This window comes from Nycticebus coucang, chromosome 2 (genome assembly GCF_027406575.1).
Source record: "Nycticebus coucang isolate mNycCou1 chromosome 2, mNycCou1.pri, whole genome shotgun sequence".
Classification (NCBI taxonomy): domain Eukaryota; kingdom Metazoa; phylum Chordata; class Mammalia; order Primates; family Lorisidae; genus Nycticebus; species Nycticebus coucang.
Genome location: NC_069781.1, coordinates 56,456,981 through 56,601,159, shown reverse-complemented (window position 1 = coordinate 56,601,159; position 144,179 = coordinate 56,456,981). Strand labels below are relative to the sequence as shown.

Genomic DNA, 144,179 nt, shown 5'->3' with positions numbered 1-144,179 from the left:
TTGGTGGAAGTGGTGGCAACTGGACTCAGTCCAGAATATCCTCATCGGAAGAGCCTAGCTACTCTGAAATATGTCAGATGCAAGAAGGATGGTTGCCTTTTAAGGATTATTATTGGGATCTTCTCCCTCATGGATCCAGTAATTAAATTTCATCCAATTCAACAAAACTTAATTCAGCATGTTTTATATTCTGGGAATTCACAGTTGAGTAAGACATGGGCTGTCACTTTAAAGAAACTCTCTCCAGTGGCATTCAAAACCGAAAAATATAGAGTTTCAGTGTTATACTATGTATGACTTTACTGAGAAGTATATTTACAGGGTTCTTTGGGAGTAAGGAAGAGAGGGACTTTACTCAGGGTAGAGGTACAGGGAAAGTTTCTTAGAGAAGGTGCCAGCTGGAGAGAATTGTACAAGGATGCAGCAGAAATGAACTGTTTCCCATGTTCTTGTTTTGAGCTTTGGGTTTCTCTGAAATTTACTAAAAAGGTTAGGAAAAGAGGCCAGGCATGGTGGCTCATACTGTAACCCTAGCACTTTGGGAGGCTGAACTGGAAAGAGACCAGCCTCAGCAATAGTTAGACCTTATTGTTACAAGAGAATATCTAACTATCTAACAATAGTCAGACCTATTGTTAGAGAAATAAGCTGGGCACAGGTTGTGCACACACCTATAGTCCCAGGCACTTAAAAAGCTGAGGCAGGAGGATATCATGAGCCTGGGAGTTTAGGTTGCAGTGAGCTACGACACTGCAATACTCTAGCCCAAGCAGCAGAGTAACACTCTGTATCAACAAAAAGTTTGGAAAAGATACTCTGATCCAATTTCAGAGTCACTTTCTTAGGTAGTAGGCTTGGCCAACATGTCTGAAAAATAAAAACTGTTTGGATTTGATAACGAAATGGAAGAGAATTGTTTTTCTTTGAAGGGGGCATAGATAAAGAGTGATAAGATAGGGAAAAAGCAGATTAACCTAATGTCTGAGAAATTTCCACCAGGCAGATATGTGAGCTTCTCTGAGCAAGTTGACTGGAGCAGAACTTTGCGCACAGGAATTGTTGCCAGAGGCCGTCGCGCTTAGTAGCACCACGGACAGCGCTTGCCTGACAGGCCTGTCTGGGTGGTCCCAACCTACTGCAGATGGAGAATTCTGAAACAAGCTTAAAACTTGATCTTCCAAAGTCTTTTTCTCTCCCGAAATAAAAACGAACCCATTGAAGTTCAATGGACTTTTTGCAAAACCAGCCTGCTCAACCTAGCTTTCAAATGTTATTGTATTTTATCTAATATTCCCTCTATGAAGAATATTACTTATTCTCTATGTTTAAGAGCAGGTAAATCAAACTTATTGCCTACTCTGTCTAAAGTGCTTTACAACTATTATTTAATTTAACCGTCATAATCAGCATGTATTAGTATCTCAATTTTACAGACAAGACAAAAAGAAAAGTAACTCGTATATCAGCTAGCCATTGTTAGTGGTGGGGTATTAATTGTGTGGCTTCAGAGCCTCTACTCTTTACACTGCATAGTATTTTCAGCAGCTCTCACAGTAGGCTTACCAGGGGGGGAAAGCAAAAAGCTGGCTTATAATTATTTTCCAGGCCACACTGTTTTTTCCAGATGGCTTACTTCACAGCACATCCTTAATAGACGTCAAAGAAGACATTGTACATGTAATACAACAGCACATTTGTCTTGGACAATAGAGTGAGATAATGAAACATTTTAGCTCTGTTTGAAACACAGCTGTCTTTAGGATGAAACACAACCTGTTGTTAATGCTTTGAACATCTTTAAGAGATGAAGTGGGTGGGAAAATAGTAGACAGCTGAAACTTGGAATTGTTACATCCATGTTTTTCAACATGATGGAGAATTTATAAGTGAAAAGAAGGAATCTCATGGAAGATTCTCCATTATTATGCTCATTGGCTTTTCCCCTATCCTACTGTTCTTCATCTATGAAAGAAAAACCATTCTCTTCCCCATCCTTATAAACTCCAATGTGAATGGTAAATTGACATAAAGTTTTGAAGGACAATGAAAGGGAATGAGCAGCCTCAGTCCCAATATTAAGCACAGATCACTAGTGATGATATTTCTATTCTAGTTGGTGAAAGTGTATATAACTTCACTATAAAAATGTAAATAGAATTACCTGAGTGGCCGAGAGAAGTAGTGATATAACCTTTCCCTCATTGATACCCTATTGCACATGGTTGGGTCTAAGATAGTGTTTCTAAGTGGAAAGAGGAAAAAAAAATTGAACCATTTTTGAGACTTTTTCAAATCCCATTTTCTACAGGAGTTTTAACTGTCTTTATCTCATCATATGAGAATTATTGCTCCAGGATCCACAGTATATTCACTTCTATATCCCCCATATGCATTTTTCAAGTTTAAGTGAATGATGGACATATTCATTATTTCAGCATCTGCATTAGTTTGCTGGGGCTGCCATAATAAAATACCACAGACTGGGCGGCTTAAACAGTGAAATTTATTTTCTCACAGTTTTGGCTTCTCTTGAGGCCTCTCCTCAGGGCTTATGGATGGCCACCCTCCTGCTTCCTATTTAAATGGTCATCCCTTTGTGCTCCCGTGCCCCTCGTGTCTCTTTTGTCTGACCAGATCCCTCCTTTTATGAAGTCAGTTTGGATTGGCGCCTACCCCAATGACCTCATTTTAACTTTGTCACCTCTTTAAAGGCTCTATATCCAAATACACTCACATTCTGAAGTACTGGGGGTTAGGACTTTAACATACAAATTTTGGCAGGACATGATTCAGCCCATAAAAGCATCTCTTCCAGTTTTTACACAGTTTACTTTTTATTTCTTTTAAAATTGTTATGATTCATTTATTTTGAATAAAAATGAAAATAAGATGAACACATTGAAATCAGTTGAAATTCTTCCCAGTCTCTTGTGTCTCTTAATCTACAGTTTCCTCCATTTTCTTTCTGGTTTGATAATATATTCCGGTTTTAACTTGCACACTTCCTGTCTCATACATAGCGTGAATTACCATTTTTCAAAGAAGTGCTATTTTTTTCTTTTTTTTTTAAGTAAATGGTACTTAAAATCAAAAAGTCTCTGCCTCTATGGGTCAGCCAGTTCCTCGTTCAGGGCTCAGGCTACCCCTTATACACAATCCCAACTGAACTTAGACTCTATGTGTGCTAGGCAAGTTTGAACGTTTTCAGGTGCATACACAGGGTATACTACATGTTGTACTCAGGCCTATAATAATTTATTGCCTTATTTTACCAAATTGTGTCCTATCATTGAAACTCATTCTTTAAAAAAGTTATGTAGTTCAAATACAGCAACAGCCACATTTCAAAACATTACGTTAGTGTTGGCTTGCATACCTTATAACACCAGTATCGTACATTTCTTATCTGCCACAAATTTCCTTATGATCATTATATTGAAATTATTAATTAATGAATTTTTCTGAGATATTGGTATATATTTGTATATATTGTATATATTTGTATATATTGGCAATACAGGGAAACTTGTAATGCTGAAGAGAATTTAATAAGTCATTGTATGCAAAGAGGTGTTGCTTCAGTAACCAAACTTAAGCTACTGCTAGAATGACTCTATGCCTGAGTTAAACATATTGAATAACACAATAATGTGGGAGCCAGTATTTATTTGTGAAATTAATTTGTGTATTCAGACTTCCCTATCTCTATTTAAAAATAATCTAGTATTAATGTTTGGACATAGTGCATCACACAACTGTCATAATCATAGATGAAATATCAGGAGTGAGAGTGATGATGGGTTGAGTTAGATGAAAACATTTTATTTGTTGTGAGCTTAATTGCTTCAGAATTAGCTAAAACATTAAAAATTTACTTTTTCTTAATTTTCTTTTGAAGATTGTTATTTTTTATAAATACATATTTAATTTCTTAACCTTTACCTGGAAATGTGTTATCTTTGAACTATATTTAATGATCTTTTATTAGGGATTATTCATACATTTGGGATAAAGCATATTTTCTCTCCAGGCTTCTTGTATAAAATCCACTCTTTGAAATATTGAAATTTTTCTTTTCTTTCTTTCTTTCTTTCTTTCTTTCTTTCTTTCTTTCTTTCTTTCTTTCTTTCTTTCTTTCTTTCTTTCTTTCTTTCTTTCTTTCTTTCTTTTTTTTGAGACAGAGTTTCACTATGTTGCCTTCAGTAGAGTGCTGTGGCGTCACAGCTCACAGCAACCTCAAACTCTTGGGCTTACACAATTCTCTTGCATCAGCCTCCCAAGTAGCTGAGACTACAGGCACCTGCCACAAAGCCTGGCTATTTTATTTTATTTTATTATTTTTTTTTGCAGTTTTTGGCCGGGGCTGGGTTTGAATCCACCACCTCTGGCATATGAGGCTGATGCCCTACTCCTTTGAGCCACACGCACTGCCCAGCCTGGCTATTTTTTGTTATAGTTGTTGTTGTTTGGCAGGCCCAGGCTGGGGTCGAACCTACCAGCTCCAGTGTATGTGGCTGGGGCCCTAGCTGCTGAGCTACAGGCGCTGAGCCAGTATAGCAATTTTTCACAAATTTTTTAATTTTAAGAGGCTTCTTTGTTAAAAAAAAAATGCATGTGTTCATGCATAAACACTCACACACACATACATATCTCAGCAGAGCCAATTGGTTTGAAGATTTGATTAATCTGCTGTACTATGGATCCAGCCCTACACTCAAGCTATCATCTTTATGAGTCTTTGTGAATTGGAACCTGGATTTTTTTTTTTATCTGAAATTGTTGCTGCTGCTTAAATTCAACTGCATAGCACAGTCAAAATCAAATAATTTTTTTGCATTGCTAAATAAATTACATATTTAGAATTTAACATCCTTAGGATGTTGGTATGTATTTGTTATCTCCATTTCCCTTGAACTTCAACCTTCTGTTGAATCCAACCTTCTCTAGGGAAATAATTGCCAAGGTGACCAAAAATTTTCTTGTTGCTAGATCCAGTAATCTCAGTCTTCATCTCGAACAGTTTCTACTCTGCAGCATTTGATCCTGGTGACCTTTATTTTTTGTTTCTTTCAACTTTATTGCTTGATATCCTTAGATATTACTGATAACTTAAGTCATGCATGTGAGGTAAATAGTAGTACCAATTGTTTAGATATTTCTAAACAGGAATTTCAGGCTATTTTTACTCCATCTACATTTTTAGCAACAATGGGAACATAAAATTCTAAATTATTAGCTACTGCAACATTTTTTCCCCTCATCTATTTAAAAGTATTAATCACCTGCTAAATATCAAATGCTTTGTTTAGATACAGGTGAAGAGAAAATCAGACAGTATTTATTCCAAAACATGGTGAGTACCATAAAATAAATGTCCTGGATGCTACATGAATGCATAATGAGAAAGTTGATCTAGTCTGGTGGTCAAGGAAATCAAAGAATACTTGAGTTGAAGGTCTGCAAGATTGTAGGGGAATTAACTAATCAAAGGGAAGGTACTAATTGCAAGGAAGAACATTCCAGTCAGAGGAATTGTATGTGGCAAGCTCTGAGGTGGGAGAAAGAATGGACACTTTGAAAGAATGATGGCTAGAGCTTAGAAAGGGAGAAAGACTGTGATTAGCTGGGGTTGGAAAGATAAGCATAGGAAAATCTTGTAAGGCTGTATAGGGCATTGTCTTTATCTTAGAAAAGACAGAAGACAAGAAAAGGAGAAGACATTTTCCTTTTAAGGGAAATGTTTAAGAAGAAAAGTGATGTGATTAGATTTCCAGTTAAATTAAAAAAATAATTTGAATGTATTTTGGAGAATGGTTTGGTAGAGAGGCAAGAGTGAGTCATTAGTACAGAGGATAGATTATGGTAGCTTGGACTAATGATTTTCCCCATGATGGAGAGAAGTAGACTGCTTTAAGACACGTGTAAGAAGTAACATTAACAGAGCTTAGTAATGAAGTGGAGATAGCAGATAAGAGAAATAAAGATATTAGGTAGGTTTGTGTAATGGGAGAAGTTGGTGATCCTGGTTATCAAGATAGGGAATACTGGATGAGGACATAGTTTGATGGAAAGATTCTGAGTTCCAGTTCAGTGGGAATGAGCTTGAAACATGGCAAAACATCCAGGTGGAGATGTCCAGTGGAAGTTAGAGAAGAGTCTAACTCAGAGAGGGATATGGAAGTGTATTTTTCTAATTTAGATGAGTTTATACTAACAAATTTTCTCTATACTCAAATGCAGAAGTTTTGGTGTAGAAGATTATTTTTTCAGAAAAAGAATAAGACAGTATAAGTGATAGTATTTAATCCTAGGAATTAATTGCAAGACTTTGTAGCAAAAAAAAAAAAAATTGATAATATATGTTGATGCCACCTCTTCTCTCTCCTTAACCATTTTGAAAACAACTTTTATGTTTATTTACATTGTTAAATTTTTTTTTATTTAAAAAATTATAGGTCCAACTTTTCCTGGATTACTTATATATAGGGATCAGTTCTGAAGAATAAATACAATGCACATTCAAACTTAGAACAATTTATTGAAAAAATTTTAGAGGACTGGAAAAAACACCCAGAAACAATGCTAGAAGAAGGCATTTACCACACAACTGATAAGAGTCTCTTGAAAATTTCTCTATTTAGTCTTACCAAATGAAAAAAGTGAGCAACAATATTAGCATTAGAAAATCAGCTTGCAGCTTGCAGTTTGCAGCGGTGACCCGGTGGCTCACACTTGTAATCCCAGCACTCTGGGAGGCCGAGGTGGATGGATTGCTCAAGCTCAGAAGTTCAAGACCAGTCTGAGAAAGAGTGAGACCCCATCTCTACTAAAAATGGAAACAAACAAACAAACAAAAAACTAGCCAGGCATCGTGGAACAGTCCTGTACTCCCAGCTTCTCGGGAGGCTGAGGCAAGAGGCTTGCTTGAGCCCTGGAGTTTGCGGTTGCTGTGTAGTATGGTGCCACAGCACTCTACCCAGGGCAACAGAATGAGACTCTGTCAAACAAACAAACAAAAAAAATGTCTAATTCTAAACTATGTGAGACTCTGTCTAAAAAAAGAAAATCACCTAAAAATAATGTCTTTTCTGACTGAAGAATCCTTTTTTCATGATTGCCCTTTTTGTGATACAATTATGTCTGAATTATGTCTGATTTATTCAAATTATCTAATAGCCATCTGACAAATATTTATTGAGTTTCCTTATGTTCCAGGCATTTTTTTAGGTATTCAAATACATCAATGACAAAACAGTAAAAGATCCCTGTTCTTGGGTGGCGCCTGTGACTCAAGGAGTAGGGTGCTGGCCCCATATACCGGAGGTGGTGGGTCCAAACCCGGCCCTGGCCAAAAAATGCAAAAAAAATAAAAAAAAACCCTGTCCTCATGACTCTTACATTCTAGCAGGAATAGCAATTTCTGTTTGTAAGGTTAATCACATTATGAAAGTGTGACATAACACTTAAAAGAGGTTACTTTCATATTCATATTAAATCAAAGTATATAAGGCTTGGCTTATGAGAAATCAATATCCACATTATAGAAAGATGTTTAAAATAATTTTTGCATATGAATAATCAATAATAAAATGATTATCTCAATAATCATAAACTGATTGCAAAGTGATTGTCCTCTCAGAAAAATCTTGGCAGACTTAAAGCAAACGTTTCAAAAACAAAACTTAGTGCAAACAAGAGAGAATGTGAGTGGCCGTGCTGTGATGTTCCTCGGGTCTTCCCGTCTGGTCTCAGATCTAGTCTGCATGGCTCTCTTTGTGGTAGTCAGTGTAGTTTGTACTCCTGAGGCCTACACCTGCTGCTGCCTGTTATAGAATATTTTCTCACAATTTTCCATTTTCATGTATTTACTCTGACAGTTTATCTTGTGCTTGTAATCAATAAGGTCTGAATATTGTGATATTATTATAATATTACATAATTCAAATAAGGGAAAAACTTGCTTTCTGTTTTTTAAAAAGTTTTAATTATTTACTGGACACATGCTAGTATTATATTTATAGGGCACAAGAGATAAAGGCCTATAATATGGAATAATCAAATCAAAGCAAATGGAGTATTTGTTAGCTAAGGTATTTATCATTTTTTGGTTTTAGAAACATTCTAATTCCACTCTTTTAGTTATTTTAAAGTACAAAGTATACCCTTGCTTGTTGCTGATTCTTCTCGCTTTCTTGTGCTATCAGATATTATTCATCCTATCTTGCTTTCTGCTACAAAATGGATAAATTTTAGGTATAGAAAGTAATATTTCCTGTATGGGATCATTCCATTCTCTGCTATCTATGGGACTCTGATTTTCACTGGTTGGTGAGCTATAACTTTAGTAATCAGGTTTTACTGAAATAGATTTTTTTTTTTTTTTTTTGAAGACAGAGCCTCAAGTTGTGGCCCTGGATAGAGTGCTGTGGCATCACAGTTCACAGCAACCTCCAGCTGCTGGGCTTAAACCATTCTCTTGCCTCAGCCTCCCAAATATAGCTGGAACTACAGGTGCCTGCCACAACACCCGGCTATTTTTTGGTTGTGGTTGTCATTGTTGTTTGGAAGGCCTGGGCTGAATTCTGGTGTATACACACACTGCCAGCTCTCCACGCACCTTAGCCACTTGAGCTACAGGCGCTGAGCCTGACCTAGATTTTTAAGTCTATTTTTCTAGATTTAAAAACATAAAGCTCAATGTTCTTGAAGGAGAATTAATCACATTTCAGTTATCCTTACCACTTAGAATATCTGGTTTTAGTTAAAACTGACATGTCATACTGAAAAAAACAAAAAGGAGATGTCATCTTTTCTTGAGGAAAGACTTCTTTGCAGTTCAACAGCTCACCAAGTGTTTGGAGCCCACTTCTCCTTTGCTTGTAGAATCATCCTTGGCGCGGAGGTCCTACAGAGGAAGCAGTTAAAAACATGGCCAACACCCTAGCCTAGGAAGATGTGGAGTACGGGCTGTGAGGCGGCAAGGCCCGCAGACCCTGGGGAGATGCTCAGGGAACAACCCCCAGCTGCTTCTCCACTTTTTTCTCTGCCAGAAATCACGCAGCCCCTGCATATTTTTCATTTTTATTTTGTGGGTAAGCACAGCTTTTCCTCCCTAAAATTAATATTTATCCCATGTGCCAAGATTTACGTCATTTAGTAACCTTGTTGAAGGTACTATGTAAGTAAAGCTGCTTCCACAGTCTTAGCTGCTCCAGCCTTGCCAATCCCATCTTTGTCTTCTGTGTGTCTTATTTCCTCATTCCCCACTATTCCCACTCTGCCCCATTCATCTTCATGCTGGTTCGTGAAAGGTAGAACCCCAGCCGTTTGCTCCTCTGCCCTTGGGGCTGAGTGGGTAGAAGATGTGTGGGCTAGGAAGCAATTGCTTCTCTTGGTAGAAGAGTTAGCACTTCTGTCTGGCTATTTGGCAATAGATGGCTCATTCTCTGAATTTGTTTTTAATGCCCTGGTGTTGATATATTTTCCCACATGCTAGGCAGAAAAATATCACAGTGCCACATGTAAAAGTGTAAGATGTAGAAAAAGATGGGGTATGGACATAATGAGAAGAAGTTCAAGTCTTTAAAATTTTATTAGCAGAGTAGAATTTGCATGGGCTTTGGAATCAGGTAGATTTGATTTTAAATTCCAGCTCTACTTCTTACTAGCTGAGTGACTGTAGCCACAAGATTTATCCTCCTTAAGATTCAGTTCCCTCAGGGCAGGTGCAGTGGCTCATACCTGTAATCCTAGCACTCTGGGAGGCCAAGGTGGGTGGATTTCTTGAGTTTTAAGAGTTCAAGACCAGCCTGAGAGAGAGTGAGACCCCTGTCTCTAAAAAAATAGCCAGACATTGTGGTGGGAGCCTGTAGTCTCAGCTGCTCAGGAGGCTGACGCAAGAGAATTGCTCAAGCCCAAGAGTTTGAGGTTGCTGTGAGCTATGATGGCACGACACTGTACTGAAGGTGACAAAGTGAAACTCTTGTCTCAAAAAACAAAAAAATTTGGTTCCCTCATTACAAGATACAATAATACAGTCTTCCTTATGGGGTAAATATTAATTAAAATAGTATGTGCACATATGGTAAGCTCTAGGAAAGGAAAAGGCATCAGAGAGCAAATGATATGTGTCTTAGGAGGAGGAAGAATCTTGTAGTCAAACTTCAGAGTTGGATTTTAAGTGGTCATTTGTTTGAGCAAATGTAATTGGGATTTGATATTCTGGTAACAAAGAATATATCTAATTAACTTATTTTTTTTAATTTAAAAGTAAGTTTATTTCAGGTTAATGTGAGAGTGCAACCAACTAGGTCAAAATATTTGATTTTTTTTTATGTAGAATCCCTCTTGGATAATTGCCTTTTCATTCTTGTGATACTTTACTAAGAATGTGTTCCAACTCCATCTAGGATATACAAAGATGGGAAGTCACCATACTTTTTATGGCTGAATAATATTCCATGGTATGCATAGATCAACATTTGTTGATCCATTCCCGAGTTGATGGGCATTTAGTTTATTTCCACGTCTTGGCGATTGTAAATTGAGCTGCAATAAACAATCAAGTGTAAATGTCCTTATGATAAAATCATTTTTTTCTAAAATTGATTCAAGATGGATAAAAGATTTAAATCCAAGGCATGAAATAATAAAATTCTAATTAACTTCTTAAACCATCATCATAGAACATAAATTAATAAACAGAATTCAATGTATTTGTGAAGCATTTTATATTTTATGCAATCATTTGTATATCACCTTTCCAATGCTTACCATATTCACCATATTCACTTAACTTCATTTAAACAATATAATCTGTAAAATCATGGGTTTGCTACACCAGTTATAGTTTTCTAATGCACTCTAAAACAAATGCCTTAAAAAGTTCCTCCTATATGGGCGGTGCCTGTGGCTCAGTCGGTAAGGCGCTGGCCCCATATGCCTAGGGTGACGGGTTCAAACCCGGCCCTGGCCAAACTGCAACCAAAAAATAGCCGGGCGTTGTGGCGGGCGCCTGTAGTCCCAGCTACTCGGGAGGCTGAAAAAAAAAAAAAAAAAAAAAAAGTTCCTCCTGTAGTTCACATGCCACTCCTAATCATCTTAAGTACCTTCAGTGTTTGGAAAACCGTGATATAGCACTTTGGAAAACTATGATATACCTTATCCTCCTTGGTCCTCATAATAGTTATGTGAAGTAAACAGGGAAGGCCTAATTACCCCTATTTCAAAGATGAGAAGATCAGTTGCATGGATAAAACTATCATCTGTAAATTGCCAGAATTGGTCCTGGTACTCATGCTTTTAAAAATAAAAAGAATATGGCAACCTTGTGAGATGTCATTTTGCAAAAGATTATGACTTCTAGCTTTTAGAGGACCTTCTTTCCTGCTGACTTTGATGAAGCAAGCTGCCACAGAAGAGAGGTTCAGGTGGAAGGGACCTGAGGCAGCCTCTGACCAATGGCAAACAGCAAGTGAACTGATGCCCTTAGACCACTATTCCTCAGGGAAATGAATCTTGTCAACAATTGTGTGCTAGCTTAAAAACAGATTCTTCCCTAGGTGAGGACCCAGCCTTGGTGGACACCTCGACTGCAGCCTTGTGAGAGGCCACGAAGCAGAGGACACAGCTAAGCCATTCCTAGAACTCTTTTCCACAGGTATTTTAAGCTATGAGTTTTGTTAGTGGGGAAGGAGTAATTTGTTATTCAGCTATATCTGTGTGTAACACAAGCCTATAAGAGTCATTTCCAGAAATGATTCAGTGGAGGTGGAATCTTATGGTTATGGGCCCTGAGTGCTTAGAGTTCTAATAGAATTGTAACATCTAATAATGGATGCCTTCTCTTTCTCTCTCATTCTCCCATTTCTCCTCTGTTCCCTGTACTTTTAATTAATAAGGCAGTTGGAAACAAAGTCAATAGCAACACAAGAAAACACATCTATAAAATGTTATCATTTATACTTTTTTGTTTTTGAGATAGACTCTCACTCTGATGCTGTGGCATCATCACAGCTCATAGCAACCTCAAACTCTTGAGCTCAAGCGATCCTTTTGTCTCAGCCTCCCAAGTAGCTGGGACTACAGGTGCCCACCACAAACTGAGCTAATTATTTAATTTTTAGTGTAGATGGGGTCTTGCTCTTTCTCAGGCTGGTCTGGAACTCCTGAGCTCAAGCAATCTTCCCACCTTAGCCTCCTACAGTGCTAGGATTACAGGTGTGAGCCACCCTTCATCCCCGCCAATCATTTATACTTTATATCAGCAATGCCCCGCGCAGGGCTTAATGTACAAGAGGTGCACATTTAGGAGCTACTCAACAAAAGCTTATCTGCTGGTATTCTTGAATCATCACAGAGTTGCTCCATTGCTGTCTAAGCCACTTTGCGTTTTCATTTTTCTATTTTGGAGAGTGTCCTTATTCTCTTGAAGAGCTTTGTGAACTCATTTTCTTTCTTTTTTTCACTGTAGTCAATTTATGACACTCAGCTATCTATACCATATGTTTGCTTGGATGTCAAGATGATTTTTTCTTGCAGGTTTACCCTTTACAAAATTAAAAACTTGGGGCCTAAGAAAATCACATCCATTTTTTCATTGTCTTACTGATTTCCTCTTCATTTTTTATTCACGCTACTACCTCAAAGATTTTCACTTTTGCAGTGGTGTTTGTTTCTATTTCACATGTATACAAGTAGGTACACCTAGCCCTTTGATAAATGGACAGATAGAGCAGGTGGTGGGGGAGGAGTAGATATGCACAGATTAGAACCATAAATCCCTCACTTTATGCCAGCAAAATTTAATAATAGCATTCAAACACAGAGACATATGCAAATAAATCACACTATAAAAACTTGTAACAAGTACTGGCAAGTCAGATGGCAAACTTACCCTGAAACCTGTGTCTCCAATAAAAACATCATAATTAAAAACAAGGCTGTCCATAAACATAACATATAATAATAATTGGTTACAACTTAGCAACTGGTACAAGACTCGATTAGAAAGTTAAAAGTTAGTTTCTCAGGTAGAAATTCTCCACCTATACAGTATGCAGCCAACAGACTATCATCTATATTTGAATTGTGAAATATTACTTGCTCCAAGAATCGACACCTGCTGACTTTGGTCCAAGAAGGGACCAGGGTAATGTGGTTTTACCTGTCTTGTAAGAACATGAGTGTTCGCTATGTATTTACAGAGTACCTGCTGTGTATCAGATACTTTTTTAGGCACTGAATGTATGCTTCTGTTTTTTTTTTGGCCGGGGCTGGATTTGAACCTGCCACCTCTGGCATATGGGTCCCGTGCCCTACTCCTTTGAGCCACAGGTGCCACCCCCAAGAATGTATGTTTCTTTACATTGCTCAACCAACAGTTAACTCTGTTTTCCTTACATTAAACTGAGACTTAATATGAAACAAGTATTTGTAAGTGGCAAAAGCCGGGTTTGAACCCAAGTAGAGTTAATTCACCAATCTGTGCTTTTTCTATCAAAGGTAAAGCCTTGATAAAATACATGAAATTAATGAATATGTAGAAGCTGGTGTATAGGTTGCGGCCTTAAACTAGATCATGCGGAACATGTGCAGAATGGGCAACAGAAGCTTTTTCTCTGTTGCTAGCTGGTTTTTGATTGGTTATTACTAATTATTACTTGATATTAAAATCTTATTACTGCAGTTTATAAATTCATCCACTGAGGCTTGTATCAATCTGACAAACCCAAACTAAATAAAATTTGAGACTCGGCATGTTCTCTCTTCAGAGTGACTCTGTGACAGTGGCCAGAGTCTAAAAATGGAATACAAGGTACATGAATCTGTAGCATGACATTTCCACTGTGCTCTTCTCTGACTTTCTCGCAGAGGGGCCTACTTTGGTGAGATGTCATGGGAGAAACTGAGACAAGAAGCTGAAAGGAGGAGGGTGGAGGAGATAAAGGAATTAGTCAATAAAATTCAAATTGTTACGTCATGAAACAAAAAATTTCAAAATTTTCTGAAAAAACTTATTACACTTAACCTTTTAAACATCTTTACTGGCATACTGCAGTGCAGAGGCTGGCACACTTTTGTGTGTGTGTGTAAAGGGCCAGATAGTATATTGCTTTGCCTTTGTCAGGCATGGGGTTTCTGTCACAAGTACTCAACTCTGTTGCTGTAGCATGGTAGCAGCCATAATGTGAGTGAATATTTGTTTTCTAATATAACTTTTTAAAATAAAAATCAGGTGGCAAGTCAGATTTGACAAAAGGATCATCGTTTGCTCTGGTATAGTGGAAGGAGTTCAGCTAGAGTTTGAGTATAGCTCTGCTATTCTAGATGGGTTTTCTTGGGAATGCATTTTAATTTAGCTTTAAGGTAGTTTCTTAATAATGAGAAATAAAACTTAATCTTAATAATAAGATAATAAAATTTACTTCACAAGGCTGTTATGAAGATTAAGCTCTGTAGCTAAAATATAGCAAACTGGCGCCTAATAGGTACCTAATAAATACAACTATAATAATTATCATCATTATGCGTTATTTTTAAAGATTTCTCTTAGTGTTCTTAGGTTGTTGGTTGTCTAACTAAGTATTTACAGTAACTCAATAAATGCCATGGAGGGCAGCTAGAACTGTTTTGGTGGTTCATTGCTGATGTTCCAGTTCTACTGGAATTAGAAAAATTACTTAGAGATTGCTGATGCTTGTTTTATACTTGTTGAATTAATACCATTTTCTCTCAGTTCTTGTTTCTCTACCTCGAGTCCTTTTCAAAAGAATTTTAGACATATGGGTGCATGTGTTTGCTTTACTTCTTCATTTTCCTTGTTGAGTGATTGTAAGTATGTTGATTGCATCAAACATGGTTCTCATCAATCTCCATAGTAAATGAGAAGCTTCTATTGACTTGAATATAGAGCCCTGGTGGCCTTGTGGGTGGGAGAGTTTGGATGTGTCTAGTTTGGTCTGTGGCACCAGGAGAGGCTGGATGCATTTTGATTCTGCTTATAGAAAGTTGGCACCAGTGCAGTGGCTGCTTTTCTGCGTATGTGTCTTGGTCTTCTTTGGGAAAGGTCACTGGCTGATTTGAGGTGCTGGCCTAAGCCCCACATTCTGTATATACCACACTGGCTTTCTCTTTGTGTCATTCTGCCTCATTTCTAGAGATGAGTTTGGTTCATAGAAGTAAGCTCTGGCTTTTTATCATTGCAGATTTTCCTAGAAGGAGAAAAGGCCATGATCATATCTGAGGGTCTTGAGTCACTATAGACATGGACTTACTTAAAGAGATTTTTTTTTTTTTTTTTGGCTCACGGAGGAAATTGAGCCAATTGCCCTAAAGGAGAAGACCTAGAACAAGGTCTTAACGATAACTGTAAAGGCTGGGGTGTTGACCTCACTGTAAAGGAAAGGGCTACAGTTAACAGACACCTTTCCATTCCTGCTATTGGAAGGGAGAGTCAGACTTTCCTCTGTCTTCTGTGCCTCTTCCTCATTCTTCCCTTTCTCTCTTCTTTCTTATAATGATAAGTAAAGACAAATGATAACAGATCTGCCTTGTGCTGGGTTGGGGCAAAAATGTCATTTAATAACAAAAGCGGGTCAAAATTCACTTTTATCTTCTTGTATTAAAATTATACTGTGCAAGGGCTAATGAGATTGAAGGTTTTAAATATGAAGATAATACTTGCAAAAGTGACTACAGAGAACAAGCTTAAAATAATCAGTAATACGTAGGGATAATATTAAAAGTCTTCATGTACTACACATTTGGATAATACTACAAGACACATTTGTGTTATGGTAAGTAAAACAGCCAATCCAAGCAAAAAGTATATTCACTTTAAATCATTGTAATTCTGGAGTAATAATAGCTTTTCAGTTGTGTTGTTAATGTGCTCAATTTTAGCCAATTGTCTCTCTCTCTTTTTTTTTTTTTTTGTAGAGACAGAGTCTCACCTTACGGCCTCGGTAGAGTGCCGTGGCCAGCTTTTCAGTTGTGTGAAATAACAAGGTTACTCTATAACCTAAATTGTTTCCTCTTGGATATTCTCCCCAGCTCTATGCATATGGAGATATATCTATGCTAGAGCTACTTCACTTTTAAAAAATAATGAGATATCCTATAAGTTGATGTATTAGCTTGTTTCTTAGTTTACCTAAAAAGGGTTTATAGTTGCCTCGTTATAACAAAGTTAGGAGTCACATATCCTTTTAATGGGTGGTGTTTTCTACTGTTACTTCTCTGGCTTCCTTTGAGAATGATCTTTTGAAACAAGCCTAAAATACATTTAGAGAGGCATTGTAAATGTTCATATACACCTTGTGTCTATTTCCATGACTTACCAGTGTGGGTGACCGAGTCATGTAGGTTTAATTTCAAATCCAGCAAAATGAGTTGGCATTGATACATCGCCAGATGGGATTGAGAAGTGGCTCCTCCACCCTAACATCACTGTGCCAATTTGGCTTTGTGCCTTTCTTTCTCCCCCTCCCCTTTTATTACTTTCATGTAATTATTTGTGTACGTGTCTGACTTCCTCACTCCTTTGAGGGCAGGGACCATGCCTTATTCATTTCTGTATTATTCAATGCTTCAATTACAAGGCCTGGCCCAGAGTGGTTGGTCAAGAAATGTGTGTTAGAGAAATAATCATAAATAAGCTAGAAATTCTCATTTGGATTCCTGTGTATGAAGACTTGCTTTCAACTATTTGTGTGGAATAAAGAAATATGGATATTGAGTATATATTATACAGTACTTTCGGTACATTTGTTGTACAGTAGAATTCAGTAGCCGCCACTCAAGTTCAGAAATCCTCTGTGGTAATTCTATGTTAACTTCACTCCTATCACTAGCCATGCCTTGATGCTGGGTGACTTTATCCTGGCATGTTTTGGCAGGACTCTACCTGGTTTGTGCAATCTACAATGTTCTAGTTTCAACAAGAATGTGTTTCCACACATTTAATTTTATCTCTTGGGTTATAACATATCATTGTTCTTTTTGCTTATCTCCTTCCCTTACTTTCGGAAACAGGACAGACATCTTCAGGTCTTGCTGATCCTGTTTGGTGTGCTCTTTGATTAATTTTAGCTTTTCTTTTTAGCTTTCATGACACTCCAAGACACATCCAGTCATATTTCCTGCATAAGAGAATGTAGACCGTGTCACCACAAAGGGAAGTGGAGACTGGGGCACATTATTTAAATCATTCAGGGAACTCATCTCCTGGTTTGAAGGGAAATTGAAGCCAAGTATTTGGAATAATTTATCCCATTTGATTGTTCTATATTTAATTCAAAATACATTCAGCTCTTCCTCAGTTTTATCTGTGGCTGTCACAATGAAACTGGAAAAATACATATCTTGGGTTTAGTTTAAATAAAGAAATACAATTTAAAATGCTTAGTAGAATTTATTTTCTTATTTAGGGGAAAATGAATACCTTAGGAGTATAATAATAAACTTCAGCTAAAACAATGTTTTCCTAAGGGTAGGCGATGAAAAACTGAGAGTACTGAAAGCAATCTTGCATAAGTGCTTTGCAAGTTCTCTTGCACAATTCTATTTCTTTATAGTACTTACACAATCATATTTCATAATGACTTTCTATAAAGAATTTTCTTGACAAGAAGCTTACAGATGCAAAAATAAAGGGAAAATTTTTGAGAGAAAGTATTTTTTATAGTTGCATACTTCTACACAATGACAGACGTAAAACTATGGATTTTTTTCAGTGCAATTTTCGTGTGTCAGTTCTCCAGGAGACAGGAAATGCAATACATGGGAAGTCTGAGCTTGCCACCTAGAGGAGGTATGTGAAATTCAACTTTTCTCCAAGTTCCTTAATAGGATTAATTAATTCATTCTTTTAAAAATTATTTGCTCATTTAATTGAAAAATAATTAAGTATCTATTAGGCTTAATTGTGCTAGTGGATGTTTGATAAATCTGTTCAGAGCTATGAGCACAAAGAAACCACAAAATATATTTTACTTCAATGGTTCAGTTGATTCTCTTTAAACATTTTTTATTTTTAGGAGAGTATAACCCAAATATCAGGATAATTCTAAATATCCGTATTTGGAATGGATACCACTTTTAGCTCTTGGCTATAATAAAACTGTTCTTTTTTTATGTATCTAGTCCCTTTAATTTTCATTTTTTCATCTTTAAAAAAGAAGTTGGATGTGGAGAAGATGTAATTCCTTCTATCAAGGAACTCACAAGACAATAGATTAATGATGGAGGCCAACAATTCAGATACTTTTTCAATGACAGAGGTAATGTCTAGAATAAATCCACAATATGGTAAAGATAATATATAAACATGTATATGTATGCTTGTACCATTTATTTGTATTTCAATTATTTTTTAAATTAAAAATATCATTTCCCTCCTTTTGTATTGTAAGCAATATCTGGCATAGTTTATACATAGTGAGTATTCAAGAAATAGTGATTTCCTCACTGACTTGATTATTTTGGAGAACTTACTTTGGAAAGAAATACTGACATTTATTTCTCCGAGAAAATTTCCAATAATGGCATGGATTCTTTTCCTTATCAATATTTATTCTCAATTGGATTGAGACTGCCAAATAATTCTAGGAAACAATATGTCAACATTATTTGACATAACAAAAATTTAAAACCAGACTTAATTTTTCAAGGCCAAGAGTCATTAAAAGAAGGTTTGAAGCTTTAGACTTTGTTGCTCAGTGGAATTAGAATCATTAATATCTCACTTAAAGGAGGCTAGGTCATCTTAGCTGTTTAACCTCCTTCTTTGAGCTTCCCATGTTCTCTCTTTGCAAAGACAGGAGGCCTGTCTTTATGAAACTAATATGATTTTTTTGTTTAGCTCTTGTCCTAATTACATTCTTGAGGCAATGAGAGCCAACTCTATATTAACACTATTTTGGTTATATCTTAATTGAGCAACATTTATTTATCTATATTTTAACATTTCTGTGAGTGGCGGTATTGGTGTAATTTTTTGATTATAAGCTTCTAGGGGCTAGAAGCCAACACTATTTTCTACATTTTTTGAGGAAATACAGGTCACCACAGCCAATGTGGAATGGCAGATTATGGTAGATATTTGGATAATTTGTATAGTCTCTTAAAAAATCTAAGATTTATAGAAAAAGTTGACCTAACAATTAGTATGACACACTGCATGGATTTTCTGACCTTTTAGCTCCTGTATGAACTTCACCAAATCTTCAGGCCCTCAAAACTTTCCCACAACGTTTGTTATGGGCTGAACATATTACTCTAAAATTCACATGTTGGGCTCATCGCCTGTAGCTCAAGCCGCTAGGGCGCCAGACACATACACCGGAGCTGGCGGGTTGGAATCCAGCCTGGTCCTGCCAAACAACAATGACAACTACAACTTAAAAAAAAAAAAATAGACGGGCATTTTGGCAGATGCCTGTAGTCCCAGCTACTTGGGAGGCTGAGGCAAGAGATCGCTTAAGCCCAAGAGTTTGAGGTTGCTGTGAGCTGTAATGCCATAGCAGTCTATCCAGGGTGACAGCTTGAGACTCTCTCTCTCAAAAAATAAATAAATAAATAATTAAAAAATAAATAAATAAAATTCACATGTTGAAGTCCTAACTCCTAGTACCTCAGAATGTGACTTTATTTGGAAATAGGGTTGTTGTAGATATAATTAGTTCAGATGAGGTCTTGCTGGAGTAGGATTAGCCTCTAATCCAATATGAGTGGGGTTCTTATGTAAAGGAGAATTTAGGCCATAGAGACAGCCACAGGAAGAACTCTGTCTAAAGATTGGTGTTACGCTGCTATAAGCCATGAAATGACCAGATACTAGGGGAGAGAATTTGAATAGATCTTTTCCTAGAGCTTTCAGGAAAAGAGAACATGGTCCCGCCCCCTCCTTGATCTCAGACTTCTCGCCTCAGGAACCGTGAGACAATAAATGTCTGTTTTTAAGTCGGTCAGTTTGTAGTACTTTGTACAGGAAATCTGGCAAATTAATACACCATTCTAACTGTAATGACCAGGCCAGATTCTATGACCATGTATTGTCTCTTTCATTTCTCATTGGCATACTACACTGATGATAGTAGTGTCTTCTCAGGATAAATTAGGAAATGAGGCCTCAGAGAAATTAAATGACGAGTCAAGTTCAAGGTGTCATAGAGGTTTCATTATTAGTGCCAGTATTTGAACTCAAGTTAATCTGACTTCAAAGGATCCTCACCTCAACTCAATTCTAGTTTAATTCAGAGGCTCACTAGACTATAGCTGGAGTGTGGGTGGTAACTCTGGGTTGAGCAGGAGATGGTGGCCGACATAAAACTGTCAATAAAGCAGGCTGGGAGAAGTTCTATAAAGGCAAGCAATTGTACTAGAGATGGTAGGATTTCGTTTTTCGGTAAATGCAATCCCTAATATCCAGGACTTACTCCAGTCCAGACAAGAGTAATCAGAAGGTTGGAGACAGTGGGTATGTGTGAATCTCTTTTTGCAGTGGGGTGTCTAACATCAACAACCGCACTCACATGAAGACAGAGATATACAGTTTACAAACTAATGAGACATAAATCTCTCTTGCACTCTGATATGATCTTATCAACATTTCTATCAGGTAGACATAGTCAGTACTAAAATCCTAATTATATAGAGGGGGACACTGAAATACTTAAGAGGTTTCCTGACCCTAGCACACAGGGTAATAAGCTTTGGTGCCAGAATGGATCTCCAGGTTTTCTGATTTCAATCCACATTCTTTCTAGCATTTCTCAATGCCTGTAGAATGAACTTTCATTTCTCTGATTTTTCTTAGTCACTCCTCTGGTTTCATACCACTCCCTTTCTCTCACTGAATGACTGCCAAAGCAAAAAGTCCCATGAAAACAGAAATGTACCAGAGAGGTTGATGGTTTAAGACGTAAAATTGAGATAAAGGGAAGTCAGTTTGCAAAGTGCTGTCCTTCAATGCAACAGAGAAAAGATGAGGGGTGAGGGGAAGGAAAAGAGAGAAAATTAAAGACAATTTGAGGTGGTGAGGAGAGCAAATATTGCACATATACTTGAACCTCTGTATTAGATGTGATCCTGAAGAGTTAGTTGTGCATGAGTGAACAGAAATGAAAATACAATCCCTGTGAAACTGTCCAGCTATTGAGATCCTCCTCTGAGCTATTTTTCAAAGTAAAGAAAACTCCAAGTAAACCCTAGTTTGTTTATGGAGAAGATTTTGCCCCACTTCACCCAGAAAGATGCTTGACAACCTCGTACAAGTCTAATAACCCCAAGGCAATTTTTGTTTACTGGGGAAATTTGCCTAAAAAGGAACATTAAGCTTTGTGTAGTTCTAGTACATCAACATATGATGATGTTTATGGTGACTTCCTGTTGTAAATGTAAAGAGTTAACTTTTCCGAATCTACTGCTGAAGGATGAAAAGTAACACTTTCATAGGGCTTTGCACTTCCTTAGTTGATGTCTGATTGAAAAGCACTAGAAACTATATCTTATTTATTTTGTTTCTTTCTTCGCACCTAACTTTTTTTGGTCTGTTTTTTAGGGAGTCTTGTTCTGTCACCCAGGTTGGAGCGCAGTGGCCTCAACGTAGGTCACTACACCTCCTAACCTCTGGGATCAAGTAATTCTTTTGCCTCAGCCTCCTGAATAATTGGTACTACAGGTGTTCACCACCATGCCCAGCTAATATTTCTATTTTTTGTAGAGATAAAGTCTCGCTTTTGCTCAGGCTACTCTCAAACTCCTGGCCTCAAGTGACATTCCCGCCTCAGCCTCCCAAAGGGCTAGGATTGTAGGCATGAGGCATCTTGCCTGACCCAACATTTCTTGATGATTAATAAAGGGCCTTGTATTTTATTTAGACTCCAGATATTATTTAATAAATGAATTATTTTAATAAACACATTTGAAGACACTAAAAAACTGAATCAATTTGACTGTATTTCCTTCTGTTTGAAAAGAAAGCTCACAAATTCCAGGGCAACTGTTTTTGCTTTGAAAAAAAATTCAGAAATCACTTTGAAGAATAGGGAGTGGCCCTGATCCCTGTGCTTATTTATGGGCAGGTAAACCTCACATTTCTCAACATACCATCATCTCCGTGTAATTGGCCAAATTCCATGGTGGATAATTAAATCCAGGGCAGATTCGGATGGAGGCAGCAGCCACACTTTTCTTCTGGGAATCCATTAGCTATGTTTACTATGTTTTATTTAAGTTGACAGACCCACCTTGCTTGTTGATGGACTAGACCAGCAGGTTCTTCAGGTGAGATTACTGTTGCCTCATTCATTACTGGGCCTGGTAGGCAGAAGATACCACGAAATAGATGGCCTGACTTTGGGTTTCAGAAATTCTTTTTCCTATTTCCTTTTTGAAACCCCTCTTTAGGGGGCTGAACCATTTATCAAAAAATTCATTACTCCATTCAACAAATATATATTTGACAAATACTGACAATGTTTTGGGCACTTACCCAGGAATTAAAAATACAATAGTGAACTAGACACTTCATCACTTCAAGGACCTATAAACAAATAATTATAGTATTCTTTGAAAAATGTTACAATTCACAGAGCTCAGTAATTCAAATCCTTATTATTCCTGTCTTTGAAAAGCAGACAGTGCACAAATACTCTTTATACTAGAATGACATAGAAATGTATTATGTCTTTCAACACATAAAATTAATGAATGCTTGGAGACAGGTTCGTCTGTTCGCTGTGAAGTTTGAAGTACTCAGACTTTATCTTGCCTCCTGGCTTCCGCTGTAGAGCCATGGAAGTACCAGTGGTCTCCACTCATATCATCTTTGGGTGTCTTCAGATTGTTGTCTCTCAAGTACTCACAGTTGGTAGTAAAGTTAAAAAAAACAAAACAAAACATTGACCATAATACTAATCTTGGCCTTATTATGTTAAAAAAAGAGATATTATTGAACTTACTTCTCAAAAAAACCCTTTTGCCTCTTCAAGTCTCCTGAATTCTGATTCTTATGTTATACAATCATACAAAGATGACTATGCTTAAACTCTCCTAATCAATTATATCCATAATGCACATTTCTTTATGTGTTGCCATAGCTGTGAAATGTAGCATGATTTGAAAATCTATTCACAATAAAGTTTTATGACATTATTATGAAAAGATTTTCATGGTAACACTGTCTATACAGAAATTGTAATTCCTTCTGTTTGTTTTGTTTTTAGCTCCTCTTCTCCATGTCTAGAATTGTAAAAAGCTATCAATTCTGTATTTTATTTGGTTATAAAACTTTGGGTTATTTCTAGGTATAATATATCAATTATTCATTGAAGAAAAATGTGTTGAGTGCCACTATGTGCTTAAACTTTTCCAACGTTACGATGTTTGGCTAAAAATTTCTCACATTTATTAATAATTTAAGAGTTTTATTTTCTGCATGAATTTTAAACCTTGGTAAAAACTATCTCATACTCATGATTTTTTTTTCTCTATAATAAGAAATCTATGATGTTGAATAAAGTATGAATTATAGTTTAAGGCACATTTACTGCGTTTATGTTTTTCTTCATCAAACACATATATACACACACTCATTCTATTTTGATTTTCCTTAAACTTACACCTCTTTCTATTGTTGAGCCCATATTAATAGATTGACCTAGATCAGTGGTTCTCAACCTTCCTAATGCTGTGGCCCTTTATAATACAGTTCCTGTGGGTTGTGACCCACAGGTTGAGAACCGCTGACTTAGATGACGACTATGTTTGACTTCAAGGAATTTATAATCTAGTAGGTGAGAAATCGCCTCTTTCAAAATGTCACACTACTTCCCCACTTCTTAGGTTGTGAAAGCAGTTGTCTACACTTCATTTCATTGTTTCCTAAACTTCAATTATTCATGTACTATCTTCACAATTTTGGTATTTACATAACACCTATTATGTTTCTAGACATATCTTACTATTTTTAACTTAAGTAATTTTACCTAATGATAACAATATTTGTTAAATCACTAGGTTGATGTGTTAGTTATACAATTTCCAAGTATACTTTAATATGTAAATATATGACTAATAAATTATGTGTTACTTTGTATGCATTTCAAATCTTGCCCTTAGTATTATACACTTTGTATTTTGGGAGGCTCTATCTAAAGACCCAGCTTTGAGAATGAGGAAGAAAATAAATGCCAAAATAGTGACAATAACCAAAGCAATGGTAAGAAGAGCTACTATTTATTGAGGACCTTGCCTGTGTCATTTATCTTTGTGCATGTGTCTTATTTTATCTTCATGACAACTCTTACAGGCATGAATATTAGAGATGAGGCGAGAGGGCAGGAAACAAGGGAAGGTGGACGTGAAACTTCATTTTGCCTAAGGCTGCTAGAACTAACATGTGACACGATGTTTTAGTATTTGTTCTTTTTCTTTAGTTAGCAGACATTTCATACATGATTAGTTATAAAAATTGGAGTCTGATGGTGGCAGATTAACATTTCTAAATTATAGGTACTATTGTTAGTCAAATAAAACAATAAGCCCCCCAGAGTGATGTTAGTGCCATCTGTACCCATTCTGGGAATGTTGAATATTTTTTTATCAAGATCAAGCAGTAGAAATCAGATAAAAGTAAGTGACTTTCTGTTTCCCTAGTTACTAATCAGTGAGAATATCTTTGTTAGGCTGAACCAAGGTATTTGCTCAAAAGCTATTGCATTGTCTGCCATACGTGCCTAACTTACTAAAGGTGAAAATCTCCCAGCTTTCTGCTAAGAAAATAGTGAAATAAATATTTTTATAAATATATTATCATGAAGTATTAGAGTTAGAAGGGACATGAAGAACCTAAGAAAGCTTTCTCCCTTTATAGAGGAAAAAAAATTGAAACCTAGCAGTGATTAGGTAAATTTTTCCTGTGCTTCAATAATTGGTATCTCCATCATAAGATTTTGACACGCACTAGTTTTTATTTCCATACCCAAGCATCACTTCCAGTATACGGGGAACTCCAAGTACAAACCATAATGTATTTGTTTCTCTCCCTCCATTCGTGGCAGTGTCTTATATTTGTTGCTGAATAATAATAATAATAATTTTTTTTATTTTATTTTTTAACTGGTATACATTCCATAAGCCTACTTTTTAATTCTTAGTTGGCATGAATTTTCTAGACACTGAAGGCTCATTTAGCATTCCATTATTTACCTTCCCCATAAAAGTGTACTTGAGAGATAACTTTGGTGAATGATAAAGACTTAGACATATGGAACTAAGTCTAACAATGCTGTCCATTGCCACCTTTATGCATTAGGGGCACAAACAATATATATGTATATTTTAATTATTTTCCTTTTTTCTCTTTTTTAAAATTTTAGATTAATATGAGGGCACAAATGATTAGGTTACAATGTTTGCATTTGTTAGCTAAAGTCCCTGTTGAAGTTGTGTCCTGCACCCAGGAGGTGTAGTGAAAAATATATTTTAGAATGGTCAAAATAAGAAAGATGAAAAATCTAAAAGTGTAGATATGTTGATTAAATATTTTCATTGACATTTACAAAAATGAAAAGAGCTGCAGGAAATATTGAATTTGTCTTTAATAACTAAAATGTCTAGAGCGTTAGCCCACTGGGCATTCCGGCTGGCACCGTATGTCAGCGCGGGGTCCAGGCCATGCACGCGGCTTTGTCACCATCCCAACTGGGTCAGGCGCGCAGGCTGACACCACGTGGATCCGGGTGTGGAAGAATGACCCGGACGGTGACTCAGCTGTTTAAGCTGACCAAGGTGCAGGAGTTGAGGCAGAAGATCCAGGTGGTGCCAGGCTTGCAGAGGCTCTTCTACAGGCGCAAGCAGAGGGAGGATGGCCACAGTCTCTGACTACAATGTCCGCCCCAGTGACACCATCCAGCTCCTGGTCCGCCAGAGTCTTGTGCAGCCTGCTACCACCAAGGAGAGGGACCCTGAGGACCCTGTCCTCGGACACGGATTCCGGCTGTGGCGGGGCCCAAAGCGAGTCTGACAAGTCTTCCAACCTCTGCGAGGCGGCTGCGGAGACAGAGCAGACAGACCTGGGGGATGAGGCCGCGTGGGGCGAGGCAGGGCTGGGGCTGTACAAGGTCAATGAGTACGTTGATGCTCGGCATACGAACATGGAGGCTTGGTTCCAGGCGCAGGTTGTCAAGGTAACACCTAAGGCACCTTTCTGGGACCAGCCCAGCCCGGGAGGATGATGTCATTTATCATGTGAAATATGACGACTACCCGAGAACTGTGTGGTCCCATGAGTTCCAGGGATGCCCGCGCTCGTGTCCGAACCGTCAAGTGGCAGGACCTGAGGGCGTGCCAGGTGGTCATGCTCATCTACAACCCCGAGATCCCCAAGGAGCGGGGCTTCGGGTATGACGCAGAGATCGCCAGGAAACGAGAAGCCAGGGGGTGATTCTCTTGATGACTGTTGTATAGTCTTTGTGGATGAAAACTTCAAGATCGAGCTCCCAGGCAAAAGGGGCCCCACGGTTGAGAATCCCATGAGATGGAAGAGCCGGGCCCACCTGCCAACACTGCGGGGACCACACGAGCAAGCCCTGCAGACTCTGCGCTTGCCGCATGTGTGGGGCCAGGAGGACCTTGACCAGCAGCTCCTGTGCCACGAGTGTGACACGGCCGTCCACACCCTCAGCAGCGTCCCCAGCGAGGAGGAGTGGTCCTGCCCCGAGTGTTGGACGAAGCCAGCGAGGCGGTGCCGGCAGGAGAGAAGTTGCGCCAGAGCAAGAAGGCGAAGACGGCGTCGGCCACCTGGTCCTCACAGCCGGACAGGGGGTGGGCGTGGTGCGCGTGGCTGCACCACAGAGTGCGCCATGTCCCGTCCGACCACTATAGACCCAGACCAGGGATCCCTGTGGGCACCATGTGGCGCCTCCGAGTGCAGGTCAGCTAGTCAGGCGTTCATCGGCCCCACTTGGCAGGTATCCACGGCTGGGGCAACGCTGAGCGTCCTCCCTGGTCCTGGCGGGGCTGTGAAGATGACGTGGACAAGGGGGATTTTTCACATACACAGGTAGTGGTCCATTGCCACCTTTATGCATTCGGGCATACATTTGAGATCTCTCCGGCAAGAAGAGAACTGCAGAACAATCTTGTGATCAGAAACTCACCAATAGGGCGCTGGCTCTTAACTACTGTGCCCCCATCAACCACAAGACAGGGGCTGAGGCCAACAACCAGCGGTCAGGGAAGCGCGTCAGGGCGGTGCGTACCGTGAAGGGCGGCAAGCACAGCAGCTACGCACCCGCCCAGGGCAGCCGGTACGACGGCGTCTACCAGGCGGTGAAGTACTGGCCAGAGAAGGGGAAGTCGGGGTTCCTGGTGTGGCGCTATCTCCCGCGGAGGGACGATGATGAGCCTGGCCCCTGGACTAAACAGGGCAAGGATCAAGAAGCTGGGGATGGCCATGAAGTATCCAGAAGGCTATTTTGGAAGATGGGGATGGCCATGAAGTATCCAGAAGGCCAACAGGGAGAAGGATCGAAGGAAGAACAGCTGGAGACCAGCAGCTTCAGATTCCCCAGAACGGGCAAGGGCAAGTGAGAGCTGAAATGGGCAGGAGGTGGCCCGAGCAGGGCTGGGTATCCATGCCGCCCCGGGTGCCCAAGAAAACCAAGGTGGAGCCCTATAGCCTGAACGCCCAGCAGAGCAGCCTCATCAAAGAGGACAAGAGCTATGCCAGGCTGTGGACAGAGGTCTTGCAGTCCTTCAAGGATGGGCCGATGTCCCTAAGGAAGGTGGAGGAAGCATTCCAGAGCACCTGCTGCCAGGAACTGGTATTCTGGCCAGTCACGACTGTGGGTCAGAACAACGTGCGCACGGATTGCCTGGACAGATCTTTGCGGGCCCAGGTGTTCAGCTGTCCAGCCTACTGCTATGGCCTGGCCCACAGCTCTGCCATGCAGGTGAACCAGCCGCTGCAGACCATCCTCAATCAGCTCTTCCCTCGCTATGGCAATGGCTGGTGTTCACAAGCACTTCTTAGGTGGGAGGGTTTACTTAAAATATGCTGGAAGGGTCTTTAATGGGCCCTTATGTTGTTCTCAGTTAACTTAAAGTTATAGTTTTTCCTCCATTCCCTAAAAATAGGCTTGTCTTCCTTTTATTATTATTTTTTAATGTATACATTTTCAGGAATTTATATATTCTGGCTTGAAAGTTGGACTTCTCAGTATTTTGTTTAGTTTTTAAAACATTACAAAGCCAGCAATTTATCAGCCAAAAAAACAAACTATGCCTTACGTTCCTGGTGTCAAATTCTCAGAAGTTCCCACCACCAACTAGCAAGACGGTATCCAGCCACCCAGAACAATCTCTTTTCACTGTTTGTGGCTTTGGCTCCCAAGGTCAATGAAGTACATCTTTCCTGATGGCATCTCATCGTATAAAATCCAGCAAGATGGTTCCCTGTGGTGGCCATGGGCATCCGCGTGATCTGTGACCAGCTGTCCATGAAGAAGTTGAAAGGGTAAGAGGAAAAATCTCACTTTAAACTCTTCCCATAAAGCCATCCCCTGCCAGGCTGCTGGGTGTCTAAGATCCACATGAAAAATCCTCTGTCCTCCTGAGCAGAGAGTTGGGGCCTGGAGAACCTACCTCAGCTGGATTCTACTCCACGTGGGGGCTGCGTGTATGGCTGACACTGTCTGAGAGCAGGGAAGCCAGTCCACAAAGCCACGTTCAAGTGCCTTTGGTTCCTTTTTTGTTTCTAAAGAGTAGACTCTTTGTTTTTAGCACTGAATTTACTGAAAATGCCAACCAGATTCTAAAAACTGTGGACATCCAGTTCTTCCTGACCTTAGAGGGGTGTTTGGGGATGGTTTAAATTTATAGATCATTTAAATCCAGTTTTTTAACTTGGCAGTTGAGAATTACAGGAGGGAATATTTTTAATGCACACTTTTTCTAAATGAATTTTTTTTTTTGTAGTTACTGTATGTGTACCAAGAAAGATATAACTTAGGGTTTGTTTGTTTGTTGTTTGTTTGTTTTTGTTTTGTATTTTTTGAAATGGTTTAACTTTTTAAATTTTACCAAAGTTTGCAGCTCATACCTCAATAGAACAGGGATATTTTAAATCACATAACTGCAGACAAACTGAAGCAATACTTTTAAAGGATCCCTCCCATTGTTAGATTGTTAATGTGTTAGGGAAGAAATTCTGTGTAGCCTTTTTCTAAAGTCCAATATTGGTTCAGATTTTAGATTCTCAGAATAAATGTTTTGCACATACTAAAAAAATGCCTAGAAAAAGATCAAAATTTGCTAAGTATTTCCTAGAATTAAATTATCAAACAATTACTCAGAGTATTTTTCCCATAGCCTAATAAAAGTGTAATTTTGGGTCTGTTAATATGCTTGAGTATGACTGCTTTGGACATTTAACCCTGGGCTTTCCTGATTAAGTTGGTATATATTTTTTGTTATTATCCTGTAAATAATTATATTCTGTAAAAGAAAACTTTAGTTATAAATACTCATAGGTGTGAAGCTCACATTAAGAACCTGGTTTTTACCTGTGAAGGCCAATAGGCCCTCCATTGAATTCTCTGGATTGTATTTTTTAACAGCTTGATGAAATGTGACAGGCTTTTCTTACCTCCTCCTCCTTCCTGTGTCTCTTTCCCCACAAGTTTTTTTCTATTCCTCTTGGCATCTGGACTTCTTTTTCTGCCAAATGAGTCAGTTAGTGAGGAAATGTTTAACCCACATTTCATTTTGGCTGGGAAAAGAGGTTTGAAGGCAAAAAGTGCCTGAATATGCTTGCTACGACTCCTGACCCTCTCGTGGGAACACCACTCTGTATTCCAATTAGGAAGTGTTAAATGGTCCATTTTCACTGTTCATACATTTCATAAGATTGGTACTTACTTTAGAACTTCTTTCTTTTAATTCGAGAAAAATATTTTTCTTTGAAAAATGTCATTTCATTGAGTATGTGTGTATTTTCTCTTAATATTTATTCTCCTTCCACAAAGAATTTGGTTTGATAAACACAATGAAGTAAGAGTAGGAGTAAAAGGGAAAAATAGGTAGATTTTTTTCCAAAATAGGATAAAGGGAAATATTTGCAGGGTTTTAAGATGGAAATCAATTGCTTGTGTTCTAGTATAGAGTAGGAATTATCTATTGAGAGTTTATTAAAAACATTTAACACTAACCATAATATCTAATCTAATGAAATTGTCATTGTCATCGTCTCAAATCTGTTTAGATTTTGTAGATATAGAAATTAAGGCATAGAGTAGTTACTCCACTCAACTTCACATAGCTAGTTGATGATGAAAGTAGTATTTGAATTCTCTGGTAGTCTAATCCAGAGTATCATCACCATAATACTTATAACCTGCTTTTTGGCACAGGTATTATTAAGGATTACACATGATATTATTTCAGCAAATGTACAAATAGCTTAGCTTCACTAAATTACCTAATCAAGGCTTAGGAAGCAGAATAGGTTGGGGGAACAGTAATTGTTGGGTACTTGTGATAGTCGTAGTGCTGATGGAACAAGTGGTGGAATACATAGGCTGTCCACGCTTTTTGACAATGCAGCTCAAAAAGTAGATCACTTAAAGTATACAGTTGACCAGGCATGGTGGTGCTTGCCCACCTATTTGGTAGGCTGAGGCAGAAGGATTGCTTGAGCCCAAGAGTTCAAGACCAGACTGGGCAACATAGTGAGAACCCAGAAAAGAAAAAAGGAAAAAGAAAAAAAGTCTGACGTTATCTTTGGGGGTTGTATTCTTTGCCAAAAACTTGGTGTTATGTAAGCCATATAGACTTAGCAATATGTTATAAAGTGAAGATACAGTACTGTAAAATTCTACCATGCACATTCATTAAACAACATTTTATATATACATACATACTATATATGTATTATATATACAATATCATACTACTTATGAATTGGACCTAAAATAATTTCATTGGCTATTTTAGATATTAAGCATTAAATAGGCAGAAGTTTTGTTTGCACTGGACTCAGAACATAAGAAAAAAATTGGGACAACCCCAATAACTCAGATCACTTGGAAAACCTCTCAGCTTCTTTGAACAGCTTCTTTTCCTCCAGATAAATTTTCCTGTAGCAACTGGAAGCCATCAGAATGATTCCCTAGACCTTAAAGCTATGTAAAAGTACTATAATTTTTCTACTTGACAGATTATAGAGCTAAATAATAGCAATAATTCAAGAAGGACATACTGACTTCCATTATGCTAGGCACCAGGCTAGGAACTTTATGTGTATCATTTTGTTTAATTTAATAGCATCTCCATGAAGTTAGTTATAATGATAAATTGCCATTTTATATATTGAGAAACCATAAAATGGAAAGTAAAATAATTTGTCCTTCCAAGGCTGTATCAGTGATGAAACCAGAATGTGAATCCACATATTTAACTATTGAGCTGTCCACCTGTTCCCTCAAGGAACTGCTAAGGGTGTCATAGAGACTTGACTGCAAAGATAGTTGCTTCAAGAGAGGAAAAGGACAGGATGATCTCATGCATATCTGATTTTAAACCAGGTGTCTGTACAGATTTGGAAGGTGGAACTCTTATATTCTATCTGTTGAGTATAGGTATATGATACTCCGTGTATTTCTTTGTTCCACACCCTAGCCACGGTGATAAAAGAGTCTATGAGGAGGGATTAGGAAACATCTGCTATGTTTATCTCATAGCCAGATCATAAGATTAACATCTGTCTCTTCTTTCTCCTCCTTCTAGTCTCCCTTTGGAATGAGAAGAATAAGCCTCAGAGATCAAGTAAAAGATTTGTTTTCTTGCCACAAGATATATGTTATCCGTGAGCTGACTGAAAAACGCACATCAAAGGAACTTCCCTCGAAGAGAGAGGTAATACCATACAATGAAAGAGAAAAGGGATGTTTCAATTCTACAGGGATCTAGGATCCAATCCTGTGACCCACTCTTACTAGTAATAGAGCCTGATTCACTTCCTTGAGCCCCGGTTTATTTTTCTGAAACATGGAGGTGGTCTAAATTACCTCCAGAATTATAATAAAGATACAATGCATGTAATGCAGGGAAACTCATGACACCAATAGACACAAAACAAAGAGAGTCTTTTTATCTCCTGTGTTGCCCAAGCTCTGCTCTGTTCTTTTCATCCTGCCTTTTCCTTTATTTTCTTTATTTTTTTGCATCCAATAGCTTTACCCAAGCCCTAAAGCCATGCAGATGCATATTGCTGCAGCAACATGTATGGAGGAGACACTGATTCTTGCATCCACTTACATGCTGATATAGACATCTCATCGTATACGTTTTAGAGGGAAAGACTAAATGCCAGTAAACTGGTGAGAAAAAAAGCAGTTATTTCTGTTATTTAATTTCCACCTGGGCATGAAAGAGGCATGCTTTCACTCATGTTGGCAACTCAATGCTTCCAAGAGTTAGTGAACTCAAGAACTTAGCACTTGCAATAGATTAATCAAGCAACACATATGAAGCAAGTAATCTCTTAACACTGTGCTACATTACAAATGCTAACATATATTATAATTATTGTGTTTTTTTGTTTCTAAATTATTTTTATAGATTTATGGGGTACAAGTGCAGGTTTATTACACGGATGTATTATGTAATGGTAAAGGCTGGGCTTTTTGTGTAACCATCACTTGATTAGTGGATATAGTACACATTAGGAAATTTCTCATCCTACATTCCTCTCCAGCCCTTCTGAGTCTCCACTGTCCATTATTCCAGTCTCTGTGTCCATGTGTACACATTATTAAGGGACAACGTGTGGTATTTGACTTTCTGTTTCTAAGTTATTTCAATTAAGATAGTGGCTCCCAGTTCTCTCCATGTTGCTACAAAAGACAGGATTTCATTCTTTTTTGATGGCTGAGAAGTATTCTGTGGTATATTTATACCACATTTTCTTTATCCAATCATTATGGATGGTCTCTTAGATTGAGGAAGGAAACATATACAAATGCAGGCATCTTTTTCATATGTTATTATTATTATGATTCTTATGGTTCAAGTTCATGTTGCTGTATAAAATTCCGTACATCATTTTATGAAGATGTTATATATATATAGTGAAACATTTAAACTGGGAAAATTAAGTTTGCAAACTCCTCCTAGAAACAGTGCTACACAAATCATTGCTTAATATTACTAGTCACCTTCAAAGTACTCCCCTTTAGGGGTGCTTAGGCCACCCTTCAAAGCACCTTTTCTAGAATGAGTTTATAAACTTAGTTGTAAACCTTGTACCATGACAGCTTTGACGGCCATTCCTGAAGAAGCATCCAAAATTGCTTTGAAGGGTGGACTAACTAGGCACTGGCCACCACTGTGTAACTTTGCAAGGGAAGTACTTCGAAGGTGACTGTAGTGATGTTTAGCAGTGAGGTATTAGCACTTTTTCTAGGATGAGTTTGCAAACTTAATTGTTCTCATAGCTAATTAATAAAAAAGAATGTAGAACTATGTAACTCTTTCCTAAACTTTGCTGCGATTAGACACTGGGTGAGAGAATACTGAGTTGGAAGCCCTAGTGACTAAATAATTGTTATATTTTAAAGCTGAATGTTGTCAATAACCAGCTTGTCACTGTCTTTCTGTGAATGTCTTTCTGTCCTAATTCAGGCAGTGAGCAGTAGAAGTGATATCTCTGTTTGATGCTGGTATGAAATCTCTCAGCTGAGGTGGGCTCTAGAGAAAGCCAGCCAAAGTGCTCATACCAGCCAGAGCTCCCATCATGCAGGCCTCTCTCCTGATCCTGCAGTTCTCAACAAATTCTTACTTTCGCTTTCTCTTTTGCATAACTCCAAGGGAATAATTTCCACTGAATTGCATTGATTTTATACATTTTCATATATACTTGGAGTCATAGTTCATTTCCAGGTCCTTTTAAGTTAAATATTTTTGATTCCTTTTTTAATGGTATGTCTTTTTTTTTAATAATTTTGTGAGATATAAGGAATCACCAATCCATGCTAGAGGAAAAGTAGGTGTAATGGATTTATAACCACTTTGTGTGGCAGAATAAGATATTTGGGAGAGTATTGAAGAAGTGGAAAAGCTAATGAGGGGTGGATATGTAAAAATTTTCCATTACTTTTGCCACAGGTATGTACTCTTATCATTTTGTTGGTTATTTTGACAATGAGAACTATTTGATGACAAACTTAGTATTTTAATTTGAAAATGGAATACATAATACTACTTATCTCATAGGAATATTGTAACACTGGAATGAAATAATTCATATGACAGGTATTGCATCCCACTTGCCTTTCTGTAAGGTTTCAACAGATTTTAGCTATTCAGCTATTAGTACTCTCAATTATAAAATTTTATAAAATTTAGCTATTCAGCTATTAGTACTCTCAAATATAAAATTTTATAAAAATCTCAATTATAAAATTTTATTATTTATATCATTTCCAGTTTCTAAATAATATCTAAAGACTAAGCAAATATGCTATGTCTTTTAAGGTTGAAGCATTATTGCAAAACATATTAGAAATCTTTCCCGATGGGCGGCACCTGTGGCTCAAAGGGTTAGGGCGCTGGCCCCATATGCCACAGGTGGCGGGTTCAAACCCAGCCCTGGCCAAAAACTGCAAAAAAAAGAAAGAAAAGAAACCTTTCCCGAGTCAGTACTGCTCTCTAGAACGAAACCAAAGAGATCTATTTGGAATGTATCTAACTCTAAAAAACCATCTGACATAACAGGTGGAGCACAGGAAAAAACAATGGTTTAAGCTCAGCGCCCGTAGCTCAGTGAGTTGGGTGCTGGCCACATACACTGAGGCTAGAGGATTCGAGCCTGGCCTGGGCCTGCTAAACAAGGACAACTGCAACAACAACAACAAGAACAAAATAGCCGAGTGTTGTGGCGGGTGCCTGTAGTCCCAGCTACTTCGGAGGCTGAGGCAAGAGAATCGCTTAAGCCCAAGAGTTTGAGGTGGCTGTGAGCTGTGATGCCACAGCACTTATGGAGGGCAACATAGTGAGACTCAGTCTCAAATAAATAAATACATAAATAAATAAATGAATAAAAATAAATAAATAATTAATTAAAAAAAAAAAGCAAAAGCAATGCTGTAGACATGAACCCTCATTGAATAAAAGTTCCTGAACAGCTCTTTGCCACATCTAAAGAGTAGTTTCAGTCTAAACAGAATGTCTGGAGAGTGTAAGGAAAGTTCTTCCTGTTCTGCCTGAACACAAACCTCTGCGGCATTTTCCAAAGAAATGCAGTCCTTTAAAACAGAATGTAAGTCCCAAAGGTGTTTTCCTCATGAAGCTTCTTTTGCGCTCTGCTTTTAGAATCCTTCCCTCACACTGCTTCTTCCACGTCACCCTTTGGTAATCATCTGCTCTTACACAGGGGGCCGCACAGGACTGGCTCACACAGCAGCTGGAGCACAAGGGCCAACTTTTAACAGCAGAGTAAGATGCTACACTCTGCGAAGAAGAGGAAAATGCCTTTCTTCAGAGACCTAGTATGGCTCTGACTAACTTCAAAGGCCCTGAAGTAAGACAGACCTGAGTTTGAATCTTAGTTCCAGCAGTAAGTTTGTTTACACAATTAATGCATTGTGTAAAATGCTGTTAAATGGTACATAAGTCACAAGATTGTAATGAAGAGGAAGCATTATAATGTCTGCAAAGTGCTTCATAAATGGGCCTACACATAATAAACATTTAATACTCAGTAGCTATTTGTTCTTTTTTTTCCCTCAAAATATTTTCTCTTTCTTCCTAGCAGTCACAAAAGTTAGTTTTGCTACAATCTGTGGCTAAGACTTGATGATGAGAAACGGTCTGAACAGTGTAGATGATGTCTTTTCCCCTCAAACCAGTGGATGCATTTTTGTTCTAAAATATCCAGATTATCCACATCACTTAAACAGGTAATTGCCAATTCTACCTTCCATTTTTGTGTATTTAGAAAACATTAAAGAATATACTTATATACTGTACACAAATACACACACGTATAACAACTTATCTTCTATAGCATTTATCTCTCTATAGCATATATCTCTCATATAACCATGGGAGCTAAGTTTTACATTATCCTATTTTACAATTAAAGGAAGAGGGAACACAGAGTTCATGGTCAAAGGCCTTGCAGTTGGTTAGGGATAGAACTAGGGTTTTCTGACCCCTTTCCAATTTTTCATCCTCTGTACTGCTCTGATAACTATGGAAGCGAAATGTGCTGTAACTTGGCTGCCAAAGAAATCTCAGGGGAAAGGTAACCAAAGGAGAGGAGTATTTTGAAGCAGCATGGCTGAAATCCAGTTTAAAGTTAACATCCCGCTGGGTGATTTCTTCTTAATTGACAACAGGAATTTCTGTCACTGCTCTGTCTAGTTACTTTGCAAACAGTAGGGGTGTTTAGCAAGAGTTCTCCATGAGTGCCTCCTAAGGGAGCTGTGATTGCTTTGGCTGGGTTCTGCTGTAGCCGTGTTCTGGTGGTGAAGAAAGAGTCTGTACTACGAGAACTGGAGGCGGTAACCATATTCTAACAACCACCCCAGGCTTTTGGCACCTGATTTCACTGCACTGTCTAGGGAAGCTCTTTATGCTATTTCATGCTACTTGTCAAGCCAAACTGCTTATCTAATTATGCTGGGAAATCTGATACCACCCTTCAAATAGTTAACCTGGGAATACAGTGTTTGCCTGCACGGTGTTCAAGGAGGAGTCTGATCGTCACTGACAAGCACACAGCAAAGGGACGTTTTAAAAAATGGCCCCCATTTTTGCAGCCTTTTCATCGTGGTTCTGTGGTGTTTGAAAGTAGAATGTGGTCTTGAGTTAATGACACAAGGAAACACTTGGATGCGCGTATTGTCTGCTTGGTTTTTATGAACCTCACATGGACTGGCTTCATCCTGTTGCAGGGTCCTCGGCACTGAATTTTCCTCTCCTCTTCCTGTGCAGGCCTTCCGCTGGTTTGTGGGCTGGGCACTTCATCTTGCTCCTTTCAGAGGCACACCAAGCCCGGGGTGGTTTTGGAAAGTGAGGTTTTATGACTTCTGCTACTTGCTTACCATCCAATCGCAATCTATCCCTATTTTAAAAACCCAAATAGCTCTTCTTTTTCAACTTGCCTATAACTTTTTCTTCCAATTCTTTCCTCTTCAGCAGTAACTAAGCTGGAGGTAAGCTCCTTTTCCAAAACTGGCTTTTGCAATCCTTTATTCCTGAAGAGTTAATAATGCTTTCAAGAATGACATAAATATGTTACACTAGGTATTTATTTGATGATTTCATGAACCTCAGATTCCTTGAAAGTTTACAATTTTTGAAAGTGCATGCTTAAAATCTTTGCTCATCTACCTGAATTTTCCTCTTAAGTCAGGTACATAGAACACCTCTTAAAACTAATTCTCTGCATTTGCAGTTTGGCAGCCTTCCCTGGGACTTTGGAAGGTTAATAAGTCATAGAGATCAGGTCTTCATATGGGAATTATGAAAGCTTGGTATAGGTAAATACTACTTGAGAAGACCCTAAATTTCAAGGAAGGTTGGGGGATTTCTGTGGCGACCTGTAAACGGCTTCCTTTATGTCCGTTATTACAGTGAAGTTTCTCCTTCCAAATTATATTGTACTCACATTGAAACATTCCTGGGATTTTGTTTTTAGTCTTCATACTGTGTATGTTTTTCATCTGGATAGACAAACCGGCCTTATTAGAGGAGATTGCATCAGCTGCTTCTGGGAAAATTTTTTTGAGTTCGTTAAGATCCTTTGAAACAGCCCTTAACATTTCACCAGCTGAAGTTTGTAAGAAAATCTACTTTAGTCTGTGCTTAAATGTTAACTGTGGTCTTCATAACATGGTGGGGAACCCTGGTGGCCAGATACAAGGAAATCCCTTATTCTTATTTCTGACTTCATTACAAGCTTATATTGTAGCCTTAATTGAAAGACTTATTGACTCTCCCACCAAAATATTACAGACTTTAATAGTTTTTTCAGACCAAAAAATAAAATTATAAGCATTTTATTACTATTTTCAGTGCCCATGAAATTATTAAGCCTGTTCTGCGGACTTCCTGAGGGAATGAACTGTTTGTCTTAGTCACGGTTTAATCCACACAGCCGTACATGATCCCTGAATACAGTAGGCACTTAATAAATGAATGAACAGATGGGAAGGGAGAATCAGAGTCACATTTTAGTAGCTTAACTGTATATTTTTAGGGTAATAGTATTTAAAATGGGAAACTGATAATATGGTTTCTAAAAGTATATTGATGACAAATAAATCTAACACTTCTGAAGAAAACGGAATTCAACTTCTATCACTTGATTTAAGTTTTCAGTTACAAAAGCATTGAGAATTCCCTGTGGCTGAACAAGGGTGAATCTTTAAGGCAAACTGAGGGCTCAGGCTGCCCTTATGGGCATCAGTAGTCCCAGGGAGCACTTTCCATGAACAGAAGTGTGGAATTGCTATCTTTTCATCCAAACTCCAAGAACTTGGCTGACTGCCTGGTTTATCCCAGGACATTAGTTAACCCACAAATCCCACATTTGTTTATTCAGTCCAGAGCAAGTGAATGCTGCCATTCTCCTATCTCCTTTGTTGACAAATGTTTTGTTAACCTAAATTGAGTTCTGTAACACAAAATAAAATGATTAATTTTGGGGGGGTTTCCCTCTCCTAGGTTCTTGTATGAGCACCTAAATCTATTGGCCACAAAACCCCATGCTGTTGCTTTCCCTCACACTGCCCTTTTATTCTGTTGGTTCCACATTGTACTTCATGAAACCAGTACCTTCCAGAGTGTGGTTGAACTGGCGCCTCCATTCAGAAAAGAAAGTTCCTGGACTTTTTAGTGTTGTGAGAAAATGTTAGAGGCAAAGGGAGTTTAGGTTGGTTATTTATACTTATGTAGTCTTTCGTTATATATTTAGAGTAGTCATAACCTTGCACTCTCATAATGTTTTCTAGCTCTGAAAGCGTGGATGTGTGTAGGAAGTAAGAATCTTAATGCAAAACAACTTGGATGATCACACAATTAATATGTGGTGGATCTGAAATACGAACCTAAACAGAATGTATATTTTTTATCATAGGCTATTTGTCTATGAACAAATATCCAGAAAGATCTGAACTTTTTTTTTTTTTTGAGACAGAGTCTCACTTTATCACCCTGGAGTTGAGTGTCATGGTGTCAAAACTCACAGCAACCTCAAACTCTTGGACTCAAGCTCTTCTCTTGCCTCAGCCTCCTGACTAGCTAGGACTACAGGCACCTGCCACAAAGCCCAGCTATTTTTAAAGACAGGGTTCCGCTCTTGCTCAAGCCAGTCTCAAATTCCTGAGCTCAGACGATCCACTTGCCTTGGCCTCCCATCCTCTCAACTTTCAAACAAAAGTTTGAGATTATGTTTCTAATGTCTCTAAATTTCCATCGACCATGAAAATGCTTAGTTTTGGAAGATAATTGGGATGTTACACAGTGCAAGACACAAGAGGGGAAAAGGAAAACCCTAAAACTTACCATTTTTGACATAAGCCCCACGCTGTTTTACAGCACACTGTACCCAGCAGCTTGGCAAATAATTCACATTGATTATTAGGCCTGTGGAAATTCTCTATGGTTTGTAAAGTTTTGACCCTCACTATGTTTATTATTGGCAACTTCCCCCCGCCTCCCTTTATTTTCCCTTTTCCTCCAACATTTAGTCAGAACTACATTTCAGGTAACTGCTTTCTACCACTTTCCTGCTCCACAGTATGAGAATGCAAGCAAGTGCCGATCTTTGAAACAAGAATATTCAAGACTTTCCCTATTACTATATCTTCCAATGGAAATATAGTATACTGGTATGGAGAATATAAAGAAGAAAAAAAGTAACATATATTCATCTTAGACCTGATGAATTTTATTGCTTAGTCTCTCCCTGATGTCTTATAAACTGTCCTTAGCTAATTGTCATAGCAGCCAAAAGAAAAAGTAAGGATTTTTACCTAGTACATGTATAGGAGATGGTTTAGTAAATAAGCACAGGCTTTGGCATCAGGCAGCTCTGGATTTGAAAAGAAAGTTAAAACATGCCTACCTTTGTTGGGCGGCGCCTGTGGCTCAGTGAGTAGGGCGCTGGCCCCATAAGCCGAGGGTGGTGGGTTCAAACCCAGCCCCGGCCAAACTGCAACCAAAAAATAGCCGGGCGTTGTGGCGGGCGCCTGTAGTCCCAGCTGCTGGGGAGGCTGAGGCAAGAGAATCGCGTAAGCCTAAGAGTTAGAGGTTGCTGTGAGCCGTGTGACGCCACGGCACTCTACCGGAGGGCGGTACAGTGAGACTCTGTCTCTACAAAAAAAACAAAACAAAACAAAAAAAAAAAAACATGCCTACCTTTGTAACCAGGAATAATTTACTTCCCTTCTTTGAGGCTGAGGTTTCTAATTGTAAAATGGAAATGATAAATCATAACATTGGGTAGCATTTATTGTGCACATGCTCTATGCTGGTGATAAACCATTTATCAGCACTGTACCATTTAATTCTTATGATAATCCTATGAGATAGGCACTATTATCATTTCTATTTTATAGGTGAAAAAACAAGATGCTATGGTTTGGTTTGTTTGATCCTTCCAAATCTCATGTTAAAATTTGATCCCCACTGTCAAAGGTGGGGCCTAATGGGATGTGTATGGCTCATGGGGGCAGATCCCTCATACATGGCTTGGTGCAGTCCTCAGGGTAATGAGTTTGTTCTCACTCTTTTGGTTCCTTTGAGAGCTGGTTGTTAAAGCATCTGGCATCTCCCCCATCTCTCTGATGCATCCCCGTTCACTGTGTGACTTCCGCATGTGCTGGTTCTGCTCTTCTTCCACCATGAGTAGAGGTAGCCTGATGCTCTCACCAGAGCTAGATGCTGGCACCATGCCTATACAGCCTGTAGAACTGGGAGCCAAATAAACCTCTTTTCTTTATAAATGACCCAGCCTCAGGAATTCATTTAGAGCAACACAAATGGACTAAGATGCCAGACATAAGGAGAGAAGTTAAGTAATTTCCCCAGGTCGTACAGCTACTATGTGACGGGGCTGGACTGCGAGTCCCTGCAGTTTGACAGCAGAGTATATGCTCTCAATCACTGTGACACTGACCTGCAAATCTAAAGCACACAGGAGGTGCTTGGTAAATAGTATCTATGGCTAAACTAAACTTCATGAATCATCACTAGGCGGTGCTTAAAAGACCACAAACAATTTCTTAGGATTTGTCAAAAACAAATAACTGTAACTGGTTATAATCCTACTTTGTGCCACTTAATTTTGTAGTAATTTAGTATTATTAAAAGGAGTTATTGCTCTTTTTATTTTCTAGTGAGAAAAATCGAGGCCCAGAAAGGCAAAGAAATTTGTGCAGGAATACCTAGATATCGTATGATGGAATTGAGAGTCTAATCCAGGCCTGTCCTACACAAAAGCCTGTGCTCTTTCTGCTCTGCTGACTGACATTTTTAAAGATTAGACTTATATTTATTACAGGTGCCCCTGCCACTTTATTTTTTATAAATGTATTTTATTTTTCATTAACGTATAATTGACAAATAGAAATTGTATGTATTTATGGTGCATGATGTGATGTTTTTATATATATATATACACATTGTTAAATGGTTAAATCAAACTAGATAACATACCTATATCCTCACATGCTTGCTATTTTTTGTAATGACAACATTTACAATCCACTGTTTGCAATTTTCAAGTATTCTTCTGTGTGGCTTCTAACCCAAGGCTTGAATTAGGACAGTCTTTGAAGATTCTTAGTTTGAAGTTCAGGGATCACAAAGGTTGTTTCACCCATGAGGCTTTTGCAGCTTGCTATTTTCATACCTAAGATCTGGGGGAAAGATTAGCATAAGTGGTTCTGAAAATGGTCATTAGTTCAGGACATATTTAGCCAAAGCATGTGGCAGGAACTTTGCCAGCTTTCTCCTGTTCTTTTTGTTTTGTTTTGTTTTTCTGCCATAGTCTTTTTTTTTTTTAAATGACTTATAAAACACTTTATTTTCTGGAAATGATCACTCCTGCTCTTTTTCTACAGAGAACCAGAAATGTGTAAATAATTCCTGGGCTTGGGTACAGATTGTGAGCTGTATGCAAGCAAACAGAAATCTAAAGTGATAAACGAGTGTCCTTTGAAGATATTTTTCCTGGCTTGAGTTCTGTATTTTTGAATTTTATTCAGTGGGAGATTTTATTGAACATCTTCTGCATTCCAGACACTGCTATGTCATGAGTGGTTGGGGGCTTGCAATGTAGTTCAGTTGGAATACAGGGAGAATGAAGAAGGAAGGCATATAGTTATAGTACAAGGCAGAATAAAATTATAAAATTTGGTATGCAATGGGCCATCAGATATCATGGAGGAAGAGAGCATAGTTTTGTTGCACAGTCAGGAAAGGCATCACAATGCACAAATCCCAATGGCATTCTTGCTGGGTCTTGCATGATAGATAGGATTTTGATAGGTGAGAAGGCATTCCAGTGCCGAAGAATGATAGGAGTAAAAGCAAAATGATGAGAAAGTGAACGGGAACTATGAATATTGCTGTATGGGTGAAAGCGAGGAAATAAAGGATGGCTGGGTTTATATGGTGAAAATGGGCCTCCTGGACATAGTCAAGCCCATGAATAGTTTGAAGCAGAGCATCGTCAGGAGGAACATAGAGATAGTTTCTGTCGAGCGTAGATCCTACCTGCATTGCCTCTCCATAGGCTTCATGGTCTCATCTCAGGTTCTGTCCAAGGTAGCATGATTTGGGGGGTGCTGATAAAGTTGCCATTCACTTTTTTCCCCTCATTCTTATGTTCATTTCTTCTTGGTTCCCCCCATGAACACCTTCCTTGATGCCAGGAATGTAAAGAGAGAAAACAAAGAAAAACATGAACCCAATGTAGGACAAATAGAATTATAATAGAATTATTGGAAACATTCAAATGGCCACATTTGGATCTTTGTTTTTTTCTGAATTCGACAGTAAGAGTATCACATAAGCCCAAATGTAAACAGAAAGAAAGAGGTTGAACTGGTCAGAATAAACTAGGTTATGCTGTGATAATAAACAATCTCAAAATCTCAGTGGTTTAAAAAAAACAAAGTATTATTTTCAGTCATGGGCCCTGCTCACTGAAGTCACTTAGGAACCCAGGCTGAACAAACAGCTACATTTTGTCACTATACCCTAAGTTTAAAAGTAAAAAGCTTTGGACAGTCTTATACTGGTAATTAATGTCTGTTTGGAAGTGAAACACATTTCTTTTCCTTGCAACTGATTAGCCAGAGCTAGCCAGATGGCCACCCCTAACCAGGTTTGGCAGAGAACGGAAGGATTTGGCAAACACTCCAACGATCATCACAGACGTAGGCCCTAAGTCTGGAATTCCTTCCCCAGGCCTCCCATTTTTGGAACTGTCATAACAAGAATCTAGATATCTGAAGACATCTTTCCTTTACTAGCCAAAAGGGAGGACAGTAAGTAAACAAACTCAATTTTCTTTCATTTATACTTTATAGACCTGTTTACCACTTACAAGTTGTGTGGCATGGTATAATTTTTTAACCTCTCCCTGCTTTAGTTTCCTTATTTAAACAGGGTTGTCCTTTATTTGAACAGGGAAGAGAAATTAGACGAGAGAAAGTTAAGATATAATATTAGTAAATAGTGTTGATGAAATGGGTGAGGCAGAGGGAGGAGACAAGGATAATTATCAGGTTTTTATCTCAAGTAACTGGGTGGCATTTTCCTGAGGGGAGGTAAGAGAAGCAATGTGTGTGTGCGTGTGCGTGTGCGTGTGTGTGTGTGAGAGAGAGCGAGAGAGGGAAGAAAAAAATATATATAGAAAGAGAGAGAGCACGCACAATGTTGAGTATGTGGTTTTGAGATACTTTCTCTCCATGTACGGGGAAATCTTTAGGTGAAGTTTTCATAGTGCTTAGGGGAAAGGTCTGTAAGGATAACAGAGACTCAAAAATCCTTAGTACAGGGGTTAATTGAAGCAGGGGTTAATCTGCTATGGGAGCAGATGAAGTATACCCCTGAAACTGAAGAGAGAAGAAAGCCTAGGGTGAGCTCTGAAAACTTTCTCATTTAATGGTCTTACAGAGAAGGTTGAGGTTCTTCAGAAAAAGTTCCCTTTCATGATGGCGCATTCCCCTGATTTTTTTTTCTTTAAAGAGGCAGGACCTTACTCCGTTATCCAGGGTGGAGGGCAGAGGTGTTATCACAACTCACTGCAGCCTCTATCTCCTGGGCTTAAGCAGTCATCCCATTTTAGCCTCTTAAATCTCTGGGATTATAGGCATGACCCACTATGCCTGATCTCAGTTTTTTTTTTTTTTTAATGAAAAAGAAAATTATGTTGTCTGCTTAAAGTAATTGGGGAGGGCTTTGGTGGGGTTCCTTCATGGAGATACATAGATTTAAAATGCTTACCTAGGAGAGCTGGAAATAAAGTTGCTCGAGTCAAAGGATTGTGGAGGTTTATTGAAATCCTAAAATCAGAGACCACATGTTTATTGTGATAATAGTCTAAATGGTATTAACAATTTACTTAGGAAAGTTCAGCCTTGTAGGTGCCGAGACAGCATTGATCCTACCCTGGGAGTTTGCCAAGTTAGTGCGATGTGGAGAAAGATATGAGTGGATTTGAGGGTGTTGGGGAGAGACAAGTTCAGATGTCAGCTACTTATAGTCTGTTCTGGGAAAGGCTGTTGACTGTAGGAAATGAAGACTCAGGAGCTGGAGGATTCAAAGAGTCTGAAGGGCAGAGTGTGCAAATGAAGGCTCTGAGAGCATTGGTGGGGGCTAGAGGTGGCAGCTGAGGCAAAGAGTGGGATGTTCACAGCTAGTGGGTGTGGAGTCATTCTTGGTGGTGATAAGGTTCAGGATATATCCTGAAAGTGGAGAAGGGTGAATGTTAGTTGGAGATCTGTCACTGTGTATTGCCGTCAAGGAACAGTATATTGAGGGTATTGGGTGGATTGTCCATAAAAACACTAAAGTTTTCTAGAATAATGGTGGAAGGTGGAGTTGAGGGGAGAAGAGGATTGCTTTTGTCTTGAAGAATGTGCCAGGAGGTACATCTGATGATAGAAGCATAGATGTGGACTACACTGTGAAGTGGTACTACACACAGCATACTGTGTGAGTACCAAGGTGGAAGTGTTGTGGTTCCAAAGTGGGGTTAAGGAGCCAATGAATTGTCATCCCCACTCTTACTTAGTTCTATGGTAGATGACATACACCAAAACACAGCCTAATGTGGGGAGGAAATGTTGAGCTTATTGGGGTTGGGGGGGATCCATAAGATGTCGTGGTTAGAAGAGAGGAGAAGCAAAACAGAGGAAGGACAGAACAACAGGGAGTTTGAGAACAAGGGAGGTGAGCTGACTTTCTTTAGCATATGGGGATTATAGCAATGGAAGCCTTAATTGGAATTAATTGACCACAAACATTCCAAAGGTGGAGTGAGTCATTCTGTGACAAAGAAGTCTGAAGGTCTGAGTTGGAGCCTGGCTCAGATGTGTGGGTGGGCTCACTCTGTGGGGACTAGGGCTGTGCAAGGTCTGGACACAGGCCACCTCCTATGTGCGGAGTGGAGGGGTCAGGCCTGCTCTCCCCAGGGAGGTCTCAAGATGTGCTGAGCGGCCACACAGGGTAGTTTTCATTCAACATCCCTTTTCTAGCCTAACAATAAACCTAAGACATGGGTAGAGCAATGATGTTGATAAAATACCTGCCTTTTTTCCATTCTTAGAGCTGTGAAGAATTTGACAAAATCATTTCTGGGAAAGCACTTTAACAACTGTAAATTACTATATGTGTGTGTATATGTGCTGGTTTTTATTGTTATCCACACCTTTGATGTCTTTCTCTTTGTGCTCTTCACTGCATCTGTAACACATCCCCCAGGATAATTAGAGCTTCCCCTTAACAAAGCCCAGAGTCCTTATTTATGGAGTTAAGTTGGCACCTGGGCCGGTTCTCTGTCATGATTATGTAGTCTTGATGTGGACTGGCATCATTCCCTGCAGTTTGAGCACTTCCCTCAGTAGCTTCTCCTGGCCAGAAACTACATCTCTGTGTTTTTCTATTATAAAGTCCAGGCTCCCATCTAGGCCACCCACCAGCTTCCTCTTTCCAGTCTTCGGCTCCTAGCTCATTTACGAGCTGACAGACGAGCCCTGAGCGAAGATTGCCAATTTGGTCTAGTTTTCTAAGTTTCCCTCGATAATTCAACAAGAAGGTAACCACTAGACTCTGAGAATTGCAGTTTTACAATGTCCAAAGTTATTTAGACTTTCCTGAAGAGAGGCATACATGGTTCTAAGAACAACAAAAAGGCATTCCTTTATTAATACTCCTTATCTCCTTTGAAATTTAACAGACTTTTATTGAGTTTTTAGATGTTAGATTTTCTTGGAAAGGGAAAGAAAGCTTCTGTTGTGAAATAAATTTTTTGTTAAAGTAGTTTGATAGCTTTGTTCTATCAACACTTTTCTATTGACATCGATTTTTTTTTTCTTTTCATGGCCTGGGACATGGAGACTGTTTTTCTGCACAAACTACATCCCTTGGAGTAATGGGATATAACTACATCAGTTGTTTAGGGCAGGACCCTAACACTGGCCAGCTATTAGGAAGTGTATTACATTATTTTTAGAAAGTGTGATTCAGTCTTTGGAGGAAAAAACTATCCTTTATGTTTTCTTTACACATTCGGTTTATAACCTACTGTGACATACTCTCTTTCTATTCAGCATTTCTTTGTACATCTCCCCCCATCTCTTTATTCTGGATATAATGGATACTTTTTGACTTTAGATAGAAACTCTTATCTCAGGAGCATCCCCAGGACACAGAAGTTCTTTGAACTATCATGGATTTTGTTTGAAGCTTTACATGTTTTCTGGGAAAGGTGATTAACCCTAGTGCCTACTTTCTCTAATAGCTCATACTGAATTCTCTTCATCTCTGTGATTTTATCCATTTGAATCACATGCAAGTTTTCTTTACATGTCTAGGATTAGCACCAGCTGGTGATGAAGAGCTGAAATCTACTAGGCAAACATTATCTTGTTTAAAATACTTTTTTAATTTACATTTTCTGCTTTGGTAATGCTACTTTTCTGGCTTTTCCAAAACACTATGCTAATCCTTTATCATGTCGTTTCAAACTTTATGAGGCATCCTATAAAAGCAAAAGATTTAGGAGGAGGAGACTTTTGTTACAGCTCCTCTCTCCAGAACCAGCTTCTGTTAGGAAAATCCTGATCATCAAGAATAAACAACTTTTTGATCATCCTCCTTTTCTTTTTGTTGGCCAGTGAGAATTTAAAATATGAGTGTTCTTTGTAGAACTGCACAGTTTCTAATATTCAGATGCAGACTAGCCTAGTTTTTCTTAACCAGAAGAAAAAAGATCTAGGATATTGTATCTTTTATTCAGGGGATTGGATTTAATCACTCTCATCTTCAGTGCTCAGTGGTGCTGCCAAGGTGATGTGGTCAGAATGAGGATAGGATGGTAAATAAATGATGTTTCATAGAACATGAGTAGGGCTGACTCATACAAGCAAATAGCTTTCTCACCTAACTCAGCACCAAAATGTGTTATTACCATCACAGAGTGCTGACTTAAGGGAAAATAAGAAGAACAATCACACACACACACAAGCAGCTATGAGTCTAGGAAGGATGTGGATGAGTTATGAACGTAGAATAAACATTTCTTTCAAAGTATACAGCCTTTAGTCATTAGCATAATGGTGGCCACGTAACAGCGGTTTCTAAACATTTATTGATTGAACTCTTTTGTGGAAGAATACAATGATGTGCAAGGCAAAGAACCCAGAATGTTCTCATAAATCTAAGGAGTAGGCATGTATATTCCATGCAGCTACAAAACACATATCCCAAAGCAGACTGTACAATAGGGTTCAGGTGGAGATGACAAAAGGAATCTATGAGTTTGACAGAGTATTCAAAGTATGTCTTTTCTCTCCAATTTGTCTTTCTCTCACTTCCTTTGTGCATTTTTGGAATGTACCCATCTTGTTTCATCAACTTTTGGTTTTCTGACTCAAATAAAATGACAACACTAATTTACTAAGTAAGCATCGTGAGTTCTTGGACTTTGTGACCCTGAACCATCGTAGTGCAGCGCCTGACGCGTAAGGGGGGCCTATATATAATGTAAATGTTATTTGTGTCCTTACTTCTCCTTTCTTTTGTAGACATCTCCCTCTCCCCCTATTTGTATAAGTATAGGAAACTTTCTCTTCTTTTCTTTCAAGTTTAATAAGACTACTTTACATTCCTGCACCCTTGTTCACAACTGTGAACAGGAGAAAGGACCTTGAACCTCAGGAAATTTTCAATCATCTGGGAAGGCAAACATTGAGCAAATGACTTCCAGGGTGATGAGTGTTAGAGAAGGAAAAACTCAGAATGCAAGAGGGTGCAATCCAATCCAGGAATCATGGTAAGTGTCGCTGGGGAATTGTGAGCTAAAGAGAAAATAAGATTTGACTAGGAGAAATTGAAGGATGAGGGAGGCAGTGGGTGGGAGAAGGTTATCTCAGGCAGATGGGACAGTATGCACCAAACCTGGGTTTGAGAGAGAGAGTGTGGTTCATCGGAGGGATCTATAATGTGTGGTTTCTGTGGCAGGGTATAAGGGTGTTACTTTGAAGAGGCTTCTGTTGGACTATTTTTCCAGTGGCATAGTGTATGGTCTGCAAGTGGCTTTACAATGGCAGTAACAATACGATTGCGGTACTGAATGAGCTCTTTTAATAAACATGGATACATGCTTTCTGAATCTCTTTGTTTGTTAGTTTTCCCTAAGTCATGAACAGTGAATCACACAAATGAAACATCAGGCTTGGGTACTATTTTCTACTAAGCTCCTTGGTTTTAAGCAAGACTGGCAGTAACCTTGTAGTCAACCTCTTAAATGAGCTCTTACAAGTAATAGTTGCTGCCACATCCAGGTGAGCAGTGCAGCTTAGCAGGGCCCCTGGGCTACAATGAGTTGTGGGAATGATCCCAAGGACCCTTGTTCTGGGGATTTTCCTTGATGGTATCTGTAGATGTTTCCAGAACAATGACTAGGGAAATGGTTGGCCTTTCATCATTGCATGTTATATTTCTTTTTCCTTTTGAGAATTTTTCAGAAACAACCTTTACATTTTATTTTTCCTGTGTGAAAATAATGAGTTAGGAGACAGGTAGGACACAGAGTGTGATAATCCTACCTTTGTTCTGCAGCTCTCTGAGTAGATTGTGCACCTTGTATTCTTCTGGCATAACCTCTGGTAAACCCATAGACTGTTAAGAATATTTTGATAAACAAATTCTAAAGTCCACTGATAATTTTTTCTCAAATCATAGCTGAGGTATATCAATATCATTCAACAAATTAAGAGTATTCCAGTATTCTCATGAAAGAAATCTTAGGAAAACAATTAGTACGTACACATACACATATATACGTGGTCTGACAATGAAGTTTTCAAACTCATCCTAGAAAAAGTACTACAAACCTCATTGCTGAGTATCACTATTGTCCCCTTTGAAGTACTCCCCTTGGCCATGTGGTGACAATAGTGATATCCTGCAATGAAGTGTATAGCACTTTTTCCAGATAAGTTAGCAAACTTAATTGTCTAAACTTGTATATATAAATCATATATATGTATATGATTGTATAGGTATTGGAAAGCATATTTTTCTTTTGCTTTCTTTTTATTTATTATAATTGACATATTATAGTTATACATATTTATGGGGTACGATTTGATGTTTTGATACATTGCTATATTGTACAATGATCCAATCAGGGTAGTCACTGTATTCATCACCTCATGCATTTATTATTTCTTTGTGGTGACAATATTCAAAAGCCTCTCTTCTAGCTATTTTTAGTATACAGAAGCTACTGGTAACCATGGTCACCTACTGTGCATTATAACACCAGAATTTATTCTTCCTATTTAATTATAACTTTGTACTTACCAACTAACCTCTCCTCATCCTCGCTGCTTTTTCCCCTCCCTAATTGTGACAACCACTGTTCTGCTCTGTGGAAAGCATATTCTCTAGTGCTTCATATTTAATAGTGGTGAATATCACTCATTTTATGAACTCCAAATGAATACTTTTTCCAGACAGTGGTTGAAAGAAAGATCACCTGTACTTCAAGAAAATAAATCATTCGTTGCTGCCAGATGTTGGAATAGAATATGAGAGAAAGACGCATTATTTTAAATTGTAATTATAGGTGATAGTATGGGAGTCAGTAATGTTCCAGCTTGGAGGAACTAGAGTTTATTAATTAATTCATTTAAATTTATTGAATGACTGCTGTTGTAGATACCATATCTGGCCCTGGGTACATAAAGATGAATTAGACGTGGTTCCTGCACTCTAACCATCAGTAGTCCCCTTGGAGAAGACGTGTAAACAAGTGAATATTATGCAATGGTACATGCAGTGTGGTAGAGGCAGGTAGGAAGGTCTGCATATACTGAATGGTCAATTTCACTAGAGAGGGAGGAATGTAATCAGGGAAGCTTTTCCAAGGAAAGTAATACTTGGGTCAATGAATAAGCATTTTCTAGAGAGACAAGGAAGATTAAGGGCATTTCCAGATGGAGGAAAATGTTTGGACAAAGGCAAAATGACACAGGAAAATAGAGTACGTGAAGAAAACTACCAAAAGGCAGAGGTGAAGCACTGGGCACATTGTGAAGTGCTGTTGGTATTCTCAGGTATTCTCTGTTGTGGTGTAACAGATAGATACCTGCCTCTGCTGCCTAGAGAGATACAAAGATTCCTTAAAACAGTTCATATAGCTTTATGAGCTAAGACAGACATGAATGGGAGCTCACATAATCAACACAGATGTAAGTGACCTAAGAGGCATTTTGTCCAGTAAAAGAGTTGATTTTGCTTTACTCCAGGAACTTGAATTTGGGAGGTTGTAGGCCTAGAACAACTGGCAGCCATTTTGTGACACGTAAGCCTTGAAAGTGCTGTCAAGGCAGAGGAAGACGTAGGTTCTGATGAAATGCATTAAACTACATCTGAAACTTTTACGTACAAGTCAGTTTGAACTTTTTTGCTCAAATATTTGATTTTTTTTGGGGGGGGAGGCTTATATCTGATCTTGTCATTTTACAGTTTAGGAGGCTAATACCCAGCATGACAAAGTGACTTGACACCAAATGGCTAGTTAAAAACTGAGACTGGAATCCAGGTCTCTGTATTCAGAGGTCAGGCCTAGAAATAATCCAGCTTTTTTTTAAGCATCTGCATATGAAGCCTAAGTATTTATGCACCTAAAAGTCTATTTCTCAATAACCACATATTGCAAGTGTGATTAATTTAAAAAAGATATTTCTAAGTGACAATGTTGTAGGAAGGGCATTGAGAGTCTGGCATTGTAGGTTCATGTCCCAAATTTACCGCTGATTAACTTTATGACCTTGGGAACTTCTCTCGGGAACTCAGTCTGATCGTTAGGTGTAACTACCTCTAGATCTTCAACTTCTTCTATGATTCTAAATGTAAGTATACTCAATGTTAAATTATCTATTATGGATTTTATATACTACATATCCTGAGGAAATCTTCCTTTCAAAATTATTTTTATATTTTTGGGTTCAACTCTAAAATGTTTACAAAACACCAGTTATGGGCTAGGTGTTACCTGAATAGTTATTTCTAGTCAGTATGGCTTACTTACTTGCCTACTTTTGTATTACACAAGGCAGTTTGATATTGTTTGAAGCTCCAAAGCATTAAATGATGCCTTCTAATCTAGGTAATGTATGATCCCAGATAACAGCAGAATTAGAGAGGGGATTAAGTCATTACATTAGTCTGAAGAGTCAATAGCACAAGTACCCAGTAGTCAGAGGAAGGGATAGAGCAAAGTCCTGAAAAATGTAGGTGGATTAGAAACAAATATGTGTACAGAAAGCACATTCCTGTCTAATAAACTTGGTTTGAGATCTTAAGCCTTTAGAAGATCTGCACCATCATTTAGATAACTTTGGGCTCATTCAGAGTGGTTTGCCTCCGAGGGTAATAACAACTTGCTAACAATTTTCTCTGTATGACATTGTAAGCACTTAATTGTTGGATGGGTTCTTTTGGATAATCTTTTTGTAATGTTGCAATTAATTGGATTGACCAAAGTAATTTTCTAGTTTATATAAAGACCAGTTCTGGTCTATTTCTTAGCCTGTGTTTGAGTATTTCTATTGCTGGGAAGTTACCCCAGAGCTCTATATTCTCACTTGAAGGAGTCTAGGGGAAGGATGGTGGGATGGGGTTGAAATGTTAATTCTACAGTTTACTTGAACCAGGTTTCATTTAGTCTCATCATTTTTGCCTGGGATTTTGTCTCATCATTTTTGCCTGGGTAAACCTGCACATGTAAGTTCTTTAAATCTTAGTTTTGTCATCAGTAAAAAGGGAGTGGTAATGTCTTCTTCCAAGGATTACACAACATAGTGATTAATTAATTAATTAATTAATTTATTTAGACAGAGTCTTACTATGTCACCCTTGGTAGAGTGCCGTGGCGTCACAGCTCACAATAACCTCAAACTCTTGGGCTTAAGTGATTCTCTTACCTCAGCCTCTCAAGTAGCTGGGACTATAGGTGCCCGCCAAAATACCTGGCTATTTTTTGGTTGTAGTTGTCATTGTTTAGCAGGCTGGGGCCGGGCTCGAACCCCTAGCCTCGGTGTATGTGGCCAGCTCCCTACTTACTGAGCTACAGGTGCTGAGCCTCAACATAGTGATTATTTACAGCATAGCCTAAATAACTGCTCATAGGTAATACAGTTTTAGTAAAGTTTTCCTTAGACTGTGTTCAAGGGATACGTCAGGTTCCAAAGAAGCAAAATGATAAGACCAGAGATAACCTAAGTTGTAAGGATGAAGATATACCACAGATTCATAATTTTGGTTGACTGGAAGAGGTAGAATTTGTCCTTGGTTGACTATTACTTTGCTTTGTAACTCTGGGAACGTTTTTTAACTTCTCTGGACTTCTATTTCCTCAGTGTTAAGGTGCATCTTACAAGAGTACATGTGAAATTTACTAAGTGTAGAATATAAATGTCTTAACACAATAACTAAGAAAATGCCGTGAAGGCTATGTTAACCAGTTTGATGAAAATATTTCAAATTGTATATAAAACCAGCACATTGTACCCATGATTGCATTAATGTACACAGCTATGATTTAATAAAAAAAAAATAAAGAAAATAGATGGCGATTGTCATTTTTTCTACCAATAAAATCATCCCTTTTCTATAAAAACTACTTTTAGAGTACTATTTAGAAAGATTATCTGAGCCTGAGTCCAACCATTACTTATCTCTGCAAAATATTTCTAAGAGCATCTGTGCCTCCAGCCTGGGAAAATATGCATAATTGGCAAAAATCCCCTAGCATTTCACATTGAGCCACATGTATTTAATATACACCACCTCAAAGGGGAACATTTCCACCCTCATACTTGCCGTGAGGAGAGAACAGAGAGATTTCTAAGAATATATGGGTGTAATTTTCTGTTAACTGAAGATGATTGACAGTTCTTGGAAATCTCTATTCAAAATAACCTATTTACAACAACACCCTTAGTTTTATCTGGTGTGAAGAAACTGCTTTTTGTTAACCCATTTAATTGCCAGAAACTATTTATTATAACTGCCTAAATACCTATAGACATTTTAGGCAAAATCTATGTTTATTTTAATTTAAATTTTTTTTAAACCACCGTTCCTTTGACTATTCTTACTATTTCTATTTGAGAGTTGGTTGAAGCAAGATCATGTAAGTAAAAATACAGTGTAGTTTAGTGGTTCTCAACCTTCCTAATGCTGTGACCGTTTAATACAGTTCCTTATGTTGTGGTGACCCCTAACCATAAAATTATTTTCGTTGCTACTTCATAACTATAATTTTGCTTCTGTTATGAATTGTAATGTAAATATCTGATATGCAGGATGTATTTAGGCGACCCCTGTGAAAGGCTTGCTCAACCCCCCAAAGGGGTCGTGACCCACAGGTTGAGAACTGCTGTTTTAGATCTAAAGCCATCAATATGTGCCCAGGAGATTTTAGTAAGATTTTTTTTTTTTTGAGACAGAGCCTCAAGCTGTCCTCCTAGGTAGAGTGCTATGGCATCACAGCTCACAGCAACTTCCAACTCCTGGGTTTATGTGATTCTCTTGCCTCAGCCTCCCAAGTAGCTGGAACTACAGGCACCTGGCACAATGCTTGGCCACTTTTTGGTTGTAGTTATCATTGTTTGGCAGGCCTGGGCTGTGTTTGAACACGCCAGCTCTGGTGTATGTGGCTGGTGCCTTAACCACTTGAGCTACAGGCACCAAGCCAGATTTTAGTAAGATTTGAGGTCCTAGAATTTTGAAATCACATTTCCAAAGGAAGGAGTTTTGTTTTGCTTCATGTGCATGGACAATGAGCAACTATATTGTACTGGTAAAAGTAGTTGTCCCAAAATAGAAAGAGGACTTGGAAGAAAAAGCCAAGCCCAATTTATTTTATCTGCAAGTACTTGGCTTAAGCAGGACTATGAAACTATCACTATGGAAAGTCTTTGGTGAAAAGGACGTGGTGGGTGTAAAGCAGGATTTTAAAGATGCCTCTGGTCACCTTGGGATACGCAACACACTATACACAAGTCAACATACTTCAGACTTCATATATTTATTTCTTTTTGCTTCCTGCTAAAAATCTTTATTCACGCCAGCACTCTCAGTGTGCCGCTCATGTGGTTGCCACTGCTGAGAGCTGAACGCTGAGTGGGAGTCAGTGGGGAACGAGTTTCCTGGGACCACTGTGCATTTCTTGGACTTTCTGGGTTCCTGTGATTCCCCACCCCCCATTACTTCCCCAGGCCCTGAGCCCACAGAAGTGATGTGCATATCTGTAAGCCATGGTTCAAAGAAAGACTCTGTCCTGAAAAGCTCTAGGTGGCTTCTCTCAAGCCAGCTAGACCAGCTTGCCATGAAGGTTTTCACAGGCTCACATCTATGCTTTAGATTTCCCTCTGGTCTGCCGTTCTTGGCCATTGCTTCTTTGTATAATGAATGAGTATAATATTGGTGAATGGAAGAGACAATTTTAGCTGGTATATGGATACATGTTTTTTAATTTTGATTGTTATATATTTTTGATGTATATGAAAAGATGTTAGTTTTCCAATCATTGTAGTGGTATTAAGTTTCTTAAAAAAATACATTTACTTGAAACTCATAGTAGATTAATAGCTATATGCTCACTTGAGAGAGAACTCAATTAAATTCAAGAAGGGGGGCGAGGGAGAATGTTTGGTAAGTGCCCACATCTTTTCTTGTAAAGTCAGGTTGCTTGATAGAAAAGTCAAGGACTGGCAGACTCAGAATGGAGAGGTTTAGTTCCTTTTTAACCTAAAAAAAACTCCCTAAATAATACGCTGTCTCAAATAAAAAATTTAATGTAAGCCACATAACTAAAGAAATTGAATAGCCACCTTACAAAAGTAAAAAGAAACAGGTGGAATTAATTTTAAAAATAGGTTTTATTGTGTATATTTAAGGTATATAACACAAAAATAGGTTTTATTGTGTATATTTAAGGTATATAACATGGTATATATTACAGGCCCATGCCTGTAATCCCAGCACTTTGGGAGGTTGAGGGAAAAGGATTGCTTGAGGCCAAGAGTTCAAGACAAGCCTGAGTAACATAGTCAGACCTCATCTCTACCAAAAAGGAAAAAAAAAAAAAAAAAACAAGAAAAGAAAAGAAAAAAATAATTAGCCAGGTATGGTGGCTTAGGCGACTGAGCAAGACCCCAGTTTCACCCACAAAACCTCTAAAGCAAAAACAAGAAAAACAAGATATACAACATGATGTTATGAGATATATGTAGTAAAACGATTGTTATAGTGGAACAAATTGACATCTCCATCATCTTACATAGTTACCCATTCCCCACTCCCCCTCCAGTAGGAAAGTGCAGCTATAATCTGCTCATATAGCAAAAGTCAAGGCTATGTACAATATTATTAGCTTTAGTTCTCCTATATATCTGCTACTTTGAACTCTTTGGTCTGCATCTTCCTATTTTCTCCCTCTACCCTTCTTTTGGTAATTATTGTTTTATTCTCTATTTCTGTAGGATCTTTTCAAAGATCCTATATATAAGTGAGATAATGCAATATTTTTCTTTTTATGTCTGATTTATATTGTTTAGCATAAATTTAATAGCATTTCACTTAGCTCATTATTTAAAATATCATTTTAACATGTAACAAATATAAAATACTGAAATAGTTTGCACTCTTTTCATGTAAATATTTAATATTTGACTTGCATTTTCTGTTTGCACACATATCTGTTAGGATGTTAACTTGCCTTTGGAAATAATTTTAGATTTTATAGCATTTGCAGTTGAAAAAGCAGATTAATTTACCCAAGTTGTTCTCAACATACTCAAAGTTCTCCAATAACTGAATTCAATATCAGTTTTATGTAAGTAATTAAGTTAAATGAAAATAAAATCTTAGCTCCTCAGTGCCACTAGCCATCTTTTAGGCTTGGAAATTCACACAAAGCGAATGGTGGCCATATTGGATCATAAGCAAAAGAATCAGAATCATTCTCCTGAGTCACTTTAACCCCTTTTCTTCTGAGATGATTATGAAGGTAGGAATTTCATAGGAGCCCAGATGATAAATGCATGTCTGTATAGCTTCTTTCTACACTAGGCTCCATCATATGATATTTTTCTCTACTGTAATTTGAAGAGAATTTTGCCTGCTTCTCTGCCTTGTTGGTTTTTGCAAAAGATGCTTTGAAGATCCAATAAAATCTATAAACAAGGACTCTCTGGTGTTTGAATGGTCCTCAAATATCTTGACCAATGGTTCTTAAATGTTTGTCCACAGATTCTTTTTTCCATATGACATTCCTCTATATTTTTAAGCTTTTTCAATGACAATTTTTTTAATGGGTTTAACATGTCCAAGGCTTCAACGTTGTCTTTTTCTCCCAAGACACAATTTCAGCTTTACTATCCTGGTCCCTCTCTCCTGAGCGTGTTCCTTTTGCCTTTATATTTCTTGTCACTTCATCTAGACACCTCGCATTCAGTAATGCAGGCTCTAGTTTGCTTGCTTTCAATTTTTTTCTTTTTCTTTTTTTTTGTAGTTACAGTCACTTGACTCATATCAAGCTTATCAGGAACTGCAACCCCCATTTTCTCTCTTCCTGTACTTATTTGACTCGTTGCCCTTTTTGAAACGCTTCACTTTTTTTTTTTTTTTTTATTGTTTCTGCACTATTTGAGGCAGTTAGGGCTTTTCCTAACTTATCCAACATCTTAAACAGTTTTGCATTCAATTTGAACATTGTGAGTAAAGATACTTGGGGAATCTTAGGCTTAAGCAAACAGATCTATAGGGGATCTTGTTAAAATGCAGAATTCTGATTCCTCAGGCTTGGGGTAGGGTCCAAGGTTTTACATTTCTAACAGATTCCATGGATTGTATTTGTATCAGCAAATTCTGAACATATCTGGAAGGGATTTTTTTTTCCTTAAGACAATCTTGTTCTGTCACCCAAGTTAGAGTACAGTGGTGTCATCATAGCTCACAACAGCCTCAAATTCCTGGGCTCAAGTGATCCTCCTGCCTCAGCTTCTATAAATTTTCTCATTTGGTAAACTAGCTCTGAGATGCTTTAACATCTTAGCTGGGGCTTAGGTATGCAGAGTTTTGAGACTTACATCTCCTTAAGGAAAGGAGCCAATTATAATCTTCTTTTGGGTTTCCCCTTGACCCGGTAAGATGAAGAGTGTTAATAAATGGCACCAATTTGTAGAGAGTTTGTTGGATTCCCTGTGAAAAATGAAAAAAACTGCAATTATGGAAGCCTTATCAAGAAGATGGGGCAACTAGCCCCATAGCAACTGTCAATCTCTGGAAAATATTTGTCCAATTGGTCTTATATTTGACTTCATTTTTATCTTCCTCAGTTCTGACTCATTTTGTCAAAGTTAAAAAGAAGTCAATCAAAAACATTAGACATCATTTCATTTCTTTGAAGGATGGAAGGGAGAGGAAGGCTGAAAGAAAGTGTTTCTGTCTTAGGTGAGGGAACAGTTTGTGGAAAAGTAGATTTTGGCCTATAGGAAGATTTAAATCTTAGTACTGTTTACATTCTCAGATCCAGATCTAAACAGAGGTAAAAAGTGAGATGTTTCTTTTCTTTAGAATAGAAATGTGCTGCAGATTTTCTTACTCTCCTGGTTTCTTTATCATCCCTTGGCTGCCCCTGTCCCTCTTCCACTGCCATACCCGATTGTCTTCTTAATTTTCTTGAGTTTCATCTAACTTCAAACTGCATTTGTCACATTTCTTTGCAAGTTTATCCTTTGTCAAACTGTCTTTCTAGTAATACAGATAGCCCTCCAGATGCCTTTGATGTGGTATCAGTAGAGTCATTTAGAGAAGCACTGCTTTATCAAAATGAATTTGAATTTGCCCGTCACCAAAGGAGGTGGGAAAAGGCAGATGTGGCCCACACTTACAGGTCTCCCAAAGGCCCTTTGGTGGAGCATCTTGTGTTAGCAACTAAAGTTCACAGGTGGTACTGAGAGAATAATCGCTGAAGGCGTGAGAAGTTTAGGAATCCCAGTTTGATTGGCTCTGCACTGTGCAGTCAGATGCAGCCATCCCTGTTTGTGTGTGAAAGGATTGAGTTTTCCCCAGCTGTTTGGTAATGTTGCAAGAACAGACTTTCCCTTCCCTCACTCCCTGGAGTAAAATGGCTGCCAAGGTATTTTGGAACAGAAACTTAAAAATGTACCGACCACTGGAGGAGAGTAACAAGGGTCCTTTGATATTTTCCATGTTCACTACAATCAAGCTGGCATCTGTTTCCTTCTGAGGTAAAGATTCTGAGCTATTATTGGCTGATGCAAGCACGTGACCTGGCCACTTCTGTTCAGAGCATACCGTAGAGGAGCAGCCCTATTTGGATTGGGAGTCCTTACAGAGCCCTTTACAGATGAGTTCTAGTGAAGCCCATCAGGGAGAAGAAAAGTAAACATAAGGGGAAACATTTGACAATTAAAACCAGCCCTTGCCTGTGTGGTCCTGTTTCACCCACATCACTCTATGGAAATGGACTACTGGGAGAAAGACTGGGTTTCTGATAACCCATGAAGCCAAACACTTGTTGAAAGCTCTTCATAGGGTGGTGAAGAAACCAGTGGGGAAATTGCTTAATACTTTTGATGACCACAGGCCACCACACTGCTGGGTCTTGGGATCAGGGCTATATGACGAAAAAACAGGAAGGCGGACTGATCCAGATTCAGAAACTGCTCCAAAATGTACTATGACTTTCCAGGAAGCTAGTTCTTTCTATTTAATTTTATTTTTGCATTGAAAATTAACCTGTGCTCATGGAAAATATCATAAAATACTAGTATGCAGAAAAATGAACGGTTTAATTTTTCCTTCCATCATCTAGGGTCAACCTCTGCTCATTTTGCAGCCTATCTTTTCCTTTTAGTTTTTTTTATGCCTTAAATAAAAGCATAATTATGTCCATGTAATAGAGATATTTTGACTCCTTTTAAAATGTTAGCTTATGTCCTAAGTCTTTTCATGTTAAGTTTTAACAGTTACATTTGTGGGGTTGTGTCCAAAGTTGCTTATCCATTTCTATGTTGTTAGATATTTTGTTGTTTAGCTTTGAGTTTGTGTGTGTGTGTATTATAACCAATGAGATAGGAGGTTATTCACTTTTACGTGATGGGTAGAGTCTAGTGGATTTATGAGTGAAGTTGTGTATTATTTGGACAATCACTCCAAATTGTCTAGGACAATCTAGGCCAGTATCTGAAACTGTATTGTCAACCAAAGTTGACACTTGGGTTGCCTAAATCCCTCTCTGCTCAAGCCTAACCTGCAACCAGTAGGCTGGCCCCTGCTTGGCCTGATCCAAGGAAGAGAGATTTTTAGGGATTAAAGAAAGGGTAACTGGTTGCTGCTCTGAGAGTGGTATGTGAATTGATTCAAAACTGTGGGTTTATAGCACTGGGCCAGGTCCATAACCAATGAGCTGAAACTCCTCCTCCAAGTGCTCTTGTGATTGGATTCCTGCCTCGGGCGATGTCTGCTAGCTGTGTAATCTTGGGCAAGTCTCTTAACCCCTCTCTCCCTGAGACTCAGTTTCCCCTTATGGCATACACCTCTTATAAGTTGTTAAGACAATTATATAAAATATAAAAGGATCATTATAACACCTAATCCCTAGTGGACACTCAGTTAACTATCGTCTTCATTATTGCTGCTGCTGTTGTGTTCTGTTAATCGATTTTCCCAGGAGTTCTACTCTGCCTGGTGCTGTCTCCCAAGTATCGCTAGCCACAGGCTGGGGTCCTGCTTCAAACACAATGTATCTTTTGGGAATCAAAATGATTCACTCTTGTTAAAGATATTGACTTCTTACTGATCTGATTCTCTAGACCCAACTACCCGGAGAAAATGACTCTCTCCAGACTGGTCCCTAATTAGCTTATTTCCCCTGAGCATTTCGATTTACATGACCAATCTCCTTCCTTACAGGCCGGCTTTACTGTGGGGTTGATTTTGCAGTTCTAATCTTGTTGGTTTGGTTGTACGTGTATCCTTCTCTTCCTGCTGGTCTGCTAGGTATGGCATGCTTTGAAAGCAGTGATATGTTATGACACTGTCATGACCCTCATTATTGTTTTTTATATAATAATCGCAGGACAACTGTTTGTTGGACATGTCTTGTGTGCCAGGCACACAAATGTGCTAGGGACTCACCATTCACATTAATCTCATGAGGGGATATTATTTTTCCCTTTTATTGATCATTATATGAAGCCTCAGGGACATCAAGTACCTTGCCCAGGACCATACATGTAGAAAGCTGCATAGTCAGAGTTGGAATTGAGTCTGTTATATGTAAATGCCACTGCACTCCAAAATGTGTTCAACGATGGAATGGATAAACATATCATCCTTTTGGATTATAAGCTTTACTTTCATCTGAGCTTAAACCATGGGTACCAGCTAAGAATCACACAGAACTTTATTTTTAGGGAGGAGCTTATAATTATGTACACCATGTACCCATGGTGAATTGGGCACTATAAAAAACATGTAAGAATTGTGTTTATTAACTTCATTTAGAGTCAAGACACCTGACTCTGTTTATAGTCAACATCAGAGGTCCAAGCTGGAGAAAAGCAGTTGGATTTAAGAAGGTCTAACTTGGGATTTTCTCACTGTAAATGAGGCTGGTAGCAGGAGGAAGAGATGAAACAGAGGAATCACATGATTAGATTTGTGTTAGACTACCCAAAACAATAATGATAATAATACACAATAGCTGGTGTATGCCAGGCACCATACTAAGAATTTTGCCTATATTATCCCATCTAAATCTCATTTAATAGGCCTTCATTCTCCTGCTGGAAAAATTGAGTCTTAAAGAGATGAACTAACTTGCCCAAGGTTGTAGACCTGGTGGTTAGTAAAGCAGGGATTTGGATTTAGATCTATTTTTCTCTAAAGCCTGGTTCACCTAAGTGGATCTGGAGGTATTGGGAAGGATAAATTAATGTGGTGTGGGGAGGGGGCACTGGGTGCAGAGTGCCCACCGGTGGAGTGATTTCAGCATTCTGGAGAGAGAGGAGGGCTGAGGCAAGGATGCTGCAGTGGGGACAGAGGAGAAGACACAGATATCAGGTATGGTGAGAAGGTAAACCACCACAGCGGCTCCTGAACTTGACCTGTATTCGATTCTCATGGAAGTTTCGTTTATTTATTTTTGAAGATTCTCATGGCACACCTTGGTCTTTCTGAATTAGAATCTCTGAGATACAACTTGGTATTTTTATAAAGCACCACAGGTGATGCTGAAACTCTGCCAAGGCTCTGTCGGCCTTGACTTAGATGTTTGGGGTGCAGCATGAGAGAGAGGGAGGATTTTAGAATGGCATTCAGGTCTCTGAATGTTGTGACTGAGTGAATTGTGGGTAGCCTCCACTAAGATAGGAAATAACAAAAGTTTGGGTGGGTAAGATGCTGAGGCCAGTTTTAGACAGGTTGAAATGGACTGGTCCTGTGTAGTTGGAGATGAAAGTCTAAAGCCTGGAATGGAGTCCAAGGCTGCAGATTTATTTACATTTGGAGGCCACTGGTATTCTGGTGGTTGTTGCTCTATGTCTTACATGGAATTTTCAAAGTCCATGAATTTTCTTTCAAGGATTAATCACCCTACATCTTAAGTATAGTCCCTTTCTGATTGTTGATTGAGTCTATTGCTTTTCAAATGTAAGTTTTCATCTCTTTATATATAGTTCCTTAAGACTCATACATTGTGATGAGTACTTATTTGCACCTTCTCATGGGATTCAAATCAACGACTGGTTAAGGAAAATTTATCATTTAATTGTTTTAGAGATGAAAAGATTCAGGGAGGTTATTTAACACACCCAAAGTAGTGCAGCATTGAACGGTTCAGCAGAGATTTAAGTCTGTTTTTGATTCTAGGTTCAAAGTTTTTCAGCTATTTCAGAACAGAGCTGTACCTAGGTCAGGCAGACAACTTTTACATTACCTTTGTAAAAGAGGCAGTGCAATCTACTGCCAGTAAATTTTGCAGGTTAATTCCAAAATACGTTTAAACAGAAAAAAAATTTGTTTTGGAAATGAATTTAATGTTTTTTGAGAAATAGGCCAAAAAGTAAATCATATTTAGTAAATGAGTTTCTATACACTTCCTGGGGGTTAGTAAGATTGGACTGACCGAGGAAGCCTTCACACTTTGTCTAATAGCACGTAGGGTAGATTACATTTTCTGTATAGAAGGGGTGTGACACTAGGGAAGCCAAACAATGCAATAGGACTTACACAGATCATACTTGCTTTGCAGGGTGTATCCTGCTTTATATGGACACACCCCGCAGAAATTGAAAATAATGTCTTGGTAAAGCCCAATTTGAAAATATGTTTTGGCATGAACATGTTTTTCTTTAGGTTTGGAGAAATACAGACATCTGACATGTCTTCTTGATAGTATTGATGAGAGTGAGAAAAGCCGGTGAAAATATGCAGGCCACTATGAAGGTTGTCAGGCTAAAATGGATACACTGACAGCGACTGCCTTCTTTTTCACAAGATGAGTCATATAGCTAAAACTGTGTGGTATCATTTGGACCAATCACCATAATAATGATACTTAATCTCCATAAGTGACAGATATATAAGCTAACACTGACACCCCACATGGCAGCTCAGGCAACACTAGCACAGCGTTTTGGTGTGAGAACAGAAGAAATGCTAATAGAGCGATCATTTCTTCAGTGCATCACAAATATGGTAACACCATCATAGCTTTAATAATCCCTAATAAACTGTGGTTACTAAAATTCATGATACAAAGAACTTCTATCAATGTGTAAAACACGAACATATTTGGGTTATGACTGATGAGAAAAAAGTTAATTAGTTAATTAAAAGTTAGGTAGCTAGTTTGCCTCCAGTCTATTTGTGAGAGATAAGGGAAATTCACCTAACTGGGAAAAGGCAACCTTCCCATAAAGGTACGCTCTCCCCAACCCCACCCTGCTGGGTGCATTCCTTATTTCTCAGGTGTGCCTGTTTATCCCCAACTCCCAGCCACACCTACGCCCTGTTCTGGCCCCATACCAAGGAACATAGAAAACTCCCCTCCCTTCAGGTCTCAGGGTATCTTGGAATCACTGTGGATCCTGATCTGCCTCCCTTCCCCCACCGTGTCTAGACTGGTCTCTCAGGCTCTTGTCTATTCTATGCCTGGTACATAACAGGTGCTAAATGTATACTTGTTTGCCTGAATATGATTTTGACTCTTGTCTTTATATTTCTTCACATCTCTTAGGCTGTTCCTTAGATCCCATTTCACTACCCCTTGATTTTGTCCTTCAGTGTCGGGCTGCACAAATCCTCAGGAAAGAACACAGGCCGTGGAAGTCAGAAAGACCCGATTTCAAATATTCTACTATTTACTAGTTTGCTAAACTCTAGCAAACCGCTCTCTTTCTTTGGCCCTTAATTCTAAATCTTTAAAACTGGAATAAAAATGTCCATATGGTAGAACTATTGTTGTGATGAAAATCAAAATAGATTCAAGGAACTTGTCACCCCTTAGGTGCTCAAGCAATAGTTGTTGAATGGCCTTTCTTGTCTCCTCACGTCTCGGTCCAGATCCTTCTCGGCCATTTATTTGATTCCACTTATTCTGGAGTAGGAAATAAAGTCAAAAATTCTTCTTAGAAAGAATTTGAAACACAAATAATGAGAGAGCGGTGAAGTGGAAGTTTATATCTGATCTCACTTTTTGGAGCTAAATTGACCTATCAGGGCCAGATTAAAACATTAACAAGTTAGATGCAAAGGTGAGGTAAAGATGGCCCTCTGCATTTTTATTTTATTTTATTTTTTTAGGATAAAACAGTGAAAATGTCTAAAGAAGTCCTATAATGTTCTTACCTTTCCCCCCAAAATGACTCTGAAGTGTTTAGAAAATGTAAAATTCTTAAAAAGAGTAACAACCAACCTCTTTTTCAATTGCTCTGGTTTGCCCTATCGTTATCTTTTTTCTGTCCACGGGATCTGAAAAAGATGGGATAGAGAAGAACTGTCAGCCAATCAGTGCTTTCTGAACTCCAGAGATTTATCTATTTTCTCTCCCCCTTCCTTCCTCCCTCCCTTCCTTCCTTCCTTCCTTCCTTCCTTCCTTCCTTCCTTCCTTCCTTCCTTCCTTCCTTCCTTCCTTCCTTCCTTCCTTTCCTTTCTCTCTCTCTCTCTTGCTCCCCTTCTCCCTCTCTCTTTCTCTCTTACCTTTCTCATCCCAAACTATATCTCCTGTGTGTATTTTGTCAGTATGGCCCAGGTTTGTATTACTTATTTGTGACATTGAATAATATTTTTCTCTTAGCCTGGCTGAACCCCCAGAGCTGTTGAGACCTGTGTTAACACTCAGTGGCAAGCAATGTGTGCTGCTTCCCCAACTGCTGTTTCTTTCATTCTTCCCTGCCAAGAGAATCCCAGTATTGGTCAGTTAGTCTCATGACCTTCATTGACTCCTCCTTAGCCCCAGTAAGTGAATCAGGATTAAGCTGAGGCAATTCTTTTTCTACTTGGAAATGTTTGATTAAGATGTAGGCATGGGGTGCAACCTTGTTTATGAAATACGAAGGCAATTATGGGAAACTTTCAGATGAGTTTTCTTTGCTTTTATAAGGGACAAAAGACAGTGGTTCACATTTTCCTAAATCTGGTTACTGCTGGCTGAGGAACTGGTGTCATGAAAGCCATCTGGAGACCAGAAGGGGGTAAGTCTGAAGGCAAGACACACAGGCTGTGAATGACTGAGAAAACCATGGCAAAAACCTGGATGACGTCGTTGAACCATTGACTGAATCTATCCTGGGACCACCAGGATATAGTCCTTGTCATTGAAGAAACTTTCAGTTGTGTTTTCTACTATAAGTAAATACCTCTTTTGCCTCATATACTTATTTTTCAGAGATGGTTACTAGAAATTTCTATTGCTGATTATATTTTCCTAAATAGATTAAATTTTCCCAAAACTGTCACTCTCTTTAAAAATGAAAGCATGACTTGATTAGCAATTGTTTCATCTAGTGTTTTCTAAATTTTTCTTATTTACATAACACTTTTATGATTTTTGTCATATCTTGTATTATCTGTTCTAACAGCAATATTTTTCCTTAGGTTTTCTCTCCTTTAAAAATTAAATACATTTATTTTATTTTAATTTATTTAGAGACAGAGTCTCATTTTGTCTCATTTTCCCTCAGTACAGTGCTATGGCATCATAGCTCACAGCAACCTCAGACTCTTGGGCTCAAGCGATTCTCTTGCGTCAGCCTCCCAAGTAGCTGGGACTACAGGCGCCTACCACAATGCCCAGCTATTTTTAGATATGGGGGTCTTAACTTGTGACCTCAGGCAATCCACCCGCCTTGGCCTCCCGGAGTGCTGGGATTACAGGCTCAAGCCACCTCGCCCAGCCTAAATCCATTTATTAAAAAAAAAACAAAAACAAAAAACTTCCTCAATAACTATAAATTGAAAAATAGTATTATTTACCTTAAATAGAAGACTATCATAAAAAGAAATATACTGAACAAAGTAAATTCTTGCCAAATACAGCGTCTTGTCAAGATTCTGAGCTCCAGATGTGGGCTCTCTGTTGAAAGGGGAGACAAGGGACTGTTACAGAAAAAGGTAAAACAATCCTACCCCTAACTGAGACTATTTTGTTGCCGTAATCAGCAATAAAAGAAAAGTGGATATCTGTTCCGAATTTATCTAAATGCCATACCAGGTCATCTAAAATCGTCTGATGTGCTCTGTGCCCCTTGGAACTGACATATGCAGAGAGTCCTGTCAAGGGCATTTCAAGCAGTATGTACTGGGGTAAAGCTTTGGGTAACCCTGAGAGGAGGAGAAAGGCAGAATCAGGCTTTGATTGCTGGTATTATCAAAGGGAATAGAAGTGAGTGTTGCAGCGTTTTATTATATTTCATATTAAAGCAAGGACAAGAAATCATCTATTATTTTCTCAATGTTGGTGGTATTTACCTTTTTGGAATCATATGCCCCATTGAGAATTTCTGGAACACTATGGTTCTTCTATTGAGGAGGACGCACAATTGCCCATGTACACAAGTGCACACACATGCAAAGGGGTTCCCCAGAAGTTTCAAAGGTCCATGGGCCCTAGGCCAAAAGCAGCACTCTGTATATTTTACATGTGATCTGGTGCAATCACTGTGTGATTCAGTTCACTGCAAACTGTGGTTCAGTGTGAAACATGTTTTTTTTTTTTTTCTTTTTTTTTTTTTTGGTTTTGTTTTAAATATATCCATCAGTGAGTAAGAGTAGTGTGTGTTAATTTAAATGCACTAAACTGGAGAATCACTCTGACCTCAACAGCTACTTTACATAGACACAAGTGACAGTAATGTTGCCTTCCAGGAGGCTTCAAGAGATGAGACCAGGCTCTATAAAGGAAAATCAACCAACCCTTTAAAATCATTCCTGTGAACTTTGAAACACCACTGAATGTACCCAGTAAAGTTGTCTCTGGATAGACAGACTCCCAGGCCTGGGTGGAGTTCACATGGGTTCCTTAGCTAAAATAAACAAAAATGACTGGGAACTTCAGATTGCTTTTGTCTGAACTTGTGTGTCTGGATGGATTAGCAACAGCCAGCTACTACACACCTGCTTGTCAAGCCAAAGAGAAACCCAGCTAGACCCTTGTTTCTTACATTGCAAAAATGTCACAGATTCTCATTTCTGATGGCCCATTATCTTTTAAAAACACCCCCCACACACACATATTTTTCTAGTCAAATAATTCTTCCTTTAAAAGGCACAAGATGAGTAACAAGATGAAGTACCATGTTAGTCTCTAATTCAAAAAGATAATATTTAAAAATACAACTGTAGGGCTAACACATTAAATATGTGATAAGACCCTGAATAGTTTTTGGAACAAATTTCAATCGGCTATGAAATGTAAAAAATCATAAACTTACTGAATGTCTTAAGTTGTTTTTTCCCCTTTAAACTTGATATTAGATTAAACTAATGGTTAATTTCAAACATTTATAGATAACAAAATTCAAACATGTTGCTTCCAAAAATTGAAAGGAATGTTTTAATTAAAAGTAGTTGGTCAAGGTAATGTTGAAGAGAGAATCTTAAATTGGTTATATTCATCTGGCATAATTCTGCATGCAACAAATGTTAGAAAAGTATTAGAAAGTCTTTATAGAAGATCAGATGTTCATTATCTCCAAGTGATGTTACTTGTTGTACATTAAGACCTACCCACCATTTTCCTTTAGTTTTTAATTTACTCGTGGCTTGACCAGAGACATTTAAAAGCTATCAGATGTCTTAAATATCAAATGTCTTTTTTTTTTTTTTAAGACAGAGTCACACCCTGTTGCCCTGGATAGAATACTGTGGCATTAAAGCTCACAGCAACCTCAAACTCTTGGTCTTAAGCAATCCTTTGTCTCAGCCTCCCAAGTAGCTGGGACTATAGGTGCCTGCGACAACACCTGGCTAAAATGTTTTTTTTTAAAGGTCAATAAAGATGAAGTTATTTACCTTATTGTGAGCTTGGATTTGGCTCTATAAGAATTTTAGGTTTAATTTCTTAGTGGGACCAGAAAGCCATAATAGTAGCCCCAAATGAAATATAAAAATTTCATTTTTTTATTGTTGAAAATTCTTTTCTCCAAAGCAAACAAGGGTTTACTAAATTTAGTTGATGGCAGATGTATTCCAGGGATTTGGGCACAGAATCAGTTTAATGACAGTTAAATTGTAATGTTGCCGTTCTTTGTGGCCTGTGAAACTGCAAACTCTTTTTCCTTAGCTTCTTACTCTACAAAGTTGTGCTAGCTATGCATACATTTTCTTCCCCAATATTACAGATGTTTATTGGGTGAACTTTAGGAAGTGCATTAAAACATTCTTGATAAGAGTAAAGAAATATAGTTTGAATAAAACAAGGTTAGAACTCTCTGCATTATAGAAAACATCAATTCATTATCCTTTGTATATCATACGTATATATTTAATGTGACTATGTGTAGTCCAACAGGTACTGAAATTTAAGACTAGGCTGTATGAAATAACCAAAATGGGCTAAAAGTTCAGGGCAGGGCACGGTGGCTCACGCCTGTAACCCCAGCTCTCTGGGATGCCGAGGCGGATGGATCGCCTGAGCTCAGGAGTTGGAGACTAGCCTAAGCAAGAGTGAGACCCTGTTTTTAAAAATAGTCGGGCATGTGGTGGGACCCTATAGTCCCAGCTACCTGGGACGCTAAGGTGAGAGAATCACTTTGAGCCCAAGAGTTTGAGGTTGCTGTGAGCTATGACGCCATGGTGCTATGACACCACGGCACTCTGCTGAGGGCAACAAAGTAAGACTCTGTCTCAAAAAAAATTTTTTTTCATTTAAGGATTTCTTTTCAAAAAATTTTTTTTCCAAGTTCTGAGACCAATACTCCCCTGTGTATATGCACCATGTATCTATGTCTATCTATATCTATACACACATACATATACTTTTCAAAGGCGTGTCTCTTTAGTTATTGATTTTACTCTCAATAATTAAACTGAGTGATACTTGCAGAAATGCTTTGAGTTGAGGAGCAACTACAAACATTAATGAGCCCCTTAAAGCAAATGTCAGTCTTATGTCTCACAAAAATATCATTTAAATTCTTAGAAATAATGTTGGTTTAAAGGAATAAATACACTAATTTAAAGACAGTGTTTTCCAGTGTGGTCCGGTTGACAGTTGAAAATCACGAGAGAGTAGGCTGGGGTACAGTGGCTCTTGCCTATAACCTGAGCACTTTGGGAGGCCGAGGCAGGTGGATCTCCTGAACTCAGGAGTTTGAGACCAACCTGAGTAAAGTAATACTCCATCTTTAAGGGTGTTGTGGTGGGTGCCTGTAGTCCCAGCTACTTGGGAAGCTGATGAAACTCTGTCTCAAAAAAAAAAAAAAAAAAAATCATCTGAGAGTAGGTTCAAAGTCTAGATCTCTGAGCCTCTGGGCCATGTGACTTTTTTATTGGCCAATATTTCTGAATAGTTCCCTGCTATCTGACATCTTAAAAAATGCTCCAGGTTCTTCTACACACTAGAATATTGAAACTGTTGGCCTAGCCCTAGCCGGGATGTACAAACTTTTTTTCTTTTCTGCTGCGCATTGGAAGAGTAAGAGTTGTCTTGGGTCGCATATTAAACACACAAACACTAACAAAAGCTGAGGAGCAAGAGAGAAGGTGAGAGCATGCTTTTCTTGACATATATATCTATATCTGTCGTATATATGACACGACAAATAAGCAAAGCAGTCTTCAAATAATCTGCAGGTGGCCCATGGGCCACAGGGTGGATACCCTGCAGGTGGGTAGTCAATAGGGACTCAATTTCCTTCCTTCAAGAAAGAAGCAGTGAAGAGTTTTTCCATATCAATAGCCTGGGAAGGCAGATGGCAGTTTTTTTTTTTTTTTCTTTTAGGGGAGAATGGAGAATTGAGCTGAAAACATTACTGCAGCCCTTCCTGCCCCCTCCTCTTCCATTGCCATAGTTGCTGTCATTGCCATAGTTGCTGCCACCACCACTGCCATAGTTGCTGCCATTTATTGAGCATTTACCATACGCCAGGGTCTGGGCTAATTACCTTTCAAACATGATGCCATTTGATACTCATAATGGGCTTTAGGATTGCAGGTTCCAATAAAAGAAACAGGAGTTTCAACTCATAAAGCTGGCACAGGACAGGGCTGGGAAGGAAACCTTATAGTTTTCAATGATGGCTCTTAAGTGATTGTGATGACCTTAAAAATTGGTAGAGAAATAGCTGGGTGGAGGAGAGAGGGAAGCAGCATTTGTCATGCACTTTCAGTCTGCCACATGCTTTACATGGTTATATTTATTACACTCAACAAACGGTGAGGTACCTATTTCTGTCTGCACATTACTGAAGTTAAAACTGGGGCTCCGCATGTTTAATACCCACCCGAAGTCACACTGCGAATCATGGAAAGGCTCAAATAAAACTCTTTGCCTTTTCTCTTTTCCTCTGTCTTCACAGGTATGGGAAATAATTGGATATAAGTATTTTTTTTTTTTGTCATCTTGATTTCTGAAACATGCTATGTATCACCTTTTCAAAAATAAAATAAAAACAGAAAAACAAAGTTCACTCAGTAAACACTTGCCAGTGGCATGTTTGCTTTCAAGGAACACAGAATTCATTCTACGGCCATCTATTTCAGATGCTAACCTCTCATTTAGTCCCTTCAGCATTCCTTCTAGGCAGGTAATATGGCTCATATTTGTAGATGAGAAAACCAAGTCTCAGAGGCATTAACTGACCAAACTAAGACCAGAGAGTGAGAAATGGCAGAGCCTCTAACTGGCATCTTCTGAGTGCAGATCAGGATCCAGTGTACTTTCCCCTATACTGTGCTGATTACACTGTCATTATGGCAGATGTGTTGATTACATCTAGGGGCCAAAGTGCACACTCATTTGATAAATGTTTACTGAATGCTTATCGTGTTCTGGGCACTGTGGTGATCCTTTGCAATTTTGCAATGCAAGAAAAATAAGAGTAGTGAAGACAGGCAAGGAAATAAAAAAGACTAATATTAGGCCAGAGGGCTTTTAAAGGAATTAACACAATGAGGGCGGCAGTACAACATGGACATTTAATTGAATTGGAAAGCTCATGGCAGTTTTCCCAGCGATGAGTCTTGGAGCACAAATAGTATTTAGCTAGAAGGAAAGAGGGTCGACTGTACTCCAGGGAGAGGGAACAACATGTACAAAGGCACAGCATTTTGAAAGACCACTCCAGTTCGAAAGACCAGCCAATAGTTGGGCATGTCTAGAGCATAGAAGAAGGGAAAGGAGGCCAGAAATGGGAAGAGTTCTTTATGCCAAACTCAGTTATTTGGACTTCATCCATTAGCAATGAGAGATCATAAAAGATTTTAAGAGGAGGAATGAAAAGATTATATCTAAAACTTAGAAAACTTACTCTGTCAGGATAAGAGATTATGAATTGACCTTGTGGCGGGGTTAATGTTGGGAAACTGGTTGAGAGAATAAAAGTGACATTTTACTGTTTTTAGATACACATGTATGTACTTTGGTAACGTTTTAACTTTTCTGAAATTGGGGTGCATCTTACAGTCAATGGTATGTCATAGTTTAACTGGTAGCATTATTTTTCCCTCAATGGGTCCCAAATAACAGTGTATCATATAACTGATGGCATCTCAAATTGGACAAAATATAATAATCCAGGCAAGAGAGACTGAGGGTTTCACCCAGTGCCCTGTCAGTAGGGGAATAAGGAGGGAAAAGATTTGAGCCACATCTTTTTTTTTTTTTTTTGGTCGCCCTTGGTAGCGTGCCATGGCGTCACAGTTCATAGCAACCTCCAGCTCTTGTGAGTAGGCGATTCTCTTGCCTCAGCCTCCCAAGTAGCTGGACTACAGACACCCACCACAATGCCCAGCTATTTTTTTTGTTGTTGCAGTTTGGCCATGGCTGGGTTTGAACCCACCACCCTCAGTATGTGGGGCCAGCGCCTTACCCACTGAGCCACAGGCGCTGCCCTAGCCACATCTTGATATACTATATGATATTAATTACTAAGTAAAAATAAGAATGTGTAGACTTCTGTGTACAGTATGCCACAAGTTGTGGGGAAAAGGGTGTGTGTGTAGAATATTCATGTATATATTCAAAAAATTTATGCAGGTGCATAAAATGTCTTAGAATGATATGCACATATTCAAGAAGCTGATAACACTGATTTCTTCTAGTAAGGTATTGGGTGGCTGAGGGACAGCAGTGGTGGAAAAAATTTCTATTGTGTTCTGTTTTGTACATTTAATAGTTTGAACTATTCTACGCATATCAGTCATTGAACTAGGTAAAAAGATAAACAGTAAGACATATTTGGTAGGGACAATGGCAAATTTGTTGACAGATTGGTTATGAGATAAAGGAGAGAAAACACTTTATAGGTGATGGTTTATTCTTTTAATGATTCTGCTAATTTCTTAAAACAACCTGATTGAAGTATAACTTACTTTCTATAATTTCACCCATTTTAAGTGAATAATCCAGTGATTTTTTAGTAAATTTAAGGAATAGTGTAACTACCACCATGGTAGTTTTAGTACAATTCTATCACCCCAAAAGATCCTTCATACTCATTTTATTAATAGTTATCTCCAAATCAATCTCCATTTCTACCTCTAGCCCCACATGGCTGCTATCTTTTTTGTATAGCTTTGCCTCTTGTTGGTACCTGATCTAAATAGAGTCATACAGTAAATGGTGTTGTATGTCCAGCTTCTTTCTCTTAGTATCATGTTTTCTAGGTTTATAAATTTATGGCGCGTAACAATACAGTACTTTATTCTGGCTTTATGATTGAATAACACTCTATTGTATGGATATAGCACATTTTGTTTTTCCATTCATCAGTTGAAGAGCATTCCAGCTGTTTCTATTTTTTTGGCTCTTATGAATAACACTGTTATAAACATTCATGTTCAAGTCTTTGAGTGGAAGTATTTTTTCATTTTTCTTGTGTAGATACCTAGGAGTAGAATGTTGTATGGAAAATTAACATTTGACTTTTGAAGAAACTGTAAAACTGGTTTTCAAAGTGGTCATATTAGTCTACACTCCCACCAGCAGGGTTTGAAGGCTCCCACCTTGCCAATAGTTGTTATTATTAGTCTTTCTAATGACTTCTGGCTAGTGGCTATGAAATAGTGCCTCATTGTGGGTTTGATTTGCATTCCCCTAATGATTAACGAGGTCAAACATCATTTCAAGGGTTTACTAACCGTTCCTGTGTCGTCTTTAATGAAGTCTATTCAAATTTTTTGCCTGTTTTAAAATTGGGCTGTTTGTCTACTGGTAATTATCTACCAGTAAAGAGACTATTTCTTTCTATATCCCTAAAATTTTAAAATGTTTTATCTTTTAAAGGAATCCTTCAGCACTGTCCACTACTTATTTTTAGAGTTATTTCTTAAGAACACAAGGATTAATTAGAAATAGTGATTATAACTCCTCTCCTCACTACAGACCCCAAAAAGAGTTGTAATGTAAATCTTTGCATTATTTTCATTTTTTAATATTTTCAATGCTTATAATAATCTTCTTAACCACCTTTATAGACAGACAGAAAAAGTCAATCTTTCTTTTGCTCTACAGGACAGTTCCTGAAATTAAGAGATAGAAATGTGATAAATGGCCACAAAAGCAATAACCTTTAATACATTAAATATAGAGACTATGTCAATTTTAAGATATATCTCAGTTTTATACTTTGTTACCTGACCTAAATAGCAAAACTTTAGTAAAATATCTATTCATGCTTTGCCATAAAATAAGGGTGGGAAAATGGCTGTCAATTTTCAGCTTTTACATGCATAATCTGTTTTATTTTTTCTTCTAAAGTGATCATATATTACATTGCAAAGCCTCTATCTCTAAGCTTTTTCCAACACACACACACACACATTTATATTCTAAATGGACATATTGAAGGACGTATTAAATTACTATAGAAAAACTCAGAGGACAGGCCTACAGAGAAGAATCAGATACTCTATCTCAGGTTTCACCAAAGTATTTCTCTCTGCCTAAACCAGGATGGGGAAGAGTTTGAATGTAAGTGGCTTGGGCTGGCAGACTGAGCTTTGAAGGAGGACTGCAGAGTCCAGTTCTTGGTCTTTCATAATCTGTGCATGACACATACCTTAAATACTGTGAGAAGGGTCAGTCGGCTCCAAAGTCTGCAACTGACCACTATGGTCATAATTTAGCTCTTAAACACAGTTGGTTATGCCCTTGGAGTGCTGCTGTTTTCCCGTTTGGTTTTTGAACTAATACTTAATATATAGGAGATTTAAAATAAAAATCTGATAAAAAGTGGCTAGACCATTTTTGGGTTTATGTTTTCACATGGTAGTAGTGAGATGGATCTGAATGGTGTGCACTTCCGTCTGACACCACGTTTGTTCTCACTTTTGCTGTAGACCACTTGCACTTTGTGTTCTTTCCCTACCTTTCAAACTTTCAGTTTTAGTACTGAAAATTATATAGGATGCTAAAACCAGAATTTCCCTATTAGACTGCTTACTCATTGCATTACTTTCATGATTCCTTATAAGGCATTTGAGTTTGTGACTGTGTTAGTTTTTTAAGGCTGTTGTAAGAAATTATCACAAAATCAATGGCTTTAAAACAACAGAAATATATTTATAGTTTTAAAAGCAGGAAGTTCGAAGTCAAGAAGCTTGCAGGGCCCTACTTCTGGCAGAGACTTTTGAGAGGAATCTGTTCCTTGCCTCTTCCACCTTCTGTTATTATCAGGTATTTCTTGGCTGTGGCTGCATCACTCCAACATCGGTTCTTCATAATGTGGGCTTCTTGTCTCACTTAGTCTCTATGGGTTTCTCATAAAAACACTTGTTACTGGATTTAGGACCCACCTGATCATCTAGATAATCTCATTTTCAGATCCATAAACTTTTTTTCAAATAAGGTCACATTAATAGGTTCTGGGGATTAGATATAAACATATCTTTGGGAGTGGGAATGGAGAGAGTATTTAGTCCACTACAGCAACCAAACTGTCCAGGAGGACATTTCAGCAGAATGAGAAGTTGAGGTTGGTGCCATTCACCAAGATAAAGAAATAGAATGAAGACAAGATTGTAGAGAGTAATTTTATCTCAAATCTTAGTGCACCAAGGGAAGCAAACAACCTTAAAACCTGGAATCTCCATGCTTTAGGATGTTGAACCAAGGATCCCTTAGCTTTTGTGATTCATTGATTCTACTTTGGCTTAAGGGACTTGTGTCATCACTTGCTCAACCTTAGCCATGGCCCTTAAATGGGTATACTATCTGTTGTCTGCCTACTCTTTCAGTTGCCTACAACCACAAAAACCTTCTAAAAGTTTCTGCAAATATGAACGTTTTAATTAATGTTAAGCTGTGATTCTCTTTCTGCTAAGTGAGGGTGCAAAGAGTGGGAAAAAGTGAAAATAGGTAGTTACACAAATAAATATACACAGAACCAGGCCTAGCCATGGTGTGGCAGGCAGTTCTACCCAGCCTCATGGGCAATAAGAAGCCAGTCTTCTCAGAAAGCTCCCAGGTGTCTAAATTCAAGGGATCATAGACTACTGGGGTAGAAAGGATCTCAGAGATGGTCCTAATTCTCACCTGAGGTTTCAGTTTAAACAGTGAAAATGTGGGAAAATTGAGGCAGATCAAATAACCAGGAATACAAATAGCGCATAATCCATCCAGAATCTAGAAATCTCAGTAGTGTCTGTTTACAGAATCTTTTATGCATTTTGGTTTTTTCCTTCTAGAAAAGGCTTGTATGTGTGTGTGGTAGAGGGGCATACAGAAAACCATACCCAGTCTCCCACATACCCTAACTATAATTGGGCAATCATATTGCTATCACCACTGAAATGTAACTGAAAGAGTTTAGGGTTGCCCTGCTAAGATCTAGATTTTCTTTGCTGGAGCACGGTTTCCAGGGCAATGAGAAGCCCTGCCAGGAGCTTGGTCAGAGGCTAACCCCAAATAGTTTTGCTGAACTCTGGGTTACAGCTGGAGGTTGCCAGGGAGAAGTGCCTGACATTCTTGCCTGTTGACATCAAGCTTCAAAGCTGCTGCTCTCTGGTGAGTCAAGGCAAAAGGCCCACATCGTTCGAGAGCTGCTGCCCAATCAGGAGATGTGGTGCCACACCTCAGAAACCTTTCTAAACCTCAGATTTCTGAGGCTTCGAACAACCCCTTCTGAGAAAGATGTAGAAATCATTCAAATTATAAGAAGCACAGAAGCTATAATAACAACAAGATAAATTTCACATTTGCTTTTAAAGTAATTTACAACAGTAGATAGCCAACTCTCTGGATTTTATTCATTTAAAAAATGTTTTCAAAGTCCTCTTTTATGCCTAGGCAAGAAGAACAAATTAAAAGACTAAGTGGTGCCCTGAGGTTTTCCAGATATTGAAATCAAGCACACTAGAATGACACTGATATTCAGAGCTAGCCTTAAGTCCCAATGACAGTTACTGCACCTCAGCCAGCATATCCATGGATTGTTAGTTGTTATCACAAGAACTGTGCTTTTTAAAGGCACATGGCTAAGTATTTTTTATTATTAATATGAGGTCTGACAATTAAGTTCTTGAACATATCCTAAAAAAAAAGTGCTGTATACCTCACTGCTGAACATGACCATGGCCATCCTCAAAGCAAGCACCTGGGAAGCCCCACATCAGTGCCAGTTTCCAGTCTACCCAAAGTCATTTTGTAGTTTTTTTGTTTTTGTTTTTGAGACAGAGTTTTGCTATCTCTCTGGGTAGAGTGCCGTGGTATCATATAGCTCACAGCAACCTCAAACTGTTGAGCTCGAGCAATCCTTTTGCCTTGGCCTCCTGAGTAGCTGGGACTACATGTGTCCACCACAAAGTCCAGGTAGTTTTTCAATTTTTAGTAGAGATGGGGTTTCATTGTCACTCAGGCTGGTCTCAAACTCTTGAGCTCAAACCATCTACTTGCTTTGGCCTCCCAGAGTGCTAGGATTTCAGGCATAAGCCATCATGCTTGGCCCACCAAAGCAATTTTGGAACTCTTTTTCTAGAAAGATAATCCAAGCTATTGTTGTAAGAAGCCTGACAATTAAGTTCACGAAGTCAAGCTTGGAAGGGTGGACCCGAAGGTGACCACAGTGACATTGAGCAGTGAGGCATGCACCACCCTTTCTAGGACAAGTTCTCAGACTTAATTGTCTGACCCTATCTGAGGGCATATGTACATCTAGCCATATCCTAAGGATTTTATGTATAAATATGCATAAGTAGAAATTCTATCATGAAATTAGATGTTGAATCTTCTCATATTTCTTATTAATCAAGGTTGTGCTATTATTTAATAATTTGTCTTAGTTTCTCCACTGAGCAGGAATCAGTAGGGAAATAATCACGCATGAGGTAAGAGGTAAATTATTTGCTTAGTGCAAAATGAACCTGCTTATCAGCTAAGAGCAGAGTCCCTTCCATAGTATTGCCACCATATGGCATTGCCATATCGTGGAGTCCATAAAGAGAAATTGTAAAGATTAACTGGATTTTCCTTGGCAAGGTCAGGCACCTAGATGACATGCTATAAAATGGTTAGAAGTGAAAAGGGAATCTATAGCTGGAGGCCATGTGAGATTCTGGAAGTGGCTACCATCTGGTTTGGATTGACAGGAGCTAAAAGGTTCACTTGCCTGAGTGAGGATGCTCTCTGCATGGCTTTGGGGGTGAGGGAACCTCAGATATAATGTCTGTGGTACTGTAGCGGCATTAGGAAAAGGGAAGAATTGGAGCAGGCACAAAGAAAGCATCTAGCCAGCTCTAGGACTGAGTCGCACGGGACTGGCGATCTCTACCATCTTACCTTTCCTACATGCTGGGCATATGAAGGGACGCTAGGTTATACTCGCCTGTTCATTCATTCATTCATGCATCCATTTATCCATTTGTTCAGTCAAAAAATGTGTTTTTCATATCCTAGGTGCCAGTCATTGAGGATATACTACTATCACTCTCTAATGACTAGCAGTTTACAGGAGGAAACAGAGGAATACATACACATTTGTGACGTAAAACAGTAAGTTCTCTAATAAGAACATGTATTGATACCATTGAATACTTATTAAATGCCAGAAACCTGGCTAGGAGTTATAAATTAATCTCTACAATATCTCTAAGATGGTTTTCTTTTTCTATTACTTCCTTTTGGAAGAAACAGAGGTCTGGGGAGACTAAGGCCCACAGCCTGTAAGGCATGAACCACAAAAACAGTATGCTTAGTCATTTTTACTTGAAGTTTGGGTCCTTAACTACCCACTTACCAATTTGATGAAAGATGATTGAAATCGCAACACCTACAATGACTCTTAAAAGCAAAGTGACTCTTTATATGAGGGTTATGTGTATGCTGGCTGGAGTATTGCGGGCTAGTGACAACTTGTAAATAGAGGCAGCTGCACAGGTGAAGACAATAAAGATGTATCATCAGGGGAAATGAAAGTGATTAAATAGTATTAGAAGTTTCTGTGGGTATTCTGCTTTTTTTATAACTGTATAACAAAATGTCACAATTTAGTGGTCTTACATAACCATGCCAATTTATTTAGCTCATGAATCTGCAATTTGGGAAGGGCTTGGATGGGACAGTGCCTCTCTATTCCACGTGGTGTCTGCTGGGGCTGCTTGAAGGAGGCTGGCAGGCGAGGCCTCTTCATCTGTCTCTGTCTTTCCGTGATCTCTCGAGCATGGCAGCTTCAGGTAGCGGAACTCTTGAGGCAAAAGCTTAGGGCTCTAAAGGTGCATGTTTTAAAAGAGACAAAAGCTATATTTCCTTTTGTGACCAAGCCTGAGAAATCACATAACCTTTTTCGTGCTGGACTCAATTAGTTGAGGTGATTAGATGGCCTTGCCCAGGTTCAGAAGGAAGCATAGATTCTACCTCTGAATGCAAAAGTGTTGAAGTTCTGAAACAGCATGTGGGGCCAGAAACACCATTGCAACTTTTTGGTTTTTTGAAATCGAATGTGATAAAAGCAGCAAAGTGTAGTCATAAAAAGCAGATGAGGGGTAAGTTGGGCTTTGATTTCAACTATGGGCTCTACTAACTGGGTTTCTTTGGCCAAGTTGCTTTAACTCTTTTTGAACGTCTGTGTTCTTATCTGTAAAAGGAAGATACTGGTACTGATGTTGCAGAGCTGTTAAAGAGTAAATAATGTATGTAAATCCCTTGGCATTAGAAGGTGGCACGGAGTAGATTCTTCATATATAAGACCTATACTTATTCACTGGTAGGTCAGTAGCAAGACAATTGGAGAGGGAGAAGAGGCCAGGCTGGGGGGTGGGGCACTTTTGTAGCTATTAATAGTAAGCTGGTAGAATAATAATAGTAATAACTGACAAAAGTTATTGAAAATTAGACATGGTGCTAAGCTCATTAAAAGAAATATCTTCTTAAAAAAAAAAAAGGAGTATCTTCTTGATTTTTTTTTTTTTTTTGGCAGTTTTGGCCGAGGCCACGCCTGAACCCACCACCCTCGGTAGACGGGGCCGGTGCCCCACTCCTTGAGCCACAGGTGCCGCCCTCTTCTTGATTCTTAACAAGAAACCTATAAAGATGGACTATTGATGCCTCATTTTGTAGATGAGGAAATTAAGAATCAAAGAGGTTAAGAAATTTTCCCAAGTTGGCAAGTAGCAAAAATAGGATTTGAACCTGTCTTTGAGAGTAATGGTTTTATCAGAAGCTATATTAGGATAGTTTGCTTGTAACTCGAAGGCTATCAGAAGCCACTAAACATTTTTGAACAAGGAAGTCCCGAGGTCAAATTTGCTCCTTGGAAAGCAGGATGGAGTGTCCATTCAAAGCTGGTAGCAGGGAGAACAGTTAGAAGATGGCTGCTCTAAGTCAAGAGAGAGACACTGAGACATCCAAAACATTGAAGACAACAGCAGCGCGGGGGAAGTGGAGGCGGCCCTGAGACAGCAGTGGTAGCCAGGCTTAATTACTGATTGGGTGTGGAGAGAAAGAGAGGGAACATCAGCAGCCATTAGTCAGCTCTGGGTGCAGGCACTGGCATGTGTATTATTGCCCAGGGCTGTAAGTGGAGAAAGAAAACAACCCTGGGGTGTCTTCTAGTCTAAAGCGTATTTCCTAAGCCTTTGCACTCTCAGTCTAGACTAAAAACAAACAAAGCAGACTCTTCTGAAATACTGGAAACCCTCCCCACTCGAAGCTCTCAGATCTCTTACCTTGCAATTCTAGCTTTCAAATTCCATGCTGAATTTCCTTTCCCACACCCCATGTCCTTGTGCTGGGATTACAAAGATCATTTGTGTGTACTAGGTGATTGTTCCTTCCACTTCGGGGGGATGACCTAAAGCTGCTTTCTCCTGTCCTGACTTCCTCCACCCAGCACTGCAGCTGCACATGCAATTTGCTCATTCTTATAGAGGATGCCTGACAGCTCATCCTCATCTTCTGAAAGGAGCACAGATTGGATGATGTGGTCTTCAGGCAGCCAAGAGGAACCTCTAGAAGAGGTACTTGTTGCTTGTATCACTTAGTTTCATGGTGAAGTTCCTTTGAAGGGACACTATAAGCATAGAAGGACAGAACTAGAATAATTTCTGAGATTTAAAAAAAGTTGCTGTGATCCTGTCTGATAGAGGTGTGTCCTGTTATTCACATGTTTGGCTCCGCTATCTCTTCCTTACTTTGTTTTCTTTATGATAGAATTAATCTGTGAAAAGTAATTTTACTTTATTCCACTGCTAGATTTTGACAAAGTCACTGCCTGTCCCAGAAGACTATGGAGATTGGAGTCTGATTGAACAGCTTTTCTTTAGGTGTAGTGGGTGTTCTGTTTAACTCAGTGTTCCCAATGATCAATCAGTCGAGCAGAGAGCATTCCTCTAATTGTTTGAACACTTGCCTATGCACAATCCTTGGTCATTCAATAAAAGTTACTGACTCTGCCTTTGGCTGTGCTGGTGTCTGAAGTTATAAGGTAGCCAAGCTGCACCAGTGCCTACTCACACAGTCTGGTCCCAGTCCTGCTTAAGCATCCCAAACCTACCTTCTCTTACTAAATTGGCAGGCTTACACATGGCTTTGTACCCGGAATTATTCCTTTACAGAAATCTTTTACTATATATGATGTGTCTAGTACGACTCAACTCTTTCATTTTCAGAGAAAGGAAATTGAGCAGTTTTACTATTTAGAAATCTCCCACCAAGTGGATTATATTTAATCGGGCTTTTCTAATGAAACTCACTGAATTGGTGGATGGAAGTGAGTGAATAACTGATGAGATCATACATTTTTGTTAGGGGCTACTACAAATACCGTGGAGCAGCAAGATATTCAATATAAAAGTTAGACAAGAGTCTAGTTTTTGTTTCGAGGCCTTTTTCCTTGTTAAAGAGGCTTCCATACCACTGAACATCAGACCAAAAAATGAAAAAGAAAAGAAAGAAAAAGAATGAAAAAAAAAACTTCAAAACTAAAACATAGTTTGATAATCTAAGCTAACTCTTCCTTTAATTAAACTGTATTTAAGGGATTCTTTTCCTTTCTTTTTTTTTCTTTTTCCCAGAAGGAAACCTCTGGCTTGAAGCAGCTTTAGCGATTTAACCATATTTTCTAAGCATATAGAGCAAATGAGAGCAATCATTTGTCAGTCATAAAGATAAGCCAAGGAATGAAAATACTTCTGTAGGTCACGTCACCTGACAGAAACTTTGGACTGATCCTTTCCTGGTTCATGAGTTCAGCCATAAGACCAACTTTCCCTATCAGCTGGCTGAAGGTGATAAGGTACTGAAGAAGCAAATGTTCCTGATGAGTTACTATTTAATTGTCCTTGTGCCATAAGTGTTGGGGGGGATCAGTCTGTACAGAGTTACTTCTGGTTAGCCTATTTTTTCTTTTGAATAAATTGCTGTCTCCCTGAATGGACAGGGTAAATGGAGTTTGTTTAGACACTTTTGGTCAAATTCCTAGTGCCTAGTACAGACCTTTTATCCCTACTAGGTTTACTGTAAGCACTTAATGAAGGACTAATTACAGGCCGGCCATGGTAGCTCACGCCTGTAATCCTAACCCTCTGGGAGGCCAAGGCGGGTGGATCTCTTGAGCTCAGGAGTTTGAGACCAGCCTGAGCAATAGCGAGACCCCATTGCTACTAAAAATAGAAAAACTGAGGCAAAAGGATTGCTTGAGGCCAAGAACTTGAGGTTGCTCTGTGTGATGCCAAGGCACACTAGTCAGGGTGCCAGAGTGAGACTCTGTCTCAAAAAAAAAAAAAAAAAGAAAAGAAAGAATAATTATAAACTCAGCCTTAGATTGGTGATTGGCTAGGGATAAAACCTGATTCAAGAGCAGAGTAACTAAGATCAAGTATTGCATTGTACTAGATGCAGGTGAAGGGGGTGAGACTGGGATTGAGGGTGAGTTTTCTGAGACTGCGTGTGAGTTGTTAATCTGTTATGCAGTATTACCTGGATCTGTCTTCTTCCCAGGAATTTGACCTAAAAGGAATTCATTCAAAAGTATTACCTCCAGAATGCCCTGTTAGGCCTGTAGGGAAGCTCCGAAGAATTGCCACTGCTTCTGTCCTTTAAATGAAGATTGAGTTCTGGATCTTCCATATATGATTTCACTCCCTTTCTCTTCCTCTCCCATTGGCCTCCCATCTTTCCTTCTACATGTATTTGGTCTAGTAAACACCAACTGTAGAACAGTTTCTGTAGCTTCCATCCTAACTGATATTCTAGTCCTCATCTATCCACCTCATATTTATCAGTATGGATATCCACTGACTTCCCGAAACCTTAGCTTTTCAACCTTAAATAAATAATTGAATAAGATGATAGCCAAGGTGTTTTGCTAATTCTAAAATTTTGTTATTTTGTGAACAGACCTTAGTTAGAATAGCTTGAAGTAGATACTTGATCCACTATTATTTTTTTCTACTAAGATGTAGTTACTAATTGATCATTTTTTCCCCATAAAGCCTGGGCTTTATTGTCTGGTGTCAGGTAACTAAACACCTCATATTTATCAGTATGGATATCCACTGGGTGCCTGTTATTTAACAAAATAGAATTCTTAGCTACGACTCAGAATCTAAGTATCCCTTCTGGAGCCATCCTTTGGGTGAACCAAACCATCAGGTTGGATTCTCCAGTAGAACTGTGGATGCAACACAGATTCCCAGAAGTCTTGGAATACGACAATCTCCACAGATAAAGAAATAGTACTTCTTGATGTTTTGTTCTTCTAAATAGTACAAATATTTGCATGTCGCAACATTATCATTGTGGATCCTATCTTTTACTGAGAGCTTAGTGTATGCTAGACACTGTCAATAAGCATGTAGGATCTTGTTTAATTTTCTCAAAATGTGGTATTTAAGTGCACAAATATATGTAAGTATATGTACAGTTTATAGGAGAATCAAAATGCAAACACCTTATACATGCTTCTCAAATAAAAGAATAAAATTATATTAGTCTTCAGAAGTCCCTTTGTGCCCTCTCTATTCTCACCCCTCTTGGCACTCCCAGAATTTTGTGTAAACCATTACCTTGTTTTTTTAGCTTTGTCATCTACATTGGAGGTCTGACAATTAAGCTTTCAAACTTGTCACGGTGCATTTAGGTTGGCAGCACTGTACAAACAACTTGGCAAGGGTTCGTAGTCTTGGTATATCAGTGTCTCGAAGTTGTGTTCTTGTTGGTGTGTAGTGGTGTCTTTCTGAGGGGTGTTCATTATTGTTGCATGTTTTTGTGTGCTTGTGCGAGAATGTCAGAACTTGAATGAGAGCAATGAAAAATGAACAAACATTAAATTTCTTGTTAAACTTGGCAAGAGTGAAAGTGAAAGCAGGGACATGTTAGTCCGCGTTTATGGGGATAATGGCATGAAGAAAGTGTACAAATGGGTTAAACTTTTTTCTGAAGGGAGAGAAAGAGTCACTGATGAAGAGACTTCAGGGTGGCCAGTAATAAGCAGAACTAATGAAAACATTGCAAAGATTTGTCTGATGGTGCATCCAAATCATTGGCTGACTGTGAGAAGCATGGCAGACCAAGTAAACATTGATAGAGAAACAGTTAGGAAAATCTTAACTGAAAATCTTGGCCAGCAACTCGTGGCTCTTGCATCATGCCAATGAAGCAGCTCACATGGGCACTGTCTGTGAAGCAATTTTTCACCAGTAAACAAATAACTGTTTTGGAACACCTCCCTACTCACCCAATCTGGCCCCCAATGGCTACTTTTTTTTTTTTTTTTTTACCAAAAGATAAAGAGAATTTGAAATGAAGACATTTTGATGATATTCAAGACATTCAGGATAATACAATGATAGCTCTGATGGCTATTCCAGAAAAAGAGTTCCAAGATTGCTTTGAAGGATAGACCAGGCACTGGTGTCGGTGCATGGCTTTCCAGGGGGAGGACTTTGGAGGTAACTGTAGGGATATTCAACAATGAGGTATGTAGTACTTTTTCTAGAATGACTTCATGAATTTAATTGTCAGACTTTGTGTGTGTCTTAGATGATACATGGTTTACTTGCCCTTGTTTTTGAATTTAATGTGCCTGGAATTTTATAGTACGAATTCTTCTAGAACTTGATTAATTTATTGACATTTTAAGATTCATCAGTATTGATGGATATAACTTGTTTATTCACTACTATTGCTGAATAACATTTCATTGGATGATTTTGCTACAGTTTTTCCTACTGTTGGTGAATATTTGGGTTGTTTACATTTTCTTTTATTTTTTGCTGTTGTGAAAGATGTGGCTTTGAATATTCTTGTATATGCTTGGTGTGTGCATGTACATATCTGGGTACATGGGTATGTGTGTCTCTGCCTGTTTATTTTAAGCTGTACTTGAAAAATAAGACCCAGACTTACCAAGTCACTTGTTCAGGTCAGAGTGAGTTGGTGGTGAGGCCAAAATCTGACCCCAGCAGGCCTATTACCACCGTTTGCTTCCTTAGCCACAATACTCTGGATCCTCATTTTAAAGAAAAGCATTTGGAGAATTTAAAACAACCTCCTAAAGATCAGGGATTCAACAAAGGTCGGCCTGACTAATGCCTTTCATGATTATTATTTTTTTTTAACATCGGAAGCACATATTATGATTCTATTTGTGACAATCACAAGGGAATGAGTTCATACTTGGCACTATTATCTCTTTCATATAAGTAAGCAGATATCAAAATGTGAAAATCAGAGATTTCACATTATCCATATATATTTAACATAAATTTATTATAACAGTTTTTCCTTTAAGAAAATAGAAATAAAAAAGCAGGTTTTCACAGCAGAATAATTTGTTTTCTCTTTCTCTTTCAGCCTGCCAAATCTCTTTAGCAATCTGTAACACTTATAAACTCATTTAATTTCAGTGCCAATTAAAAATATTCAAAAGTAGATAACTAGATAAGTGAAACAAGTGCCCAACGAGTGTTTATGATTTGACACTGACAGATTACAGGCTGTTGTAATCAAGATAGCATTAGTAACTTAAAAATGTTTAAGTTGACTCTGTACTGAACCTCAGAGTCAAAGTATTATATAATAGACATACTCTTATTTGACAATATGAAATGTTACTTTCTTTGCATTACTATTATTAATTATTGCTTAATACTTCGTTGCAGTAATCATCTGATTTCTTTTCTGAATGTATTTGTCTTCGTTCATTCTTTGCGAGGTTTTTGTTTCTGGTCCCTATCTTAAACATTGTTACTGTTGTTAAATTTTAAGCCTTTTTAGTTTTGTGAAGGCAAAAAGTGGAAGCCTAATGAACACATGTATATGTGAAAATAAAAAAAATGTTTGCATATACAAAGCATTTGGGAAGCAGTGTTTGATGTTGTGGTAAGGAAAAACAACGCAGTGAGTGTGGCAGTTGAAGGTAAAGCCCCAGTTTTGACACGAAAGAAATAAAAGTGGAAACCTTACTGAATCACCAGTATCCTGGAGAAACTTGGATGAGTTTCTTGGCTGGAAGTTTTCTCTACCACACAATAAGTATTTTCAAGGGAAAACAAAATAAAATTTCTGTGCTGTATGAGTCATGTCTCTGTTGGGTGCAAGTGCCTGAAACTCATTTTGAACTAGATTGGGTAAAAAGAGAAACACATTGGTTCACAGAATACCAGGAAGGATCAGACAATTAATCCTTGGAAAGGAAAAGAATGCAGCTGGACTCCAGAACACCTGAAACAGAAGTCAGACTGTTAGGGGGTCTCTCTCCAACTCTCTTTCCTGCTTTTCTCCCTGGGTTGGCTCCCTTCTCATTCACTGTAGATCAGTTTCCTCCACATGGCCAGTACATTGCTCCCACCACCTCCTAAGTTCTCCATTCTACACTAGCCACCGCTGGTCATAGGTTAACTTAAGATTTCTTGGTGAAAAGTTAAAAATTCTAGGGAATGTTCTGATTGTCTCGTATGGGAGATATCTTCCATCTCTAGACTAATATAATATTATCTGGGAGTGGTGGGGCTATGGAAAAACATGGATATGTTTTGGAATCACTTGATTTGACAGTGGGAAGAACATTCTCAAAAGAAGGGGGATGCAGTTTACAGAAGGGATGGCATGGACAGACAAAACAGTAGTTCTTCACTGTACCGCTCAAATAATCCTCATGATAATTTTAGTATATTATGAAGAGACTTTTAAAATATTTCCAAACTTTTATAGAAAAATTAACATTATACAACGTTCTCCTTGGGTTATTTTATTTATAATGCATCTGAAATATTTTACATAAACAAATATGAGAAAATGAGAGCTCTGTCCTCTTGAAAAACGAGTTAACGCACACAGGCTCGAAACCAAGGAAAGGAGGTAAAGACCAAAGTAAGTCACTCTCAGAAAGCTGAACGTCTCATCAAAATTAAATTAGCAAAACTATAGGTGCTTTTTCTCTTCAGTTATTGTTATTTGGCTAAGGGTACGAGTCATACTATGATAAAAACAGTGATGAAATCAGGAAACTGTTGTATTCATTTTCTGTCACAGTGTAACAACTCAACACAAACTTGGCTGCTTAAAAATCATCCCATTTATTACCTCCCAGTCTGGGCACCATGTGGCTTAGCTAGGTTCTCTGGTTAGAGCCTCACAAGGTCAAAATCAAAGTATTGACTGGAGCTGAAGTTTTATCTGAGTTTGGGCTGCTCCGAAGCTCCCAGGCTGCTGGCATAACTCATTTCCTTCTCGTCGCTTCCATATGGCCCCCTCAATCTGTAGGATGGCAATGGCTCATCAAATCCTTCTTATGCTTTGAAACTCTGACTTCCCTTTTTGCCATATTTCTCCATGACTTTTCCTTTCCTCTTCTGCTACAAGCATAAGAGCTTGTGGGATTAGATTGCATCCATCTGCATAATCCTTTTCTTAAAGGTCAACTAGGTGATGTGCCATAGCACAACCATGTGAGTTAATGATGCTAATCAGATTCACTCATTGCAGAGATTGGGGTGTGGAACCTTGGGGGCGGGGGGTCTTCTTAGGAATTCTGTGTGCTACAGCCTGGTTTCTGGGTTGGACTTTACCATATATTAGCTATCTAACACTCTTGAGCTTCAGTTTCACCATTAGTAAAAGTGAGTTTTAATATTTCTTGCTTTCTTACCTCATAGAATCTATATGACAAACAATTCTCAATTTGGTTGTACAAACATTACTGTATTTCATTGGAGATACAAAGTTGCACACACTTAGAAATTTTAAAAGAATATAAAAATATAAGTTATCGCTTTTATAGTAAATGCATTCCTATTGGCTGAAAATGTTAATATCTGATACATACAATAAACTTACTGTTTTACTTCTTTAATTGTGTAAAATTTTGTAATCATGACCTAAACAGCATAAGCCACATGCCCCTAAAGCCAAATAAAAATTTATGGAGTCCTCTTAAAAGGACTTTATGTGGTCCAAATAAAAATATATACAGTCCTCTTAAAAGGATCCAACCACATATATCAACTGAACTGTCAATGTTGCCAAAAGCAATGGAAACTTTTCAGATTCTCTAAATGGCCTTTGAAACTAATGTCACGTCAGATATACAAATGAACAACTTCAGACCTTGCTTACTGCCACCTCCACCTTCACTTTCACTCCATTTCCCTCATGACCTAGTTATTTTCAGAATATTCCCTTTATATCTGATCAGACTTCTTCCTTCATGATCACCTGTGACTATCTCTCTTCATCTTAGATCACATAGTCCTAAATACATTAAATGTCCTTTTCCTTCCTGTCCCTTAACTATATTCCTCCTTGAATCACTGTGTTAGTTCAGGTTCTCTGAGAGACAGATGCCAAGACAGGATTAGATGTGCAAGAGATTCCTTGAGGAAAAACTTGTAGGAGCAAACAGAGAGGGAGCTGGAGGAGAGTGGGCAGGCTGTTAGGCCACTGTGGAGGACTCATCCCTGTGAAGGTAAGAGGGGAAGAAGGCAAAGAAGAAAAGCCTTAAGATTGCAATTCTGGACTCAGCACCCATAGCTCAGTGGTAAGGGCGAAGGCCACATACACTGGGGCTGGTGGGTTTGAACCCGGCTGGGCCTGCTAAAACGACAAAAAATACAACAAAAAATAGCTGGGCATTGTGGCAGGCATCTGTAGGTCCCAGCTACTTGGGAGCCTGAGGCAAGAGAATCGCTTAAGCCCAAGAGTTTGAGGTTGCTATGAGCTGTGATGCAATGGCACTCTGTCAAGAGTGACATAGTGAAACTGTCTTAAAAAAAAAAAAAAAGATTTCAATTCTGGTAGGGCTGATGGGGAGTCCTTAAGACAAAGTCTCCTATCAAAAGAGTCTGGCATACTTCAGGAAAGGTTGGCAGCAGCCACAGAAAGCATGGCCTCAGAACAAGTATGATAAATTCAGATGCGAGTGGTTAAGACTCTCTGTCTATTAGAATTCCTACAGTAGCCGTTATGGTTACTATCTGAGCAAACTATCATTTTGTACATCAATGGGACAATGGTCTTTTCTTTCTTGCTTTCAAAAGCCAAGCCATTGAAAGGGCTAAGTTTCTATTTATCATACTTTATTTCAAAATACGTTTACTAATCTCCTTGATGGTATTTAGTTAAGCTACCTGACCATCCAGGTTTTCTGTCTTCTTCCTGTAAACACTATTGTAATGAATACAAGATGGCCTGGATCCTGAGCCCCCGGTGCTTGGTGAGCATCAAAGGGTGATCAGAGACTGCAAACTGTAGAGACATATCAGAGGAGAAAAACTTCATTAATATGCACTAAGGTTTAGATCCCAAATGTTTTGGTGCTCTCCTTAATGGGTGAATTGGACTAAACTTTAGGTTTATATCACATTGTCTCTGATCCATATAGTGTGGTTCCTACTTGTCCTTTTAAGGAGGGAAGAGTGGGGAAGTAATAAATAGTGACCGATAGTGACCATATAGGTACAAATGTAAAGAAGGTACTATAGCACTATGCCACCATGCATGTATAAGTTAGGATGGTCCTGAGAAAATGGAATCCATGTGGGTGGTGTGTTCACTAGTGCCTCTATTCTCAGGAGCAAGGGGGACTTATGGTTCCTATTTCACGAAACACATGGAAAGAAAGAAAACAAGGAAATGGCTCAAAGAGAAGTCTGGTAAGAGAGTGATGCAGAAAGATGGAGCCTTTAGCTTTTGTTTCTTCCTCAAAACTTTACACCCCTTTTCATTCTGGGTTCACTTATGTTGCCTTTGTTCCAGAACTCTTCCTTTCTTGGGTGAAGATGGGGCCATGATGGGAGCAAATGGGTGGGGCAGGAAGGGTTGGGTGGGACATGTGCTCCCTTCAGGATTTCTCCAGAATTGTTTCTAGATGACTGAAAACTTGGATCATATGTCCTTGGGGATTCTTGGTGGCTTTCCAGGGTAAATAGGGCTCATCTTTTTGGTGGACATATTTTTTTTCTTCAACAATTTTGGGGGAATTTCTTTTATTTTAAGTTAAGCTCAGATATATAATTAATTATAAAGCAAAATTCACCTGAGTTTCAAAAATAAATCATGGGATTTTGAAGAAATTTGTCCTTGGGAGCCACTTTATATTCCTGTTCAGATCCCTCCAACTAAAGATCATTAATTTAATACCATTTTCAGCTATTAGTTACACTTTGTTGAAAAAGTTTGAAAAGAACTGCTTAAGGAATTAGTAGTCTATTCAACATTATCTTATCTCTTCTGTCTCTTCTCAAAATTGGATCAAATGGCACTGGACATCAACACCTTACTGTTTTGCCATCCATCTGCAGATATCATCATAATTGGTAATACAGATAGATAACTCAATGTGTAATAAGACACAGGCAGCCAGGAATCCCTATGATAGATGGAGGTGAGCTTTCAGTGGGTATGGAGATGAACTAGCATTTATTCCTTCAACAACCATTTATTGAGTGCCTCCTATGTGCCAAGTGCTCTCATGACAACTGTGATGTAGCAGTGAAGAGACAAAACCCTTCCTCAAAAAGAGCATAATGGACCTGACAGAGGATGAATAGACATAAGAACTAATAAACAAAAAAACAGAGAAAAGCATTCAGAGCGTGATATACCTGCTGAGATGGAAATGGAGGAGGAAGGGGATACAGCCTGCCTTGGTGTGGGAGACAAGGGTCACCTGAGGAGGTGACCTTTGATCTGACAGTCGAAATGAAGAAAGACAGACGAAATGGAAGGAAGTAGCAACGGTGCAGAGAACTTGAGACAGCTTAGTTCACTGGAGGGGCAGAGACAACGCCAGTGTGGGGACATAGTGGATGAGAGGGAGGCTGGTTAGAGAAATAGGCAGAGCTGAGGCCATAAAAAGCTCAGTAGGTCATGGGGAGAAGTTCGTGTACTATTGTAAGGAGAATGAAAAGTTACTAGAGTGTATTAAGTTGGGGAATGTTATAACTGTCCAGATTTAGCCAAATAGTGAAAACATTTCTCTTTGAATAACTTGGCTAAAGATATTGTGACTATGGCTGTGCATAAAGATTAAGCCAAACATAGAAAAAAGCCTTAACTAAAATTGATCTCACTTCAATACAGCAGAAGCTGGAAGTGTTAAAAGGATGTAAGGGTAATGACTTTAATAATGAACAAAAGCCTACATTTTATTATAAAGAAAAATACTATGTATGTTATACACACAGGGGAATTCCCATGTAAAAGAAATGGAAAACTCTTGATACTATGATACACCTTTTACTATGATACACCTTTTAAGACATATAAAAAATGCACATACCTAGAGGTTGGTTTCTAAAGAGCTCATAGTATACTATATGCTGTGAAATTTTGTTTCTTTATAATTTAACCCAGTTGAATCCAAAAACACAAGCAAGTTTAAAGTATATGAATAAACATTTAAAATAACCATTTAAATAGATTCAAAGTTAAGAGTATCAGCATAGGGGTTTTTTTTTTTTTGATGGCAACCCCATCTCCCTGGGCATTTAAAATGTGAGGGGGAAAACCTCAACTCGAAATGGAAAACTTTGAAATCATGTTTCCAAGGAAAGAAAAGTGAAATTGGAAAAAAAACCAAAAAACAAAAAACAAAAAGCACAACTCATTTGGAAGGTTTCATGAGGGGCAGAGAAGAGTTCCCACACCTTGGGCTGACTTGCCTCAGCAAATGAATCGTTTAAATAGGGAAAATCAGGGATGGCTCTGGGGAGCCCACACTGCTTCTCAGCTCCTCACCTGTTATGGCCTTGCAGCTGTCCTGGACCTGGCCTCCCTCCTCCACTGTCACGGTGGAGAAACAGGAAGTAATGTTTATTAACAACACTAACTGGGGTCACACCCAAGGCAATATCAGATTTTTACCTCTTCTGGGCCTTGGAAGAGGATCAAGGACAAGCTCCTGGTTAGAGTGAGAGGTGAGTCTAAACCTCTGAAAAACACTCACCACTAGTGTTTGACGCAGGCTCCTGGCGCAGTTTACTGCCTTCTCATAGAGAGGCAAGTGGTGCATCAACAGGGAAGGAGCTGGCCTGAGGCTACATACAGTGTGAGTAGTACTTGGCGCCTAACTTTCTGACGCCCAGGGTTGTGCTGTCTTCACATCATCACAGGGCTCCTTGGCAGGCGTTTATAACAAGAGGAAGAATTGCCTAAGGTGGGCACTCCCAGCTCTCTTGTCATGAGCTGTCCTCTCCACGTTGCCATTCAGTTGTACCATATAGTCGCCTTAAATTAGCTCTATTAACCAAGTCACCCCTGTGTGACACAATTGAGCTGCACTAAAAGTGAAAATGGAGAGAGAAGGAGAGAGAGAGAGAGATTCAAATTATGGCATGTTCCCCACCCCACTCCACTCCCTCTCAACAGGGAGAAAATATCCAAAGAAAATTACTGCTATGAAGTGCATAACCAGATAAATGTTTGTCACCTAGTCCTCAAAAATCTCAGAGATGTCAACAAGCCACTTGAGACAAGGCACCTGCTTTTCTGTCCTCATTCTTTCTCTGTCCCTGGCTTTGGGAAGTGGAACTTCCTGGAAGAAAGGCCACTGTGGTGTTAACAGTAGGGAATGGTTGGTGAACTTTAGCCTCTGAAACAAACCAGTGACAATGGTTACATAGGCTGACAGTTTTCTCCTTACTTTTCTTTTTTAACAGCTACGTGTCTCATAGCCAGAGACTTGAAGCACAAGTAATAATAAGAATAAAATGTAATCCCTTAAGTATATTCACCATGAGTTAGTCCAGTGCAAGTCCCATGCAAGTGTGGTCCTGTGATTCAACGTCTGAGTGGCTTTGCTGCTGAAACTCACGTCTTCACGGAAGTCTTTGCTTTTTAGCATACACCAGTCATTGTGTCCATTTTCATCACACCAACTTCTTAATACAAGAATTGTTTAAATGGATTGGGAAATCTTATGAAAACTATTAAATGAAACAGTTCTTGTTTAGGAGCACATATTTGGCTATCTGATCATTGCCCTGAAGCCATTAGGAATTTGCTTTGAGATAGTGTGGGTGCTAGAGTCAGGCTGCTGGGTACGAATCCTTATGCTATCTTTTATTTTATTTTTTTTGAGACAGAGTCTCACTTTGTTGCCTGGGCCAGAGTGCCAATGGCATCAGCCTAGAGTGTTGTGGCCTTGGCCTAGCTCACAGAAACCTCAAATTCCTGGGTTCAAGTGATCCTCCTGCCTCAGCTTCCCTAGTAGCTAGGATTAAAGGCACCCACCACAACACTTGGATAAGTTTTTCTATTTTTAGTAGAGATAGGGTCTCACTCTTGCTCAGGCTGGTTTCCAACTTCTGAGCTCAGGGGACCTTCCCAAGTAGGCCTCCCAGAGTGCTGGGGTTACAGGCATGAGCCACCATGCTTGGCCTTTTTTTTTTCTTTTTTTTTGTGACATGGGGGAAAGTTACATAAAATTCTCATGTCTCAGTTTTTTCATTAAATATGAACATAATAACTGTGCTTATCTCATGGGATTATTATGAGGCCCAAGTGTAACAATGTATACAAAGTATACTGTGCCTGGCATCTAGTATCTATTAAGATGACAGTGAAGATAATGGAAATGTCTCTTAATGTGTACTTATGACTTTATTTATTCAAACCAAGTATTGTCATTTAATGGAGTTGACCAAACGTAATAAAATCTGCGTGATTTCAAGACCATTGCTTATTGCTACCTCGTTTTTATGCTACTTCCTGTGAAGAGGCAAAAATTCCAAGTGATTAACTCAGGACTTTTTAGCAATGTAGAGTAATGCTGAATTCACTCTTATGTGCCCTTAGGGCTATAACTTGTTAAATCATGGAAGCAAACAAATATCTTGGTGGAAAAGAAATGAGAAAGAGTAAGGAGGAAAAAAGAGTCCTGAGCTTTTTCACTGCCAATATTTATGATCTGATCGATGACCACTCTTCAGATGTGTGTGTCCTCTGTTGTACTGTACATAGGGAAGAATTATCATCATTCAATAGCTATCTTGGTTGCTTACTGCATAGACTTGGGAGGTATGGCCATTTCAGGGTGCATTTGAAATACAGTGATATTAAAGCTTTCATTATGAGCACGTCTAAGTCATGATTGAAAGATGTCGCCATCTATAGGCTAGTTGCTTGAAATGAAACGAAGTCCCTCCTGCATCATTTCTCAGAACCCTTCAGTAGTCTTGATGTTTAGCAGTGAAGTTAAAAGCCACATCCCAATTTCAGTGGATCTCAAAATCAGTGAGGCAGCATGGAATTTTAGCATGAACTTGAGTTTTGGGCTCAGCCAGCCATTCATTCAAATCCTGACTTAAACTTAGTAGCTGTGTGACCCCGGGCACTGATACTGACATTCTATGAGAAAATTATCTCTGAAATATGGGCAATAAAACCTTCCATTTAGGTTTTTGTGAGGACTCAGTGAGATTTACCTTCTAATGCTCTATATTGTAGATGTTCCATAAATATGAATACTTTTGTTTTCTTCTTTTCCTGTCTTTTTCCTCCCGGTCTCATAGATAGAAAGTTGAACAATAGGAAAGGCAGAAGCTATTGAGACCTTTGAGCTTCTGGCTAAATGGAGGCCAGGGCCATAATCAGTATTTATACTCCAAGGCAAACTGGTCAGCAAAGTAGCTGAGATACTAACGAGTGTTTCCTGATGAGCTACTGCGTATATAAGTGTTTTGTACAGTGTCAAGGGCCTTAGGATTACTGTCACTATTGCCATTTCTCCCTTTTCCTTCTTGTTTTACAGGTTAGGAAATTGAAACACAGAAAGATGAAAGGCGATTTGCCCATACACATAGATCAAGGTTGTGGCAGAGCCAGGACTGGAACCCACTTCTCTCAATTCCTTTTTAAAAAATAACTTTCTTGTTTTTCTAAATTGCAAAAATATTAAAAAGTCACTATGAGATAGGTAAACATATGGATAAACAAAATGAAGAAAATAAATTGCCCAGCAATAACATATTGGCATGTTCTTCTGGTTTTCCTTCCTGCGTTGTCATCATCCTCATCATTGAAGCAAACAAACAGTGCCACATGCTGTAAGCACTTTGTATGTACTACTGGTAACTCACATGATCCTCATAACAACCTTAGGAGGTGGTTACTAGTATCCTTGTCTTACAGATGAAGAAACAGTGTGAGAAGTCACAGAGCTGTTAAGTGGTTGGGATTTCAATCTAAGAAGTCTGACCCCAAGCTAAGGATTTTAAAAACTATCCCATACACATATATATTTCAAAGAATAAAACAGGGCTTAGGCAATGAATACACATCTCAACTTCTCTTTTTATGTTGTAATGCTTTTTTTTTTCACTTCCTAATACATATTGATTAATGTCTTAGTAAGCCTTCAAGAATGCTTTAAAGATCGGAACAATGCACACAACTCTTAGTCGGATTAAAAGAACAAATACTTACTAAAGTTGATCAAACTAACCAGGAGATAGCTTTGAGATACCCTCCTGCCAGGTTGATGATAGCAGAGGTGGATAGAGGTTCTTCAAGAAGAAAAACAGGATGCATCGTTTAAAGTGTGGCTGAGGAGAGAAATGAAAAGAGTAAATGTTCAGTAGAAGGTGAGGAGGGGAGAAGAGTTTGCACTGAGGAGGTGAGAGGTGGAGCTCTTAATGAGTGGGAGGGGCCAAAGGGCTGGCAGGTGCTGGGATTAGGATGGCTGAGGACCTGGAAAAATGGCAGATGAGAAAATGGGCAAAGAACAGGAACAATTTCAAAACTGAAGCTGTTTAGGTTTGAGAAAAGAGTCAGAGAGATGTTAAAGCATACTTTTAATATTTTAAGGGCAGCGCCTGTGGCTCAAAGGAGTAGGGCGCCGACGCCATATGCCGGAGGTGGCAGATTCAAGTCCAGCCTTGGCCAAAAACTGTAATATTTTAAAGGCTGTTATGTGGCAAAAGGATTAGATTAATGAGTGTTGTACTAGAGGACAGACCTAGGGAAAATTGATGCAAGTAGGGTGAGGAAGATTTATAACCAAAATGGAGAAGAGCCTTCTAACATCGACTACACTTATGGTAAACAATAACAAGAAGGACTACTTTTGCACTTAATGTAGTTCTTGGTCACTATAGATAGATGTGTAAGTGTAAGCTACCTAACTATTCATTAGAAATGTTGTAAAAGGAAACAAAGCACATCGTAGAACAATAAATACTGTATTACTTTCTTTTTAAATAAATCCTGTATATAAAACTTATATGACTGATCCGTGATACATACGTAACTTATGTTATCACACCAAACACATGAACACTTTGTCTCATATAATCATTTTTTTCAGTTTTCTATGAATATATAGTACTTAAATAATTTCAAACAACTTAAAATATTGGATATGTATTTTTAATTTTAGAAGCATAGGAAAGTCAATTACATTTTCTGAAGTCACAACTAAAAACCAAGATGGGAATCCGTCTCTGTCTGACTTAAAACCTAGCTTCCCCCCACCTCAGGAAACCACAATCCACATTTTAAGGGATTATGAAGAAGGCAAAGGGTGGATAAAACATGGAGGTAGTAGACATAGAATAAAAGTTGTAAGAGGTTAGGTCCTTCTAAAATATCAGACAGACAATTTGAGGAGTGTTACTGCAAAGTGACAGAGGGCAATTCAGTCAGTTGGAGATGAACTGAGTGGTGACCAGACAGGGCTGCTGGCGTATGAGCAGCCAGGGCTCGGCCACTCTGCCAAGCCGCACGCGCAGAATCAAGATAGATTTGTTTCTCCTCCTCTCTTGAATTTTAAAGGCCTTTAAACAAACACATATGATGTTTATTTCTTTGTAAAGGAGGATTTTTGTTTTTTAGTAATTTTTCATCATTTAACAGGTTTTATTTTTTAAATCAAGTTTTTTTCTTCTTCTAGTAAGCTAGAAGTTACATTTATTATATGGCATTAGAGGAGGTGCTGGCTATCTAGGTACAAAGTGGAGTCCAGCTGTGTCAGGGGCAGACGTCTTCTTAGCTAAGACAGAACCTGATACCATCATTTACACAAGTGTGGTCAGTCTTCAAGACAGCGTGAGGTGTTTTATGACCACAGGCTTTATGAGTTGTAGACATAAAACAATCTTTTAAAACAAACACACCACAATGCCTACATCCATATAAGAGCTGTCCTTCAGAGCTGTGACCTTGGAAAAGTTTTTCATATATGCTGGTGTAAAACATATTTAAATTCTTCATTGGGAATATTTTTCAGGATTAATCTCTCTCTCTTTTCTCTCTCTCACACACACATACACACACACACATGCTATTTTAAGATACACTTCATTTTAAAACAAAAACATTTTGTTTGGCTAGATAACCAATTTTATTTCTTAGACAACTTGGCCTTTGGTTATCAGAAAAATTAAATTCATCATTAACTTCTGAAAAAAAAATATATATAAAAGCACAGCTGACTCTGAAGATTATACCCAAGAAGAGCTGCAAAGATATTGGGAATATTGGCAGTGTCCTTAAAATAATGACTTTCCAAGATGCTCTTTTGGAAGGACATGTTTAAATACCTAATTCTCAAAATATTTATAGAATGTAAATTAAGCAAATCTGCTTACTATCTGAATTTGTGTACAATACTTCTTATGTTACTACTTCGATCTGAATTTGTAGTCACTGCCCTACTGTTGCTCTTCCCACTGAATATGAGATCAACAGTTCAAAGACAGCCACACCCACAGGTAAGGAAGATGTATAGTAAGTACTGTGTTGGCAAAAATATGCATTTATGTGGTATTGGGGAAAATGCAAACTGAGCAAACTTTGTGGACGATAAGTTGAGAAGATAAAAATTCAAAACACACTTTATTTTTTTCGGCAATTATGATTTTAGCTCTTTGGCCTATAAATATGCTCGCAAATATACACACATTTGCACAGTTATGCTCATTGCAGTATTGTGATAGGACAATACTAAAAACAAACCAAGTGATGACTAGTAGGGGAATTGTTTAATAAATTATAGTATCTAAAGAATTAAATAACATATAACAATTGAAGAATAAAATAGTTTATATATGAAGCTATGTCAAGATCTGAAAGACAAATAAAAAAAAAAACAGGTAAAAAGGTGCTTATATTTCTCTGCCATACCATACCCAAAGAAAATCCAGATAAAACTATATACATTTGTGTTAATATTCCTGGCAAATATTTAAAAGGGTACATAAGAAAATGTGACAATGGCTACCTTTGGAGAATAAAAGAGAGGTTTATTACAGGTAAGAAAATAACTTTTGGTTTATATGGTGGCTCACACCTATAAACCCAGCACTCTGGGAGGCCGAGGCAAATGGATTGCCTGAGTTCGCAAGTCTGAGACCAGCCTAAGCCAGAGTGAGACCCCGTCTCTAAAAATGGCTGGGCATTATGGTGGGCACCTGTAGTCCCAGCTGCTTGGGAGGCTGAGGCAAGAGAATCACTTGAGCCCGGGAGTTGGAGGTTGCTGTGAGCTGTGATGCTACTCTACAGCACTCTACTGAGGGTGACAGAGTGAGACTTGGTCTCAATAAATAAATAAATAAAAAGAAAATAACTTTTTATTTTATATACTCTCATAGGTTTAATCATTTTTATTGGCTGCATGTATTTTTTCAAAATAATAAAAATTAAAAAGATAAAATATATAATAGGTGACTATATCGACTACAATATAGTTGACAATGAGGTCTGGTCGTCTCTCAAAGGAGGTCAAGCTTCGATTCTTGCCCTTTGGGTATGCCTAAATGGGGATTGAGCGAATTAGTTCTAGGGAGTATTTAAAACAGTGATCAAATCAGGAGGTGGGGGAGATATTTTATAAGCTTTTTATTTGTACATGAAGGATTAAGCATAGAAGAGTGATTTCTGCATAAAATCTGCCTTTTATATTGTTCGATCTCTTTCACTTAAAAACTAACCAAGATACTTTTTGTTTTGACATTTTACATTAGTGGCTTCTAAATGTTTTCTTTAAATGCAAAGTAAGTATACTTAGATGTATTGTCCCTTCATAATTTTTTTTTTTTTTTTTTGAGGCAAGGTCTTGCTCTCATCCTCCCACTCCCAGAGTGTAGTAAGGTCTTCATAGTTTACGGCAACCTCTAACTCCTGAGCTGAGAGATCCTCCTGCATCAACCTCCAGGTGCCAGGATTACAGGAGCAAGTCACTGCACCCAGCCATTACTCACCCACCTAGTAATTTTTAAGGATGAGTTAGTTTTGTAACATTCTCCTTCCCTTTCTCACAGCTGGTGGATTAGCAAGAAAATGAGTTTATGAGAGCTTTAATGAGTGAGGGAGGGTAATCACTTAAGATGAAAGGATGGTTTGGGTGAGCATTTTGTGTTTTTGGAGGGGAACTTTGAGGATATTCAGTGTTCTGCAAGAAGGGCAAGAATAAGAGTGAGGAAGAGAGACGGGAAGAGCTCAAAAACCAGTTTTGACTCCATCACAGTTAAACCAAGAATGAATTCTGGACGTTAAAGATTGTGACTTCACTGTATGAGGTATCATGAGAACTCTTAACTGAAAACTCACTTCAGACTGTGAGTTGGGACGGCTTCTAGTAGCAGAAGCCCTTCGTCTGATTATCTTGTGTTGAAGTGAAGGTAAGTATCTTCATGAAAGGGGAATAGCATGGGGAAGTAAGGGTGTAGATTGAACACCTTGGTTCAAAAAAGGGTTAAGAAACTACAACTAGTTAGCCTTGTATAAATTATTAATCCTCAGTTCCCTCATTATACTATTTCATGAGATGTTTGTAAGGAGTATATATAATATCAAAAAGCTTTTCTGGCTCCTGTGTATTTTATTGGGCCTATATGTATTTTGTAATAAGGGATCAGATTTTATTAATGGAGTTAGTACTTGTTTCATAATGTGGGATTGTTTACTTCTAATTTACTAGTATCATTATTGTTATTGTTATTATTACTCCTCCTTACGAAGTACCTACTATGTGTAAGCCTTGTTCTAGGTAATGTACATGAAATATTACTAAACCTAACACCACCTAAGATGGGTAGGCCTAGCTTATTTCGTAGATGAGAAAACTAAAGCCCAAAGAGGTAAAACAAAGAGTGAACAGTAAAACTGAAATGTGATTTGCTCTTTGGGAATAACTAGAAGGATAAAGCGAAGGATCTCGTTCCCAGGTGACAGACAGAGCCGTTACATTAGTTTGGCAGATAGGAGGCAGAGCATGAAATCAGAGGACCTTCGTATACTCCCGTGGGGAACTAGGTCTGGGAGCTGGGAAGACCATACAACAAAGGCATCATTAGATAGGAGCTAGAGAGAGGCAGTGTATGGTGACTAGACTGAGTTAAGAGATACCATGGCAAGTAAAAAAAAGTTCCAGAGAGATTTCTGGAAATTCTTAGAGCAGCTCCATTATGGGAACACAGGCCAAGGCTGGTGTAAGGGAGGAGGGATCTCTTGATGTGGAGTATGCCTGGTATTTTCATTGTTTTTTTTCTTTATTCTTCCTTATTCCTTTCTTTATTAATTTACCCAGGTTAGATGTCAAACATCTCTTATTGTGTAGTCAGGCTTTCTTTTATAATTATGAGACTAAACACTAAGATTTTATTCGTATATGTAATTACTAAAGACTTTTGATAAGACTTCCAAACGGTGTTCCCTGGGTTTATGGTCATGTTCCCATCTTCATGATTTCACAGTTTGGTCTGAAATTACTGCCCTTCTTGGGATTTCCAGAGAGAAATTGGGTGCCAGGTACATGGAAGGCACAAGTTTTAGGGAGCAAAGCCTTCTCTGTATGGCTTCTAGCTCACCGAAGTTAAGATATCCTACTTTTATATGTATCATAATTAGAGCTGAGCTGACCTTCAAAGCAGATGATTTTTTTCTTTTATCTCTAATAAATAATGGTGCTTAGAGCACTATGTGTTTACTGGTACCAGATTCCACCGATGGGTGTGGTATAAAGTCAAGCATTTGTGGGCTGTGCAGTTTCTGCTATTGTCTACGGCATTTCCTCTTTTGTCTCAGAGGTTCATACTTTCTCAGGCAAGGGCACTTTTAAGTCCAGATAAATGTCTGGGTTTTCCTACTCTAAGGATGGAGGAGGGTGCAGGGGTGGTGGTGGTTGTTATGGTGTTGTTTTTCTGGCAGGGAGTCCATGGTGAGGAAAGTCTGTCTTTACAAAAAGGGAAACTGGAGCAACTAGTCTCATTGGTTGCCTGATTTCTTTGTTGACATAAGGTTAGGAAAAGAAGAATAACTTTTGGGGAAATAAAGTGAATGTGAAGATATGAGAGAAGAAAAATAAGCAGTTGAACATTGAGGAACATTCGTAAGATAGAAAAAGTGTAAAGACAGATAATTTGTTTTTTCAGTTTGGCATGGTTTTATTTTTCATAAACCAATGAAAGCTCTTGTATCTGTTCTGCTCTGGGAGCACCAACAATTATATTGAGGCTCTAGAAATTAAAATAGCCAGCTTCCAAAAGTATTCTAAATCCCATCTTGTGGTGAGAGCCCTGAAAATTGTAATAGCTAGAATCAATATTTGCAGCGTACCTGTAAGAGGTGGTGTCTCAAATAGGATTAGGGCCTATTCTGGCCACCCTCTATTATGGGTATTGTTTCTCTGCAAATGCTGTTTGGTACCACACCCATTCACCAGATGTTTTTTAGTACAACACTGCAGGTCTTCTTTGAGAAAAACTCAGTCTAAACAGTGGGAAAAATTTTTTATGTATCTACATATTTAATTTGCATGTATCAAAACCAATATACAAGGCTCACCGCAGAATGTTTTAGATACCAAAAGCAGGTTATTCTCTATTTCAGCCCATTAGCATTATAATAAATGTGGTCCGGAGAAGTGCCCGGGTTGTTTTGTGTGTGTTTTTGTTTTTTCCTGTCGCCTGGGTTTTGAGTCACCTGCTGATCTGTGTCAGTGTCAGAGTGCTGGGTCACATCCTTCATTGTCCTGGATTTACGGGTAATTTTTGCGAATCAAAGTTGATTTTCCTTTTAAAGAGGATTCTCTCTCTTTTTGTAATTGTCTGGAGTTTCAAGTGTAGACTCCAAATTGTATTTATATGTATTGTGCAAGCTATTTATTTTTGTAAGTTTGAATTCTCCAGATATGTGATATGCTGGACGTGTGATTCTTCTGTTATTCCAGGATGATTTGCAAACTGTCTTAGCTAATGTATCTGCATGAGGTGTCTGTGATTAGGGCTTGGCTTTTAATAAAAAAGAAAAAAAAGTCAGTTCCCTACTAAGGGTCACCCAGTCCTTGAAGCCCTTTAGTCTGTTGCTAAATTCCATGTAGCCCTCATGACTGCTTAGCTGTACTGAACACCAACCATTTCTCTTCTCTTTTGTTAAGATATGGCTGGGTTTTTTTTTTTAAAACATGTAAATATGTGATCATGTACACACACAATAAAATGTGACTCACAGTCATGAAAAGTAAGATTTGGGTTTAAGAAAAACCAGCATTATTCATAAAAAGCTGGTATGATATTTCTAACAGTAGAAATTCCTGAAGAAAATTGATTCTTAAGTACTTACTAAAGGCCAGGAACCTTTGCCAACATATTTTTTAATTTAATTTTTATCAGCTTTCAAAAGTAGAGATGTCTTATTTTAGAGATGAGGCAACGGGGTTTCTAAAATGTGAAGTAACTTGCTAAGGCCATGGTTAAGTATAGGATCAGCCAGGTGCCTGGTGTCTCTGACTCCTGAGATCACACATTCTAGCTTGGCATCAGTTAGTTTGCAGCTTCCTGTTACATTACATTCATAATCCTGCTTTCATTATGGCAAAAGCAATAATAGTCACACAACACAACTATTTACAGTGGCCTCTGCCTAAGGCCATTTGATTCAGACTCAAAACCTCCTATTTGTATAGTGTTTGACTTTGACAAAATCTAGTAAGGGTAGCTTTCATATAGGAGGAAAATTGAACAGATTTCTTTATTTAATATAGTGACATATAATCATTAATGTTATAAACAGTATAACCTCTGTAAGGTGACCACCCAAGGAACTGTAACAAACTAGTTAACGTACAAATGTCAACATAAGGAACTAGGCCGAATGTACTACTAATAGGTACATGTGATGCATGTCTGGACTGTGAAAATTAGGTCAGCTAAGGAGGTGGTCAATTATGGAGGTACTACTGTATTTTAATCAGTCTCCATGTCTATCATTCTCTGTTTTACTTTTGAAAAATCTCTTTTCCACAACCAAATGATTATGTGCCCCTTCCAAAGCCAACAGCTTCTCAGTGAGAGAGTAGAGATGAGAATTCATGTTCACAACAGAGAGTTAATTGTCCTTTCCAATATACCACAATACCTGGTGTCTAATCTGTCTAATAACATAAATTCCTTATCTATTAATAGATTTTCTATTTATAATGCACAGTGGCTTTGGATGTCCCCAAATGTTCCTGGCTTTTTTGAAGAACTAAAGTTTTCAGAGTTATATCTAGAATCTCTTCAGAGTTTCTTAGACATGTTATATGATTAGCAACTGAAACTATTACAGGAAGAAAGAAAGTCTGCATGCATTGAGCATCCATTATTTGCCAGACATGCAAGCATTTTACATATAATAACTTTGTGAAGCTGATATTAACTTTACAAAGGATAAAAAGTCAGAGAAATCAGCAATTTCCTCCCAGTTGTACAGATAACGGGATTTGACACTGAAGCCTTAATACTTTGACTACCTTGTGTCTATCTAGTTTGAAAAATCGCATGTATGGTATTTCATACCTGGACCACCTAAACAAGAAAATTGGGCACTCTCTTACTAAAGTAAGTCACACTAAAAACAAACACCCTCTTCCTCTTATGAGCTTCTCAAGGCTAACGAGAGGAACTATGGAGCCCTGCTATGCCTAGGATGCTGCCTACAATAATCTGGAATCAAAGGGTATCATTTGGAGCATTTCTTTTTCCTCTTTTGAGATTGTCTCTATGGTCACATATAAATTTTTAATTTTTTGTACAATACAAAGTTTCAAGCATACATTAATATTATAATGAACAACTGGGTACCTAAACTTGCTAGAGTAATTTTTGACCTGATTTTATGCTCTGTGTAATATTGATATAAATTATGACTCACCTGTATTTGGTGGTGATTATGTAATACGCCTTATGCTTTTACTGTTTAGGTCCTAGTTTTTACCCCAGGTAAAATGGATTTTTTTTTCCCCCATACAAAATCTTAATGGATTGTCAGTAGTGACATTTTAAAAAGCACAATATAAGATATAACAGTAAATCGGTTATCAAAGTAAGAATGAGTAGGGCTATAAATATTTCACATGGGAAATAAAGCAAAGTCAGGAGAGGAGTGTGAAGAATATGAAAATTAAGGGCATGAAAACAAAAGAGCTCTGGGAGCCATTCTGTTCCATCCAAGGTTGGGAAAGGCACTAAAAGGGAATAACCATTAGGATAGGGAAACTGGGTTACCTGAGAAACTCAATTGTCCCTTTCCACATGGAGAGTTTGCCCTCAGTATCATAGCTCTGAGAGAAATGGAGATTCAAGGAAAGAAATCTGTTAAGCTACCGTTTTTCAATTATCCACATAAATACTTGGGTACAGGGGAACAGACTATAAAAGATGGAAGATAACAGAAAGCATTTGGAGTTGACTCTGGAATGTGCTCTTGTACTTAATATTTGTCTGTTCTGGCCTTTTCCTTTAAAGAAGCCATTCTGTCCTGATCCTGTGAAAGCTGGGTTTTTTTGTTGTTGTTCTACCAACCTTTAGCCACACCTTTCACACAGACTTTCTCTCTCTTCCATATTACTTAAATGGCAGAGTTCAACATGCTCTAGTCCTTACTTAATATAAACATGCATTTACACATTTAAAAAGTTGACAAAGTTGCAATTAAGCAGATGAAATTCTAAGAGTTAAGCTGGGACTTTCCAAAACACCCCTGTTAACAGACTTGAAAGCACTTGTCAATTCCCATCTTAAAAGGCCGTAACCCTTCTGGCCCATTTTCCTTGTCAATAGGGGTTCTAGCTCAGTCAGCAACTCACCTCCAGCTCCAGTTTTTACATGCTAGTAAATCTAATCCCACCACCCCCATCTGTCTGTGGGCTTCTCCTACCTGGAAGGCTTTTCAAACCGATATTGTCCTCAGAACACATTATGGAAAGTGAAAGTAAGGTTTTTCTTCAAGAGCGCTAATCTATCACACTTCACAGGTGTCTGTATAGACAGTGCCAAAAAATTTATACATGTTTTAAGAAGGGAAAAACCTGTTTTACATTTGTAATACTCAGGTCACATGTGACTTATGGATTTACAAGAAGTGTTCAACATGGCTTGTATTCATATTTTGTTATCAGCATATACTGAGTATTATAATTTTAATACTTTTTTTCCTTTCTTAAATGTGTGTACCCTTTTTGGCACCCTCTGTATTTATGCATCTCATTCAGGAAAGAAAAACAAAACTTGTCTCAACTTGTCCGTAAATTCAGAATCTTGCCCCAAACAAATCAGTGCTTTACTTAACTTGTGTAAACCTGGCATGTTATTATCTGATGACTCAATCTATTAAAAAAGGAAAGCACAGGACTTATATCGTGATCTTCCCATTCCAAATCACCTGGAACTGTTTTTATTTCAGGGCTTCTGTTTCTTTGTGTGTTAGTGCATTTGACTTGCCAGGTCACTTATCCTGCTTTTAGTTCAAACAGTGCAGTTGTCATACTTACAGAGTGATACAAAATAATATAAAATATATTACCTTTGCCCTAGACATAATTATCTCTGTGTGGATGAAATAAATATGATACAAATAATAATAACAAATATTTATTATGTACTCATTCTCCATAGGCACTGTCTCAAAGGCTTTACTTCACCTCATTTTGTCTTCACAATATCCCTAAATTCTAATTTCCTAACTGTATAATTCCCATTTTACAGATGGGGCACTGAGGCTTGCTGGGGTTAGTTACTGCTTCATGGTAGTAAGAGCTGCAATGTGAGTGCAGGATGACTGACTCCACAACTCAAGCTCTTGCACACACACAGAACAACTGCTGAACATGGATCCAAGGCAAAATGTGCTTGAAAGGGGAGCAGGGTCTAACGGTGAAGCTGTAGGCTAATGCGGGGATAGGTGTGAACAAGGCTGGCTGGGGTTAATCAGATGGTATAACTGGCCAAGACCAGGTTGAAGGAGGCAAAGGAGACTGAAAATGGTGTAGAGAGAAGGGAAGGGTGGTCAGTGGGTTATTGGAGGGGATTCAAGGTATAAGAAAGGGGTTTTGGACTGCAGATATTAGTAGAAACATCCACTCTAGGCTACAAATCACTTTAAATGTTGGTCTATTGCTTTGCTTGTTAGTAGCAACATACTTATCATACTGACTAAGGGGATTATGTACAATATACTTGTTGTTTTAGAAGCTCCCATCTCCCAGGATTAGACTTCGAACTTCCTTTTCTGATGCTGTAATCTGAGAAGTTTCCTTCCTACTGCACTTTTCTTTTTAAACAACTGAGACTAACCGCGGGAAGTGAAACCCACCTATGCTTCTGATTTTGGTGACTAATATAATGGCCATATATTAGTAATCATAAGTTCTTTTGCCAAAGGCTTTTTTGAAAATTCTTGGGGCATATACATGAAAATAGTAACCTTGCAGTTATGAAGGTGTCCTCCACAGTCACTCCTGTGATAATTTATAATGTACTTGACACATTTGATAAAGGGTGTTTTCTGCTATGGTTTGATTGGAGTAGGTAACTTATCTTTTTTTTTTTTTTTTCCAAGGTACAGTTTATTTTGTTCCAGGGAACTTGTTACCAAGGTAAAATGTAATACTTTAAAAAATATAGGAACTGTCACATGTAATTGTATTTAGGGTTGATTCACATTTTAAAATATATTCTAAAATATAAAAACTACTGTGTTTAAAAATTATTTTTCCAAACTCATTATTAATATTTGTTTACCTTTAAAATCTTGGTCTTTACCATTCAGGACAAATTATTGTTTCTAATTGTTACATCTTCTGACCATATGAATTCTTTGCATGTTTCACTGAAGTTGTATGAAACATTTCACTTCAAAGGAAAAATGCTATGAATTTATACAGCGTTAAGAATTTTAAAAATCTGTTTTCTGGGCGGCGCCTGTGGCTCAGTGAGTAGGGCGCCGGCCCCATATGCCGAGGGTGGCGGGTTCAAACCCGCCCAGGCCAAACTGTAACAAAAAAATAGCCGGGTGTTGTGGCGGGCGCCTGTAGTCCCAGCTACTCGGGAGGCTGAGGCAAGAGAATTGCGTAAGCCCAAGAGTTAGAGGTTGCTGTGAGCCGTGTGACGCCACGGCACTCTACCCGAGGGCGGTACAGTGAGACTCTGTCTCTACAAAAAAAAAAAAAAAATCTGTTTTCTATTTTGTTTACTAAGATAGAGAAGCCTTGATTGTGAATAAATAACTTGCTATGTTGAAAAGAAAATTAAAGATCCTAATGTTTTTCTGCCGGATAGCACAAAAACTAAGAATGCCACAGGAATTTTTCAGCATTATTAACCTCTTGACAATGTGTGGGTCGTATAAAGGACAAATGAAAGTTTTGGAGGAACTGAGAATGCCAATTTAACAGACTATCCCGTCACTGTAGACAAATATTTGTGTTCCTGGGGATTATTTGATTTTTATCAAAGCAAATTGAATTAGAAACACAGCATGTATTAAGTCATTGCTACTTATAGTCTAGTTCTTTTTCCCATAGAAGTTTCTGGGCACTTGCAGAGCACTAAGTCATCAGTTAGACATACCAGGTAATGATCTTTATCATCCAGACAAAATAAAAGCCTTTAAAGAAGCTACTTCACAAGACAGCTGCATAGCTTTCCTCACAGGAACTTGTTAAACAAATAATGATTATTAAAACAGTTGGGTCCATCTCTCACTAAGTTAACAAGAACAAATCCAAGATGTCTAGCCCATTCCACATTCCATGTGGCCAACTACGAGATCCACAGCTTGGAAAATATCCAGGCAACTCACAGCAGCTTTTCTTAAATGCTTTACGGGCACTGAAATTTAAGGAAGGTGATAGAAATTAGGTGAACGAGTGGAAAATATTCAAGGCATACCCACTATCAATGTTGTAAATGGTTTCAATTATATGTAAACGTTTCTCAAAAGTACCCATAGCTGAAACATTGCAGATTTAGCTACACTCTGTACTGGATTTGGTAAATGCAAAATCCCTCATCACTGGCACAGAGATTTATGGCATTCAATGAGACATACTAAGTTTTTGCATACACTGCCAATAAGAGACTACTGTGAACTGGAATGATTAGCTTTTAAAGATGTTTTCATGTTAACCACCTTTTTATGCCCACAGTCATGCCAAGACAGAAGAAAGAAGGAAGATTTAGAGTGGGTACACAGGGCAAAGGAACAGGGAAGACAGGAGTTAAGTCAAACAAAGACTGGGCGGTCCATGATTAATTCTGTGGTTTCTAAGGCAAGTAGGACCAGCAGGCATTACAATGTTCAGTACACAAGTGGTCAAGTTCACAAAGAGCCAGAGAGGAGACCAGCTGATACTCTAGGTCACTGTTTCTTGTAAGCAAAGTCTGGAATCCACAACTTTGCAGATACATGAAGAACACAAGATTGGAAACTTTAAAGCAAAGTATAACCCAGGCAAAGAATCTGGGAAACATAACCAAGGACCTAGGGCATCAGCACTAACAGGTGCCCAGAGCAAGTGTTTCTTCATTCCCTGCTTCAAGTTCAGACTTGCGAAGATTTTTGAAAGGCTGGAGTCTACACGTTTATATTTTCATTCAGTTCATATTTATTAGTCAGCTTGTATGTGCCTGGCATTGTATTTACTATGGAAAACAAAGCACAGCATAAAACACAGACTATCGTCTCTGCCCAAATGAAAAATTCATTTCTAGTGAAGAAAACAAACCAAAGCAAGTACATTTCAACTGTAGAAAAAAAAGCAAACTCTTCTAACAGTACAAATGTCCTTTTGAAGTGAATAATGGGTCAGGAAATGAGATGACCAGATGCCACCTTAAAGGTGATAACCAAGCAAAGCAGATGCTACTAGAAAATGAAGTAAATCTTTCCCTCCCCAAATGGTCTCAGACAATGGCTTTAGTTTTTCATTTTCCTTTGTTTATGTGGTGTCAGCCCATCGTCTGTCCTTGCTCTGGCCTAGCTAGTTCTCCTTGGTTTGCATCCTGTATATTCAGAAAGCCATTGGGTTGTTTGTAAGTTCTTAGAGGAAGACTAAAAAGGATTCATTTTCCCTTTTCTAAAGGGAGCAATTACATACTCTTACCAGAACAATACACTTAAGTCTTAGGCTGTGAGTGAAATCTGATTTCTCTCAGGTGAGAAATATTTTGTATATGGAAAATTAAGAAAAAATTGTGACTTGAGGAATACTGAAGGGAGCTGTGGTCAGCAAGTGAGCTGATAAAGGCCTTTGTTTTCTGTGTTTTGATTGGCCTGGTGAGAAGCCTACTAGAGCGGCTCACACACCCATCTGTGTCCTCACCAGGGGGAAGAAAAGCGCTGACACAGGATTGCAGACCAGCTCTTCTGGCTTGCCAGGGTAAACTTGTGTAATGCACTGAACATCCCTCCTAACAACAGTGATTCTTTTGTCACTTAAACAGAGGCTATTAAGAACATGAGTCATGAAAAAAGGCTTTAGCAAGACAGGCAACACCAATACTTTGCTGTTTTCCAAACGATTGCTTTAGGCAATACTCGGAAAGTATTAGAAGCTGTGGAAGAAGCGAAGCATTTCATTAATAAGTAACAATAGACTTAGAATTGAAATCTGAATTGGTTACCAAAAAGCAAGATTTCAAAATATAATTTCTGAATATTGAAAGAAGCCCATTTTTTTTTTTTTTTTTTGCAATGGAGAATTGGATGAAGATTAACTAAAATATTTTCTTGAGCATACATAAAATGAGAACACTTTCAGATCTTAAATTGGCTTGGGAATCTCCAGCTTACTGATTAAAAAGACATCAAAGAAACAAAGAAACTAGCTTTAGGATTTCTTTTCTTTCTTTCTTTTTTTTTTTTTTTTAATTAAATCATAGCTGTGTACATTAATGTGATCACGGGGCACCATACACTGGTTTTATACACAGTTTGACACATTTTCATCACACTGGTTAACAAAGCCTTCCTGGCATTTTCTTAGTTATTGTGTTAAGACATTTACATTCTACATTTATGGATTTCTTTTTCTTACTTTTAATAAACAAAGAATTGCCCAAGTGTACGAATAATGAGAAAAATGTTTTTATTCCACTATCCAGAGAAAAAACTGGAAACATTTTGATGCTGTTTCTGTTAGCAATTTTCTTTGTAAATATTTTTTATGTAGTTGAGATAATACCGTATGTGTAATGTTGTTTCATGTATTGTTTTCACTTGCGTTATTCTTTATTCAGTGGTTGGAGAACTATGGCTCAGAGCAAAATCTGGCCCACTGCCTATGTGTTGGAACACAGCTATACTTACTAATCTGTGTACTGTGTACGGGAGCTGTTGTGCTACCATGGCAGAACTGAGTGGTTGCTACAGCCTAGGTGGCCCACAAAGCCGAAAATACTTTCTCTGTGGCTCTTTGCAGAAAACAGTTTGCCAATAAATTATTAGAATCACATGCACACAAGAATCTCATAATCAGATGATGAAAATTTATGCATGCATTGATACTTTCTCTGGCATTATCTGATGAAATTACCTGTTTTATTTCTTACAACTGTATATGGTTATAAATATATAATCATACATGTATAACCATATATACATAGCTATACATATCACAGGTAGAATTATATACTAATTATTAGAAATTATATACTTAAATTTTGAAATTTAGTAGACAGAGGGTAATGCTGTATTTCTTTGGCTTTCATTTTTATTTATTTCTTTGAGTGGCAGTTAGACAAAACAATTTTCCATTTTTTCAGTAAAGTATTTTTTAAAAAGTATATGTGTAAGGGCTCAGTAGAGATTCAGAATACCTACTCTTATTTATCACTTTTACTTTGAATATATTTTATCAGTTTATTTTTGCCCTTATTTAAGAATGTAAAATTTCCACTGTGATTACATTCTAAGCTTCTAAGTTTAGAAATTTCTTCAATATATCATGTTTGGGAAGTATCTTATTATTTTTAATTTTTTAAAAAATGTATAAGGAGTGATATTTTATTAAAAGTTTTTTCAGTGTCTACTTACTTTGTAAAAATAGACTTTAGTTTTTAGAACAATTTTCAACTTCAACATATAAGGAAATTGGGACATTTGTACAGAGTGTTCCCATAAACTCCACACTCCTTTCCCCCTAGCATTAAAGTATTTCATTAGTACTGTACATTTGTTACAGTTAGTTAGCCAAGATGATACATTGTCACTAACCGAAGTCCATATTTCATATGAATTTCTTTAGTTTTTTTTTTTTCATTTATTTATTTTTTATTAAATCATAGCTGTGTACATTAGTATGATCACGGGGCACCATACACTTGGTTCATAGACCGTTTGACACATTTTCATCACACTAGTTAACATAGCTTTCGTGGCATTTTCTTAGTTATTTTGCTAAGTGAATTTCTTTAGTTTTTAACCTAACATCCCTTTTCTGTTCCAGCATCTTACCCAGGATCCCTCGTTCATTTAGTTGTCACGTCTCCTCAGGTTCTTTTTGGCTTGTAGTAGTTTCTCAGACTTTCCTTATTTTTGGTGCTCTTGACAGTTTAAAAAAGTGTTGGTCTGGTGTCTTTCTCATGGTTATGGGTATTTGGAAGGAAGACCGCAGGGGTGCAGTACCATTTTCATCATATTATATCAAGGGTGCATGCTATTGACATGACTTATCATGGTTTGTGTTGACATTGACCACCTGGCTGGGTTGCATTTATCATGTTTCTCCATGACATGTCTTTCCCCCCCCACCCCTCTGCCCTTTCTATTTTGTACTCTTTAGAAGGGAGTTATTATGAGTAATCTACATTTAAGGACTAGGGAGTTATTCCCCCAGGTGAAACAGCTGCATAAATTTTTTAGAATTCTTCTGCATGGAAGATTTTCCTCTATTCCTTCTTTTATACCCTATTTTGCCATGTATAAGGCGCTCTGGTGTACAATGTGTGCCTATGGCTTTTCCCCAAATCTTCAGGAAAACACCCCTCAAGAAAGTGGCTGGCTCTCAGCCAGGAGAGACACATCTGGGTAGGGCTAATGCTCCCCTGGTAACTGCAGATGGAACTGCTCTCCTCCAGTCACCCGCTCTGTGAAGCCTGGCTCTTTCCTCTCTCCCCAGGGGCCTTCCCTCCCAGCCAAGTCAGGGGCTGCAACTGAGATGGCCGGGAACTTCTGAAGCCGTTGGCTGGTGGGCAGCCAGTTGGGTTCCTGTAGGGGGCTCAGGTCCTCACTGCATGGCTGGGCCTTGGGGCTGTCCCTCCAGCCCTGCCACTGCCCCCCCCCCCCCACACCTTATGGCATTCAGCAGAGGCCACTGTGTCCTGTTCCCACAAGATCTTGATTCTCCTGGACTGGAACCCTATGTATCCAGTGGGCCCAGGCTGCAGTGGACCCCAGAGGACCTCCGGGCTCCCCTGCTCCCAAGCTGCACTACCCATATATAATGCATATCCTTATCTTTCCTTCAAAAATTGCTACAAAATAGCATGCATTATGCACAACAAAATATGGTATTTATTCAGTCATTTGTCTATATCCAAATGTACTCTTAGATGTTTTATGCTTTGAGTTATAATCTGATACTTGTCTACTTTTTCCTCAAATTGTTCTAGATTTCACCATTGGGGGCTCTTTCAGTTAGCTCCTGTATCCCTTTGACATGCCTTGGCCAGTGTAGGGTTTTTGTTTGTGTTTTTGTCTTGTAAAGCACATTTTTCATTTCTGACACTATGAGATATTCCAGGCTTATTCTGTATATTTCCTGCTCCTGTCCTAGAATCAGCTATTTCTCCAATGAGTCCTGATACTCTTAATTAAAAGGTACTTACTAAAAGGTACTTGTTTACTGACTTAATAAATGCATGTCATAGTTTTAAGAGAAGTTTATTTTTATTAAAAACCAAGATCTAAGCACTAGATGAGCTTATTGTACTAGAGTGTAGTTAATTCTAGGCTTTCCTAGGTGACAGAGCAAGGAAAATACATTTGTTTACGCTAAGCTGCATATTTACACATATACATGCAGAAATATTATACACATAAGCATTTTTGTACATAGCCGTCTGTGTCAATACTGACCCGGACATGAAGTCTCTAATGCTAATTCATTACCACATGTATCGTTTTAGCTTCCTCCCTATGCTAATCTGTGAATTCCCACTTTAACAGTGAAAAACCTTGCTCCCACCATCTGCCAACTCTAGTATACATGTACAGCAACATCAGAACTGTTACACTGTACCTCCGTGAGAAATAATGTTATCAACTAAAGTGCCTGTGTGTACAGTTTCTTTTACTTTTAATCTTAGAGACTTCACTCATTTCCAAAGTTATTTAAGTCTGTCTCCTAATTTTTTTTTTTTTTTTTTTTACAGTTTTTGGCCAGGGCTGGGTTTGAACCCGCCACCTCCGGCATATGGGGCCAGTGCCCTACTCCTTTGAGCCACAGGCGCTGCCCTGTCTCCTAATTTTTAACTCTTGTTTTTACTGCATTTATAATCAGGTTTATTTCCTCTTCCGGGTGTCAGTTCTAAAACTGACATGGTGATAAGAAAACAGGTGGTATGGTGAGAGATTTTCTAATTTCTTGAGGTCATAAAGTATATGTGTATGTGCCATATATTTAAAATAAAGCCTTGATCAAGTAGAAAAGCAAATATTATATTGCAGACACAAAATGGGATGAAAAATGTTTATGTGGAATTAATCTCATCAAAATATGTAAAGAAGGAAGGTTGGGAAAAAGTTGAGGGCATTATAAGAATGGATTTTTCTCCTTTTAAATTCACTGCTTGTGTGTTCACGGTAAAATAAATACAGCTCTGCACTTTTAACTTTCTGTCATGTTTACTGGTTGTACTTGGGAACAAATACTGTATTATATTGTAAAGATATGTGTGGGATTTGGTTTCAAACATTAGGTAAGTGAAGTATAAAAAATCCAGATAATATCATAAATACCTCATAATAAGTCAGCTTATAAAATGCTTTATAGGACTCCAACTGACAAATAGTTTGTCAGTGAAGTCTCTGGTTTTCTAGAGGGAGTCCTCACACTAAAAAAGTAAATGGAAAAAAGTTTGAGTATATATGATTCTGAGAAAGTGTGAGTCAAATCATCCTCCCAAACTTCCTGTTTATTTTCTGTTCTCTTTATTCATTATTTTTCTTCTTACCTTAATTTGCTTTCTGGTCTTTTATGGCCGAATGTCTATTTGACTATTTAGAAGTAAAATGCTATCTTCTTTATGAGGTTCATAAATTACTCATTATATTTAGCCATTGAAATGGTTACTGTACCAGAACTAGAAAACGACATTTGGTACTTGAATTTATGGAATATAATCCTTGAAAAAGCATTATAAACAAACCAGTAAGAAAAAAAATATCAATTTTGTTTATTTCAATCATGCAGTAATAACTCATGTTATTGTCCTGTTATTTTTCACAAAACACAAAGATCTTGGTGTATAGTAAACATGGAAGGAGCTTATTTTTTTGAATTAATAAATACATGTGTGAGTGAATAATACTTACCTCAGCACACAATCCCTTAGCATAATTAATACTCCTCCCATTTCCTTTTCACAACAAGGAAGTTCAGGCTCAGAAAAATTGCACTGTAAATTAATTGCTAAAGTCAGAACACAAATCTAGACCCTAGCATCAGAAGGGCAAGTACCACATCCACTTGTGTTACTAATGTTAGTAGTGTCAACAATCTGGCACAGTGGTAGGTGGCAACTGCTCATTAAATACTCTTTAGTTAAAAAAAAAATAAAAAGCATAGTGATAGATATTTGGAAGAATCAAAAATCTACAAGGGAGAATGAAGATATACAGATATTCATTTGATAAATGTTGAAATAATAGCTAAAGAAAGGCAGAGTATAGCACGAATCTCTATCAGAATTGAGAAACTGAAATTAAAAGACTTTATAGACTTGTTTCTGTCTTAAGTTGTCATCTCTGTATGAAGTGACACACTTTGTCAGCATTTCAGTGACATTTCATTTGTTCCAGCAGAGGTCTTTTCATACATTACTTTTTGTTTCCTTTTATGTCATTTTTTAAAAAAATACTTTTTTCAAATGTATAACACCAAATTTTCTAAACATAGAAGACAAAGCTTTTTTTTGCCTATATGTGTGCATAAAGAGGCAATTCCATTTTGAGTTTCCAATGTATTTGTTTTCCTCTGGCTTAGACCCTAATATTAATTAACAGCTCATTTGAAAGATGAAAATGCTATAAAACAATAATTTCAAAACTCAAGTGAAAAGTTACATCAATTTTTTCTCCACTCATCTTTTTGTTTATAACCACAGTTAACACATGAATTTATTTATTTATTTATTATTTATTTTGGTATATGTCTACAATGACTGGCCTTATGATTCATTCATTGGCCTGAGTTTAAGTTTAAAACCATATTAACTCACTCACAAACTCTATACCACCCACTAATTGACAGGTAATGGCTAGTGGCTAATACATTCTTAGAACAATATCTCTGAGTTGATTTTCAAAGTGAAGCTTTTCTCAACTTTTCCTTATTGATTTAGCATCTAAATTTATCTCTTCTTTCATTTCCACTGACACTGCTTTAATGCATAAACAACTGTAGGTGAAGGGTCCCAAATTTACTTTACATCCCATATTTGTGCCTTAATTCATCCTTTCCAGTGTCTCAAGTATAATCTTTATAAAATACAAACCTAAATATGTCACTCTTCCATCTAAAAGTCTTTGATATTTGCTTAAGTTTTACTAAATTAAGCCCCCCAGAGAAGCTCATAAAAGGTTCTATCACAGCCTTTGGTACCCTAGCTCACATCTTCACAGTCTCACCTCCGATTCAGCCTGGAAGCAACAGACATGCCGAATTTGACTCATATTAAAACTATCATCTCCAGTGAACATCATGCACTTGTCACTTTTCCCCCTCAGAATTTCTTCAGTGCCACCCCTGAGAATGGGATTTTACTTGCTGAGCTCACACATGAAGCCTAACAGTTTGTGAAAGTTAACAACCCATGAGGGATGGAAAGCTAGGGATAAATGTTTCCCCAAGTTTTTATTTTAGCAAACAGTCCTGAGATACATTCTGCATGTCCCCGAGATACCAGAGTTAAGCTGCCGTTTCCCAGACGTGTAATATTAAAAATGTACCTTAAAATAGATGTTTTTCCCATTCCCTTATTCACCTCAGTCCCCTCTGATATTCTATAGCATGATCTCCTTTGGGTTTCACCAGAGGCTTTGCTGTCTGCTGGAACCCAGGCTAAGATGTAGAGTTCTAGACTCTCACGGGGAATGATTTAGGATAAGGAGACATTGAAAACGGGAGCTTTGGGCAATTTGAAATAGCTAAAGTGCTGGAAATTTCTTGGCATTCACATGTCCATTGATAATGGTGAATGGCAATTGCAGCAAATGTGGCCTAACAAGAATAAGGTAGTCGAGGGCGTGGACTGTTCAAGGTTGAATGTCTGAGTTACCCTATTAGGCCAGACTCCTAGACAAGTGGAAGTGCTGACTGAGGGTGAGAAAAATCTAATGTGGGTGAGGTAGGAAGGAGACTGATGAATATGAAACAACTTCAGGACCAGTTGTAGCAGTGAAGACTATAGCTTATTCTATCGACAGATTTTATCTATTAAGTCATGTGTGGAGATGGTGGATGACCATGACCTTGAAGACTTAAAGGTGGATAGAACGTATTGCAGATCATATGTATGCCTGAGTGGTACAAAGGGTAGACTATGTGGTTGCTTCTGGCTTCCTGACTCATGTCCCCCTGGCCTCATCTTTGAGTGCAGTGTAGATGAGTGGGTAATTTGTCTCGCAGCAGGCTGACATCTTTTCTCAAGGACTGGGCGTTTCACATTATTGCCCTCAGGTTTTTCCAGTGTCACATTGTCCTTGGGAAGCCTTCTGTTCAAGCCAGCATGCTCAGTCCGGAAATATACAGGGATTTACGTCTCCAAAGCAAACCCCAGCAAAGGTGGTATGTAAAGTGATGCCTAGTAATAGTCAACCCTCAGGCAAACAGTTCCCAAAGACATTCTACACACTCCTTAGAAGAGTCCAGGGGATTGAGTGCTAGTTACCTACAAGGGTGATAATAAAATACTGCACCTGTCCCTCACTCTTCCCTGGCTCTCTCCCTTCCTCCCTGGCTCTCACTCCTCTTCCCTACTTACAAGTTTTTGCCTCAGGCTCTGTTTTTGGGAAAGCTCAAACTAAAACAAAAATCCTGAATCCCAATAAACTTCTTTCCATAATCATTTACCCAGCTTTGTGCTGCTTTTCCTTGATGATTCTCTGATATAACCCAAGGAAATAAATGGAGAAATGGAAGGGTGGGTCCATTAACAAATAATTCAATTAGAACTTTCAGAAGGACTTAAGAAATGAAATTGAAAGGGTCTACTACATAGTCCAGAAAATAGTTTAAATAGGTTGTTTTGAAATTTCTTCCTACCTGAAGAGTCTATTTTTAATCTCTGTATCTGGTGTACAGCTGTTCTTCTAAGATGTCTCTTTACTGACATTCTCTTGTGCCAAAACTTCTATTTCTTACACTTCACTCTTTCTGTCTTGGGGTACCTCCTCAATAGTTTTAAAAAGGATGCATGAAAGGTTAATTATTTTATGAAACTTTTAAAGTCTTAAAAACCCTCAACCTTTTTCCTTCTGCATGATTGAATTATTATGGAATTATTATAAATTATGATTCAAATGTTAGAAATTATTTTCTTCAAATATTTGAAGGCCAGCCCTTCTTATTTTCAATGTTGCTATTGAAAAGTCCCAATGCGATTCTGTTTAAAGTTCCCTATACAGTGTGTGCCAATTTTTTTCTCTCTAGAAACAGATAGAGTCTTCTTTAGTCCTGAAATTTCCAGTGAAGTGCCCTTATGAAGGTCTGTTGCTTGGTTTCTGATCCTTATGTTAAAAGGTTTGACAGATATTTGGTATTCCCTGGATGTCTTTAAATTTTTGGTTATCTTTTAAATAAATTAAAAGATTTATTTACAAAAGATAGTCTTTATATTTAGTAATGTACTTACCATTTCTTTTGTTCTTCATTCTTTCCTACAATTCTGAGTTTTCACCTGAAGCCATTTTCTTCACATAAATAATTTTTTGAACTGTAGGCTTGCAGCTAATAAATCCTCTTATTTTTTATCTACTTTCCTTTTCAAAGGATATTTTCACCGGATATAGAATTCCAGTGTGATAGGTTTAATTTTGTTTGTGTTTTTCGCTTTAGTACTTGCACATACTTTATTATCTTCTGTCTCCGTTGTTTCTGATGAGAAGTTAAACATTATTTGCATGTTTAACTTCCTTCCTCTATATGTGACATGCTTTTTCCCTCCACCTGCCCCCATAATTTTCTCTTTATCTTTAACTCTATTTTTTCATTGTTTCTCACAACAGACCCTATACTCCAGCTAAACTGAACTGGCTTTCAAACATTGTTTCACTCTGTTCCTTTGCTCATCATTTTTTTTCCATCTAGAACACTCTTTCTCCTATATTTGAGTGCCCCAAACCTGCCTATTCTTGAAGATCTGACTCCAGTGTCAACTCCTCCATGGAAGCTCTTCTTATATCTCCATCTTAAAAGTCATCTCATTATCCACTAAACTATCTCTTTTTATATTTCATTATTTCAGTCAATAAGTCATTCAGCTTGTCAGAAGCCATGATAAGCACAAGGGATTAAAAAATAAATAAGACATAGACCCCATCCATGAGAAATCTCCACTCTTAGGGTTTGAGAGAGCCACGTCAGTAGGAAGGTGGTAAGGGCAGCATGTAGAAGTTGTTGAAGGAGCCCTGAAGAGGGAAGCCACTCAGTCTAGAGACGTCAGGGACAAGTTCCTGAGTCATGTGTTCCTAGAGCTGAATCTGGAACAAGGAATTATCTGGATCAGGTATGAAGACCAGAAAGGAAGAATATTCATGAAAGAGAAATATACAAATTTGAAGGCAGAGAATTATAAGTGAATGTTATCTGTTTAGGAAAATGCAAGTTGTTCTGTATAAGTTGCAGGAAGTGCATGTATGCTTGAGTGGAAAAAATTCTGAGTCATCCTTTTTTTTTTTTTTGGTTTTTGGCCGGGGCTAGGTTTGAACCTGCCATCTCCAGCATATGGGACCAGCGCCCTACTCCTTGAGCCACAGGCGCCGCCCTCTGAGTCATCCTTTTTTATTCTCTCTTTGTTCATCATATTGAATCCATTTGCCATAAATTGATTGCCTATGTATTCCCAAAATTCATATGTTGAAACCTGAAGTTTTTGGAGATGGGGTCTCCAAATCACCTTTGGAAGGTGATTAGGTCATGAAGGCAGAATTCTCATAAATGGGATTAAAAGGGCATTAACCCCATTCGTGAGAATTCTCAGCCCAGAGAGCTCCATTGGCCCATTCACCAGGTGAGGACCCAGCAAAAAGACAGGATAGCGGGCCTTCCCCAGAACCTGACCATGCTGGTGCACTGATCTTGAACTTCCAGCCTCCAGACTGAGAAATCAATTTCTACTATTTGTAATCCATCTAGTCTATGGTACTTTGTTACAGAAGCCTGAGTGCACTAATACACAATTTGAAAATACATTATCTTTGTCGTGATTCCCATGTTACCATCTTTTTCCAAACCACCATCAAGTCTCTCTGGACTTCTAAATACTCTTGTCTCCTCACTTCTGTTCTTGTGTCCTTTTAAACTTTAGTCTTTACGCAGCAGCCTAAGCTATTTCTATAATACATAATGAAAATGGCATTGCTTTCCTGCATATACTCACTTACTAGCTTCTTATTACACTAAAGTAGAACACTTTCTTTGAAGTAGAATCCTTGTGATCAATAAGGCCTCTACCAGGCATGGCCCATACCTTCTACTCTGATCTCATACTTTTTACTGCTTTAACATATTCCAGAAGTATTTGGCCTTTTCCATCATTCTCAAGCACACCAAAAACCCCCTTCAAACGTCTGCCTCAGGACCTTTACATTTGCTATTTCTCCCAACTAGAACCCCCTTCTAATCTTTGCCTTCTTAGCTAAAATATCATCTCTTTAGAGGGTCTTTTTTTTACCTCCTCAGCCACATCCTTATTTTAAATTCCTCAGAACCCTCATGATTATCTTATTGAAGTTATCTTATTTATTTAATTTTTTAAATGTCTCTCTCTGAAACAGAAACACAAGTATTTAAAAAATAGCAATGTCTTTATCCTGTTGACCTCAGAGTTGCATCAGCCAGGCTCCCCTGCTGTCCAGTTCATTTAAGTAGAGGATGAGAAAAAAGATAGCTATATGCCTCTGTGGCAGGACATAGCTCCTTTCAGGCAGGTCCCTAACTATTTTCTTTCTGATGATGTAGGGTGATAAAGTTTAGCTACTTGGCTTCTCTTCCTGTCTTCACTGTCACTTACCCCACAGGGCTTTAGCTTCCTTTAATGCTGTTCACACCCTTTACAAATAGATCTTTCATCAAACTCCCTTAGTTATCTGTGGCAAGTATGCCATATCTTTCTTTCCAAAACTTGAATTTTGTATTAACCAGTACTTAGTATAGACCCTGGTATGTGGTAATGTCCAACATGTATTCTTTGAATGAATGAATGAACAAATGAATGAATAATTGGGCTGTTTTGCTCGTCAGTCAGAATCCATGAAGCTGAAAGTTACCATCCTATTTTAAAACCAAAATTCAATTTTTAAAACTAAAATTCTTCAGATCTAGTCTACTTATAACATTTTAAAGTCTAAGCTTAAGATTTAGTGAAAACAAACATAGTTTTTTTCTTTAAGGAAGGGATTGCATGTTCACTTTTTTTTTGGAGGAGAATGAGTTATTTTTAATATTTGCTATTTTTTGGAATTTGAACTCTGTAATACACTGTAAACAAAATTCATTTTTGCAGGTGAAGAAGCCAAAGGCCAGACCTGAAGAGAGATTTGTCCAAGAATACTATGGTACTAGAACAAACTTTTCCATTTCTGTTTTTTTGCTTTCTGGGTGATATCAAACTGTTTCATGAATTATTAAGTAATTCTTGAGTAAGACTTACCCCTAAATTATCTTACCCTATTGGCATCCTTTTCTGCCATTTAATTCTGGTGATCAAAACTCTCTTCCTATAATTCAGAAAAGATATGGCAGGCAGCTGCCCTGAGCTCATACTTTGACCAAACATCCTCTCCCAGAGGCCCAGTTAAACAGTGGATTGCACTGAACATTCTGTCCTGGTGCCCTGGCCTCCTTATAGATGGTAGATGCTGTGGCAATTTATCCAAACCTCCTGCCCCTCCAGATCACTTCCCAGCTGATTTCTCACATCTGGCTTCTGCAGGGTCTGCCTTCTCTGTGGTCCAGCTTACTCAGCCCACCCAGTAAGGTTGCATAGTTTAGATAGATGCTGGAGTCATCTAATAGAATCTTTTTTGTTCTAGTTAATTGGCTGCATGTCTTCTTATGACCTGATTGTGGGTAAAGGACTATTTGTTAAACACTTTGAATCCTTAGAACCTAGCAGGGCACTTTAGTACTTACTAGTCAATCATTTAATTCTCTTGAATAAGAGAGAAAATTACTCTAATTATAAATTTTATACCTGAATCGTTTTTATTTCAGTTCATTTAAGCATGTTCTGGGTTGTGAAATTTAAGAAGAAATAAAAAACTTGGAATAAATTCAATAAAATTACACATTATAATGTAGCAATGATGTATGTATAGGCATGGAGGAGGGCAAGAGCAAAGAGAATTGAAAATAAAGTGTTTTCATCAGGGAAATGGAAATTAAAACACAGTGAGATACCATCTTACTCCAGTTAGAACGGCCATTACTAAAAAGTCAAAAAACAATAGATGTTGGTGTGGTTGCAATTGAAAGAGAAATAGTTATCTACTGTTGGTGGGAATATAAATTAGTATACCTTCTTTAGAGATCAGTATGGAGATTTATCAAAGAACTAAAAGAAGATCTACATTTGATTCTGCAATCCTGCTATTGGGTATCCACCCAGAAGAAAAGAAATCATTATATCAAAAAGATACCTACCCTTGCGTGTTTATTGTAGCACAATTCACAATACCAATGGTATGGAACCAACCAAAGTGCCTATCAACTGATGAGTAGATTAAGAAATTTATACACACACACACACACCCCCCATGAAGTGATAAGAGAGAATGAAACAATGTCTTTTGCAGCAACTTGAATAGGACTGGAGGCCATCCTCCTAAGTGATGTAACTCAGGAATAGAAAAATAAATGCTGCATGGTCTCCTTTATAAGTGAGAGCTAGACTCTGGATACAGAAAGAGTGGTATGATGGAAACTGGGGACTCAGGTGAGGGAGGCCGGGAGGGGGTGAGTGATGAAAAATTACTTACGGGGTACAACGAATGCTACTTGGGGTAATGGGTACACCAAAAGTCTAGACTATATAGTATATACATGTAACAGAATTCAATCTGTACTCCCTAAATCTATTAAAATAAATAAAAAGTATTAACCAGATCACAACACTGATAAGTTGAAAACACTTATTAATCCATTTAGAAATAACAATCATCTATCCATCACATGGCTGCATGGTAAAAAGATTAGTGAGAAATGTGGCATTGTTGTATATTTTGCCATCTTTTTGATTTCTGACTTTTAAATAAAACACGGTTGACCCTCAAAAAAGAAATTATTTTAGCATAGAAAAATTATTGAATAATTTTCATTATTTTAATTTTTTTTAAAAAGGTAATCGTTCCTAAAGGATATTTGAAATAAATATAAGATTGAAGAAATAAAATTTAGAAGAGAATCACAGGTGAGTAACAACAATGACTGGAGAGTGGTGAATAAAGGGAATTAGAGATTCCGTGGCTCCTGGCTTTGCAGAATTTGAAAAGAGCCTAGTGTGAGGAGGTTGATCTATGAGGGATTAAGATGATTTCCATTAGGGACCAGACAGGAGGTAACAGGCTTAAGTTGTAGCATGAGGGATTTAGATAAGAGAAAAGGAAAAATTTTCAGACAGTGAGGTTTGGTAGACACTGGAATGTGTAACTGGGGAAGCTTGTGGAATTTCCCTCTGTAGAAGGACAGTGTCTCATTTGCCTGAAGGATGGACTCTACGTGACCTCTCCAAGTGTCTACTGAGCCTAGAAGGTGTATCACACCTGGAAGAAGGGAGCTTGAGTGATCTCGGATAATGAAAACAGGGTGGACAATCCGTATTTATTTTGATTTATATATGTCACATATGTAAATTATTCCTGATATAGTTTTTCTTTTTCATTTGGTTGAATCATTTTTTTCTTGGTTGAATGTTTTTGTTTTTAAGGCCTCAAGGTTAGTTTATGTAAAAATATTATAGGGAGGGAACTCTTTCATCTTACTTTAGAATATATGTTTACAGAGAAATAGGCAAGGATATTTGGACATATTTGATTTTAATTTCATTTCCTATTCTAAATTAAAATACCCCCCCCCACTGTTTTTTCTATTGGTATTTAAGGGTAAATTTTTAAAAATTAACTTAGTCTCGATATTTCTCAACAGATTTTTTTGGCAGAACAAGTATCCCGAATTGGAAGAGGTTCTCTGTATTTAATTTCCTCTCAGGAAGTTTACCTTCCGAAGTCCAAGTGTGAGGTCAAGCTTTGGGTTGCCGGAAATAGTAATGTTCTTTACTGTCTAAGCACCCAGACAACGTTTAATGAAACATCCTACTTTGTGGACACTGGTAAGGATTAAAATGGTCTGTTTCCTCTTTTTCATGATTAGTGATTTCTTTATCTAAACTCAGAAATAAAATTGTATGAGAATTAGAGCATCTGAATTCTCATAATTCAGCTATAATTGCAAATTTTCAGCTACAGGTGACTTTCATCATTTCCCCCCCTAAAGATTAAGATATAGTGCAGGCCAAAATGGAAGTAAGCTTTAGAACTCATAATGTACTTCATGCAAACAATTCCATGGTATTCTAAAGCTGATTTCTTTCTAACTCAGTTTTAGTTGATCTGAGAACATTTATGGATTAAAGCAATGAATTGTTTATAAATATCCCATATTCACATAGCCCTTCATGTTTGTTAAAGTGTTTACTTGTTTAATATCTTGTTTGATGTCAGCAACAGCCTTGTGACTATCACAATGTTATAGATGACAAAATACCTCAAAGAAGATTTGATTTGCTCAAGATCACAAATTTAGAAAATGTGAAGTTGGAACACATCTAATTTCAAAGCCTGGGTGTTTTCTAGTGCCCTATGCTATGCTATTTCTGAGAATCTGTGATTTCCAGGTATTTTACTTATTTCAGTGTTGATGAGATTTTTGCTTCTAATTTATCCTGAATCAAATCATATTAGATACTGTGACACTGGAGTTATTACCAAATAAAAAAATCGTGCTAACATTCTTACGAAGTAAAACACAAAATGTTTTCAAAATATTCTGCCACGTCACATAAAAAGTCATGTAAATTTCTGATAGAACACTCCTTATGAGATTGCAACCCATTTTAATTCATACAAGCTATTAATTATTAAGCAGTATTTTGTTTTTATGACAAAATGTACTTTAATTGTTGCATCTATCTCTGACAGAATATTGCAAGCACCTCCCACAGTCTCTGGCACTCTATCTTTGGGGTTCAGTGACTTTATTTCCTTCTCTGACAGTTCGGAAGTTTGCTTAATACTGACTCAGAGGAAGCATTCTAGCTGAGTCCTCACATGGTCTTGTTTACAGCTCCGGAGTGTACATAATGGATAAGCTACTGACTTCCACAAGACCCCACACTTCCTGGGTGTGTGGGTGGGTGTGCTTGCGCCTGTGAATTAAGATTGTGCAATCTTCCTGCTAGCTGCATCAGGTTGCAAAGTCTTTTCACATCTCTTAATTTTTTTTTCTAATGTGCCTAATTTCATGATCCAAAAACAATGTATTCTATGGGACGTATGCTGGTGACTAATTATAAACATGGAAAAGTCTGTAAGTTTGTAACAAGATTAAACCTGATATTGAGGTAGAGTGCAGAGAAATTTGCCTAAAGAAATAGTGTGAAATAAAGCTGCTAGTGGCTATAGATGAATATGGTTCTGTCTATGGGATTTGTTTCCTTCATTATAATTATAATTACCACTTGCAAAGAACTGAGTCTGTGGAAAGAACTTTGTTAGGTCAATGTCATCTTAACTGATTCTGTTGCTAGCCCTAAAAGGTAAATATGGGTCTAGCACTTTTACAGAATAAAGAAAACTAGAGAATTCAAAAAACATGTTCTGTGTTGTACTGATGGTAAATGCCCAAGTAATGACTGGGTTCAGGTTGTTTGACTACAGTGACAAACTAGGTTTTTTCCATATATCACTCTGGTTCCTTTTTTTTTTTTTTTCTCCCTGGGGGGCAGGTAAGATTTTGCATGAAATGTAATTAGAGTTCATTAGAAGCACTGTTTCTGAATCTTAACAGGGTTCAGGCTAAGGCTATTTGAAGGATGATGATGATATACTGAGAATAGCTTCATCAAACTCTTGAATATTTCAGGGAAGGTGGACTCAAGGTATAAACGTCACATAGACCCCAGATCATTCTTGCCTGGAGAAGAAGAATACGTCCATGATTCTGTATACAATCTGTCTTGAACATAGTACTAAAGGGATTAAATTCATCATCAATGAATATTGATGTTAAAAATCCAGACAAAAAATTTTTCAACCAGCTTTTCCATCAAACTAAGCAGGCTTTATCATCTCAAGATAGTGCTTGCTAAATTTAGGCACTGTCTGTAACTCTTCATTTTAAAAGCCATCATAATCTTTCCCTTTGTTTTCTCTTTCCAGCTGTGGCTGCTGCTGTTGCTGCTGCTGCCGTTGCTACTGCTGCTAAAATGTGAGGCTTGCCATGTGCCACTTCTGCAGGGGACAGCTTTGTTTTTCAAAACGCATGGAATGGAGTTTGTGGGTATACTGGTTGCAGGCAATGAAAGATCTGAATGACTATTGAAGAATGACCACAAGTCACCAGGCGTGGGTGTATTTATCCGTTTGCCTCATTACTAAGAGGTTTTGTTCCAAAAAACTATCCGGAAAGGATTTAGTTTGGGGCAGTAGAGAGAGAGAGGGAGTGGAATACAATTTTTAATTTTTTTAAACAATTCATTTTAGCTTCCAATTGAAATATTCTGATTTTTTTTATGTTGAAATTGGGAAATTACTTCATAGTCTTCCAATTAATGTATGTATGTGTGTATAATAATAAAACATATGGTGCTTTATAGGTGAGTGTATTTTTAACTTGATCCTTTGTAATTTGCAAATCAGTTAACTTGCTCCTGAAAACTTTAGGGTTTACCCTTTCAGCTACTGTTTTCTGGGCATGGGCTAGGGTAGTTTAAACACTGATTTACTCCTGGAGTGAATAGGAAATAAATTATTTTTTCCATTTTATAGGTGAGGAAACTGAGGTTCTGAGAGGTAAAATGATGTACTCAGAGACATAGAGATAGTAAATACAGGCAGAGGCAGAAGTTTCTCAGAATTTCTTCTCACCTTCCGAGTGTTGTCTTTTGTCTCTGCTGGACTTCTGCCTTTACTCTACTTTTACTTAGTGGTGAGAGTGGCCTGATTGTGAGTCTTCTTTCTACTTGAAAATCTATAATCTGACTTTAAATATGAAGCAAAACAGTATCTTTTTTTTTTAAGACAGAGCCTCAAGCTGTCACTCTGGGTAAAGTGCTGTGGCGTCACAGTTCACAGCAACCTCCAACTCCTGGGCTTAAGTGATTCTCTTGCCTCAGCCTCCCAAGTAGCTGGGACTACAGGCACCCACCACAATACCTGGCTATTTTTTGGTTGTAGTTGTCGTTGATGTTTGGCGGGCCTGGGCTGGATTTGAACCCGCCAGCTCTGGTGTATGTGGCTGGCGCCCTAGCCGCTTGAGCTACAGGCACTGAAGTGTACAAAACAGTATCTTAAATTTTCAAGTATAATCTATGATGATAGTTTTCTTGTTTTGTTGTTACTAACTGAATATAGAGAGGAGGTTAGGAAAGGAAGGCCAAGCTGTGGTAAAGCCTTAGAAGCAGAGGACCTAAATAAAAATTTCAGTTCTGCCTGTTATAGCTGTGTGACCTCTTTCAGCCTTGTGTTCTCTGGTGAATTTGAAATGATAATACTAACTTTCCAGGGTTATTGTGTGGTTTAAATGAGAAAATTTGTGGGCAAATGCCTAGCTGTGGTTATTACATGGTAGATACTTAACAGGAGCTGAGAAATTAGAAGAAAATGTAATTAAGATGCATGTCTGATTTCAAGACTTAAGTATAAGAAAAAAAGTATGGCTTTATTTATTTATTTAGACTGTAGTCAGTTTGGGGCTCGGATTTGTACTTGGTGGTTTTAGAGAAGGGTGCACGTGACATGCTTTGTTTATATCCAAATTCAATCTTCCACATGAGTAGCAATCTAGCTAGATCAACAGGAAATACATTGCATGAATAAAATTTAGGTATGAGACGGTATATACAGAGTCAATTTTTTTCTGGAATAGTTCACATCTAAATAATACACCCTTTATAGCATTCCTCCCTTCTTTTAATTGCTCTCAAGACTAATAAATTCCTCTGGAGATTTTACTAATAAAAGTTAAAGAAGCCAAGCTAGGTTGGGGAGTTAATTGCTGGCTTTATTTAGTACAGTTTTTTTTTTCTTAAATCTCCTCTCTGATCTGAGGAAAATGTAAATGTGAGTAGCCAGGGAACTCACATTTCACTGGAATTCAACCTTCCTGGCTGTGGCTATATCATCCCACTCTGCGAGTGGCATCTTGCATTTTTTTTCAATAGCACTTTTTCTCCTATTCATTTGAGAGTTAGTTCCACGCATCAAATATGTTTTTGGAAAGCCTTCTTCTAGCAGCTCCCATACTGTTGACCTGAGGATTAAGCCAGGCACCCCAAGTGAGGACACAGAAGTCTGGGAAGGCAGCAAGGAGTCAGGGCCTGGTCAGGCAGGAGAGAAGAAAAGCCGGCATGGACGTGGTTGACGGTTGGGAGGGCAGGGAGCTCAGCTGTCCGTGGTGCACAGTTAAAGCAGGCAGAAGGGGAGTAAGCCCTCCAGATTACTGCTGGAAGCAGGACTGCTTCCCCAGGACCAGCTGTGTTGTTTTCCTCCCGGCTGTCCTCCAGCATGCTCCCTCCATCTTTCTAAAGGCACAGAGCACAGCTTTGGCACCATATGCTTGGGACCTACAGAGTTGCTGCAATTAAGAGAGGAGAGAGTTTTTGTACATTGCACTTGTTGAACCTACTTTTATTGATAACTCTAAGCGTGATGTTTGCTCTATTTGTTATGACTATGGCGAGGACTATCGTCTCTTTTTCTCATAGGTCCTCACTGTACAGGAGAATCCAAGGTGGTTGTTGCCAAGACACAAAGTAATACTGTTACCTTTTACTCTATTGCATGCTTCACTGAAATCCACCACACAGAATTGAGCTTAACTGCCCAAAAAGCTCCCCAAAGCGAAACAAGATCTTTTGTGTTGTGTGTGTTTAACTCCCTGTTCACAGTCAGCAGGTTACAGAATACCCATTTGTCCTAAAAGTTGGCATCTTTACTTCAGAAATTACTGAAAAAGACTTGGCAAACAATCAGTACCTCTCTGGTGAATTTATTGCTAATTTTCCTAACAGTATTCTGGGCATTATCAACATTTCTGTTTTTGAAATTTTTTTAAATACAGTTTTAAACCTTACAAGGATTTTTCAGTTCTCTTTCGCCTGTATTTGCACCTTATAGGAGTATAGGTATTTTATTCACATAGATATTATTATCTTCATTTTGTGGAAGACAAGACAGGACCGGAGACTTCAGAGAAGTGGGTCACCTAAGAACACACAGCCAGTAAGTAAACAAAACTAACTTTTGAATCTTTTGTACACTCACTCTAGACTCTCCTCTCTCTCCCAGAGCATGTACCTTTTATATAAATGCTGACAAAGTATTGGGTGATGATCTCCACTGAAATGAATTTGTTTAAGCTATGGTGGTCTCTTGCCCTCTCCTTGTAGCTCATTTTCTTTTCTAGTTTGTTTAATAAATCTGTCTCTATTAAGAGTTACAATGCAGGCCCAATATTCAACTGTAAGAGGAAGCCATATTACCAGGAAGGTCAGAAACATGCTAAGGTGTTTAGAGAGATTGATTAGGTTGGGTGGTATCTTAAAAGAGCAGGAACAGGAAAAATAATTGGTTTACTATTTGGAAAATAACAAAGTGAGATCTGAATTGACACCATAATTGGTATAACAAAATAGATTCCAGATGTGTTAAATGTGTAAAAGTAAATCATTAAAAAATTATAATAACATTAACATTTATCTCAGGAGAGGGCAGAACTTTTTAAGTGTAAAGATAATAAAAGGAAGAATAGACAAATATGTATAGATAAGATCACATAAAAATTTACTTTCGAATATTCAGAATATAATAAAAATCACACAAATAGGAAAATACTTAGCGCTGGATAAATAAAAGGCTGTTATTTTTAATATATGAAAAGTTGTTACAAATCAAAGACAAAAAGTACCAAGACTAAAGTAAAAAATGAATAAAAGATATAATCAGAAAATTCAATGAAGAAGAGATAGAAATCACTATTTTCTATTACAAGACTTTAACCCTTTTTATAAAGAAAGAAAGATACACTTTCTCTATCAAAATACAATGAATGTTTGAATGTATATATTTAATTTTGGTCATGGTGTAGTGAAATGGACAAATGCATACTGGAGGGGCTAAAACTATGAACTTTCCTGAAAACACTTTTAAAATAGGTTTTAAGAACCTCAAAGAATGTCTTTAACCTCATGGACATTTCAAATAAAGATATATATGTACGAAAATTTTTATTTCAACATTTTAGAAAAGCTTTTAATTATGGAAACATTCTCCATTAACATATAGTTAGAGAGAATATTATAACAAATCTGTATGTGGCAATATTCAGTTTTAAAAATTATTAATATTTTTCTGATTTTGTTTCATGTGTTTATTTCTTTCTCTTTCACTTTGTACAAAATTATCTTGAAGCAAATCAAAAGCATCTTATTTTTTTAATTTATAAACACTTCTGAACGATAAAAACTTTAAAAAGAAGTAACTAAAGGACATTATTTAGTCTAAGGGAAGTGAAAAAGTTTATGTTCAAATTTCTTGATAGTTTCAAGAAAGTCTTTTATATATAAGATGTATACCTCCTTCAGAATCCAAACAAGGTTTACACATTATACTTGGTATGCATATGACCTCTTAAATTTCTTTTAATGTAGAACAATCCTCTCTTCCCTCTTTTTCTTCGTATTTATTTGATAAACTGGGATTGGTCCTAAAGAATGTCCTACATTCTAGATTTAGCTAATGGCTGCTTTACAGTGGTGTTTGATTTTTTTTTCCCCTCGATTCTTCTTATTTCCTGTAAACCGGTATTTAGAGAGAGAGGCTTGGTTAGAGGCAGGCTCATTTGTATTTTTATTTTAGGACAAGAATACTGTATGTGTGTATTTTCCACTTCCTGTTGTACTACACAAAAATGAGTATATACAGTTTCTGGTTACCCCACTTTTAGTGAGGTTAAGATAGATTAGTAGGTTCTTATAAGTCCTCCCTTAAAAATTTTCATAGTTTAGTTGTTATAACATTTACTAGGTATCACTGCCTAGGCCTATAAGAATTATAAAATGATATTTAAAAATTCTGTCAGTTTTTTTTTTTTTTTTTTTTTGAGACAGAGTCTCACTGTGTTACCCTAGGTAGAGTGCTGTGGCATCACAGCTCAAGCAACCTCAAACTCTCGGGCTTAAGTGATTCTCTTGTCTCAGCCTCCCAAGTAGGTGGGACTACAGGCACCTATCACAATGCCTAGTTATTTTTTGTTGCAGTTGTCATTGTTGCTTAGCTGGCTTAGGCTGGGTTCGAACCTGCTAGCCTCGGCATATGTGGCTGGTGCTGTAACCCCTGTGCTAGGGGCGCTGAGCCATCTGTCAGTTATTAATAGTTTGCATTACCTAGCCGGTAATTTTGTTAAAAGTAAAACTTTTCCTCTCCAACAATTTAGTTACCCTGAAATAGTTCATGCTGAAAAAACATGTACATACTTGTTTTTTCCCTTATATATCAATTTGCAGAATAATGAGTTGGTGCCCTTGCAACCTCCATCTTGTTGGCTTATGAATGGTAAAAACTGTTAAGAACATAAGTGTTCAATAATAAAATATAAATTGTGGTATGTCCATATTATGAAGTCACGTTATAAACATTGTGCAGTCTTTAAATTTCAAACAATGTATGAAACATAGAAAAATATTCAGGATAAAATAATAGTAAAAAGATCAGAAAGTGTACATAGTGTGGTCCAAATATTATCTAAAATAAAAGCATTATAAAATGCTGTTTTTGCCTCAAATACTGACATGATTACCAGAGAATAGTGAGTTTCAGGGTCTTCCAACTTGTAAAACATGTATTATTTCCTATAGACCCTTCTATAAAATACATTACTTTTATCATTACAAGAAAATGTAAATTTGTTTCAAAGAGAGGTCTCTGGGTAAGTCACACTGGGAGAGATTCATAGATGCTGATCTTTGCTCCAGCCTTGACTTCTCTTGTGACTTTGGACCTTCTCTTTCACCTCTAAACTAGTCTTTATGGTGTTAACTGCACAACTGGAAGGATTGAAAACATGCTCAATTGTGTAGACTCTGAAGCATCTTTTACATTAAATAGGACCCTTTCTGTTGACTCATAGTCAGTAGAAGAGGGTCTATTAAATTGAGTCAGAATCAACCCAATTTGACCAGTTCAGAAGACAGCTGACATAAATTACTGGTCTTTGGTTTTTTTGTTTGTTTGTTTGTTTTTTGTATCCTTGTGTTTGTGTATCTTATCAACTATCCCATTGGTCCACATCAGCTGAACAGATGGACCACAATGTCAAGATTAGGAAAGATACTGTATGTACTTGTTGCTTAGTTTCAAGAAAGAACACAGTGGTTTTGATTTGACAAATTCTTAGTGAAATTGAAGAAAGAAACTACCTGATCTCCAGGAACTTCCTTGAGGCCTAGTTTCTACCTCTGTAAAATGGAGATTAGATGATTTGACTCATAAGGTTGTTTCTAGTACAATGTTTATAAAATTTCTGACATAATCTCTGGCATTCAAAAGGTTCTCAACAAACGCTAGTTTTCTCTTGTCTTCTTCCAAAGATAGAAGGAAGTAGTCTTTTCTACTTTCACAATATTGTAGTATCAGAGAGCCAATCATGGCAATAGGCTATCTAGATTCAAGTCCAGCTCCATTCTTGGCTTTGTGATATAAGTGAACTTCTTGTGCCTCAGTTTCCTTATCTGAAAATGGGGGTACAAATAAAGCCTACTTACAGACTTTTGTGCATATTAAATCAATTAGTAAATACAGAGTGCTTAGAATTTTTTGGCATAAAATAGGAACTATGTGAGTGTTAACTACTATCACGATCATCTGCCTAGTTGAATGAGATTTCCAAGCTCAGGGTTCAAGGCACTTCCCTCTTATGTGACCCATAAGATACACTGACCACTTCCTTGCTTTTTACTTCTCTTTTTCTGGCTCCTTTATAAACCTTCCTTTTCCACATCTGGATTTTGATTAAATAGGTCAAGATGTCCTCTTGCTATTAAAAGTAGTCAGGATTATGTGAAGTTTGTCCTTTTTCTTATTGTTGTTGTAGTGGCCACGTGTGTGTCTGTGTGTACATGCACACGTGTTGAGATATGGGGAGACAGCCCCCCTAATGGATTTGGATCCAGTTGCAACTTGCCAGACATCCATTTTCTAACTAGTCTTTTGTGGGGTGATTTCTAGATTGTTTTGCTTCTGTAGTGTATCATTTTACTAGTATATTGCTCAAAAGGTAAACATTACACTATGCTCAGTCAAGGATGGGAATGAGATGACCTAAGCTCTTCCAAATACATGACAATAGAAGGATTGTTAGATGCGTTTAGGACAAGCAGGTGAATGACTAACAAAGAGACATGGCCATATTATTCAAAGACTATGATAGCCAATCAGTGCACAGGGAGAATGAGGTTCTGAATTGAAAACAATACTTTCAAATTATAGGGACTGTATCAGAAAACATTTCCCACCCAAACTGAAGATAATAGATCCAGAGTGGATATGATATACCTTCTGGGGCAATTAAATGAAAGATAAGTGTCAAAATGTTCTGCTGGTGAAACCAAGATGGCCCTTTATTTAGTCACAGGCACTGGGGTATTTTTTCAAGTTCCACCAGAATGGTCAGGGTGTATACTTTAGGAAAAAAGTCAATTTTAACATACCTGTGGAAATGTCATGTTGTTGAACATATACAGCGATAGAAATGGAGTTTGGAGAAATGAGTGTCAATAAAATAAAGTTTCTCATTAAGCAGCCAGCAGTTCTCAGAGTAGAAAGTAATCTGATACTGAGGATAGGATGTAAGAATCTAGTGAGGAATAGGACAATCCACTCAGATATTCTACTTTACTGAAACTATTGATTAAGAGCATTTATGTTCACCTATTTTAATTCTGTGTTCACAAGGGCATAGACTGAGGCACCCTCTGTTCTACTGATGGTCCATACCCACAGGAGTGGGTGATGTGTGCAAATGCCTGATGGTAGCGATCCTGTTAGATGGACCTTTTATCTGGGACAGATTACACAGGGCCTTGTAGGCCGTGCTAAGGATTCGGGAGGTTGGGAAGCCATTTGTTGGTTTTAAACAAGGAAGTGAGAGAAAAATGGGGTGCTATTTATACATTTATAAAATAGGAAATTGAAAAAATCATCTGCTTGAACTATTTTAAACTGAAAAGATGACTTACTTTTCATTCACCAAAACTTTAGAAGCACACAAAAATAGCATATTAGGGTTCTCAAAGACACAGAAACAATAGAATAATATATTATAAGAATAGGATTTATATATTTGATCAGGGATTTTGTGTGCAAGTATACATATATAAATTGGCTCATGTGATTACAGGCTAAAAATTCTGATTAGAGTTGATATTAGAATTTTGAGTCTGAATTCAATAGGGCAGCAGGCTGAAGGAGATTTAGCAGCCATAGTTTCTATCTTGCAGTCTTGAAGCAAATTTCTTCCTGTTCGGGAAACCTCAGCCCTTGCTGTTAGAAGACATTTAACTGATTGAATGAGCCCATCCACATTATGGAGGATAATTTGCTTTACTAAAAGTCTACTGATTAAATGCTAATTGTATCTAAAAATATAGCTTCACGGCAATATTGGACTGGTGTTTGACCAAATATTTGGCACCATAGTCAAGCTAAGTTGACACATAAAATTAACCATTGCAGATAATAGGAAAATTTATGGTATTACCCTTAGTTTAGATGTGGCTTGTTAGAGAAGAAGAGTTAATTGACTGTTCTTCACTTTAGGCTTACAGTCACTAAGAGAGAGACCACTCTCTTTATCTGCTTCACACTTGGAAGGGGAAATATAAGGTAGCTAGAGAACTTTATATCCCCTTGGAAATGTGTAGGATAAATATTATCCTACAAAATGCAAGCTGACAAGCACCATTATTTGAACACTTCCCTTTTTGTTTTGTTATCACACAGTCTTTCTACTACGTGACAACCTTGTGATAAGGACTAAAGCTCTTTAGGTTCATTATTGACATTACAGAAACTGAGTAATTGATATTTTGCTAATTAACTGGAATTTGCCACTTTTAAAAAATGAGTATCTCCATCCTTAATAGACAATTTTTTCTTCTTAGAAGACAATATTTACCAAATCTCTATTGCCATGTTTAAAGAAGATGAAAAAGGATATGGGATTGGGTTGTGGAAGGTTAACACTTTCATTTGATGACAGAAAAGGCAGAGTTTCCTTCCTACTTTTTAGTTTTAAAAGTCTTTGTCTGGGCTGGATGAAGTGGCTCATGCCTGTATATTATGCAGCCTTAAAGAAAGATGGAGACTTTACCTCTTTCATGTTTACATGGATGGAGCTAGAACATATTCTTCTTAGCAAAGTATCTCAGGAATGGAAGAAAAAGTATTCAATGTACTCAGCTCTACTATGAAGCTAAATTATAGCTTTCACATGAAGGCTATAATCCAACTATAGCACAAGACTATGAGGAAAGGGCCAAGGAAGGGGAAGGGAGGGGGGAGGTTATGGTGGAGAGAGGGTAATGGGGGGGCCACACCTATGGTGCATCTTAGAATGGGTACAGGTGAAACTTACTAAATGCAGAATACAAATGCCTACATAGAGTAAATAAGAAAATGCCAGAAAGGCTACGTTGAACAGTTTGATGAGAATATTTCAGATTGTATATGAAACCAGCACATTGTACCCCTCGATTGCACTAATGTACACAGCTATGATTTAACAATAAAAAAATAAATTAATAAAATAAAAATTTCTAGCACTCTGGGAAGCTGAGGCAGGAGGTGCCCTTGAGCTCTGGAGTTCAAGACCAGCCTGAACAAGAAAGAGATCCTGACTACTAAAAAAAAAAAAAATATATTGAAAACTTAGCCAGGTGTTCTGGTAGGTGCCTGGGAGACTGAAATAGGAGGATCACTTGAGTCGAGGTTGCTGTGAGCCAGGCCAAGGCTGCAGAACTCTAGCTTGTAACAACAGAGGGAGACTCTGCCTCAGGAAAAAAAAAAGTCTTTCCCTGTACATTTTGGAGCCATGGTGATAAATACATCATGGTTGGTGATAAATATACACCAAGCAACAGTAAAACATATATATATTGCATATATATTTTTATACATATAATACATACACACACACGTATATATATAGTTCATAGCTCATTAAATATTACCAAAGGTTGACAAGGAAGATAAGAAAAATATTTTGTTTCTTCAAAAAAAGTTTGCTTATTATTCCATTACAAGAACTTTAAAGGTCACTTTGTGATTCATTATTTAAAACAAAAATAATCATAAAACTTCTAATAATCTTTCATAAAGTTTCATTTAAACTATGATTGTAAAAATCATTCAGATCAAGTTTCAACAAAACAAATAATACCAAGGGCAAATGATTAATTATCAACTGATAGTGTTCAATGCTGATAAACATGAGTTTGATCTTTACATGAGAAATGTGGTTTCAGGGCCTGTGCTTTAGTCTGCGTTTGAAGGTTTTAGTCTGTGTCTCTAACCCTCTGAAATGTACCTTTAGTCGCTATTGGGACTTAGCAAAAGATCTATGGGCAAATTAATATACACAAACCCTCCTGTGAGAAAACAACTCAAGAGCTGCAGGTTACTTGCTAAAAGTAATGAAAACTTCGGTATCTTGAACATATTTCTTTACGTGAACCTTGGTTTCCTCACCTATAAAATGGTCATGTGAATACCCACTATGTCACATAGTTATGACTATTAAATGAGATATTGTACAGAAAGCTCTTCACCTTTGTAAGTGCTCGAAAAATATTGGAGCTTTCTAGTTCATGTATTACCAAATTTGGTATGTAAATCTGGATTTCAGAGATCATGGTGAATTCAAAATCTTGGTTAAACCAGCATTTCTAATTATAGCATACTTCAGCAAACTTTTCAACAGAGCATCTAGCAGCTGAAAAACTTTGAATGCCATCATTCTTTCCTTTCTTCTCTATCCTCATACTTCCTCAACTTCTGGAAAAAATGCTAACAAATAATGAGACATCTATAGTAGAATATAAGTGGCAAGGATTACTCATAAATTCAAATTCTTAATAAGTAGGAATTAATCTTTTGCATCTTTGCTCCTGGGATTACCTATTTTCCTATTTGTATTTCATGTATCATTTATCGGCTTAAAAAGTATAACCAATTTTTACAATATTTTAGAATATATCCAAACTTCTATCCATAAGATTTTTAAAGTTTGGAGGGAATTTTTAGTTTAGGAGTGAAAATAATAGCAACTCTACCTCAGAGTGCCATTGTGAGGATTAAATAAATAATACACGACAATCGTGCTTGACACAGACTAGTTAAGACTCAACATAACTGTTATCTGTGAATCTCAGGACAGTTATATTTCCAGTATTTTGAACATTATCAATGTTCAGTGCCTAGCAAATTTTTGCTGAGTTGAGTAGAGTAGTAGTTAATGGTTATACATAAGGGTTTCATGGAGTAGGTTAATAGTTGTCAAGAAAACGTTTTAAAGTACACAATGTTTAAATGTGAAGTGGGGAGAAGAAAAGGAATTAAAATTAATGGTTTCCTTTTCATATAATAAACTTTTTTGGGCTTGGAGCTTATAGCTTGGTGGTTACGGCACCAGCCACATACACTGAGGCAGGTGGGTTTGAACTTGGCCTGGGCCAGCTGAACAACAATGACAACTGCAACAAAAAATTGCCAGGCACATGGCGGGTGCCTGTAGTCCCAGCACTTGGGAGGCTGAGGCAAGAGAATCACTTAAGCCTGAGAGTTTGAGGTTGCTATGAGCTGTGATGCCACGGCACTCTCCCAAGGGCAACATAGTGAGACTCTGTCTCAAAAAAAAATAAGTAAATAAATAAATAAATGTCTTAACCCAATAATTAAGTAAAGGGGGTGAGGGATGTATTAATCAGTATGATAGAAGCATCCCAAATTGTATATGAAATCAGCATATTGTACCCCATAAATGCATTAATGTATAAATGATCTACCTCTTTATAGTCTAATAAAAAAATAAATAAACTTTTTGGTATGAGTTCAATGTGGCTATGACTCAAATGGAGTTTTTGGTTTTAGCCTCCAGTGTAATGTTTTACTCATTTTCCTTATTACCAGGAATCTAATGCCAGTGCCTAGAGTGTGAGAGAGAGCAAAGTCTTGAAATGTAATGAATTCTAAAGGTGTTTCATTGTCCCCACAACTGTAAATGAAAACCACATCCTTTCTTTCTGGCCAAGGTGACGGTAAAAACATTCTGTAAGTTACGTTTTATAAGTATTTGTTTTATAATTGAAGGGACATTTTGAGAACTGCACATTTATGGCTGTAGATGAGATGCTAGTGCTGTGTGAGCTACCTGCGTGGAGCTCTGTTTGCAGCTGTGGTAGCTGGGGAAGGGGAAGGAAAGCAAAGAGGCACCAGAACCAAGGTTAGGCACTAGAGAATAACTAATGATAAATCAAGGTCTGCTGGGGGGAAAATCTAAGGTACAAACATCAGGAGAGGAACTTATAAACCAGACCTGTGGAGATACAAGCAAGGATGAAAGCTGGGTCAAAAGTCAGGAATTTGGAGTTGAGTGAGGAACATGAGAATGTGCTAGAACAAGCCTGATGTCTTCAATTCCCATTGTGTCTGCAGATCAGGCCTGGCAAATCCACTATCAACACAGACCAGCGAGCTTAACACTCCGAGCAAAGACACGTTACTTACTGATACAATGGTGGCCGTGTGTTAGTAGAAAACTTAGATCAGTTTGGGAGAGATGAGATATTTTTATGAACAGAATGTTTCATCTTTATAAGAAGATATTTCTGTATTGTATCTCAAATCATTAGCAGGACAAAAATTAAAATAACACAAGAGAAGTATTATTCCACCCCATCTTGATGGTCTTTTTAATCTCTGTCCCCAACTGTGACAAGTAACATGTTATAGGATATGTTACTATCATAGTAGGAGCAATTTTTTGGAAGGTATTTTTTGTGGATTGATTTTAACGACAATTATACAAAATCTTTTTTCTTATCCAAAACTAATGGCAACACTGACTTGTTTGAGAAAAATTCTACTGCTTTTGAATATGTCATTCTGTCTACTTTCCTTAGGACCATGTTTTTCTATCTGTAAAATTTATTTGCCAGTAACTGCCAAAACTATTCCATTACATTTAAAAAAACCTTATTGAAAAAAAATCTAAAACATGCCCCACAGGAAAAAGTATAAGAAATACACATGAACCTATCATTCAACTGCAAGAATTATTGATAGTTTGACAATCTTGTTTTATTTAGCACCGCCCCTTTTCTTGGCTGGAGTATTTAGGCAAATTCCAAGCATTGTGTCATTTTACCTATAAATACTTTATGCAATGCTAATTAAAAAAAATGCTTTATGTACAAACCATGTCATTATGGCTTATAAAATTAACACTATTGTAGTGTAATCTAACATTAAATCCATATTTAATTAACAATCACCTCACATATTTTAGCAACATATCCCATTTGTTATAACTAAGCAAAGATGATGTGACATGTGAGTGACTGGAAATCATAAAAGACGCTATTTGAATAAACATTTACACTGGTGTTAATATGATGATGATACTTTTATTATGTATTATATTAGGTGTTATTATGATGATAATGAGAGACTTTTAATCTATTGTATTGAAAATAATTACCGTCTCTGGGAAACAGTCAGTTGCCAAAATCCTTCATTTTAAACTTTATGTTTTAGAAAATCAATTTATAAGTTCTTGCTTTTTAATTTTTATAAAACTTTGATTTCCTAATGATATTGGATAATTCATTTTTCTTCTTTGTTTCTATTTTAAAATATTTTATTTTTATGTTTATAAAACAAATTCATGTTCTTCATAAAAGTCTTGGAAAAACAATTATAATTTCATGACCCAGTGATGGCCACTCAACATTTTGAAATATTTCCCACTGTTTCCTATGTGTATATGACATATACAAGTATGTATAAAATGTACAAAATTAGGATTTCCTTATATTTCCATTTATTTCAATTTACATTTTACTTTATGTGTTTCCCAAGTTATTGGACAGCACATAACATTTTCATAACTTTTGTGTTACTCTATACCTATTTCATGTCATAATTCCCTAAAATGGTTACTATGTTAAAGAGTATAAATAGTTGTAAGATTTTTTAATATCTATTGCCTGGTTAGCCCCCAGAAATTATCTACTAGCTCAATTTGCAGAAAATGATTACTTAAAAACATTCAATTGTATCATTATAAAATATTGATGTTTCTTTTTTTGATGTATGAAGTATTACATCTCAGTTTTCTTTTGAACTTCCTATGAGGATGAAATCCTGTTTGAAAGTTCTTTTATAAATGTTTATCTTGATAATCATAACTCTTTGTCTTTATTTATGATGTTTGTCCTGCTTTCTATTTCAGGGTTCATCTGTAGGACTTGTAAAGCCTCCTCTATAATAAAGATATAAACAATATTTTATGTTAAATATATTTTCTAACTTTTAAAATTAAATTCCACTTGTGTTTCCTAAAGAATTTTACAGTGGTTTTGATTGTTATTCTTTTCAAAGACTTTTACTTAGGAAGTACTACTAAGATCATAAATACTGTGTAAAGTTATATGCTTCACATTGATTTATGATTTTTAAAATTACGTAACTCTCTCTCTCTCTCTCTCTCTCTTTTTTATTTCCAGATGGAATCTTGCTCTGTTGCCAGAGCTAGATAGCTGACTGCAACCTTCAACTCCTAGACGCAAAGGATCCTTCTGCCTCAGACTCTGGAGAAGCTGGGAGGACAAGTGTGTCACCATGCCTGGCTCATTTTTTCTATTTTTCGTAGAGACAGCATCTCACTCTTGTTCAGGCTTGTTTCCAACTCCTGACCTTAAATGATCCTTCCATCAGGGCTTCCCAGGGTGCTAGGATTACAGGTGTGAGCAACCACTCCTTTAACTCTTAATTTTTAGAAGATCATACGAGGGGAGGCAGTGACAACTTTTTTCAATTATTTCATTTCCATATCATCTAATACATGCTCTTTTCTTTCCTTATAGATATTGTCATAGCAACTTTATCTTTGGCAAAGTTTTAGGTTCACTTTGGAACCTAACAGTGCATCTATCTGTATGCTGTCCCCCCGCAGGAGACTGTCAGGAGATGTCCCGTGGAGTCTTCTTTTGTATACCATATAGTACTTTAAACATGTCGTCAAAAATTTGTTGTATGACATGAACGATCAATGGGTCATTGATATACCTGGGAAAGTATTAAGTTTCAGGTAAATAAATGCCCTTTTTGAACGGTTTAAATACTCAACTTTTGGGAAAAGAGGCACTAGGCCTGACCAGTGCTTTAATGACCCTTCTAGTTCCTGATTTTTTAATCTAACATTCAGACAGCCACTTTCGGAGTTAGAGCATCAAGTTAGGTTTTGATGGCTTGCAGGATCAGGACCAACATTTGGATCCAAGAGATTTTAACTCAGTATTTTTCCGAAGCAGTTGTGATGCATAGATGTAGGCATTTCTTAAACCTTAGTAATATACAAACCACTTTTGCAAAAAACTATGAAGATTTCACTGTCCTGTCATTCCAGCAAGATCGCCTTATATGTTAAATCTGGAATATCTCAACAATATTCTAAAGAATTTGCTTCTGGGGAATTCTTTTCTAGGGTTGGCGCACTCCCCTGCACTGGGCTGTAAACGCACCTCCACCGGGACCCCACCGCCTTTGCAGCTCCCTGCAGTATTGCAGGTGCTCTCTCAGACTCTTGCTGCATGGACAATCCTGAACCTTGCCGGGCTCCTTTGCTCACTCTTACTCGGCAGCCGGCAGCCTCTCTCTCGCCTTCATGCCTCCTTCCTGCCTTCTGGAGGCCCCGGAGTTCTCTGGCACCTGGCTGGGCTGTGTGTCTCAGCCTGGCTCTCCCAGGCTTGGCCCGGGCTCACAGGGCTCTGGTTAGGATGGAACACTCCAACCGCTCAGTGAATAGATGCCGGGGAGACCCCTTCCCAGATTCCTTCCCTTCCCCCTCCCTTGCCTTTGCAGTGTTGACAGGATGTGTTCAAAAAATTATTTTTGTTTCATTGCTTATTAAGTACCGCCTCTGCCTCATACTGGACTTCAGTTGCACCTGGTCCATAGTTCCCATGAAATAAACTAGGAGCTGAATAGGGGTGGTTTTGAAGTTATGATTGAGTCCCCAGGAATGAAGAGGTACCTGGGGACGCTGTTTAAAACAATCCAAACAAACAAATGAAAGCAAGACAAATAGCTGCAACTGCCTTGTAAAACCCCCAAACAGGTGACCCTCCAGTGTTCTTTCAAGGCTAACATGTTGTGCTTTAATTTTTTTTTTTCATTTACTCTTTCACTGACATTACAAGGCCTAAAACAATGCATTGCTTGCTTCTGTTTTCATCTGCAATGATTTTCACAAATTGGGAAATTTACTTCAGTGATTTTTTTTTTTTTATACAGTCTTGCCTTGTTAACCTACGTTGGTTCCAGGCCTCCCCTCTTACGGACTAAAATCCACGGATGCTCAAGTCCTTTGTATGAGTATAAAATGCCATTTTATTGTGTATAACCCATGTACATCTTGCCATACTTAAAATCCCATCTAGATTACTTATAATACGGACTACAATGTAAATGCTATGTAGTTGTTATGCTGTATTTTTTTAAAAAATTGTATTTTTTTTTTTATTATTGTATTGTTACTTTTTATTCCCTTGCCCTGGAGTATTTTTCATCCATAGTTGGTGAAATCCCTGAATGGGGCACCCAGAGACACTGAATACCAGCTCTACATGTTTGATAAATTGTGTTCTATTCATTAGTTGGTTAAAGCAGGCTTTGTTCTGAAGAAAATTCTGGAATCTATACCAAATGTAAGAGTTTTAGCCCCATGTATACCAATATTTTATATTAAGCAATTTCTTTATTGTTTTTTATTCACTTTTTTTTAACCTCACTTTTTATTTCAGGAGAATAAACCATAGATCTAAATGAAATCCAGGCCTCTTTCCTGTTTTGAGTTTTCATGACACCCACACTTTTTATACAGTCTGGCAAGCTGACTAGGGTGAGACCTTAGGTCCAGTTATAATTGAACTAGGTGGAGTATAGGTTTAACTAATTAGAGTTTTTTTCTCTCCTTGAGCTTTGCCCACTCCTTTCTCCATTGACCTTATCAATAGGAAGCAGAGTGAGTCACTTGCTGGTCAGTGGGAGTTTGCAGGGCTACAGCCAGTTCCCAGAAAGAAATCCGTGATTCCACCTCATTATTAAGAAAGCATGTTAAGATCATGCACTTTATTTCCTGTATGTTAAGCCAATCTTCAAAATCTACTAATTTATTAAGTCTGCTCACTGTTGATGGCAAAGAAACTCAAGTCTGGTGCCAAAAAGTTGAATCAAGATAGAATGCAAGACAGCCGGTTGCCTGGGGTGAATGAAAAGTGTACAACTGGAATCTCTTTATAGGATCGACTTTCTTGAATTAAAAGAAAATCACTCAGTTATTCTCAGAAGGCAGAATAAGTATTAATGGCAAACTTTCGATTTAACTTACAGCCTAGAGCTCTTCCTCCAATAACTTCTACCTAATCTAGAAAAAGCTTGCTGAAGCAAAAGGTATGTTTTTCCTATTAAGGCTACTCTG

General features: G+C 37.9%; 1 pseudogene; it reads left to right on the top strand.

The window, feature by feature from the left end:
* The first annotated feature begins 25,719 nt into the window (after positions 1-25,719).
* LOC128571810 (E3 ubiquitin-protein ligase UHRF1-like) lies at positions 25,720-129,553 on the top strand (annotated as a pseudogene).
* Positions 129,554-144,179: the final 14,626 nt, after the last annotated feature.